We start from the raw sequence: 103,187 nt of genomic DNA on the forward strand, positions 1-103,187 counted from the left end.
CAATCAATCAATTGTATTTATTGAGCACTTACTGTGTGCAGAGCACTGTACTAAGCGCTTGGGAAGTACAAGTTGGCAACACATAGAGACAGTGCCTAGTACAGTGCTCTGCACACAGTAAGCGCTCAATAAATACGAGCGAAACAAAATGACCAAGTGAATGCACAGACAAACACTCACACACAGACACACACGGCATGAATACAAAATGGCTGGGCACATACACACACACAGGGTGTGAGAACAAAATGGCCAGGCTTGCACACAAGCACACACACACACACATTCTCTCTCTCTCTCTTTCTCTCTCTCTCTCTCTCTCTCTTTTCCATTTTGGGCCCATTAGAGAGGTAGAAGGGTGGAGCAGAAACTCCTCTAAGCCCCAGGGAGGATTTCCAGCTATTTGCCCCGAAAGGCCAGGCTGAGGAAAGTCATCTGGAGAGTCAACTCCGCAACATGCCACAGCAGACCCTGGAAAACCCAAGAGTTCCCGAATTGGGGCTGGAGGCTGGGGGAGACTGGCCTCTTCTGGGAGAGACGGGAAGCCTCAGAAGTAACGTCTCTCAGGAGACACACCACACCAGGCTGTTTCCATAACCCAATTGTCACTGCCTTCAGATGCCAACCTCTCCGAGGCTGGGGTGGTGAGGCGGAGACCGGCAGCGAAGGCATTCAGTGCCCGGTTAATGGCCAAGGAATAGGATGAGAGGAGTCCGTGACTGGCTAGGGGGTGAAGTGAGGGCGGGAGTCGGGGGTGCGGGGGGAGGAAGAATGGAAAAAGAACAAGAGTCTTATTGAGATTTGTTATCTTCAGGCTTAATATTGCCTCCTCTTTACCTGGGCTGCCTGCCCGGCAGACCACTGGGCTGGTTAACCTCATCCTCCCTGGAAGAAATCCTGGCTCAGATTCTCCCTCAGAGAGGCCTGGAAGATATCTGAGGATCCCGGTACTGAAACCGGGAAGTGACTCAGTTAACCACCTGCCCACCACTCTTGTTCAGTTTCTCAGGATTTCCCCACTTCCTGAGCCCAAAATAGATCCAACCGAGGGGGCGGGAGAGGAGGGAGGGAAAGCAGCATGGGGAAAGTGCTCAGGCCCCGGAGTCCGAGGACCTGGGTTCTAATCCTGCCCCCGCCACTTGTCTGCTGCGAGAACTTGGGCAAGTCTACTCACTTCTCTGTGCCTCTGTTACCATATATGCAAAATGGAGATTAAGACTGTGAGCCCCATGTAGGACATGGACTGTGTCCAACTTGATTATCTTGTATCAATTAAATAGTGCTTGGTGGCTTAGTAAGTGCTTAAGAAATATAATTTAAAAAAAAATACACACGAAAAAACCAACCGCCACAGCTGGGCTAGCCTCAGTTCCTTCCCTGCAATCCCAGGGGAACAGTCAATCATTCAGTCAATCATATTTATTGTGCACTTACTGTGTGCAGAGCACTATACTAAGCACTTGAGAAAGAAAAATACAATAATAAACAGACCCATTCCCTGCCCCGCAACGAGCTTACTTTCAAGAGGGGGAGATGGTTGTTAATAGGGAAGCAGCGTGGCTCAAGAGAAGCAGCGTGGCTCAGTGGAAAGAGCACAAACTTTGGGGTCAGAGGTCATGGGTTCAAATCCCAGTTCCTCCAACTGTCAGCTATGTGACTTTGGGCGAGTCGCTTAACTTCTCTGTGCCTCAGTTACCTCATCTGTAAAATGGGGATTAAAACTGTGAGCCCCCCGTAGGACTACCTGATCACCTTGTAACCTCCCCAGTGCTTAGAACAGTGCTTTGTACATAGTAAGTGCTTAACAAACACCATTATTATTATTATTATTAAATAAATAAATGACAAATATGGACATAAGTGCTGTGGGTCTGGGAGGGGAGATAAATAAAGGGAGCAAGTCAAGGAGACACAGAAGGGAGTGGGAGAAGAGGAAAGGAGGGCTTAGTCAGGGAAGGCCTCTTGGAGGAGATGGGCCTTCAAAAAGGCTTTGAAGTGGGGGAGAGTAATTTTCTGTCAGATATGAGGAGGGAGGGTGTTTCAGGCCTGAGGAAGGACGTAGGTAAGAGGTTGGCGGCGAGATAGACGAGAGTAAGGTACAGTGAGGCCTGTGTCAGGGCTACCCGTTTAGGGGGTTCACGAACTAAGGACTGTGCTCAGACCCACCCCCATCCCTCCGCTATTGCTCCAGACCCCAAGGAGGCACCTGGCTCCCCCCGCCCCCTCTGACAATCAATCAACCAATCAATCAGTGGTTTTTATTGAACATCAACTGTGTGCAGAGGCGCTTGGAAAAGTACAACAGAATTGGTGACCACGATCCCTGCCCAGAAGGAGCTCTACAGTCTACACTGTCCACACCCCTGGGGAGATGCCGAGAAGTGGAAGTGTCTGGCACTGAGAGAAGGCTGACAGGAACATTTGAATGAGGCATTTTGCCTAAAAATGCCTCCCCTTTGGCCAAGAAACATTGGCTTTTACCACACTGAGAGCAGCAGACGTGAACTCATCGCTTTGTCTTCCCCTTGCTCCTCCCAGAGAAGGACAATTCACTCCCTGGGTGTGACTGGGAACTCCCCTTCACCCCACTCCCCGCAACTCTGCTCAGCTCCTTGAACCTCATCCTCATCCCAGAACCCTTAAATCCAACCACATCCATTCTCAACCACCTCCGGACTGTAAGCTCCCTCTGGACCATAAGTTCATTGTGGGCAGGGAATGTGTCTGCTATATTGTCCTACTGTCCTCCCTCAAGCGCTTAGTACAGTGCTCTGCACACAGTAAGTGCTCAATAAATATAACCGGCTGACTGACTGACAGGCTCGGCCCCAGCTTGCCTCTCTTCTAAATCTAACGGCGGCAGTTAGGGCCATGGGAGGGGAGACACGGCAAGTTTGAATGAAAACTGATCAGTCCCCGTCTTCCCACTCCTCAAGAGCCTCCACGGGTTGCCCAATCACCTTGGCATCGAGTAAAAACTCTTTACCATCGGTTTTAGGGCATTCAATCAAGTAAGGTCCTTATCTTGCTGATTTCCAACTACAACCCATCACAAGCACTTTGCTCCTCCAACACTAACCTATTTACGCATAACTCTAGCTCATCTAACTCGCCCACATCCTCCTTCCGGCCTGGAACTCCCTCCCCTTTCATATCCGACAGACAATCACTCTCCCCACCTTCAAAACCTTATCAAAATGGCATTTCCTTCACATTTCCTCAACCGACTGAGAGGGAGTGTCATTCCCGGGGGCGAGGGAACCCAGTGGGGATGAGGACACAGTGATCCCTAAAGCCCAGGCCTGGGAGTCAAAAGGATCAGAGTTCTAATCCTGTCTCTGCCACATGTCTGCTGTGCGATCTTGGCCAAGTCACTTCACTTCTCTGGGCCTCAGATCCCTCATTTGTAAAACGGGGATTAAGACTGAGAGCCCCTGAGGGACAGGAACTGTGTCCAACCTGCTTAACTTGAATCTACTCCAGCACTTAGGACAGTGCTCAGCACATAATAAGCGCTTAACAAGTACCTTCATCATTATTATTACTATTATCATTATGATTATCAAATGACTAGGCTCTGGTTCCACAGCAACTAGTCCAAAGAATCCTGCCAAGATGAGAATCCGCTAGACTGAAATCTCCTTGAGGGCAGGCACCATGTCTACTTGCTCTAGCGGATTCTCCCACGTGCTGAGCACAGGGCTCTGCACATTGTGGGCACTCAACAAACCCCACTGATTGGCTGACTGAGAGACCAGAACACAGGTCCTTCTGACGTCCAGACCTGTGCTCTAATAATAATAATAAAAAATAAAAATCTCTAGACTGTGAGCTCATTGTGGGCAGGAATGTGTCTTCTGTTGTTACATTATACTCTCCCAAGTGCTTAGTACAGTGCTTTGCACACAGTAAGTGCTCAATAAATACGATTGAATGGATGAATGAATACTAATTATAGTACTTATTAACTGCTTACTATGTGCCCAACACCATTCTAAGCGGTGGGGTAGACATAAGATAATTGGGTGGACACAGTCTCTGTCCCACAGGGGGCTCACAATCTTAATCCCCATTTTACAGATGAGGGAACTGAGGCATTGAGAAGTTAAGTGACTTGCCCAAGGTCACACAGCAAACACGTGGTAGAGCCGGGCTTAGAACCCAGGTCCTTCTGATTCCCAGTCTCAGGATCTATCCACCAGGCCACACTGCTTCTCTAGTTGCAGAGAGAGAGAAACAAACCTCAGAACCACCTACCCACTCAACCCTCAACAGAGGATGGGAAATCTGTTTAGGAGCCAAGATTCTGTCTCCGTGGAATGGAGGAAACTTGAGAGGGCGAGGCGCTGGGTTGGAAAACGAAACCATTCCATGCAGGCTTCCGCAGTCACCTGTCCTCCCTGTCATTTCCTCTCCCATCCCCACTCTTTGTCCCAGTGTCTCTGCCTCCTTAACCCTCCTCCTCTAGAAGGTGAGCTCACTGTGGGCAGGGAATTGGTCTACTATATTGTTGTAATGGATTCTCCCAAGCACTTAGTGCAGTGCCCTGCACACTGTAAGCACTCAGTAAATACAATTGACCGACTGACTGACTCCCTCTCACCTCTCCCTACCCCCTTCTCTCATTATCTTAGAGCAGAAGCCTCCTTCAAAATACCCATGCAAATAAGAAAACCATTTTCCAACCCACCTGGCCTGACCAGCCTGGCCTCCCCAAAGCAGGTCCAGAGATCATTACTGGCCTCGGCCTCCGCCGTGAATTCCGGGAACTGAGAGATTCCTCCCACATCCAACAATTACGGTATTTGTTAAGCGCTTACTATGTGCCGAGCACTGCTCTAAGCAGTGGGGTAGATACAAACTAACCAGGTTGGACACAGCCATTGTCCTACATGGGGCTCACACTCGTACCCCCATTTTACAGGTGAGGTAACTGAGGTCCAGAGAAATTAAGTGATTCACCCAAGGTCACGCAGCAGAGATGTGACAGAGCCAGGATATAAGAACCCCGGTCCTTCTGAATCCCAGGCCTGGGCTCTGTCCATTAAGCCACCCTGCTTCTCTGCCCTCTCGAGTCTATCTTCCTCTCCTACAGGAGTTGGCCCTGGCCGGGAGCCCAATAAAGAGAGAAGCAGTGTAGCCTAGTAAATAGAGCCCGAGCCTGGGAATCAGAAGGATCTGAGTTCTAATCCAGGCTCTACCACTTGTCTGCCACTTAACCTTGCCCTCCCTCCGCACATCCGCCAAGCTAGCTTTCTTCCTCCCTTCAAAGCCCTACTGAGCGCTCACCTCCTCCAGGAGGCCTTCCCAGACTGAGCCCCCTCCTTCCTCTCCCCCTCCTCCCCCTCCCCATCCCCCCCGCCTTACCTCCTTCCCCTCCCCACAGCACCTGTATATATGTTGTACATATTTATTACTCTATTTATTTATTTATTTTACTTGTACATATTTATTCTATTTATTTTATTTTGTTAATATGTTTTGTTTTGTTGTCTGTCTCCCCCCTTCTAGACTGTGAACCCGCTGTTGGGTAGGGACCGCCTCTATATGTTGCCAACTTGTACTTCCCAAGCTCTTAGTCCAGTGCTCTGCACACAGTAAGCGCTCAATAAATACGATTGAATGAATGAATGAATGAATGAATGAATGAACCTAGGGCAGGTCTATTCACTTCTCTGGGCAACAGTTACATCATCTGGAAAATGGAGATAAGATTTGTGAGCCCCATGAGGGGACAGGGACTGTGTCCAACTTGATTAGTCTATACCTACCCCAGAGCTTAGTACGGTGCCTGGCACGTAGTAAAAGCTTAACAAATACCATAAAAATAAATAAATAAATCCATATCCCAATTCTCAGGATAAGAGCTGTGAGTTACAGGCAGGTGCCCAGTTTCAGCTCGACTATTGCCTTTTCTATTTTGGGTATTCTCTTTGCGTGAGGGATTTTTACTTCCTAAAACGTCCTTCCCCGCACCACCCCCCTATTTATGTGCAATTTTACAACCCTCATTCTCTTTCCAAACAACGGGCAAGACAGGGAAGTGTCACTCTTCACCCTTCACCTCTACTGGGCTGCTGACCATTTCTACTTTCACCCCATTTTTTATGGTATTTGTTAATCACCTTCCATTGTCAAACATTGTTCTAAATGCAAGGGCAGGTACAAGTTAATTAGGCACAGTCCCTGTCCCGCCTGGGGCTCACAGTTTAAGTAGGACGGAGAACAGGTATTCAATCTCCATTTTACAGTTGAGGGAACTGAGGCACAGAGAAGTTAAGTGACTTCCTCACGGTCACACAGCGAGCAATTGGCAGAGCTGGGATTATCTACCCCCGCGCTTAGAACAGTGTTTGGCACATAGTAAGCGCTTAACAAGTACCATAATCGTTATTATCAGAACCCAGGTCAATCAATTGTATTTATTGAGCGCTTACTGTGTGCAGAGCACTGTACTAAACGCTTGGGAAGTACAAGTTGTCAACACATACAGACAGTCCCTACCCAACAGTGGGCTCACAGTCTAAAAGGGGGAGACAGAGAACAAAACCAAACATACTAACAAAATAAAATAAATAGAATAGATATGTACAATTAAAATAAATAAACAAATAAATAGCCCTGGCTCTTTCCACTAGGCTATGCTGCTTCTCCGGGCCCGTATAAAGGATTTGCTCCGAAGAGGTGGCGTGAGGGGCACAGGGAGAATGGGGAGGAGTATGTTTGGTTTTGTTCTCTGTCTCCCCCTTTTAGACTGTGAGCCCACTGTTGGGTAGGGACTGTCTCTATGTGTTGCCAATTTGTACTTCCCAAGCGCTTAGTACAGTGCTCTGCACATAATAAATACGATTGATGATGAGGAGGAGGAGGAGGAGGAGGAAGGGAATGGGGAGACTGGAACTAATTTCCTAGGAAATTTGGCCCAAGTTCAAAACGGGCACAAACACACCCCAGGTTTACAACCTTCTGAGAAACTACAGCCTTAGTCCGGCCCTTCCCAGTGTTGTGGACTTCTGGTTTCCTTCTATCTGAACTCCACCCTGACTCTGTTGATGTTCTCAGGGTCCAATTCCCCAAAGTGTGGCCCAGCCCAGGGCCCCCAAAGGGACAGACGGTTTCCTGGAACCCCAACCTCTCCCCTACTAGCCAATCTTCCATTTTGTCTTGCCTCCAGGACATCTCCAGGTCTGTCTTCACCTCCACCTCAACATGGTATTTGTTAAGTGTTTACTATATACCAGGTACTGTACTAAGCGCTGGGGTAGAGACAAGGTAATCGGGTCGGACATAGTCCGTGTCCCTCAGGGCTCATAGTCTTAATGAGGTAACTGAGGTACAGAGAAGTGAAGTGAGTTGCCCAAGGTCACACAGCAAAGTGGCAAAGCTGGGACTAGAACCCGGGGCCACTCACTCCCAGGCCTGGGTCCTTTCCACTAGGACACGCTGCTTCCCGTGTCATTCTGCTTATTGTCATTCTGCTCTCACATCCAATTTATCGCTACCAATAATAATAATAATAAATTGTGGTATTTGTTAAGCGCCTCCTATGTGCCGAACACCAGGGAAGATACAAGTTAATCAGGTTGGATACAGTCCTTGTCTCACATGGGGTTCACAATCTATGTAGGAGGGAGAATAAGGATTGAATCCCCATTTTACAGAGGAGAAAAGTGAGAACAAGAGATGGATACGGTCCTTGTCTCACATGGGGGTCACAATCTAAGTAGGAGGGAGAACAGGGATTGAATCCCCATTTTACAGATGAGAAAAGTGAGAACAAGAGATGGATATGGTCCTTGTCTCACATGGGGGTCACAATCTAAGTAGGAGGGAGAACAGGGATTGAATCCCCATTTTACAGATGAGAAAAGTGAGAACCAGAGAAGTTAAGTGACTGGCCCAAGGTCACACGGTAGGAAAGTGAAGCAGCAGGGTGGCCTAGTGGAAAGAGCACGGGCTTGGGAATCAGAGGACCTGGGTTCTAATCCCTGTTGACCCATTTACCTGCTGTGTGACCTTGGGCAACTCACTTCACTTCTTTGAGCCTCAATTCCCTCATCTGTAAAATGGGAATTCAATACCTGTTCTCCCTCCTACTTAGACTATGAACCTTATGATTATCTTATATCTTCGCCGGGGTTTAGTACAGTACTTAGTACACATTAAGTACTTAATAAAAACCACAATTATTTTCAAGTGGTAGAGCCGGGATTAGAACTCAGTTTCCCTGATTCCCAGGCCGTGCTCTTTCTGCTAGGCCATGCTCTTCTCCAACCTAAAACCTGCTGATTCTTCCTCAGACACATTTCACAGGTCCACCCCTTCCTCTTCATCCTGGCTCAAACACTCACCATATCATCATCATCATCATCAATCATATTTATTGAGCGCTTACTGTGTGCAGAGCACTGTACTAAGCGCTTGGGAAGTACAAATTGGCAACATATAGAGACAGTCCCTACCCAACAGTGGGCTCACAGTCTAAAGTTAGTTAGACCACTGTATCAGCCTCCACACTGGTCTCCTTGCCTCTAGCCTCCAGATCCCGGGCTTTGGAGTCAGAGGTCATGGGTTCAAATCCCAGCTCCGCCAACTGTCAGCTGTGTGACTTTGGGCAAGTCACTTCACTTCTCTGTGCCCCAGTTACCTCATCTGTAAAATGGGGATTAAGACTGTGAGCCCACCATGGGACAACCTGATCACCTTGTAACCTCTCCAGCGCTTAGAACAGTGCTTTGCACATAGCGCTTAATAAATGCCATTATTATTATTACAACCCAGCCCGCACACTTTGCTCTTCTAATGCCAGCCTCTCACTGTGCCCGGATCTTGTCTCTCCTACATCCTGCCTCTGGCTTGGAATGCCGTACCTCTTCATATTCATTCACATATTCATTCATTCATTTAATTCAATCTTAGAACAGTGCTTTGCACATAGCAAGCGCTTAAGAAAAACCATCATTATTATTATTATTATAGCCTCACACCACTCCTTCCACTCCAATTTACACCCCATGCTGCTGCCTGGGGACCCTTCTCCCCTCTCCTTGGGACCCTTCTCCCCTCTCCTCAAAAGCCCTCCATCATCATCATCATCATCATCAATCGTATTTATTGAGTGCTTACTATGTGCAGAGCACTGTACTAAGCGCTTGGGAAGTACAAAATATGTACAAGTAAAATAAATAAATAAATAAATATCATCATCAATCGTATTTATTGAGCGCTTACTGTGCACAGAGCACTGTACTAAGCGCTCTCCAAGGGCTCCACGCCAAACACCAACTTCGAACCATTAGCTTAAGGGCTGTGGACTGATTCCTGCCACTTCAAGTATCAGATCTCTTCACCCACTATTCTCCAAAACTTGTCTCCTAACTGTACCCCTCTCTCTCTTCACCTATTTTCTTATTCACCCCTCACTCACGCTGTTCCCCCAAGCCTGGAATTCCCTTCCTCCTGAAACAGCGTGGCCTGAGAATCAGAGGACCTGGGTTCTAATCCCAGATCTGTTGCTAGTCTGCTGTATAACCTGGGGCAATACGCTTCACTCCTCGGTGCCTCAGTTTCCTCAATTGCAAATGGGGATTCAATACCTGTTCTACCTCCTACTCCTACCATGTGGGATCTGATGATCTTGTATCTACCCCAGTACTTAGTAGAGTGCTTGGCACACAGTAAGCACTTAACAAATACCACAATTATAATTATTATTTATTAAATCCACAGGACATCAGCCCACCCTACCTTCAAAGCCCTCCAAAAATCCTATCTCCCCCTCCAAACCTCTTCCAAGCACTTAACAAATACCACGATTATAATTATTATTTACTAAATCCACAGGACATCAGCCCACCCCACCTTCAAAGCCCTGCAAAAACCTTATCTCCCCTTCCAAACCTCTTCCAACAGCCAGCACACTAAAAATCATATCAATCCATTAATCGACTCTCATTTATTTGTAAGGACTGCAAGCTCCTTGGGGGCAGGGACAGTATTTAATTGCTCCATTATACTGCAGCGTGGCTCAGTGCAAAGAGCACAGGCTTGGGAATCAGAGGTCATGGGTTCTAATCCCGGCTCCGCCGCTTATCAGCTGTGTGACTTTGGGCAAGTCACTTGACTTCTCTGTGTCTCAGTTACCTCGGCTGTACAATGGGAATTAAGACTGTGAGCCCCACGTGGGACAGCCTGATCACCTTGTATCCTCCCCAGCGTTTAGAACAGTGCTTTGCACATAGTAAGAGCTTAACAAATGCCATCATCATCATCATCATACCAAGCACATAATACAATGCTCTGCCCCCAGAAAGTGCCGATAAATACAATTGATTAAATCAACCAACGGTGCATTATTCAACCAACTCTGCTATAGCGTACTCTCCCAAGTGCTTAGTATTATGCTTTGCACACAGTAAGTGCTCAATAAATATGATTGATTGATTGATTGATTGGCATTTCTACCACGCTCTGTATTTGTATATATTCAATTGAGCACTCTATTTTTTTATGGTATTTGTGAAGTGTTTACTTTGTGCCATGCACCGTTCTCAGTGCAGAGGATGATACAAAATAATCAGGTTGGACACAGTCCGAATTCCACATGGGGCTCACAATCTTGATCCCCGTTTTACAGATAAATTTAGCTGAGGCATGGAGAATTTAAGTGACTTACCCAAGGGCACCCAGCAGACAAGTGGCTGAGCTAGGATTAGAACCCAGGTCCTCCTGAGTCCCAGGCCACGCTACTTCTCTAATTATTCTAATTCCACTGTTATGTCTGCCTCTCCTTTTAGAGGGTAAGCTTCTTGTGGACAGGGAGTACGTCTACAACTTCTGTTGTTCCTTCGCAAATGCTTAGTACAGTGTCCAGCACTTAACGGGTGGTTAATAAATGCTTCTATGACTACTACTACTAATCCATCCATCAATGGTATTTACTAAGCGCTTATTATATGCAGAGTACTGTACTTAGCGCTTGGGAGAGTACAACAGAATTAGGAGACATGTTCGCTGTCCAGCATGGTGTAGTGGAAAGAGCATGGGCCTGAGAGACGGAAGGTCATGTGTTCTAATCCTAGCTCTGCCACTTGTCTGCTGTTTGGCCTTGGGCAAGTCACTTTTGTTACTCCATTTATTTACTTATTTATTTTACTTGTACATATCTATTCTATTTATTTTATTTTGTTAGTACGTTTGGTTTTGTTCTCTGTCTCCCCCTTTTAGACTGTGAGCCCACTGTTGGGTAGGGACTGTCTCTATAGTTGCCAACTTGTACTTCCCAAGCGCTTAGTACAGTGCTCTGCACACAGTAAGCGCTCAATAAACATGATTGATGATGATCTGTGCCTCAGTTACCTCATCTGTAAAATGGGAATTGAGACTGTGACCCCCACGTGTCCAACCCAGTTTGCCAGCGCTTAGTACAGTGCCTGGCAAATAGTAAGTGCTTAGCAAATACCATCGTCATTATTATTATTACTATTATTACCACTACTCCTGCAGTAGTAGATTTTTGATGACACGCTTCCTCGAGCAGGCAAATGAAGTTACACCTGCAAGGAGCGGGACAGCTGGGGCCCTTTTAAAAGGAAATTAAGACTATTTTAAGATTGAAAATTTCCTCCACACCCCTCCAAAGTCTAAGAGGACACCACGAAGAGGTTTGGGGCGAGGCGGACAACTAGTTCTTTCTCCTCTTCGAGGTCCTGGGTCCCTCCCTTCTCCGTTTTATGCAATCCACATTCCTTCAGAGATGGGTCACATCTTGACTCGGCCAGTTCAAGGAAGAGTCAATTTCTTAGACGTGGTTATCCAATTTTCCTCATCTTGGGCTGCCATTTCCGCCTGCCAGATCTTATCGGGGATCCTCTTCTCAGAGGCCCGCTCAGTCCAGACCTACCGGCACCTGGACATATGCTAGTGACAAAGCTGCCCAGTTTGGAAAGCCTTTTGGTGGAGACGGGGCCCCCGCCAAACAAGAGACAGGAAGCAGCTGAATAAAGTCACTTCCTCAATTTATCATCTATCATAATGACAATTCAAATGATAATAATAACCGTCATAGTGGTATTAAGTGCCTACTATGTGCCAGACACCGTAGAGAAGCAGCGTGGCTCAGTGGAAAGAGCAAGGGTTTGGGAGTCAGAGGTCACGAGTTCTAATCTCTACTCCGCCACTTGTCAGCTGTGTGACTTTGGGCAACTTCTCTGCGTCTCAGTTACCTCATCTGTAAAATGGGGATTTAGACTGTGAGCCCCACATGGGACAACCTGATTACCTTGTATCCCCCCCAGCGCTTAGAACAGTGCTTGGCACATAGTAAGCGCTTAACAAATACCGTCATTAGTATTACTACTAAGCAATGGGGAGGATACAAGCAAATCAGGTCGGACACAGTCCCTGTCCCACACGGAGCTCACAGTCTTAAATTCATCGTCATCATCATCAATCGTATTTATTGAGCGCTTACTATGTGCAGAGCACTGTACTAAGCGCTTGGGAAGTACAAATTGGCAACATATAGAGACAGTCCCTACCCAACAGTGGGCTCACAGTCTAAAAGGGGGAGACAGAGAACAAAACCAAACATACTAACAAAATAAAATAAATAGAATAGATATGGACAAATAAATTAAATAAATAAATAGAGTAAAAAATATGTACAAACATATATACATATATATATATATATATATATATATATATATATATATATATATATATATATATATGTATAAATTCACATTTGGCAGGTGAGGGAACTGAGGCCCAGGTAAGTGAAATGACTTGGCTAAGGTCACACAGGAGACAAGTGGCAGAGCCGGGTTTAGAACCCATGACCTCTGGCTCCCGGGCCCGGGGTCTATCCAATACTCCTTGCTGCTTCACTGACACACCACCTGGCCCGGTTTCTTTGGGTCTGATTTGGAGGACTGTAAGTCTCTAGACTGTAAGCTCACTGTGGGCAGGAAATGTCCATTACATTGTTATACTGTACTCTCCCAAGCGCTTAGTACAGTGTTCTGCATACAGTAAGTGCTCAATAAATACAATTAATTGATTGAGGGGGAGGAAGGGTGGTAAAAGATTTATCAGAAAGTAAATCTACAGTAAGTGCCTTCAGGTTACACAGCACCATACTAATAATTCAGGGATCACCTTAGAGAAGAAGAAAACTGTATGCTTCTTAAGGGCAAGGATCACGTCTTCCACCTCTATTATATTGTTCCTCTCCCAAGCGCTTAGTTCAGTGTTCTGCACATCGTAAACACTCAGTAAGTACCACTGATTGACAACAGAAAACATCCCTTGCCTTCGAGGCGATTACATTCTAATAGAGAGTTGTCATTTCTTTGAAGACGAAGAAAACTGTATGCTTCTTAAGGGCAAGGATCATGTCTTCTACCTCTATTATATTGTTCCTCTCCCAAGCGCTTAGTTCAGTGCTCTGCACATCGTAAACACTCAGTAAGTACCACTGATTGATTGACAACAGAAAACTTCCCTTGCCTTCGAGGCGATTACATTCTAATACAGGGTTGTCATTTCTTTGAAGACGACGCTAAAGCTTCATTTGTGAGTGGGTTGTGTACACTTTATGCCTGAAAATAGTAGTGCTTCTTTTCTGGCCCCCACCTTTTTTATGGTATTTGTTAAGTGCTTACTATGTCCCGGGCACTATACTAAGCGCTGGGATAGATGCAGAATAATCAGGTTGGACCTTGTCCTTGTCCCACATGGGGCTCACAGTCTTAGTCCCCGTTTTACAGATAACTGAAGCACAGAGAAGTGAAGTGATCCGCCTAAGCTCCCCCAGCAGACTAGTGGTAGAGCCAGGATTAGAACACAGGTCCTCAGCTTCCCAGGCCCTCGTTGTATCTATTAGACAACCGAAACCTGCCAGTCTCACCTTCGCAACATTGCCAAGATCCGCCCTTTCCTCTCTATCCAAACTGCAACCACGTTTGTACAATCCCAACTGAATTACTGCATCGGCCTCCTTTCTGATCTCCCATCCTCCTGTCTCTCCCCGCTTCAGTCCATTCATTCATTCATTCAATCCTATTTATTGAGCGCTTACTGTGTGCAGAGCACTGTCCTAAGTGCTTGGGAAGTACAAGTTGGTAACATATAGAGACGGTCCCTACCCAACAGCGGGCTCACAGTCTAGAAGGGGGAGACAGGGAACAAAACAAAACATCTTAACAAAATAAAATTATCCCACCAACTCTGTTGTACCGTTCTCTCCCAAGCCCTTAGTACAGTGCTCTGCACACAGGAAGTGTTCAATAATATATGACTGATTAATCCCATCTGGATCCCAAAGTCTAAGGGGGAAGGAAAACAGGTATCTTACCCCCATTTCACTGATGAATATGTATATATGTATATATGTTTGTACACATTTTTTACTCTATTTATTTATTTATTTTATTTGTACATATCTATTCTATTTATTTTATTTTGTTAGTATGTTTGGTTTTGTTCTCTGTCTCCCCCTTTTAGACTGTGAGCCCACTGTTGGGTAGGGACTGTCTCTATATGTTGCCAATTTGTACTTCCCAAGCACTTAGTACAGTGCTCTGCACATAGTAAGCGCTCAATAAATACGATTGATGAGGAGGAGGAGGAGGAGGAGACTAAGGCACAGAGAAATTAAGTGAGACTTGCCTGAAGTCACATAGCAGGTTAGTGGCAGAGCTGGCTTCCATCTACCCCAGCACTTAGTACAGTGCCTGGCACATAGTAAGTGTTTAACAAACACCATTTTAAAACAAAGTCTTCTGAATCCCAGTCCTCTAAGACCACTCTGCTTCTCACACAGAAGCAGCATTAAACAGGAGATAAAAATTTGACAGTCATTTGGCCGGCTAAGTGTTTGGGGTCAAATTTTAGAGACGTCTCTTTTGAATGAAATTGCCAGACATCCATTCTTCGGGTCAGAGGTCCTCAAATCACTGTTCTCCATACTTCACTCTGTTGCCTGGATTATCTTTCTGTAGAAACGTTCTGGCCATGTCACTCCACCCCTCCTCAAAAACCTCCAGTGGTTCCCTATCGACCTTCCTATCAAGCAAAAACTCCTCACTATTGGCTTCAAAGCTGTCCATCCCCTTGCCCCCTCCTGCCTCACCTCCCTTCTCTCCTTCTCCGGCCCAGCCCGCAAACTCCACTCCTCTGGTGCCGCTAACCTTCTCACTGGGCCTCGTTCTCGCCTGTCCCGCTGCCAACCCCTGGCCTTCATCCTACCTCTGGCCTGGAATGCCCTCCCTCCTCAAATCCTCCAAACAATCACTCTTCCCCGCTTCAAAGCCCTACTGAAGGCTCCCCTCTTCCAAGAGGTCTTCCCAGACTAAGCCCCCCTTTTCCTCAGCTCCCCGTCCCATCCTCATCGTCCAACTCACTCCTTTTGCTCTATCCCCCACCCCACCCCACAGCACTTGTGTATATATGCATATATACATATATATGTATATGTATGGTACATATCTATTCTATTTATTTTATTTTGTTAGTATGTTTGGTTTTGTTCTCTGTCTCCCCCTTTTAGACTGTGAGCCCACTGTTGGGTAGGGACTGCCTCTATATGTTGTCAACTTGTACTTCCCAAGCGCTTAGTACAGTGCTCTGCACACAGTAAGCGCTCAATAAATACGATTGATGATGATGATACGTACAGATCTACAATTCTGTTTATATTAATGCCTGCTTACTTGTTCTGATGTATATATATATATATATATATATATATATATATATATATTATTCTATTTATTTATATTGATGCTAATGATGCCTGTTCACTTGTTTTGATGTCTGTCTACCCCCTTCTAGACTGTGAGCCCATTGTGGGCAGGGATTGTCTCTCCTTGTTGTTGAACTGCACTTTACAAGCACTTAGTACAGTGCTCTGCATAGAGTGAGCGCTCAATAAATATGATTGAATGAATGAATGAATTTGGGGGAGTACAATACAACACTGAAGAGACGCATTTCTTGCCCACACCAATCTTAGTCAAAGAAGGCATCACTGATGGTGACATTCACCTAATGATAATAATTATTATTTATTAATATCTATATAATCAATATTAGTGATATAATTATAATGGTAATGCTATAAGAATATATTATTGATGATATAATTATCGAGTGTTAATTAATATTGTTATTACTGTGTTATATAGTATAATAATTTTGGTTTTTGTTAAGCATTTACTATATGCCAAGCACTGTACTAAGCGCTGGGGTATATCCAAGATCATCAGGTTCCAAATACGATGCGCAGTATAAGGAGGAAGAACAGGTATTAAAACTCCATTTTGCGGGTGAGAGAACTGAGGCACGGAAATGTTAAGTGACTTATCCAAGGTCACACAGCAGGCAAGTGACAGAGCCAGGATTAGAACCCACTGATTGCTCTGATTCCCAGACCTGTGCTCTTCCCACTGAGCAATGCTGCTGTCTATGAGTGTGAGTGTGAGTGTGAGTTTGTGTGTGTGTGTGTGTGTGTGTGTGTGTGTGTGTGTGTGTGTGTGTGTGTGTGTGTGTGCCTGAAAAGGTCAATATGGGAACCACAGCCCTGGCCCCATTGGACACACAAAAAGCTTGTCCCCTACACTGTACTAGATGCTTAGGAAGGACAGAATTAAAAGATGACCCCATTCCCTGTCCAAAAGGAGCTTTCACTTTAAACTGGGGAAACAAGCATAAAGATATTTTCAACTAAAATGGTCAAATAAGAAAATAATTGAGTTCGAATTCACGCATGAGAAGTGAGAACTAAAGAGGTCAAAAGTTCTGAGAAGTTAATTAGAAAGAACTCAATGGAGGAAGTAAGAATGAGTGTGACCTAGTGGATATAGCCCAGACCTCAGAGTCAGAAGGACCTGAGTTCTAATCACAGCTCTCAGCGCTTAGAACAGTGCGTTGTACATAGTAAGCGCTTAATAAGTGCCATTATTATTATAGCTCTGCCACTTGTCCGCTATGTGACCTTGGGCAAATCACTTCACTTCTCCGTGCCTCAGTTACCTCACTGGTAAAACGGAGATTAAAACCGCGAGCCCCATAGTGAGACCTGGACGGTGACCAACCTTATTCGCTTGTATCTGCCCCAGCGCTTAGTACAGTACCTGACTCATAGTAAGTGCTTCGCAAATACCATTAAGAAAAAAAGGAAGTGAGACTGCGGGCAGACTTTAGCTGTGGGGAGGGCTGTTGTGGGAATAAATAAATAAATAAATAAATAAATAATGGCATTTATTAAGCGCTTACTATGTGCAAAGCACTGTTCTAAGCGCTGGGAAAATTGGGGAAACAGTGGGAGCAAGGGGATGGAAGCTAGAACAGCTAGGAGATTGACCTGGGAGGAAAGAAGATGATGTGTTGGGGAAGAGCGGGTGAAGAGAGCAGATGTGGAAGAAAAAGTGGGCTGTTAGAGAGCCCCCAAGTTGGCTGTGAGGAGATTCGGTTCCAGTGGATGGTTTTGAATCAGATTGGCCTAGAGGATACAGTGGTACAGTTAGTACAGTTAGTACAGTGCCTGGAACATGGTAGGTGTTTAACAAATACCATTAAAAAAAAAAACAAACCTCCTGAATGAATGATGGTTTGGAAATTTTGAAGTGGAGAGGGTGGAAAATCAACAAAAACGTGAGATGGGATAGGACTAGGAATCAGGCCTGGGAATCAGGAGGACCTGGGTTCTAATCCCACTGCTCCACTCGGCTGTGTGACCTTGGGCAAGTCACTTAACTTCTCTGTGCCTCAGTTACCTCATCTGTAAAATGGGGATTAATGCTGTGAGCCCCATGTGGGACATGGACCGTGCCCAACTCGATCAGCTTGTATCTCCCCCAGTGCCTAGAAAAGTGCTTGGTACATAGTAAGAAGCAGCAGCAGAAGTTAAGCAAGTCACTTAACTTCTCTGAGCCTCAGTTACCTCATCTGTAAAATGGGGATTAAGACTGTGAACCCCACGTGGGACAACTTGATCACCTTGTATCCCCCCCAGCGCTTAGAACAGTGCTCTGCACATAGTAAGCGCTTAACAAATACCATCATTATTATTATTATTATAGAAAGCGCTTAACGAATGTCATCATCATTATTAATATTATTGAGGGCAGGAGAGATGTGGGGGGAGCGACGCTTTGCGTCTCTTCCGGGAGGCCTTCCCTGATTAATCTCTCCAGTCCCTTATCTCTCCACTATCACCTCAACGCTTTGCCTTAACCTTGTAACCACCCGTAGCTCTCTTTGTGCACAAAACTGAGAAGTAACATGGCCAAATGGGTACAGCACGGGCCTGAGAGTCGGAAGGACCTGGGTTCTAATCCCCGTTCTACCACTTTCAATAATAATAATGATGGCATTTATTAAGCGCTTACTATGTGCAAAGCACTGTTCTAAGCGCTGGGGAGGTTACAAGGTGATCAGGTTGCCCCACGGGGGGCTCACAGTCTTAATCCCCATTTTACATACAAGGTAACTGAGGCACAGAGAAGTTAAATGACTTACCCAAAGTCACACAGCTGACAATTGGAGCCATGACCTCTGACTCCAAAGCCCGTGCTCTTTCCACTGAGCCACGCTGCTTCTCAGCTTTTCAATTCACTCCAATTCAATTCAATCAGATTTATTGAGATTTATTGAGTGAACTAAGTGCTTGGGAGAGTACAAAATAACAATAGTCGCATTCCCTGCCCACAACGAGCTTATAGTCCAGAGGGACTGCTTGTCTGCTATGTGACCTTGGGTAAATCACTTCACTTCTCCATGCCTCAGTTATCTCCAAAGCCCGTGCTCTTTCCACTGAGCCACGCTGCTTCTCAGCTTTTCAATTCACTCCAATTCAATTCAATCAGATTTATTGAGATTTATTGAGTGAACTAAGTGCTTGGGAGAGTACAAAATAACAATAGTCGCATTCCCTGCCCACAACGAGCTTATAGTCCAGAGGGACTGCTTGTCTGCTATGTGACCTTGGGTAAATCACTTCACTTCTCCATGCCTCAGTTATCTCATCTGTAAAATGGGGATTAAGACTGTGAGCCCCATGTGAAACATAGACTAATCTGATTAGCTTGTATCTATCCCAGCGCTTACACATAGTAAGTGCTTAACAAATACCGTTAAAAAAACCTGTTACTTAAACACTAGCTTGCCTAAATATCCGCTTTCCTTCTACCTCTCTACATTCTTTCTGTCTTCCCCAACAGGACTCTAAGTTCCTCAGAGGCAGAGCTCAATCAATCAATCAATGATATTTATTGAGGGCTCACTGTGTGCAAAGCACTGTACTAAACACTGAGGAGAGTACAATAAAACAGAGTTGGTAGTTAAATTCCCTGCCCACAACGAGCTTACAGTCTAGAGGGGGAGATTGCATCTACTAACTCTTGTATTCTCCCAAGCCTTTGTTCCACATGCAGCAGAGGGAAGCAACGTGGCCTAATGAATAGAGCACAAGCCTGGGAGCCCGGGTCCACCACTTTGCTGTGTGACCTCGGGCAAGTCAGTTCACTTCTCTGTGCCTCAGTTCCCTCCTCTGTAAAATGGAGATTAAGACGGTAAGCCCCACGTGGGCCAGGGACCGTGTCTTGTTTTCATCGCTGTGCTTAGTACAGTGCCTGGAACATGGTAGGTGTTTAACAAATACCATTAAAAAAAAACAAACCTCCTGAATGAACGATGGTTTGGGAATTTTGAAGTGGAGAGGGTGGAAAATCAACAAAAACGTGAGATGGGATGGGACTGGGCCTTAGATATTCTCAGCTGAAGCAAATTCCCAAATGCTATAGACAGTGAGGGTTTGATGAGGGGCAGGAAATATAAATTCATGAGAAATTCAGGGGTTCAGAATGCACAGAACAGAAACAGAGCAGAAGCAGTTACACTGAATAGCTGGTTTTCCTGGTATCAACAATCACTGCAAATAAAGAGCACAAGAAAACTAGAGTGGAAAACACCGCAGGCAATAGAGCTTATTGGATCATTATTTTATTTACCTTTTCCATGGGCTCTACCAATACAGCCCTCCTCTGCCTTTATGGTACAATCTGGCTCATTTATCACATTAACAATGTCAAACACGGTAACGTGAGGGAGTTTCAGGTGTACATAATTTCCTGTGTATTCATGGACATAAGGGTAGCGTCTCCTGGAGACAGACTAGGTTTTATTGTATCGCGACCCACGCTTTAACTCTGAATTGGACTGGGCAGTGGAAAGGTTAAGGTGGCCTGCCCTGAATCCCCATTTGGGGACAAAGGAGCAGCAGAAGTGGCTGCCTGGATACCTTCGATGCCATGTTTGGGACATGCCTGGCTGACAGTGACTCTAAAAGTCTCGGCAATCCATACAGTCAGTATTCTTTACTGAGCACCTACTGTGAACAAAGCACTGCACTAAGTAATTGGAAGAGTACAACAGAATCAGTAGTCAAGACCCCTCCGCTTGAAGAGAGCTGATCTATGCCCTTAAAGTCAGTGGTGAGGACACTTAGAATGTGTTCTCTTTCTTCCCTTAGATTGTGAGCCCCAGCACGGTCAGGGAAGGTGTCCAATTCCTGCTTCTGTATACTTTCCCGGTGCTTATTACAGTGCTCCAAACATACTAAGCATGTACTTTCATTCACTCATTCATTCATATTTATTGAGCGCTTACTGTGTGCAGAGCACTGTACTAAAAGCTTGGGAAGTACAAGTCCGCCACATAGAGAGACGGTCCCTACCCAACAACGGGCTCACAGCCTAGAAGGGGGAGACAGACAACAAAACGAAACATGAAGACAGGTGTTGAAACCATCAGAATAATCAGTCAATCAATCAATCATATTTATTGCCAATTTGTACTTCCCAAGCGCTTAGTACAGTGCTCTGCACATAGTAAGCGCTCAATAAATACGATTGATGATGATGATTTATCGAGCGCTTACTGTGTGCAGAGCACTGTTCTAAGCGCATAAATAGAATTACAGAAATAGAAGTAACAGGAATAAATAGAATTATAGCTATATGCACATCATTAACAAAATAGAGTAGTAAATATGTACAAGTAAAATAAATAGAGTAATAAATCTGTACAAAGAAACACAAGTGCTGTGAGGAGAGGAAGGAGGTAGGGCCAGGGGGTGATGGGGAGGAGGAGAAGAAAAAGGAGCTCAGTCTGGCAAGGCCTCCTGGTACTTTCCAAGTGCTTAGTACAGTGCTCTGCACACAGTAAGCGCTCAATCAATATGACTGAATGAATGAATGGTAATGGTATTTGTTAAACGCTTATAATTCATAATTATGGTACTTGTTAAGCGCTTACTAGGTGCCAAGCACTGTTCTAAGCACTGAGGTAGATAAAGTTTAATCAGGTTGGACACAGTCCCTGTCCTTTATGGGGCTCACACTTCTAATCCCCATTTTACAGATGAGATAACTGAGGCACAGATTTGCCCAAGGTCACACAGCAGACAGGTGGCAGAGCCAGGATTAGAATCCAGGTCCTTCTGACTCCTGGGCCTTTGCTCTATCTACTAAGCGATGCTGCTTTTATGTGTCAAGCACTGTACTAAGTGCTGGGGAGATACAGATCATCAGGTCCCACATGGAGCTCATGGTCTACATAAGAGGGAGAATAATAATGATAATAATAATTGTGGAATTTGTTAAGCACTTATATTATGTGCCAGGCACTGTACTAAGTGCCAGGGCAGGTACAAAATGTTCAGACCCCACAGTCTAAGTAGGAGGGAGAATGGGGGTTGAGACCCCTTCCTGCAAAAGAGGGAGTTGAGACACAAAGAAGTTAAGTGACTTGCCCAAGGCCACCCAAAAGACAAGTGGCAGAGCAGGATTAGAACCCAGGTCCTCTGAGTACCAATAGGGTATACTGATCCTCCAAGGAGTTTACAGTCTAGAGGTAGGGAGATCGACGCAGAAGTATACTGCAGATCAAAACTCATGGGGGAAGTCCCAATCCCCAAAAGTGAGATAGGGTCCTTTCAGATAAGAAGCGGCATGGTCTAATTCATTCATTCAATCGTATTTATTGAGTGCTTACTGTGTGCAGAGCACTGTACTAAGTGCTTGGAAAGTACAAGTCGGTAACATCTAGAGACGGTCCCTACCCAGCAACGGGCTCACAATCTAGAAGATAGAAGATAATGGCAAGCGCATTATGGTAACAAATACCATAATTATTATTATATTATTATCTCTCTACCCAGAGAATTGAGCAGGGTAGACTTTCCAGATCTGGGCCAAGCCATGCTGGGATGGATGCTTTTTTTTAAATGGTATTTACTGAGCACTTATCATGTACCAAACACTGTTCTAAGCGCTGAGGAAGATACAGGTTTATCAGTTTGGACTCAGTCCCTGTCCCACATGGGGTTCACAGTCTAAACAGGAGCAAGGAGGATTAAATCTCCATTCTGTAGTTGAGGAAACCGAGGCACAGAGAAGTTAAGTGACTTGCCCAAGGTCATGCAGCAAGCAAATGGCAAAGTCGGAATTAGAACTCAGGACCTCTGACTCCCAGGCCTATATTCTTTCCACGAGGCCAGGCTCCAAGTTTTTGAGCAGTCTATTGGGTGGGTTTTTTGTGCGTGTGTGTGGTTTTTTTTTGCATGGTATTTGTTAAGCACTTACTATGCGCCGGACACTGTACTAAGTGTGGGCTAGACACAGTCCCTGGCCCACGTGGGGCTCACAGTCTTAACCCCCATTTTACAGATGAGGTAACCGAGACCCAGAGAAGTTAAGTACCTGGTCCAATGTCACCCAGCAGACAAGTGGCGGAGCCAGGATTAGAACCCAGCTCCTCCTGACTGCCGGGCCCACGCTCTATCCACTAGGTCACACTAAGATGCACATCCACAAAATGCCAACCACAGGGTCATTCAATCATATTTATTGAGCACTTACTGTGTGCAGAGCACTGTACTAAGCGCTTGGGAAGTACAAGTAGGCAACATATAGACACGGTCCCTACCCAACCGCGGGCTCCCTCCGTTTTTCGTTGGCTTCACTGTTTCCCCATATAATGCGGTCGTCGTTAAGGCTAGGAAACGGAGATTGCCCTATTTCTTGGGACAGACAAGCTGGGTGACACTAGAGAAATACTGTGGTCTAAGATCCGGTGCTTAATCTCCTTCCCAAGATATTCTGCAACTGAAGGAGCTGACGAAATCGTCCCAGAGGAACCGCTTCGATGTGCAAGCCTCTATCTTGCAAACTTCGGTCTTGAAACAGGAAAGATACTGAGCAACCTCCTGCCCCTCCAGGGCTGTGGCCACCTCCTACCTTCCTCGCTTTCAGGCTACGATGAAGAAACGGGGCTTGCAGCTAGGAGAGAAAATAGGAAACTCGGAGGGTTGTGGCTAGGAGAAAAAATAGGGGGGCCAGGTGTTGTCTAGAGGAAGGAGCCCGGGCTTGGGAGTCAGGGGACCTGGATTCTAATGGCACCTCTGCCATTTACTTGCTGTGTGATCATTGGCAAGTCACTTGGCTTCTCTGTGCTTCAGTCTCCTCGTTTGGAAGATGAGGATTCAGTATGTTTTCTCCCTCCTGCATAGGTTGTGAGTCCCACGTGGGACAGAGACTGTGTCCAACCTGATTGTATTGTATGTACAGTGCCTGTTACACAATAAGCACTTAACAAATACCACCACTATTATTATTATTTTTCATTACTACCTGGGGTGGGGGGGCATCAGAGCAGGCCCGGAAAGCTCATTTCAAAATTTAGCCCACCCTCTCCTCATCTTTGGCCCTAGGGAGACAAAGGTCCAGGAAAACCATGTGACTGTGAGCTCCATGCGGGACAGGGACTAACCTGGTCACCTTGTAACCTCCCCGGCGCTTAGAACAGTGCTTGGCACATAGTAAGCGCTTAATAAATGTCATTATTATTATTATTATTATTATTATTATTATTATTATTATTAGTTTAGGTCTCCCCGAGGAACTTAGAACAAGTCCTTGACAAACAGTAAGCGCTTAACAAATACCACCATCTGGTTTATTGTTGTATTGTATATATGTATATGTATACATATATACGTATACATATATATACATATATATGTATACGTATGTATGTATATATGTTTGTACATATTTATTACTCTATTTATTTATTTATTTTACTTGTACATATCTATTCTATTTATTTTATTTTGTTAGTATGTTTGGTTTTGTTCTCTGTCTCCCCCTTTTAGACTGTGAGCCCACTGTTGGGTAGGGACTGTCTCTATATGTTGCCAACATGTATATATGTTTGTACATATTTATTACTCTATTTATTTATTTATTTTACTTGTACATATCTATTCTATTTATTTTATTTTGTTAGTATGTTTGGTTTTGTTCTCTGTCTCCCCCTTTAGACTGTGAGCCCACTGTTGGGTAGGGACTGTCTCTATATGTTGCCAACTTGTACTTCCCAAGCGCTTAGTACAGTGCTCTGCACACAGTAAGCGCTCAATAAATACGATTGATTCATTGATTGATTGATTGTACTATCCCAAGCACTTCATAGTAATAGGAATTGTGGTGTTTGTTAAGCATTTACTCGGTGCCAGACACTGTATTAAGCGCCGGGGTGTGTACAAGCAAATCGGATTGGACACAGTCCCTGTCCCATGTGGGGCTCACAGTCTTAATCCCCATTACACAGATGAAGTAACTGAGGCATAGAGAAGCAAAGTGACTTGCCCAAGGTCACATAGCAAACAAGTGGCGTTGCCGGGATTAGAGCTCATGACTTTCTGACTCCCAAGCCCCTGCTCTATCCACTATGCCACGTTGCTTCTCAAGAGTACAGTGGGGTTTTTTTTGTTTTTTTTTAATGGCATTTATTAAGCGCTTACTATGTGCAAAGCACCGTTCTAAGCGCTGGGGAGGTTACAAAGTGATCAGGTTGTCCCACGGGGGGCTCACAGTCTTAAACCCCATTTTACAGATGAGGGAACTGAGGCACAGAGAAGTTAAGTGACTTGCCCAAAGTCACACAGCTGACAATTGGCAGAGCCGGGATTTGAACCCCTGACCTCTGACTCCAAAGCCCGGGCTCTTTCCACTGAGCCACGCTGCTTCTAACATGCAGTATTCTGCATGCCGTAAGCGTTCAATAAATACGATTGCATGATTTTGTGGATCAGAAGGTTCTAATCCCGGCTCCGCCACTTGTCTGCTGTGGGGCCTTGGGCAAATCACTTCACCTCCCTGTGCCTCAGCTGCCTCATCTGTAAAATGGGGATTGAGACTGTGAGCTCCTCGTGGGACAGACACTGTGTCCAACCCGATTTGCTTGTAGCCACCCCAGCGCTTAGCACAGTGCCTGGCACATAGTAGGTGCTTAGCAAATGCAACAATATTATTATTATTGCCTGGCACATAGTAGGCCCTTAGCAAATGCAACAATATTATCATTATTATTGCCTGGCACATTTTAGGTGTTTGGCAAATGCAACAATTATTATTATTATTTATTATTATTATTAATTATTCTTATCCTAACCCAGTACAAGCCTCCCATCGTCATTCCACTGGCCAACGGATAATATTAGCGAGGGAAGTCTTCCCCCTAGTGGCGATATATAGTAAATGCCGGGGGGGTTGGGTTTTTTTAATAATATTCGTTCAATCAATCAATCAATCAATCGTATTCATTGAGCGCTTACTGTGTGCAGAGCACTGGACTAAGCGCTTGGGAAGTGCAAGTTGGCAACATATAGAGACAGTCCCTACCCAACAGTGGGCTCACAGTCTAAAAGGGGGAGACAGAGAACAAAACCAAACATACTAACCAAATAAAATAAATAGAATAGATATGCACAAGTAAAATAAATAAATAAATAGAGTAATAAATATTTACAAGCATATATACATATATACAGGTGCTGTGGGGAAGGGAAGGAGGTAAGATGGGGGGATGGAGAGGGGGACGAGGGGGAGAGGAAGGAAGGGGCTCAGTCTGGGAAGGCTTCCTGGAGGAGGTGAGCTCTCAGTAGGGCCTTGAAGGGAGGAAGAGAGCTTCAAATCAATCAATTGTATTTGTTGAGCGCCTACTATGTGCCAGGCACTGTACTTGGGAGTGCTCGGGAGAGCACAATACAATAATAATAATAATAATAATGGCATTTATTAAGTGCTTACTATATGCAAAGCACTGTTCTAAGCACTGGGGAGGTTATAAAATGATCAAGTTGTCCCACGGGGGGTGGGCTCACACTCTTAATCCCCATTGTACAGATGAGGTAACTGAGGCTCAGAGAAGTGAAGTGACTTGCCCAAAGTCACACAGCTGACAGTTGGCAGAGCCAGGATTTGAACCCATGACCTCTGCCTCCAAAGCCCAGGCTCTTTCCACTGAGCCACGCTGCTTCTCCACCCGAATTAGAAGACACGTTCCCTGCTCACAATGAGCTTAGCGCTTATTATGTGCCAGGAATGTACTCAGTGCTGGGGTAGATACAAGGTAATCAGGTTGCCCCACTTACCTTGTATCTCACAGTCTTAGTGCCCATTTTCCAGATGAGGTAACTGAGGCCCAGAGAAGTGAAGTGACTTGTCCAAGGTCACACAGCAGACAAGTGGCAGAGCCAAGATTAGAACTCAGGTCCTTCAGTCTCCCAGGCCCAGGCTCTTTCCACTAGGCCATGCTGCTTCTCCAGACCACTTCCACATGGATGTCCACTGGCATCTTAAACTCAACATGTCCCAAATTTAACTCCTCACCTTCCCTCCCCAATCCTCTCCACCATCTTTCCCACCACTGCATACCCAAAGTCCACAACCTTGGCATTATCCTCGACTCATTTTTTAAATGGTATTTGTTGAGCGCTTAATATGTATCAAGCTCTATTCTAAACGCTGGGGTAGATACAAGTGAGGGTAGGTACAAGTGAATTTGGTTGGACATAGCCCCTGTCCCACAGGAGGCTCACAGTCTAAGTAGGAGGGAGAATTGAGACACAGAGAAGTGAAGTGACTTGCCCAAGGTCACACAGCAGACAAGTGGCAGAGCCAGGAAGGAGAACCGAGGCTCCGGTAAGTGAAGTGACCTGTCCAGGGTCACATAACAAGCACTTGGCAGAGCCAGGATTAGAACCCAGGTCCTCTGACTCCCAAGCCCGGGCTATTTCCACTAAGCCATAGTGCTTCCCTGCCTTTCAAACACTCTCTTCAGCTGGTCTCCAAATCCGGATGGATTTCCTCCTCTTTTGCACTTTTGGGTACATCACTTAACTTCACTTAACTTCTTTGGTCCTCAGTTACCTCATCTGTAAAAGGGGGGTTTAAGACTGCGAGCCTCACACGGGGCAGGGACCGTATCCAACCTGATTACCGCGTATCTACCCCACTGCTTAGTACAATGCCTGGCACATAGTAAACACTTGACAAATACCCCCCCAAAAAAGGCAGAAAAAGCAAGACTGCAGACAGAGAGAGAGGTCAGAACTAATGAAGGAGATTTGGGAATCATCCTAGTTGAAGCCTAGGCAATGGGACGAGTTCCCCAAGGGAGTGAAAAGGGACATCAGAAAGGGACTGAAAAGAGAGCCCTGAGGGACACTCACAGCTGAGAGTTCAGAAAGATCTGTGTCGAAAAACATCATCATCATCATCATCATCATCAATCGTATTTATTGAGCGCTTACTGTGTGGAGAGCACTGTACTAAGCGCTTGGGAAGTACAAGTTGGCAACATATAGATACAGTCCCTACCCAACAGTGGGCTCACAGTCTACAAGGGGGAGACAGAGAACAAAACCAAACATACTAACAAAATAAAATAAATAGAATAGATATGTACAAGTAAAATAAATAAATAAATAGAGTAACAAATATGTACAAACATATATACATATATACAGGTGCTGTGGGGAAGGGAAGGAGGTAAGATGGGGGGGTGGAGAGGAGGACGAAGGGGAGAGGAAGGAAGGGGCTCAGTCCGGGAAGGCCTCCTGGAGTAGGTGAGCTCTCAGTAGGGCCTTGAAGGGAGGAAGAGAGCTAGCTTGGCGGATGGGCAGAGGGAGGGCATTCCAGGCCCGGGGGATGACGTGGGCCGGGGGACGATGGCGGGACAGGCGAGAACGAGGTACGGTGAGGAACACTGAGGAAGGGTAAGAGGAGAACCAGAAGTGAACCGTTTTAGCAAAATCATGACTAGGTAGGGTGGCACCAAGGTCTAATGGGAAAAGTCTAGTACTGGGAATCAGGAGACCTGGGCTCTAGTCCCAGGTCTGTCACCAGCCTGGCTGAGTGACCTTGGACAAGTCACTCAGCTTCTCTAGACCCCCCCTCCCCCCACAATCCCCCTCGCTTCTCCCTCCTTATCCCCTGATAACCTTGCCAACGACTTGGTAGGCAAAATGAAAACAATCAGCAAAACAACAAGTCTCCCCATCACCCCTTCATGCCTCTTCTCCCACTTCAACATCAATCAGTCAATCAATCAATAGTGTTTACTGAGCACTTACTATGTGCAGAGCACTGAACTAAGCTCTTGAGAGAGTACAATACAACAAAATTAGCCGACACCTTCCCCGAGCTTAGTCTAGAGGGGCAGACAGGCATTAATACAAATAAGTAATTTATAATATATCATTTAAAGAAACGTACATAAGTGCTTTACATCTTTCTCTTGCTTTCTACCTGTCCTCCAGTGTATTGTATTTTCCCACACATTTAGCACAGTACCCTGCACAAAGCGCTCAATAAATACCATTGATTAATTGCTAGAAGAGTTTGCACCTCCTCCTCTGGTCCTTTCCCTCTCACCTCCTGAAATCAGTCAAGGGTATTTATTGAACGCTTACTGTGTGCAGAATACTGCACTAAGCAGTTGGGAGAGTACAGCATAACAGAGCTGGAAGTCACTTGTTCCTGCTCTCCCCTCCTTCCTCACTGCCAAATTACCCCTCGAGACTGTAAGCTCGTGGTCGGCAGGGAACATATCTGCCAACTCTGTTGTACTCTCCCAAGTGCTTAGAACAGTGCTCTGCACATAGTAAGCACTCAAAACCATTGATTGATTGATCATTAATCTACCATCTGTCTCCCCCTTGTTTGGGAGGGAATTGTCTATATAGATTGTCTACATATCTAGATTGCTAGCCCCTCTAGACTGTAAGCTCGTTGTGGACAGGGACTGTGTCTATTTTTATATTGTATACGCCCAAGCGATTAGTTCAGTGCTCCGAACACAGTAAGCATTCAATCATCATCATCATCAATCGCATTTATTGAGTGCTTGCTATGTGCGGAGCACTGTACTAAGCGCTTGGGAAGTACAAATTGGCAACATATAGAGACAGTCCCTACCCAACAGTGGGCTCACAGTCTAAAAGGAACAAAACCAAACATACTAACAAAATAAAATAAATAGAATAGATATGTACAAATAAAATAAATAGAGTAAAAAATATGTACAAACATATATACATATTCAGTGACTACAAATGAATGAATGGACAGGGTCTGTGTCTAATTCCCATTTGTAGACCCTTTCCCACTAATTAGTACAGTGTTCTGCACACAGTAAGCACTTAATACTAATACTATTCTTACCACTACTCTTTAATGGCTCCTTCTCCTTTGCCCTCAAACATTTGCAAATGTTCCCTTTTCAAAAATTACCTTCTCCCAGCCTCCTGACTTCTTCCTTATTGCTTCATCTCATGGCTCTCGTTCCTACGTAAACTCCTCAAACAGGCTGTGGACACCCAGGGTCTTAATTTTCTCTCTGCCAAATCTCTCCTCGACACTTTGCGATGTGGCTTCCTCCCACTGAGACTGTACTCTTCAAGGCGGCTGAAGATCTGCTCATAGTCTTAAAAGCTGCTACTCCATCCTGATCCTCCCTGTCCTCTCAATCCAGCGCTTAGAACAGTGCTCTGCACATAGTAAGCGCTTAATAAATGCCATTAAAAAAAATCAATCGATCATATTTATTGAGCATTTACTGTGTGCGGAATATTGTATAAGCACTTGGGAGAGTACAATATTACAGAGTTGATAGACAAGTCCCCTACCCACAGTGAGTTTACAGCCTAGCGTCTTACAGCCTCTCAACTGCTTTTAATAATAATAATAATGAATATCTAATATTATACAATTATTATTATTATTATGGTATTTGTTAAGCATTTACTTTTGTCACTTTACCTTTGTTAAGCATTTGTTGCCAACTTGTACTTCCCAAGCGCTTAGTACAGTGCTCTGCACACAGTATGAGCTCAATAAATACGATTGAATGAATGAATGAATTTACTAAGTGCCAAGCACTATTCTAAGCACTGGGATAGATACAAGGTAAATACGATAGATGCAGTCTCTGTCTCATATGGGACTCACAGTCTTAATCCCCATTGTACAGATGAGGTAACTGAGGCCCAGGGAAGTGAAGTGACTTGTCCAAGGCCACACAGAAGACAAGTGACGGAACTGGTATTTGAACCTACATCCTCTGACTCTCAAGCCCTTGCTCTTTATACCTGCTCATCTTTGAAACTTCAACAGAACTAGGTTTGCAGACACTTCCTAACCCATTTCCACTCCTCCTCCCTCTCTGACTGCTCCTTTCGGGTTTCTTTTCTTCTTTTCATGGTGTTTGTTAAGCACTTACTATATGTCGAGAACCATACAAAGCACTGGGGTAGGCACAAGCTCATCAGGTTGGGCACAGTCTGTTTTCCACATGGAGCTCACAGTATTAATCCCCATTCTACCGATGAGGTAACTGAGGCCCAGAGAAGTGAAGTAACTTGCCCAAGATCAAACAGGAGACAAGTGGCAGAGGCAGGATTAGAACTCGGGTCCTTCTAACTCCCAGGCCTGTGCTCTATCCACTAGGCCACGGTGCTTACTGGGAGCTTGTTGAGGGCAGGGAATGTCGCTGTTTATTGTTGTACTGTACTTTCCCAAGCACTTAGCACAGTGTTCTGCACACAGTTAGCACTCAATAAATCTAATTGAACGAACGAATGCTTCTGGTTTCATCTACTGGCTCTTCCTCTGCCTCTCATCTTTACGGTGAGGGACCCCAAGGCTCTGTCTCCCCCCTAGACTGTAAGCTCATTATAGTCAGGGAATGTATCTGCCAATTTTGTTGTACTGTACTCTCAAGCGCTTAGTTCAGTGCTCTTCACATAGTAAGCACCCATCAATTGATGTTGAAGTGGGAGAAGAGGGCTGAAGAGGCGATGAGGAGAGTTGGGGAAGTTCATGCCCGATTGCTTCCATTTTGCCAAGTAGTTGGCAAGGTTATCAGGGGGTAGGAAAGGAGAAGTGTGTTTTGGGTTGGGGGGTGAGAGGGGATGTCTGGAGAGGCTGAGGGACTCGTCCAAGGTCACCCAGCCAGGCTGGTGGCAGGCCTGGGACTAGAACCCAGGTCTCCAGACCCCCAGGCCTTGATTTTTCCCATTTATTTTATTTTGTTAGGATGTTTGGTTTTGATCTCTGTCTCCCCCTTTTAGACTGTGAGCCCACTGTTGGGTAGGGACTGTCTCTATATGTTGCCAACTTGTACTTCCCAAGCGCTTAGTACAGTGCTCTGCACACAGTAAGTGCTCAATAAATACGATTGATTGATTGATTAGACCATGCTGCCTCCCTACCTAGTCAAGGTTTTACTGAAACGGTTCTCTTTCGGTTCTCTCTTATCCTTCCTCAGTGTCTTTCGACAGCTCTTTCTCAGCCTTCCCCCCACAATTGTGGGTGTCTCTCTGGGCTCTCTTTTCTGGGTCCCCTTCTCCTGTCCCTTTTCATTTCCTCGGGGAGCTCATCTCACTGCTTAATCTTCAACTGGGACGCTTCCCTCGTTTGTCCTGACCACTCTCCCTCTCTGCAGTCTCGCTTTTCCTTCTTTTTTTATGATATTTGTTAAGTGATTAATAAGTGCTGGGGTAGATAAAAGTTAATCAGCTTGGATACTGTCCCCGTCCCACGTGGGGCTCTCTGTCTTAATCCTCTTTTGATGGATGAGGGAACTAAAGCCAGGAGAAGGGAAGTGATGTGCCCAAGGTCATTCAATCGTATTTATTGAGCGCTTACTGTGTGCAGAGCACAGCAGACAAGTGGCGGAGCTGGGTTTATAACCCGGGTCCCTCTGACTGCCCGTCATGGGTTCTCTGCTTCTCCTCTGGAGCCAACCTTCTAGCTGTCCCTCGCTCTCGACTTTCTTGCCTCTGTGCCCCTCATTCACACTGTTTCCCCAATTTAGCACTCCCTCCCTCCCCACATAACAGATCTTGGCTCTCCCCACACTCAAATCCCTCTTTCCACATGCTCCATTTCCCGTCGTAATAATCATAATAATAATAATACTATTGTGGTATTTTTAAGCGCTACATGCCAGACACTATACTAAGCGCTTGGGTGGATACAAGCAAATTGGGTTGGACACAGTCCCTGACCTACATGAGGCTCACAGTCTTAATTCCCATTTTCCAGATGACGTAACTGAGGCCCAGAGAAGTGAAGTGACTTGCCCAAGGTCACACAGCAGACAGGTGGCAGAGCTGGGATTAGAATTCAAGTCCCTCTGAATCCTAGACCCTTGCTATATCCACTAAGCCATTCTGCTTCTACTCGAGTATAGTAACTTCCTCTTGTTAAAAAAACCATTTAGAACTTGCCCAAATTAACTATTTCTGATGAAGCACTACAGTACTGAGAAGTGGGGAGGAGAAACTGTTTGTATGCTATCTTATACAAGTGTCTTTTTGTTGCAACCATCTGCCTTCTTTCTTCAATAAAGATACTGCTCGGAGAAATAAAGGTACAAACAGTGGGAACCAGGTTACTTCTAAATACCAACAGCGTTACAGAGATATGCTTGGTGAAGAATTTTGAGGGGAATTAATGCCATCTTTTATTTTGCTTTCTAAAACTGTTGCCTAAAATTTCACATGGCTAGGTTACAAGGTTAGAAAATAAATACAAACATTCCATGAAACTGACTAATAATAACAATAATAATTATGGTATTTGTTAAGTACTTACTATGTGCCAGGCACTGTACTAATAACAATAATAATTATGGTATTTGTTAAGTACTTAAGTACTTACTGTGTGCCAGGCACTGTACTAAGCGCTGGGGTGGATATATGCAAATCGGGTTGGACACATTCCCTGACCCACATGGGGCTCACAGTCTCAATTCCCATTTCACAGATGAAGTAACTGAGGTCCAGAGAAGTGAAGTGACCTGCCCAAGGTCACTCAGCAGACAAGTGGCGGAGCCAGAATTAGAACCCATGACCTTCTAACTCCCAGACCCGTGCTCTATCCACTATGCCATGCTGCTTCTCTTACAGTCAGGGAATGTATCGGCCAATTTTGTTGTATTGAACTCTCTCAAGAGCTTAGTTCAGTGTTCTGCACATAGTAAGCACCCAACAAACTCCATTTGTTGATTGATTGATGTTGAAGTGGGAGAAGAGGGCTGCTTCTCTAGTTCCCTAATTCAAGAATCCAGTTACTGGATGCTAACAGCTTCCAAAACGATCTCTAGGAATCATTTGTAATTTGGAACCACGCTTTAGAAAAAGCGTTTCCAGCTTTTTCTGGGAAGGATTTATTCGATTCCATCATTTGTTATCATGGCACTTGTTGCTGCAGAAACTTTAAATTCTCCTACAGCAAACTTTAAGGCGGCTGTGAAAGGAGGATTTTCAGGAAAGCTTAGCACTTGGTATGGCAGGTGCGGATCGAGAGTGCTCCTTTCCCCGGCTACTGTCCCAGGAGAGCTGTAGTTCTCTCCCCTTCACAGTGCCAAGAAAGCTTCCCACCCACAGTCCCAGGGCACAGTGCTCTGCCCTCTGTAAACACTCAGTAAATACCACCGATCTACTGATAAGGAGAATCTCTTTTGTTGCAGGGACATGGAGAGCAGGAAGAGTGGAAAAACCAGTATAAGCCAATTCTCAAACGCTGGTTGTTGGGTAACTTTGTAGTAAAAGCTACTGAGAATATCACAAACAGTAAATCACTCTTCACAGCTTTTCCCCAACGAATCTACCAGATTACTTATCTCCCAGTCTTCAAAGCCCTCCTGAAATCCCATCTCCTCCAGGCTATTTTTCCCGATTAATTCCTGATGAATTGAAGTGGTGTTGCCTAGTGGCTAGAGCACAGGTCGGAGAGTCAGAAGGACCTGGGTTCAAATCCCAGCTCTGCCATTTGTCTGCTGGGTGACCTTGGACAAGTCACTTCACTTCGTTGTGCCTCAGCTGCCTCATCTGCAAATTGGGGATTAAGGCTGCGAGCCCCATGTGGGGCAGGGACTGTGTCCAACCTGATTATCTTGTATCTACCCCAGTGCTTAGTACAGTGCATGGCACAAAGCCCTTAACAAGTACCATTAAAAAAAAATTCCCACTACTTCAGACCATCTCATCCTAACAGCCATCCTTTGAACTATGTGTATGCTGATTTCTTTATGTTAGCACTTGGGAGAGTACAAAATAATGGACACATTCCCTGCCCACAACAAGCTTACGGTCTAGAGGGGGAGGCAGACATTAATCAGAAGCAGCGTGGGATAGTGGAAAGAGCCTGGGCTTGGGAGTCAGAGATCATGGGTTCTAATCCCTTCCCAAACTGAGCCCCTTCCTTCCTCTCCCCCTCGTCCCCCTCTCCATCCCCCCCATCTTACCTCCTTCCCTTTCCCACAGCACCTGTATATATGTATATATGTTTGTACATATTTATTACTCTATTTATTTATTTATTTATTTTACTTATACATATCTATTCTATTTATTTTATTTTGTTAGTATGTTTGGTTTTGTTCTCTGTCTCCCCCTTTTAGACTGTGAGCCCACTGTTGGGTAGGGACTGTCTCTATATGTTGCCAATTTGTACTTCCCAAGCGCTTAGTGCAGTGCTCTGCACATAGTAAGCGCTCAATAAATGCGATTGATGATGATGATGATGATAATCCCGCCTCCACCACTGATCAGCTGTGTGACTTTGGGCAAGTCACTTGACTTCTCTGTGCTTCAGTTCCCTCATCTGTAAAATGGGGATGAAGACTGGGAGCCCCACGTGGGACAACCTCATTACCTTGTATCTGTCCCAGCACTTAGAATGCCATCATTATTAATTGAAATAAATAAATGACAGACATGGACAGAAGTGCTTTGGGGCTGGGAGGGGGGATGAATAAAGGGAGCAAGTCAGGGCAACACAGAAGGGCATTGAAGAAAAGGAAAAGAAGGTTATAAGCAGGGAGCATGTCCACCAACTCTGTTCTGTTGTCCTTTCCCAATGCTTAATCCAGTGCTCCGCACACAGAAAGTGCTCAATCATCATCATCATCATCAATCGTATTTATTGAGCGCTTACTATGTGCAGAGCACTGTACTAAGCGCTTGGGAAGTACAAATTGGCAACATATAGAGACAGTCCCTACCCAACAGTGGGCTCACAGTCTAAAAGAATGGTATCAATAAATACCATTGATTGATTGATTACAATCCCTTCACTTTTCCTCTTGGTGGTTACTGGCTGCTCCCAGCCAGCAGTGGAACCTAATGGCTAGAGCCCGGGCGTCAGAAGGACCTGAGTTCTAATTCCAGCTCCTCCACTTCTCTGCTGGGTGACTTTGGGTAAGTCACTTCACTTCTCTGGACCTCAGTTCCCTCATCTATAAAATGGGGAGTAAAACTGTGAGCTCTATGTGGGACAGGGTCTGGGTCCAACCTGCTTAACTTGAATCTACCCCAGCGATTGGCACATAGTAAGCACTTCACAAAAACCACAATTATTACTATCATTATTCTGGCGAAGGGGGTGGGGAGCAGTCATGCTCTGATGATCAAATAGCCTCCCTCCTCACTTCTCCTGGGCTTCTACTTCCCAAGAATCCTCAGGTAGATTGTCTAGGCTCCCCCAAGGCCACCGCACTCTCTCCTCTCAGCCACCTCAAGCCAAGTCACATCATCCTCTTCCATTCTAAGAAACAGGGTGTGGGGTTGTGGGGTGGGGGATCGTGTAGTCGGGGTGGGGAGGGGGCAGATGTCTCCCTTTCCACTCTGTCTAAGCAGGAGCACAGTGGAGGTGAAAGATGAGCCTAGAGGGAAAAAGCCCATGGGGAAACTCCCTTTCAATCTGGATCAGACCGGTTTAAGAGTTCCGGCAGCCCGAGGCAAGGTCCTTTCTGAAGTAACCCTGCCAAGGTCTCAGTGCTGAGAACAAACAAAGGAGGAATGGGGGAAGAAACCAGGTCCTTATGAGAAGCAGCGTGGCTCAGTAGCAAAGAGCCCGGGCTTTGGAGTCGGAAGTCCTGGGTTCAAATCCCCGCTCCGCCAATTGTCAGCTGTGTGACTTTGGGCAAGTCACTTCACTTCTCTGGGCCTCAGTTCCCTCCTCTGTGAAATGGGGATTACGATTGATTGATAGATTAATCCCCAATTATCACAGAATCAGCAGACACGTTCTATGTCCATAACGAGTTTACAGTCTAGAGAGGGAGACGGACATTAATGTGAATAAGTGATTTAAAATAAATTCATCCATTCATTCAATCGTATTTATTGAGTGCTTACTGTGTGCAGAGCACTGTACTAAGCGCTTGGGAAGTACAAGTTGGCAACATATAGAGACAGTCCCTACCCAACAGTGGGCTCACGACTGTGAGCCCCTCGTGGGACAACCTGATCACCTTGTAACCTCCCCAGCGCTTAGAACCGTGTTTTGCACATAGTAAGTGCTTAATAAATGCCTTCAAAAAAAAAAGTCCTCCCTTTGCCAACTTTCTTTTTCCCCTCACCACCTCTACTCCATCCCCATGATGGACAGCACCCAAAAACGAGCCGGCCAATCGTCCAGGGGTAAACCAGATGAGCGGCAGCAGGGTTGAAGTCATCATCATCATCATCATCAATCGTATTTATTGAGCGCTTACTATGTGCAGAGCACTGTACTAAGCGCTTGGGAAATACAAATTGGCAACACATAGAGACAGTCCCTACCCAACAGTGGGCTCACAGTATAAAAGGGATGTGTACAAGTAAAATAAATAAATAGAGTAACAAATATGTACAAGTCGGGGCAGAGGGTAGCCCAGGTGAAGGAAGAGCCGGGGGGCAGGGGATTCCTAGAGGCCAAGTGGTTGCCTAACCTAAGGTTGCCCTCGGCTTTCTCCTTCCCTCGCTGACCTCTTTGATTTGTCTTCAAGATTCTCAGAAAGGAGGCGGCCTGCCCCTTCGTCTACAAACAACCTCACCTCCTCCCCCCGAGAAGAAAGCCAATGAGAGGGAGCTCCAGGCTGGGCTTAAAAACCAAGTGGCCACACCTTCGTTCCCAGCAGCCTCAAACCTTGCAGGTTGGAAACCTCAGAGAGACTTCAGTGGCCCACGGGGACAGCAAGGATGCGGCTGACGACCTGCTCTCTCCTGCTGCTGCTGCTGCTGCTGCTAACATTTGCAACGGTCACCTCTGTTCCCCAAAATCCAGGTACACGGAACTAATTTTATTGTAGGGGGGCGAGGAGAGAGGTTATGTCCTGGCTTGGTGGAGGAAGGTGTGGGGTGAGAGGCTGTTGAATTCCTAACTGTTGTACTCGGTTCTGGTTCACTGGGATAACCCATGGCTGAGACGGGGTGGGAGAAACCCGAATTCCAAGTTGGATCATGGACCGGAGACCTCGGCTCGCATCGTGCTGGCTTTTTTGATGGCTCGGGGGGCACCCACTTGGGTGAGGGGGAGCGGGCATCCACGTCCCACTGAGAAACTTCATGGCCCTCTCTCCCTGTCCTGAGCCAGGGTAGTTTGATTTGAGCCTCTCCTATTTTAGAGAGCTCTGCCTCACCCCCTCCCCACACCTCCAAACCCAAGACTAACGCATCCTTCACAAACTCTGAAGAGGATGCTAGCAAAGCAGAGCCCACCTCCTCCGGTAATCAATCGATCAATCAATCGTATTTATTGAGCGCTTACTGTGTGCAGAGCACTGTACTAAGCACTTGGGAAGTCCAAGTTGGCAACATCTAGAGGCAGTCCCTACCCAACAGTGGGCTCACAGTCTAAAAGGGGGAGACAGAGAACAAAACCAAACATACTAACAAAATAAAATAAATAGAATAGATATGTACAAGTAAAATAAATAAATAGAGTAATAAATAAGTAAGGTGGCCACCACCCAGGGCCCCTCTTGGAGGATGAGGGTGGGGCAAATAAAAGGGGAATACATTTCTCAGAGGCTTTCCCTGACTAAGCTCTCACTTTCCCTACCTGCCTTCTCCTTAGTGCTGCTTAAACACTGTGCACTCGCTAATAATAATAACGATGATGGCATTTGTTAAGCGCTTACTATGTGCCAAGCACTGTTCTAAGCACTGGGGGGTACACGAATGCAGACATAAGTGTTTTGGGGCTGGTGTATCAAAGTGCTTGTCAGCTGGGTGACTTTGGGCAGGTCACTTCACTTCTCTGGGCCTCAGTTCCCTCATCCGTGAAATGGGGATGGGGACTGTGAGCCCCACGTGGGACAACCTGTGGGAACTGTGGACACCGAAGACGAGAAGGAGGGCAGACACTCATAAAGGTGCCAACTTTTCCTTTTGAGGACAGGTAGACTAGCATGGCACACTGTCGTCCAGAAAGGAGCGGCTCTCTCTGAGCAAAAGTTTTGCAAGGAACAGAGACAAGGAGGCAGAAGAGAAGAGAGCACCAGGTGCTGCAACTTTAAAAGTGGTAACACACAAAGAGACAGTCTTAATGTGAGCACGATGTGGTTGGGACCGGGAGTCCCGTATTGGCTTTTTCTGCCACACAAACGCTCATTGGTGAATTTCACTAATAGCCAAGTCTTCTGCAAATCCAATGGGCGGTGATCCACTTACAAATCAGTTTCCAAATCGGAAGAAAAGAAGTTTGGATTAACCATCCGCACAATTTTCATCAGCTAAATGATAAAATGGAGCGAAACGTCTCCCCAGGTGGATGGTATAATGACCATCACGCAACTGTAGTCCCGTTTCAGGACCGGAAGCTCGTTGTGGGTAGGGAACATAATAATAATAATAATGTTGGCATTTGTTAAGTGCTTACTATGTGCAAAGCACTGTTCTAAGCGCTTGGGGGGATACAAAGTGATCAGGTTGTCCCACGTGGGGCTCACAGTCTTAATCCCCATTTTACAGATGAGGTAACTGAGGCTCAGAGAAGTTAAGTGACTTCCCCAAGGTCACACAGCAGACATGTGGTGGAGCCGGGATTCGAACCCATGACCTCTGACTCCAAAGCCCGTGCTCTTTCCACTGAGCCACGCTGCTTCTCTATCATGTCTATCAAATCTGTTACACTATATTCTCCCAAGCATTTAGTACAGTGCTCCGCACACAGTAAGCGCTCAATAAATATGATTGACTGTAAAGTGGAAGGAAGGATGGGACTCTAGAACATGAACTCAGGAAAGGAAGGAAACTCTCCCGCAAGGGACAAGGGGCTGTGTCCAACCTGATGAGCTTAGAGCAGCAGGGTGTAGTGGATAGAACATGGGCCCGGGAGTCTGAAGGTCATGGGTTCTAATCCCGGCTCTGCCGTTTGTCTGCTGTGTGACCTTGGATAAGTCACTTACCTCCTCTGTAAAACGGGAAGCAAAACTGTGAGCCCCACCTGGGACAGGGACTGTGTCCAAACCAATTTGCTCGTATCCACCCCAGCACTTAGTGCAGTGCCTGGAACACAGTATGTGCTTTAGAAACACCATAATTATTACTATTATTATTATTACTGTTATTAGAGCTTCCCTAATGCATAAAAGGGTGCTTGGCACATAGTAAACGTTTAACAAATTCCACAGTGATTGTTATTAAAGTTACCCAGCTGTGGCAAAGCAGAAAATTAAAGATAGGAGGCAGAACAGCATGCCTTAGTGGATAGAGCATGGGCCTGAGAGACAGAAAGACCTGGGTTCAAATCCCAGCTCTGCCATGTGTCTGCTGTGTCCTTGGCCAAGCCACATCACTTCTCTGGGCCTCAGTTCCCTCATCTAAAATGGGAATTAAGACTTTGAGCCCTAAATGGGACAGGGACTGTGTCCAACCCAATTATCTTGTAACTACCCCAGTGTTTCATACAGTGCTTGGCACATAGTAAGCCCTTAACAAATACCATTAAAAAAATAAGTCAAAAGAATAAGACAGATTACATTTTGGACAGACAGTGTCATGTTTGCAGCTATACACATGGGTTTACTCTTCTGGAAGACAGTCGGGTGACCTCCCAACTTTCCAGGAGGTGGAAAATAATCCAAGGACCTTTAGACGGAGCAGCCCTGGTGGTTTCATTATCCAATTCTACGCTGGGCCGCAGAAATTCTTAAAATTAAATCTTTTATTTCCCCTTCTAGACTGTGAGCCCACTGTTGGGTAGGGACCGTCTCTATATGTTGCCAACTTGTACTTCCCAAGCGCTCAGTACAGTGCTCTGCACACAGTAAGCGCTCAATAAAGTACAGTGCTCTGCACATAGTAAGCGCTCAATAAATACGATTGATGATGATGATGAAAATAAATACGATTGAATGAATGGATGAATTTATTTTAAATCACTTATTCACATTAATGTCTGTCTCCCTCTCTAGACTGTAAACTCGTCATGAACATGGAACGTGTCTGCTAATTCTGTGATAATTGTACTTAAGCTCGTTGTGGGTAGGGAGTATGTCTGGTATTTTGTAATACTGTATTCTCCCATATGCTTAGTACAGTACTCTGCACGCTGTATGCGCTCCATAAATACTACTGTCTGACTGACATATAGTGATTAACAAATACCATAGTTATTATTATTAAGAATAATTCCCAAATGCAGAGGGAATGGGAATCTTTCAGGCCTATTTGGAGGAGCGGGGTTTTGAGCGGCTGTGGTCCAGGGAGCATCGCTTCAAGGGGAAAATGTCCACTTCCACACCCCCAACCTCCAGTGTGGGCAGGAAACATGTCTACCAACTCTATTTTTTTATTTTATACTTTTATGGCATTTGTTAAGTACTACATGCCAGGAACTGTTCTACACCCTGGGATAGATATAAAGTAATCGGGCTGGACTCCACCCATGTCCCACGTGGGGTTCACGGTCTTAATTCCCATTTTCCTTCCTCTCCCCTTCCTTCCTCTCCCCCTCGTTCCTTCCTCTCCCCCTCATCCCCCTCTCCATCCCCCCATCTTACCTCCTTCCCTTCCCCACAGCACCTATATATATGTATATATGGTTGTACATATTTATTACTCTATTTATTTTACTTGTACATATCTATTCTATTTATTTTATTTTGTTAGCATATTTGGTTTTGTTCTCTGTCTCCCCCTTTTAGACTGTGAGCCCACTGTTGGGTAGGGACTGTCTCTATATGTTGCCAATTTGTACTTCCCAAGTGCTTAGTACAGTGCTCTGCACACAGTAAGCGCTCAATAAATACGATTGATGATGATGATGACGATTTTCCAGATGAGGGAACTGAGGCACGGAGAAGTTAAAGCGACTTGCCCGACGTCATCAAGCAGACAAACGGTGGAGCCGGGATTTTTTTTTTTTTAATGGCATTTATTCAGCACTTACTATGTGCCAGATAGCGAGGTTGGACACAGTCCCTGACCCATATAGCGTTCACAGTCTTAATTCCCATTTTACAGATTAGAACCCAGGTCTTCCTGATTCCCAGGCCCATGCTCTATGCACTGGGCTATACTGCTCAATAACTATGATTGATTGACTGGAGGCTAAAATGCTCCCGCCCCCTCCCCAAAGCCTGTCTTGGGAATCCCTTAGACCTAACTGGCAGACGCTGGATCTATTTCAAATGTCACTCTTCCAAGGGCAGGGTAATAATTACAATTACGGTATTCGTTAAGCACTTATTAGTGCCAAGCACTGTCCTGAGTGCTGGTAGATACAAAGTAATCAGTTTGTCCCACATGGGGCTCACAGTCTTAATCCCCATTTTACAGATGAGGTAACTGAGGCACAGAGAAGTGAAGTGACTTGTCCAAGATCACACAGCAGACAAGTGGCAGAGCCAGGATTAGAACCCACATCCTCTCCCAAGCCCATGCTCTCGCCACTAGGCCACCAAATGTCTCCATTTTGACTTTCGAAAATTCTAATCAATCAATGGTATTTATTGAGCATTTACTGTGTGCTGAGCACTGTATTAAGCTCTTGGGAGAGAGCAATGCGAGACTTGGTAGAGGTGATCCCTGCTTACAAGGAGCTTACAGTCATTAAACTTCACGAGAAGCAGCGTGGCTCAGTGGAAAAAGTCCGGACTTTGGAGTCAGAGGTCATGGGTTCGAATCCCAGGTCCGCCACATGTCTGCTGTGTGACCTTGGGCCAGTCACTTAACTTCTCTGGGCCTCAGTTACCTCATCTGTAAAATGGGGATGAAGACTGTGAGCCCCACGTGGGACAACCTGATCACCTTGCATCCCCTCCCAGCGCTTAGAACAGTGCTTGGCACATAGTAAGTGCTTAACAAATGCCATTATTATTATTATTATTATTATTAAACAGACTATGGATAGAGGAAATAGTTTAGATTCTAGCCGCTGTCTATCAGATTTCGAAGATGTCAGAAGAGCTTCCTTATTGTCCTTGTATTAATCAATGGTACTTATTGAATGCTTACTATGTGCAGAGCACTGTACTAAGCGCTTGGGAATAAAGTCAGACAATCATATTTATTGAGCACTTACTGTGTGCAGAGTACTGTACTAAGCACTTGGGAGAGTACAATATAACAAAATTACAGACACATTCCCTGTCCACAACAAGCTTAAGTATAAAGCCACAGAATTAGCAGACTTGTTGCCTGCCCGTAACGATCTTACAGTCTAGAGAAGCAGCGTGGCTCAGTGGAAAGAGCGTGGGCTTTGGAGTCAGAGGTCATGGGTTCAAATCCTGACTCTGTCACATGTCTGCTGTGTGACCTTGGGCAAGTCACCTAACTTCTCTGAGCCTCAGTTACCTCATCTGTAAAATGGGGACGAAGACTGTGAGCCCCACGTGGGACAACCTGATCACCTTGCATCCCCCCAGCGCTTAGAACAGTGCTTTGCACATAGTAAGCGCTTAACAAATGCCATCATTATTATTATTATTAGAGGGGGAGGCAATTTAAAATATATGATTGAATTTAAAGATATGTACATATCTCACCTCCCCCATCCCCGTCTGCCCCCTCTCTCCTTCCCATTCCATTTCCTTCCCATTCCTTCAATCCCTGCTCCTTCCAGCCTCTTGTCAAAGGCTCCAGGAGGTGGGCAGAGGAGGAAAGCTCAGACTACAGGAACCCCTCAGCCTCGATCTCCCTAATTCATCATCATCAATCGTATTTATTGAGCGCTTACTGTGTGCAGAGCACTGTACTAAGCGCTTGGGAAGTCCAAATTGGCAACATATAGAGACAGTCCCTACCCAACAGTGGGCTCACAGTCTAAAAGGTGGAATTCCCAAGAGGAAACTGAAAGAAGGAAGTGAAGAGAGGCCTCAGGATCAGGAGCAGAGTCCCTGAGCCCCGTGGTTATTCTCTCCCCCCAAGAAGACTTGGACTTTAACTACCAAAGATGTGAATTCGGCCCATTTTCTACAAAACGTGAAGGCCAGAAGCTCTTATCTCATTTATTATCCGTCGGTTGGGGCTACTCAGTCCTGGATGAGAAAGGGAACCAGGGAGAAGAAAGTAGGGGGTGAGAACCACCCTTTAGATGGCACTTGGGAGGTGGAAGGGGTTCAATCGATCAATCATTCAATCAATCGTATTTATTGAGCACTTACTGCATGCAGAAAACTTCTAAGCGCTTGGAAGAGTACACCATAACAATATAACAGAGTTAGTAGACGTTAAGCCCTGGGGGAGATACACAGTATTCAGGTTGGGTACTGTCCTCGTTCCACATGGGGCTCGCAGTCTTAATCCCCATTTTACAGATGAGGGAACGGAGGCACAGAGAAGTTAAAGTGACTTTAACGGTGTGGCTCAGTGGAAAGAGCCCGGGCTTGGGAGTCAGAGGTCATGGGTTCTAATCCCTCTCTGCCATTTGTGTGCAGTGTGACCTTGGGCAAGTCATTTAACTTCTCTGGGCCTCAGTTACCTCATCTGTAAAATGGGGATTAAGAATGTGAGCCCCTGGTGAGACAACCTGATTACCTTGTATTCCCCCCTTCCCCCAGCACTTAGAAAAGTGCTTGGTACATAGTAAGCGCTTAACAAAAACAATTATTATTATTATTATTATTAACAGTCCACGGGGGAGACAGACATTAATATAAATAGATGAATTACGTTTATGTGTGTAAGTGCTAGGGGCTGAGGTGTCGGGGGAATGAATAATGAAAAGGGATGAAATTGGAGTCGGGGTTGGCTCTAAAGACAATAAGGAGAAGGAAGGAAAGGAAATGTAGTGAGGGAGGGGAATAAAAGAACACACCTCCAGATAAGGAACAGCTCCACTCCAGCCCAAGGATTAATAATAATAATAATAATAATAATGATAATATTTTTAAGCTTTTACTATGTATCAGGCACTAACAATTATGGTATTTGTTAAACTCTTACTATGTACCAGGCACTGTTCTAAGCACTGGGGTGGATACAGACAAATCAGGTTGGACACAGTCCCTGCGCCATGTGGGGCTCCCAGTCTCAATCCCCATTTTACAGATGAGGTAATTGAGGCACAGAGAAGTGAAGTGACTTGCCCAAGGTCACACAGCAGACAAGTGGCAGACCTGGGATTAGAACCCATGACCTTCTGATTCTCAAGCCCATGCTCTAGCCACTCTGCCATGCTGCTTCTAGCAGAGCTATCAAGCTATTTTTCTCTCCATCTCACGACAATTCCTTAAGGTATCAATCAACGGTATTTTTTTTTACCTTTTCTTATATGGTATTTGTAAAGCTCATACTATGTGCCAAGCACTGAACTAAGCGCTGGAGTAGATACAAGCTAATCATGTTGGACACAGTCCCAAGTCCCACATGGGGCTCAAAGTATTTGATCGTTTTTATTGAGCACTTACTGTGTGCAAAGCACTGGACTAAACGCTTGGGAGAACAACAGTACAACAAACAGACACATTCTTGCCCATGATGAGCTCACAGTCTAGTGAGGCAACCGAGGCGCAGAGAAGTGAAGTGACTCCCCCGAGGTCATTCATTCATTCACTGGTATTTATTGAGTGCTTACTGTGTGCAGAGCACTGGACTAAGCGCTTGGGAAGTACAAGTTGGCAACATATAGAGACGGTCCCTACCCAACAGCGGGTTCACAGTCTAGAAGGGGGAGACAGACAACAATCAATCAATCAATCGTATTTATTGAGCGCTTACTTTGTGCAGAGCACTGTACTAAGCGCTTGGGAAGTACAAGTTGGCAACATCTAGAGACAGTCCCTACCCAACAGTGGGCTCACCGTCTAAAAGGGGGAGACAGAGAACAAAACCAAACATACTAACAAAATAAAATAAATAGAATAGATATGTACAAGTAAAATAAATAGAGTAATAAATATGTACAAACATATATACATATATACAGGTGCTGTGGGGAAGGGAAGGAGGTAAGATGGGGGGATGGAGAGGGGGACGAGGGGGAGAGGAAGGAAGGGGCTCAGTCTGGGAAGGCCTCCTGGAGGAGGTGAGCTCTCAGTAGGGCCTTGAAGGGAGGAAGAGAGCGAGCTTGGCGGATGGGCAGAGGGAGGGCATTCCAGGCCCGGGGGAGGACGTGGGCCAGGGGTCGATGGCGGGACAGGCGAGAACGAGGTACGGTGAGGAGATTAGCGGTGGCAGAGGAGCGGAGGGTGCGGGCTGGGCTGGAGAAGGACAGAAGGGAGGTGAGGTAGGAGGGGGCAAGGTGATGGACAGCCTGGAAGCCCAGAGTGAGGAGTTTCTGCCTGATGCGCAGATTGATTGGTAGCCACTGGAGATTTTTGAGGAGGGGAGTAACATGCCCAGGACAACAAAACAAGACATATTAATAAAATAAATAGAATATGTACAAGTAAAATAGAGTAATAAATATGTACAAGTATATATACATATATATAGGTGCTGTGGGGAGGGGAAGGAGGTAAGGTGGGGGGGGGAGGGGGCGGAGGGGGAGAGGAAGAAGGGGGCTACAAACAAACCAAACAATTTCAGCACTAAGCAGACAAGGGGCGGAGCCGCGACCAGAACCCAAGTCCTTTTGTCACCCAGGCCTGAGCTCTATCCACTAGGCCACACCGTTTCTCCTTTGTGAGCGCGGTCCTGTGTTGAGTTCTTTGGAGGGGACCGTCCAACTGAGTTGACAGGCACAATCCCTGAGAAGCAGCGTGGCTCAGTGGAAAAGGGCCCGGGCTTTGGAGTCGGAGGTCATGGGTTCAAATCCCGGCTCCTCCAACCGTCAGCTGTGTGACTTTGGGCAAGTCACTTCACTTCTCTGGGCCTCGGTTACCTCATCTGGAAAATGGGGATTAGAACTGTGAGCCCCCCGTGGGACAACCTGATCACCTTGTAACCTCCCCAGCGCTTAGAACAGTGCTTTGCACATAGTAAGCGCTTAATAAATGCCATTAAAAAAAAAATCCCTGAAGCCCACCTGACTGTCAAGAAGTCACCTGCTTCATCCCATACAGAAGTGGGGGGAAGATGATATCCGGGGGAAGTGCGGAAGAGGGGGACAGCTCCAGATAGCCAGAACACAACTTATTGAAGGCCCATCTCCTCCAAGAGGCCTTCCCTGACTAAGCCCTCTTTTCCTCTTCTCCCACTCCCTTCTGCATCACCCTTGCACTTGGATTTGCTCCCTTTCTTTTTTTTTTTTTTGATGGCATTTGTTAAGCGCTTACTATGTGCAAAGCACATAGCACCCTCCCTTTCTTCACCCTCCCTTCAGTCCCACAGCTCTTATCAGCATGGCTCAGTGGAAAGAGCCCGGGCTTTGGAGTCAGAGGTCATGGGTTCAAATCCGGGCTCCGCCGCTTGTCAGCCGTGTGATTTGGGGCAAGTCACAACTTCTCTGTGCCTCATTTACCTCATCTGTAAAATGGGGATTAAGACTGTGAGCCCACCGTGGGACAACCTGATCACCTTGTAACCTCCCCAGCGCTTAGAACAGTGCTTTGCACATAGTGAGCGCTTAATAAATGCCATCATTATCCATCATTTATTTAATTATATTAATGTCTGCCTCCCCCTCTAGACTCGCTGTGGGCAGGGACTGTGCCTACCAACTCTGTTATATTGTCCTCTCCCAAGTGCTCAGTACAACGCTCTGCACACAGTAGGGCTCAATAAATATCACATAAGCGCACTGTGGGCAGGGAACATATCTACCAACTCTGTTTTATTATTTTAGTGTACTCTCCCAAGTGATTAGTACAATGCTCTGCACACACTAAGCGCTCAATAAATACGATTGATTGACTGGCTGATAATTTCTTGTGTTCTGTTTGAACCTCGGATGCTTTTCTCATGACCCAGAATCTTGGGGGAGAGTATCATCAATCGTATTTATTGAGCGCTTACTATGTGCAGAGCACTGTACTAAGCGCTTGGGAAGTACAAATTGGCAACATACAGAGACAGTCCCTACCCAACAGTGGGCTCACAGTCTAAAAGGGGGAGACAGAGAACAAAACCAAACATACTAACAAAATAAAATAAATAGAATAGATATGTACAAATAAAATAAATAGAGTAAAAAATATGTACAGTATGACAGTTTGCAGGATCAACATGGCTTCGGCTTCTTCTGTATATATGTATATATGGTTGTACATATTTATTACTCTATTTATTTATTTATTTATTTATTTTACTTGTGCATTTCTATCCTATTTGTTTTATTTTGTTGGTATGTTTGGTTCTGTTCTCTGTCTCCCACTTTTAGACTGTGAGCCCACTGTTGGGTAGGGACTGTCTCTATGTGTTGCCAATTTGTACTTCCCAAGCGCTTAGTACAGTGCTCTGCACATAGTAAGCGCTCAATAAATACGATTGATTGATTGATTGATTCAACCCTCTGCACCTGTCTGATTTAGGAAGCGATAAGCGGTCTCCAGCTCCTTCCCCCAATCCAGAATCCTTCCTTGCGTCCTTGTTTGCTGCTCTACCCAATTACCCGGTTGGGCTCGTTGGGCTGGAAAAAGCGCCTTTTTTCCAAGGACTCTGCCCAGTCCCTGATCAAGGTCCGAGATTTCTATGCTACCTCCAACGAGCGCTTAGTACAGCGCTCGGCACACAGTAAGTGCGCAATAATTACGATTGAACGAATGAATCTGTGGTTCATGTCCTTTCTGCAGGGGACAGGAGAAGCCACGGGGAAAGAAGGCTGGCAGCGAGGAGGCGGCTGGGTGAACTAACCCACAAATGCAGGTGCCCAGGTGGGTGTCCTTACCTCCGCCCCCTTCCCCATCCAACATGGCAATGGGGCGAGAACGGAGGGTCTGCCCCGTCCTCATCATCATCATCATCATCAATCGTATTTATTGAGCGCTTACTATGTGCAGAGCACTGTACTAAGCGCTTGGGAAGTACAAATTGGCAACATACAGAGACAGTCCCTACCCAACAGTGGGCTCACGGTCTAAAAGGGGGAGACACCTGTCCTCACCTGTTTCCCCTTTTCAAACCATCAATCAATGGAATTTAGTGAGCGAATTATATGTGCAGAGCACTGTACTAAGCGATCGGGAAAGAACAGCACAACAGCATTGGCAGGCGCGATCTCTGTCTATCTGTTCTCCCTCCTCCTTGGACTTTGATCCTCGTGCGGGCAGGAACTGTCTCCCATCTGATTAACTCGTAGCTGCCCCGGTGCTTAGCACAGTGTTTGACACCAAGTAAGCGCTTAACTAAACCATAAAAAGGTCAGATGACACTTACAGTCGACGGGGGCTTCCCAAGCGCTTAGTACAGTGCTCTGCACACAGTAAGTGCTCAATAAAGACGATTGATTGATTGATTGACAGACATTAAAATACATTTCAGATAGGGGAAGTGGTAGAGGTTTTGGAGAGGTGCGGGGGAAGAGACAGAAATGGAAAGTTTCCAATCAACCCCTGCAAGGGTCCCAACAGGACAGGCTGAGTCAAAGTCAGTCAGTCTGTCAATCGTATTTATTGAGCACTTACTGTGTGCAGAGCACTGGACTAAGCGCTTGGGAGAGTACAATAGAATAATAAATAGACACATTCCCTGCCCACAGCGAGCTTACAGTCTAGAGAATCAGCATGGCATAGTGGAGAGGGCACCAACCTGGGAGTCAGAAGGTCACGGGTTCTAATCTTGGCTCCGCTACTTGACTGCTGTGTGACCTTGGGCAAGTCACAGCACTTCTCTGGGCCGCAGTTTCCTCATTTGTAAAATGTGGATTGAGACTATGAGCCCGTGTGGGACAGGGACAGGGATTTGCTTATATCCACCCCAGTGCTTAGTACAGTGCCTGGCACATAGTAAGCACTTAACAAATACCATAATTATTATTATTAGACAGACACTAATAGAAATAAATAAATTACAGATGTGAACATGTTTGGACCCATTTATAGAGTGGCAGGATCCCCCAGAGCCCCCCAATTTAGGATCCCTTCCTGGGGGAGGTAGTTGATCCTGACAGGGCTACAGGGCCCCCCTGCCCTCCAAAACCAGAAAAATTCACAAGTCTTTGTAGATCAATCAATCAATCAATCAATCGTATTTATTTTAGACCCACCCTAAAAAGGGGCAACTGATCCCACTTGAAAGAGAGACTTAGTCCCCATGGGTTCAGGAGGTTTCAGATCCAGATTTTGCTTCGAAGACTTACTAGAAGCAAAACTTAATGCAACCACTGAGCTCCTAGTACCAGCTCTGCCTCGGCCTCCTGTGGGCAAGCCTTTTACTCTCTCTCTCTGAGCCTCAGTTTCCTCATCGGTGTAATGGGGAGAATAATCCCTGCCTTTCTCTACCTCACAAGGAGGCTATTATTATTATTATTATTATTAATAATGATGATGATGGTACTTGTTAAGCGCTTACTATGTGCCAAACACTGTTCTAAGTGCTGGGGGAGATACAAGGTAATCAGATTGTCCCATGTGGGGCTCACAGTCTTAATCCTCATTTTACAGATGAGGTAACTGAGGCACAGAGAAGCAAAGTGACTTACCCAAAGTCACACAACTGATAAGTGGCGGAGCAGGAATTAGAACCCGCAACCTCTGACTTCCAAGCCCAGGCTCTTTCCACTAAGCCACGCTGCTTCTCCAATAATAATTATTATTATTATTTAGCACTTACTATCTGCCAAGCATTGTTCTGAGCACTGGGGTAGAAACAAGTTAATAAGCTTGGAAACCATCCCTGTCCCACATGGGGCTCACACTCCTTATCTCCATTTTACAGATGAGGTAACTGAGGCCCAGAAAAGTGAAGTGACTCACCCAAGGACACACAGCAGACACGTGGCAGAGCCGGGATTAGAACCCAGGTCCCTCTGGCTCCCAGGCCTGTGCTCGATCCACAAAGTCATGCTGTTTCTCAGTTTGTGAGAGGTTGTGAGGATGAGCTATTAATGGACATGGAGGTGCTTATGGAAAATAAAAAGCATAGTACAGATTATCAGCATTATTGCTATTACTGTCCCTTCTACGCTGTAAACTCATTATGGACAGGGAATCTGTCCATCAAATCTGTTATACTCTCCCAAGTGCTTAGTACAGTGCTCTGCACACAGTAAGCACCACTGATAGACGTGGGGTGGGCTTTGAGGCCAAGAAGCAGCATGGCCTAGAGGAAAGAACCCAGCCCTGGGAGTCAAAAGGATCTGGGTTCTAATCCCGGCTCCACCCCTTCTCTGTAGTGTGACCTAAGCAAATCACTTCTCTTTTTTCTTAATGGTATTTCTGCCAGGCACTGTACTAAACACTGGGATAGATACCAGCTTATCAGGTTGGACACAGTCCCTGTCCCACATGAGGCTCACACTCTGAATTCCCATTTTACAGATGAGGGAACTGAGGCACGGAGAATTTAATTAACTTGCCCAAGGTCACACTGCAGACTAACCCAATTTGCTTGTATCTGCCCCAGTGCTTAGACCAGTGCCTGGAACATAGTAAGCACTTTACAAATACCACAATTATTATTATTATTATAAATGGCGGAGCCAGGATTAGAACCCAGGTCCTTCGGACTCCTAGGCCCGTGCTGTATCCACTAAGCTACGCTGCTTCTCTGTGTCAATCAATCAATCAATCGTATTTATTGAGCACTTACTGTGGGCAGAGCACTGTACTAAGCGCTTGGGAAGTCCAAGTTGGCAACACATAGAGACAGTCCCTACCCAACAGTGGGCTCACAGTCTAAAAGTCCCCCTCGTCCCCCTCTCCATCCCCCCGTCTTACCTCCTTCCCTTCCCCACAGCACCTGTATATATGTATATATGGTTGTACATATTTATTACTCTATTTATTTATTTATTTATTTATTTTGCTTGTACATTTCTATCCTATTTATTTTATTTTGTTGGTATGTTTGGTTCTGTTCTCTGTCTCCCCCTTTTAGACTGTGAGCCCACTGTTGGGTAGGGACTGTCTCTAGGTGTTGCCAATTTGTACTTCCCAAGCGCTTAGTACAGTGCTCTGCACATAGTAAGCGCTCAATAAATACGATTGATTGATTGATTAAAAGGGGGAGACAGAGAACAAAACCAAACATACTAACAAAATAAAATAAATAGAATAGATATGTACAATTAAAATAAATAGAGTAACATTTAGAGTATATTTAGAGTAAATAAATAGAGTAATAAGTGTCCCAGTTACTTTGTCTGTAAAATGGGGATTAAGAACTGTGAGCCCCAAGTGGGACAGGGACTGTGTCCGACCTGCTTGTCTTTTATCTTCCGCACTGCTTGATACAGTGCTTGGCACATAGTAAATGCTTATCAAATACCATTAAAAAAAGGAAATGGCCACGTGTCGGGTTCATCTCGGGCCAGGCCTCTGTGGAATGGGACTCCAGGCTTCTCCCGCAGATCCGGTTCCCAGGGGACCCGGGAGAACTGCCTTCCAATCCCGAGCTCTCACCCCTTTCTAGAAGCCATGACTGTGAGACGGATATCGGGTGGGTCTGGGACTGGGATCTGATTATCTCGCATCTTGTTGGCACGAAAGAGTTGACAGCACTTGCTTACTCAATACCATAACAACAATAAGAAGAATAATTAGGCAACAGATTACCATCTCCCCGCCTATAATATTAGGAGTGGTTGTGTGCACTGACAATTAGGGAGCGCAGATGGGCTGGGAGCCCAGATTCCTGGATTCTTTCTGTCCTAGCTTTTGTCCTAAAAGAACCCAAGGACCTTACCTCCTACCTGTAAGGCTTTCTGAGAACAATAATCCCCATTTTACAGATGAGGTAACAGCCCCAGAGAAGTTAACGGACTTGCCCAAAGTCACACAGCTGACAACTGGCAGAGTCGGGATTCGAACCCATGTCCTCTGACTCCAAAGTCCGTGCTCTTTCCACTGAGCCGCGCTGCTTATCTGATGGCCACGTGTTGAATGGCTATCATGCTGGGTGGACACTTGAGTACGTATCTTTTATATATGTTGCCAACTTGTACTTCCCAAGCGCTTAGTACAGTGTTCTGCACACAGTAAGCACTCAATAAATACGACTGATTGATTGATTGATTGATTAATATCAATCATGGTATTTGTCAAGCGCTGTACTAAGCACTGGGGCAGATACAATATCATTAGGGCCACGTGAGCCTCCCAATAGGAGGGAGAACAGGTACTGAATCCCCATTTTGCAGATGAGAGAACTGAGGTACAGAGGAGTAAAGTGATCTGCCCAGGGTCTCCCAGAAGACAAGTGGCAGAATTGGGATTAGAACCCAGATCCTCTGATTCCCAGACCTGGGCTCTTTTCAGAGAAGCACCATGGCTTAGTGGAAAGAGCACGGGTTTGGGAGTCGGAGGTCGTGGGTTCTAATCCCAGATCCGCCACTTATCGGCTGCCTGACTTTGGGCAAGTCACTTAACTTCTCTGTGACTCAGTTCCCTCATCTGTAAAATGGGGATTAAGTCTGTGAGGCCCACGTGGGTCAACTTGATTACCTTGTATCTACCCCATCGCTTAGAACAGTGCTTGGCACATAGTAAGCACTTAAATAGCAATATTATCATTATTATTGTTATTATTATTAAGCTTTGATTCAATTCAATCGTATTTTCTGAGCACTTACTCTGTGTAAAGCACTGCACTAAGAGCTTAGGAGAATACAATATAATAATAAGCAGACACATTCTACATTACTTTTCACAGAAGCCAAGAACTCCATCTCCTCCCGCTCTGCTCCCACCCCAATTTCTGGGCATTTTATGAGCAACTCGGGGGTGGGGTCAGGAAAGTTTGATGATTCACCCGGAAATCCCATACCAACCCAGATTCCTGAACCCTTGGAATTGGGTTGGAACCCATCCAGGTGGGACAGCCCTAGAGGAAGAAGAGGAGAGGTCTGGATTTGGCTGTGGAGGAGGGAGTGTTCTTCTGGGACTGTGAGCTTGTTGTGGACAGGAATGTGTCTGTTGTTATAGTGTACTCTCCAAGTGCTTAATATAGTGCTTTGCACATAGTAAACACTCAATAAATACGATTGAGTGAATAAATGAATGAGTGAATGGGGCCAGGGGAGCCCTCAAGGTCAGGGGCAGAGCCAGCCCTGAGCTGATCCCCTGGGAAGAAACTGTAGGTCAGGAACCAACAGAACAAATAATAATAATAATAACAATAATAATAATCATGGTACCTGTTAAGCGTTTACTATAATAATAATAATAATGGCATTTATTAAGCGCTTACTATGTGCAAAGCACTGTTCTAAGCGCTGGGGGGATACAAGGTGATCAGGTTGTCCCACGGGGGGCTCACAGTCAAGCCCCATTTTACAGATGAGGGAACAGAGGCCCAGAGAAGTTAAGTGACTTGCCCAAGGTCACACAGCTGACAATTGGCAGAGCCGGGATTTGAACCCATGACCGCTGACTCCAAAGCCTGGGCTCTTTCCACTGAGCCACGCTGCTTCTCTGCTGCTTACTTCTTCACGCTGCTTACTATGTGCTAAGCGCTGGAGTAGATACAAGTTAATCAGGTTGGACACAGTCCCTGTCCCACACGGGGCTCACACTCTTCATCCCCATTTTACAGATGAGATAACTGAGGCCCAGAGACACAAAGTGACTTGCCCATGGTCTCACAGCAGACAACGTGGCAGAGCTGGGATTAGAACCCAGGTCCCTCTGACTCCCAAGCCTGTGCTCTAGCCACTAAACCACACTGCTTCTATGTCCTTTGGCCACCTCTTTCACACTCCCAAGCTTCTAGAAGAAGGAAGAAGTTGATGATGATGATGATGATGATGCATTTGTTAAGCACTTGCTACGTGCCAAGCACTGTTCTAAGCATCATCATCATCAATCGTATTTATTGAGCGCTTACTGTGTGCAGAGCACTGTACTAAGTGCTTGGGAAGTACAAGTTGGCAACATATAGAGACAGTTCCTACCCAACAGCGGGCTCACAGTCTAAAAGGGGGGAGACAGAGAACAAAACCAAACATACTAACAAAATAAAATAAATAGAATAGATATGTACAAGTAAAATAAATAAATAAATAAATAAATAGAGAAATAAATATATACAAACATATATACATATATACAGGTGCTGTGGGGAAGGGAAGGAGGTAAGATGGGGGGTGGAGAGGGGAACAAGGGGGAGCCTCGGTTACCTCATCTGTAAATGGGGATTGACTGTGAGCCCCACATGGGACAACCTGATCATGTTATATCCCCCCAGCGCTTAGGACAGTGCTTTGCACATAGTAAGTGCTTAACAAATGCCATCATTATTATTATTATACAGGTATATATATACATATATGTATATATATATATATACATATATGTATATATATATATATACATATATAAATGCGATTGATTGATTGATTCCCAAGCGCTTAGTACAAGCACTGGGGTATATACAAGGTAATCAGGTTGTGGCCAAAGGACATAGAAGCAGTGTGGTTTAGTGGATAGAGCACAAGCTTGGGAGTCAGAAGGACCTGGGTTCTAATCCCAGCTCTGCCACGTTGCCTGCTGTGAGACCATGGGCAAGTCACATTGTGTTTCTGGGCCTCAGTTACCTCATCTGTAAAATGGGGATGAAGAGTGTGAGCCCCATGTGGGACAGGGACTGTGTCCAACCTGATTAACTTGCATCTACTCCAGCGCTTAGAACAGTGCTTGGCACATAGTAAATGCTTAACAAGTACCATGATTATTATTATTATTTGCTCTGTTGGTTCCTGACCTACAGTTTCTTCCCAAGGGATCAGATCAGGGCTGGTTCTGCCCCTGATGTCTTAATCCCCTTTTCACAGATGAGGTAACTGAGGCACAGAGAAGTTAAGTGACTTGCCCAAAGTCACACAGCTGACGGTGGCAGAGTGGATTAGAACCCACGACCTCCGACTCCCAAGCCCGGGCTCTTTCCACTGAGTCCCGCTGCTTCTCCGCAGTTCTTATTTGGAGTGGGGGTGAGGAAGATTTTTCCCGGGCGGCTGGCAGTCCACAGATCTCATCCTTTCCTCTGAAATATTCTGACCTCTTTGGGGCCGGTTGGTAAGGCTCGTCCCAGGAGTTGCAGAGGGAAAGCCGGGCGAGGAGACTCCAGAGTCCACGTGGAGAGTGCCCATGTGATGACCTGAAGGTCAACCTGAAGAAGAGTGAGTGAAAGGGCCCAGAGATGGGGTTGGGATGGGGTGGGGGGTGGAGACCCCTTGGGCGGGCCTACTGCCAACCTACTGACTGGGGTAATAATAATAATAGTCATTATTATTCTTATAATATTTATTGTTTATTATTGTATCATACTCTCCCAAGTGCTTAGTACAATGTTTATCGTTTATTATTGTATCGTACTCTCCCAAGTGCTTAGTACAGTGTCCTGCGCACAGTAAGTGCTCAATAAATATGATTGAATGAATAATATAATATATAATATAATGTTTACATATTTATCACTCTATTTATTTTACTTGTACATATCTATTCTATTTATTTTATCTTGTTAGTATGTTTGGTTTCGTCTCCCCCTTTTAGACTGTGAGCCCACTGTTGGGTAGGGACCGTCTCTATATGTTGCCAATTTGTACTTCCCAAACGCTTAGTCCAGTGCTCTGCACACAGTAAGCGCTCAGTAAATACGATTGATGATGATGATGGTAATACTAATAATTGTGGTATCCGTTAAGCGCTTACTTTGTGCCAGGCACTGTACTAAGTGCCGGGGTAGATAAAAGCAAATTGGGTTGGACGCGGTCGCTGTACCACATGAGGCTCAGAGTCTTCATCTCCACTTCACAGATGAGGGAACTGAGGCCCAGAAAAGAGAAGCGTCTTGCCCAAGGTCACACAGCAGACAAGTGGCAGAGCCGGGATTGGAACCCACTTCGTCTGACTCCCAAGCCCGTGCTCTTTCCACTGAGCCACGCTGCTTCTCGTAAGCGCTTAACTTAGTAAGCGCTAACAAATACCCCAGTTATTTGGATTATTAGAAACCTGCATTCCCGCTCCCACCTTTGAAGACACGCCAGCTTCCCTCTGCTCTCCTTTCTCTTCTTTCCAGGACCCATGTGGCACCATAAGGGGAAGGAAGGAAGAGTCCATTACCGTCGCAAGGAGGCCTGCCGCCTATTCTGGAAGCAGTGTGAACTGGAGGGCCTCTCCCTGCCCATATAAAAGATTGGATCGACTCCCTCAAGGAACAGCAGGGACCCTGTGTCCTCTCTGTCCCCCCACCCCCCGGGTTTAACAGATTTTTCATTCTGGTTTATATCAGGCCTTGCTTCCCAGAACAGGAGCAAAGGGAGATCTCTCCCTGTTCCTCCCAAACTCCCCTGGTGTCTCACTATTTCCCTCTCCCAGCCCCTCCCTGAACTAGAATTAGGGAGGACAATGAATTAATTCATGCGGGCCACCTCTTCTCTCCTCCCCCCTCTGAAATTTCTATCTGTTCAGGAAGTATTTTCTCCAGGGGTATTTCCTTTCTGAGGATTAGCAAATAATAATAAACCAGGCTTTCTACCCTCAGGGAGACAACTGAGGCAAAAACTTGCCCTGTAGCCTGCCATCACACACCTCACGCTGTGTACACACAATAAATATTCAGCTCTGACCTTTCTTATCCTTTCCTTTATTACAATTACTGGAATATTTACCCGCTTTCTTACAATGTTCGGATACTTCCTCCTGCCTTGCCTAAGCCACTGCTAGAACGAATTATTAAGCAATCAATTTACAATTAGCTAGAAGAGGGTCTGATAGCAGAACCAATTACCCTGGTGAAGAGGAAACTGTGATACATAAATGTAATCTCCTACTGTGGAGAAAGATTAAAGAAGCAAAAGAGAAGCAGCTGTGGCCTAGTGGAAAGAGCCCAGGCTTGGGAGTCAAAGGACCTGGATTCCAATCCCAACTCTGTCCCTTGTCTGCTGGGAGACCTTGGACAAGTCACTTCACTTCTCTGGTCCTCAGTTCCTTCGTCTGTAAAATGGGGATTAAGACTGCAAGCTCCACGTGGGACATGCCTGTGATCGATCTGATTTGTTTGTATCTACCCCGGTGTCTAGTACGGGGCCTGGCAGATAGCAAGCACTTAACAGACACCATTTTTTAAGAAAGTAAAGGGGGTAGAAAAAGAGGTAATCTACATACACATACGTATGATTTTTTTCATTCTGTCCTATTAGATATCCTCATTGTCAAACTGGGAGGGAATAGTTTAGCCTGGACCACTGTCAGGTTGATGCATATTTGGCTTGGGGGTTGCCCCAAAAGTTGGGGGAATCAACCTACAAGAATCTGTTCCCTGATGTTCTTCAGAGGCCAATCTAGGGACCACCGCTCTTCAATATTATATTAATTGAGCACTTACTTTGTGAAGAGTACTGTACTAAGCGCTTGGAAAGTACAATTTGGCAACAGAGACAATCCCTGCCTACAACAGGCTCATAGTCTAGAAGAGGGGAAATAGACATCAAAACAAGTAAACAGGCATCAATAGCATCAATATAAATAAATAGAATTAGAGATCTATACACATCGAAACAAGTAAACAGGCATTAATATAAATAAATAGAATTATAGATATAGTTGTGTGACTTTGGGCAAGTCACTTAACTTCTCTGGGCCTCAGTTCCCTCATCTGTAAAATGGGGACTAAGACTGTGAGCCCCGTGTGGGACAACCTGATAACCTTGTATCTTCCCCAGCGCTTAGAACAGTGCTTTGCACATAGTAAGCGCTTAACAAATACCATCATTATTATTATTATTATTATAGATATGTACAAATACACATAAATGCTGTGGGGCGTGGAGGTGGGGGTAGAACAAAGGGAGTGAGTTGGGATGATGGAGAGGGGAAGGAGAGCTGAGGAAAAGGGAGGTTTAGTCTGGGAAGGCCTCTTGGAGGAGGTGAGCCTTCAGTAGGGCTTTGAAGGCGGGAAGTGTGATTGTTTGGTGGATTTGGGAAGGGAGGGCGTTCCAGGCCAGAGGTAGGACATGGGCCAGGGGTCAATGCCGGGACAGGCGAGAACGAGGCCCAGTGAGAAGGTTAGCGGCACCAGAGAAGCTGAGTGTGTGGGCTGGGATGTAGAAGGAGAGAAAGGAGGTGAGGTAGGAGGGGGCAATCAATCAATCAATCAATCGTATTTACTGAGCACTTACTGTGTGCAGAGCACTGTACTAAGCGCTTGGGAAGTCCAAGTTGGCAACATCTAGAGACAGTCCCTACCCAACAGCGGGCTCACAGTCTAGAAAGGGGGAGACAGAGAACAAAACCAAACATACTAACAAAATAAAATAAATAGAATAGATATGTACAAGTAAAATAAATAAATAGAGTAATAAATATGTACAAACATTTACACATATATACAGGTGCTGTGGGGAAGGGAAGGAGGTAAAATGAGGGGGATGAGGGGGAGAGGAAGGAAGGGGCTCAGTGTGGGAAGGCCTCCTGGAGGAGGTGAGCTCTCAGTAGGGCCTTGAAGGGAGGAAGAGAGCTAGCTTGGCGGATGGGCAAGGGGATGGAAAGCTTTGAAGCCAATTTCTCAGCATGGGATAGCAGCTAGAGCACAGGCCTGGGAATCAGAAGGTCATAGGCTCTAATCCTGGCTCTGCCACTTGTATGCCGTGTGACCTTGGGCAGGTCACTTCACCGGGCCTCAGTTAACTCATCTGTAAAATGGAGATTGAGACTGTGAGCCCACAGGATACAGGGACTGTGTCCAACTCGATTTGCTGGTATCCACCCCAACACTTAGTACAGTGCCTGGCACATAGTACGCGCTTAACAAACACCATCATTATTATTATCATTTCTCGATGATCCGGATGAAAGATATCAATAATAATAATGGTATTTGTTAAGCGCTTACTATATGCGCACCACTGTTCTAAGTGTTGGGGGGGGATACAAGGTGATCAGGTTGTCCCACGTGGGGCTCACAGTCTTCATCCCCATTTTACAGATGAGGTAACTGAGGCTCAGAGAAGTGAAGTGACTTGCCCAAAGTCACACAGCTGACAAGTGGCGGAGCCAGGATTAGAACCCATGATCTCTGACTCCCAAGCCCGGGCTCTTTCCACCGAGCCACGCTGCTTCTCTGATGCAAAGACTCATTAAAATCCTCAATCAATTGATGGTATTTACTGAGCGCTCACTGTGTGCAGAGCACTACACTCAGCACTCAGGAAAGCACAATGGCCTAAGTTAGCGGCGAACTCTGCTCTTGAGGAGTTTACAGTCTAGTGGGGGAACAAAATAAACGGGAAGCAGCATGACCTAGAGGGTAAAGATGGGCCTGGGAGCCAGAGGATCTGGGTTCTAATCCTATCTCTGTCACTTGCTGCTGTTTGACCTTGAGCAAGTCACTTAACTACTCTGTGTCTCAGTTTCCTTAGCAACAAAATGAGAACTCAGTATCTGTTCTCCCTCCTGCTTAGACTATGAGAGCCATGTCTTAGACTGCAAGCCCCATGTGGGACAGGGCCTCCATCTGACTTGAAATTACCCCAGCGCTTAGTACAGCGCTGCATATATAGTACATGCTTGACATATACCATTTAAAAAAAAATTAGGGCTGAGTGTAAGGACATATAGAGACAGTGCCCACTGTTGGGTAGGGACTGTCTCTATATGTCGCCAATTTGTACTTCCCAAGCGCTTAGTACAGTGCTCTGCACATAGTAAGTGCTCAATAAATACGATTGATTGATTGATTGACATGTACATAGGGCTGAGATTGGGATGAATACTTAATAAAAATACTAATTGTGGTATTAATTAAGTGCTTACTATGTGTCAGGCACTGTTCTAAGCATTGTGGTGAATACAAGCAAGTCGGGTTGGACACGGTCCCTGTCCCATGTGGGGCTCACAATCTTAATCCCCATTTTACAGATGAGGTACCTGAGGCACAGAGAAGTGAATTAATTTAATAATAATAATAATAATAATAATGGCATTTATTAAGCACTTACTATGTGCCAGGCATTGTTCTAAGCACTGGGGGAGATACAAGGTAATCAGGTTGTCCCACATCGGGCTCACAGTCTTAATCCCCATTTTACAGATGAGGTAACTGAGGCCCAGAGAAGCGAAGTGACTTGCCTAAAGTCACACAGCTGACAAGTGGCGGAGCCGGGATTAGAACCCAAGACCTCTGACTCCCAAGCCCGGGCTCTTTCCACTGAGCCACGCTGCTTCTCATGCCCAAGGTCACACAGCGGACACGTGGCGCAGCCAGGATTAGAACCCAGATCCTTCAGATTCCCAGGCCCGTGGTCTATCCATTAAGCCACGCTGCTTCTTAAGCCCTTAAGGGATAGGTCTGAGTGTACAGGTGACACAGAAGGGAGCTAATTCCAAAGTTAATTAAAGGGATTAACTTTAATCAGGGATTAACAAGTCGGAAAAGTGATCCTATATGAACAGGGAAATTCAAGGGTCTACTGCCACGTACTAGGGCTCACGAGAAAAAAATTCCATCCACAAATACAGAGCAGGGACATTCAGCGACATAGTCCCATTGTGATAAAATGGATCTCAAGATTAGCTGTGTCACCGGAATATGGTTCAAGAGTTGGGGGAGTATAAACTTTCTGCTCTACTCTGTGCTGATCACCTCCTGCTTTGGTCCGGTTTGGGACGCTGCGCTAAAGAAAGGCCGCAGAGGAAACGGAGTGTCTAGACAAGAGCAGTGATAAAGAGCCAATACTAGAGTTGGAAAATACGATTGACGAGCCTCAGTTACTCTCTGGGCCTCAGTTCCCTCATCTGTAAAATGGGGATGAAGACTGTGAGCCCCCTGTGGGACAACCTGATCACCTTGTATCCCCCCCAGCACTTAGAACAGTGGTGCACATATAGCAAGCGCTTAACAAATACCATTATTATTATTATCTTTCATCTGGATCATCGAGAAATGATAATAATAATGATGGTGTTTGTTAACCTTCTGTGTGACCTTGAGTGAGTCACTTCAGGGACTTAGTTTCCTCATCTGTCAAATGGGGATTCAGTAACTGTTCTCCCTCCTACTTAGACTGTGAGCCCCATGCGGGACAGGGACTGTGTCCAACCCGACTAACTTGTATAATAATAATAATAATGGCATTTATTAAGCGCTTACTATGTGCAAAGCACTGTTCTAAGTGCTGGGGAGGATACAAAGTGATCCAGTTGTCCCACAGGGGGCTCACAGTCTTAATCCCCATTTTACAGATGGGGTAACTGAGCCTCAGAGAAGTTAAGTGACTTGCCTAAAGTCACACAGCTGACAATTGGTGGAGTCAGAATTTGAACCCATGACTTCTGACTCCAAAGCCCATGCTCTTTCCACTGAGCCACTCTGCTTCTCTGCCCGAGTGCTTAGCACAAAGCTTGCCACATAGCACTTAACAAATACCATTTAAAAAAAGGGGGAAGGAATTGGGGTTATTTAATAAACAATAATAACGATGGTGTTTGTTAACCACTTACTATGTGCCAAGCACTGTTCTAAGCACTAGGGTAGATACGAGGTAATCAGGTTACCCCACATGGGGCTTAAAGTCTTAATCCCCATTTTATAGATGAGGTCACTGAGGCACAGAGAAGTTAAGTGACTTGCCCAAAGTCACACAGCTGATAAGTGGCGGACCCGGAATTAAAACCTACGACCTCTGACTCCCAAGCCGGTGCTCTTTCCACTAAGCCACATTGCTTCTATGGCTAAGGAATGACTTTTTGACAATCTTCAAATATAGGAAGGATTTTTATGGGAAGAAGTCTGCACCGTCCTTTTCTGGCTCTGAAACCCCAATGCCCAATCAATCAATCAATCAATCATATTTATTGAGCGCTTACTGTGTGCAGAGCACTGTACTAAGCGCTTGGGAAGTACAAGTTGGCAACGTATAGAGACAGTCCCTACCCAACAGTGGGCTCGCAGTCTAAAAGGGGGAGACGGAGAACAGAACCAAACATACTAACAAAATAAAATAAATAGAATAGATATGTACAAGTAAAATAAATAAATCGATAGAGTAATAAATGTGTACAAACATATATACATATATACAGGTGCTGTGGGGAAGGGAAGGAGGTAAGATGCGGGGGATGGAGAGAGGGATGAGGGGGAGAGGAAGAAAGGGGCTCAGTCTGGGAAGGCCTCCTGGAGGAGATGAAATATGTACAAATAAAATAAATAGAGTAATAAATCTGTACAAACATATATACAGGTGCTGTGGGGAGGGAGAGAAGGGGGCCTAGTTACTAACGCCTTTTCCTAAGCGGAGAAATACCTCCCACTGCCACGGAAGCCTTCTCCAAAGGCAACAAAACTTCTGGCCTGTAAAGACACAAGAAGCAGCGTGGCTCAGTGGAAAGAGCCCGGGCTTTGGAGTCAGAGGTCATGGGTTCGAATTCCGGCTCCACCACAAGTCTGCTGTGTGACCTTGGGCAAATCACTTCTCTGAGCCTCAGTTCCCTCATCTGTAAAAATGGGGATTAAGACTGTGAGCCCCACGTGGGACAACTTGATCACACCGTATCCCCCCCAGCGCTTAGAACGGTGCTTTGCACATAGTAAGCGCTTAACAAATGCCATCATTATTATTATTATTATTAAGTACACAAGGAAATACCTTCCATCTCAGGTTGGGCCTATGGGACAAGGGACACCTGCTACGGGGGAAAGGGAGAACAGAATGTAACTGGGAGTGGAGGGACTAGGCGAAGCTGTCATGAAGAGTCCTGTCTATGACACAAGCAAGCAGGCCCCACCCCTCTTTGGAGGGGAAAGCGGGGGGCACAATCCTGACCCCGAAGGCCAGGGGAGAGAGTACAGAGTCAGCAGCATCGGTAGGGTCAGGGCAATAAAAGAGAGGGAAATCATAACTCACCGATGAGACCAAGATGAGGGGCCAGAGGCCAAAGCGGCTGCTGCCAGCGTAAGCTGCAAAGAACAAAAAAAGGAGAGAGTTGTAGGGACGCCTGGGTCAACGTGCGACCCCAAAATGGAGCCTTTGGAGGTGGCACCCAAGGGAGAGGTGACCAAAGAGGGGGACCCCAAAGCCGAGTCCTCGAAGGCGGGGAGAATGAAGGCTGGGACCACCAGGAGTCACAGCCAACATGATGGAGGTGAGTCTGGGGGCCGGGGCATCGGGAGACTTAGCCTTACCTGGAAAATTGGGATTAAGACGCTGAGCCCTATGTGGGATACGGACTGTGTCCAACCTGATTACCTTATATCTACCCAGCACTTAGAACAGTGCCTGGCACATAGTAAACACTTAAAAAAACTGCCATTAAAAAAAAAGGAAAACTGAGGCCCAGAGGTTGGGCGTGGGCCTATGTAGACCATAAAGCCATGCCCCATGAGTCCCCTTTTTTTTTTAATCATATTTATTGAGCGCTTACTATGTGCAGAGCACTGTACTAAGCACTTGGGAAGTACAAATTGGCAATGTATAGAGACAGTCCCTACCCAACAGTGGGCTCACAGTCTAAAAGGGGGAGACAAAACCAAACATACTAACAAAATAGAGTCCCCTTATACTAGCCAAAGTTCACCTGGTTCTTCAACACATTTTTTCTCAGATTTAGGGGCCCAGGCTCATCGCGAAAAAAATAATGGTATTTGTTAAGCACTCACTACGTGCAGAACACTGTTCTAAGTGCTGACAAAGGCAAGGAGAGGACAAGAGGCAGATCCACTTGGACCTCTGACCCCTGACCTTCTGGGCCCTTTGGAAGCAGCATGGCCTAGGCCAGAAAGTCAGAGCTCCTGGGTTTTAATCCCAGCTCCACTCCACGCCTGCTGTGTGATTTTGGGCAAATCACTTAACTTTTCTTCTGCACTCAGTTCCGTTATCTGTAAAATGGAGAATAAATCCTATTGCTTCCTACTTAGACCATGAGCCCTATATGAGACAGGGACTGCGTCCAACCTGACTAACTTTTATCTAGCCCAGTGGTTAGAAGGGTGCTTGGCACATAGCATGTCCAAGACTGAACTCCTTGTCTTCCCTCCCAAACCCTGCCCTCTCCCTGTCTTTCCCATCACTGTTGACGGCACTACCATCCTTCCCGTCTCACAAGCCCGCAACCTTGCTGTCATCCTCGACTCTGCTCTCTCATTCACCCCTCACATCCAAGCCGTCACCAAAACCTGCCGGTCTCAGCTCCGCAACATTGCCAAGATCCGCCCTTTCCTCTCCATCCAAACCGCTACCCAGCTTGTTCAAGCTCTCATCCTATCCCATCTGGATTACTCTATCAGCCTCCTCTCTGATCTCCCATCCTCCTGTCTCTCCCCACTTCAATCCATACTTCACGCCGCTGCCTGGATTTTCTTTGTCCAGAAACGCTCTGAGCATGTTACTCCCCTCCTCAAAAACCTCCAATGGCTACCGATCAATCTGCGCATCAGGCAGAAACTCCTCACGCTGGGCTTCAAGACTCTCCATCACCTCGCCCCCTCCTACCTCACCTCCCTTCTCTCCTTCTCCAGCCCAGCCCGCACCCTCTGCTCCTCCGCTGCTAATCTCCTCACTGGGCCTCGTTCTTGCCTGTCCCGCCATCGACCCCCGGCCCACGTCATCCCCCGGGCCCGGAATGCCCTCCCTCTGCCCATCCGCCAAGCTAGCTCTCTTCCTCCCTTCAAGGCCCTACTGAGAGCCCACCTCCTCCAGAAGGCCTTCCCACACTGAGCCCCCTCCTTCCTCTCCCCCTCCTCCCCCTCTCCCTCCCCCCCCCGCCTCACCTCCTTCCCTTCCCCACAGCACCTGTATATATGTATATATGTTTGTACGGATTTATTACTCTATTTATTTTACTTGGACATATTTATTCTATTTATTTTATTATGTTAATATGTTTTGTTTTGTTCTCTGTCTCCCCCTTCTAGACTGTGAGCCCACTGTTGGGTAGGGACTGTCTCTATATGTTGCCAACTTGTACTTCCCAAGGGCTTAGTACAGTGCTCTGCACAGAGTAAGTGCTCAATAAATACGATTGAATGAATGAATGAATAAATACGATTGAATGAATGAATGAATATATGTTTATACATATTTATTCTATTTATTTTATTTTGTTAACATGTTTTGTTTTGTTCTCTGTCTCCCCCTTCTAGACTGTGAGCCCGCTTTTGGGTAGGGACCGTCTCTATATGTTGCCAACTTGTACTTCCCAAGCGCTTAGTCCAGTGCTCTGCACACAGTAAACGCTCAATATATACTATTGAATGAATGAATGAATGAATATATGTTTGTACGTATTTATTACTCTATTTTATTTGTACATATTTATTCTATTTATTTTATTTTGTTAATATGTTTTGTTTTGTTGTCTGTCTCCCCCTTCTAGACCGTGAGCCCGCAGTTGGGTAGGGACTGTCTCTATATGTTGCCAATTTGGACTTCCCAAGCGCTTAGTCCAGTGCTCTGCACACAGTAAGCGCTGAATAAATACAATTGAATGAATGAATGAATATATGTTTGTACGTATTTATTACTCTATTTTATTTGTACATATTTATTCTATTTATGTTTGTTTTGTTCTCTGTCTCCCCCTTCTAGACTGTGAGCCCACTGTTGGGTAGGGACCATCTCTATATGTTGCCAACTTGTACTTCCCAAGCGCTTAGTCCAGTGCTCTGCACACAGTAAGCACTCAATAAATACGATTGAATGAATGAATCGAATTGTACTTCCCAAGCACTTAGTCCAGAGCTCTGCACACAGTAAGCGCTCAATAAATACGATTGAATGAATGAATCGAATTGTATTTTCCAAGCGCCTTAGTCCAGTGCCCTGCACACAGTAAGTGCTCAATAAATGATTGAATGAATGAATCAAATTGTAATTTCCAAGCGCTTAGTCCAGTGCTCTGCACCCAGTAAGTGCTCAATAAATACGAGTGAATGAATGAATGAAAATGTACGTATTTATTACTCTATTTTATTTGTACATATTTATTCTATTTATTTTGTTAATATGTTTTGTTTTGTTCTCTGTCTCCCCCTTCTAGACTGTGAGCCCACTGTTGGGTAGGGACCGTCTCTATATGTTGCCAACTTGGACTTCCCAAGCGCTTAGTCCAATCAATCAATCAACCAATCATATTTATTGAGCACTTACTGTGTGCAGAGCACTGTACTAAGCGCTTAGTCCAATCAATCAATCAATCGTATTTATTGAGCGCTTACTGTGTGCAGAGCACTGTACTAAGCGGTTGGGAAGTCCAAGTTGGCAACATATAGAGACAGTCCCTACCCAATCAATCAATCAATCAATCGTATTTATTGAGCGCTTACTGTGTGCAGAGCACTGTACTAAGCGCTTGGGAAGTACAAGTTGGCAACATATAGAGACAGTCCCTACCCAACAGTGGGCTCACAGTCTAAAAGGGGGAGACAGAGAACAAAACCAAACATACTAATAAAATAAATAGAATAGATATGTACAAGTAAAATAAATAAATAAATAAATAAATAGAGTAATAAATATGTACAAACATATATACATATATACAGGTGCTATTTATTTTATTTTGTTAGTATGTTTGGTTTTGTTCTCTGTCTCCCCCTTTTAGACTGTGAGCCCACTGTTGGGTAGGGACTGTCTCTATATGTTGCCAACTTGGACTTCCCAAGCGCTTAGTACAGTGCTCTGCACATAGTAAGCGCTCAATAAATACGATTGATTGATTGCTGGGGGGAAGGGAAGGAGGTAAGGTGGAGGGGGAGAGGAAGGAGCGGGCTCAGTCTGGGAAGGTCTGCTAAGTAAGTGCTCCAGTGCTCTGCACCCAGTAAGCACTCAATCATCATCATCTTCAATCGTATTTATTGAGCGCTTACTATGTGCACAGCACTGTACTAAGCGCTTGGTAAGTACAAGTTGGCAACATCTAGAGACAGTCCCTACCCAACAGTGGGCTCACAGTCTAAAAGGGGGAGACAGAGAACAAAACCAAACCTACTAACAAAATAAAATAAATAGAATAGATATGTACAAGTAAAATAAATAAATAGAGTAACAAATATGTACAAACATATATACATATATACAGGTGCAGTGGGGAAGGGAAGGAGGTAAGATGGGGGGGATGGAGAGGGGGACGAGGGGGAGAGGAAGGAAGGGGCTCATCATCATCAATCATATTTATTGAGCGCTTACTGTGTGCAGAGCATGTACTAAGCGCTTGGGAAGTCCAAGTTGGCAACATCTAGAGACAGTCCCTACCCAACAGTGGTCTCACAGTCTAAAAGGGGGAGACAGAGAACAAAACCAAACATACTAACCAAATAAAATAAATAGAATAGATATGTACAAGTAAAATAAATAGAGTAATAAATATGTACAACCATATATACATATATACAGGTGCAGTGGGGAAGGGAAGGAGGTAAGATGGGGGGATGGAGAGGGGGACGAGGGGGAGAGGAAGGAAGGGGCTCATCATCATCAATCGTATTTATTGAGCGCTTACTATGTGCAGAGCACTGTACTAAGCGCTTGACTGGGAAGGCCTCCTGGAGGAGGTGAGCTCTCAGTAGGGCCTTAAATACGATTGAATGCATGAATAGAATTGTACTGTACGAAGCGCTTAGTCCAGTGCTGTGCACACAGTAAACGCTCAATAAAGACGGTTGAATGACCAGGATTGGCCAAGGGGGCGTGGCCTGGGGGTGTGTGGTCCGGTGGGCGTGGCCACGGGGCGGAAGATGGGCTGGGATTGGCCAGCCGGCCGGCCGGCCAGGGCGGGGGAGCCAATGAGCGGCGGCGACGGGCGCCTACGGAGCCGGGATTGGCCAACGGGAATTCCGGGGCCTCGGGCGGCGGGAGACGGGAGACGGGAGACGGGATGGGAGCCGCAGGAGGTCGGGCCCAACGCCGGCACAGTAAGACCGGAGGGGATGAACCACTGTCAGCCGCGGACGGGGGGGGGGGGGGGGGGATGGAAACGTCAGATATGACGTCATCAATGGGGGGGCCGAACCACTGTCATCCGGGGGGGGACGGAAACGTGAGATCTGACGTCATCGCGGGGGGGGCCGAACCACTGTCATCCGGGGCCGGGGGGGAGGACGAAAACGTGCGATCTGACGTCATCGTTGGGGGGCCGAACCACTGTCATCCGGGGGGGACGGAAACGTCAGATCTGACGTCGTCGCGGGGGGGGGGGCGAACCACTGTCATCCGGGGCCGGGGGGGGGGACGAAAACGTGCGATCTGACGTCATCGTTGGGGGGCCCGAACCACTGTCATCGGGGGGGGGGGGGGAAGCGTGAGATCTGACGTCATCGCCGGGGGGGGGGGCCGGAGCCGGGGGCTATACCACTGTCATCCGAGAGAAGCAGCGTGCCTCAGTGGAAAGAGCCCGGGCTTGGGAGTCGGAGGGCATGGGTTCGAATCCCGACTCCGCCACATCTCTGCTGTGTGACCCTGGGCTAGTCGCTTAACTTCTCTTAGCCTCAGTTGCCTCATCTGTAAAATGGGGATTGAGACTGAGAGCCCCACGTGGGACAACCTGATCACTTTGTAGCCCCCCCAGCGCTTAGAACAGTGCTTTGCACATAGTAAGCGCTTAACAAATGCTAAAATTATTTATTTATTTATTACCCGGGGCCCGGGGGGGCGGGGAGGACGGAAACGTGGGATCTGACGTCATCCGGGTCCGGGGGGACGGAAACGTGAGATCTGACGTCATCGCTGGGGGTGATGCCCTGTCTCATTCGGGGGGTGGGGGAAACCACTGTCCCACTCGGGGGGGGGGGCTGTACCACTATAGCAGGAGGTGGGGGGGGCTGATCATAATAATAATAATAATGATGGTATTTATTAAGCACTTACTACGTGCAAAGCACTGTTCTAAGCGCTGGGGAGGTTACAAGGTGATCAGGTTGTCCCACGGGGGGCTCACAGTCTTCATCCCCATTTTACAGATGAGGTAACTGAGGCCCAGAGAAGTGAAGTGACTCGCCCAAAGCCACACAGCTGACAAGTTGCAGAGCTGGGATTTGAACCCATGACCCCCGACTCCAAAGCCCGGGCTCTTTCCACTGGCTGATGGACTGGTCCACGGGGAGATGAGGGGAACAGAGTGAAAAAAGCTTCGTAGGTGGGGGGGGATGGACTATTAATCAATCAATCAATCGTATTTATTGAGCGCTTACTATGTGCAGAGCACTGTACTAAGCGCTTGGGAAGTACAAATTGGCAACACATAGAGACAGTCCCTACCCAGCAGTGGGCTCACAGTCTAAAAGGGGGAGACAGAGAACAGAAGCAAACATACTAGCAAAATAGAATAAATAGAATAGATAGGTACAAGTAAAATGAATAAATAAATAGAGTAATAAATATGTACAAACATATATACATATATACAGGTGCTGTGGGGAAGGGAAGGAGGTAAGCAGCGGGGCCTAGTGGAGAGAGCCCGGGCCTGGGTGTCAGAAGGACCTGGGTTCTAATGCCGGCCCTGCCACTTGTTTGCTGTGTGACCTTGGACAAGTCACTTTGCTTCTCCAGGCCTCAATTACCATAGCCTTAAAACGGGGATGAGGATTACATATCTATTCTATTTATTACATATCTATTCTATTTATTTTATTTTGTTAGTATGTTTGGTTTTGTTCTCTGTCTCCCCCTTTTAGACTGTGAGCCCACTGTTGGGTAGGGACTGTCTCTATATGTTGCCAATTTGTGCTTCCCAAGCGCTTAGTACAGTGCTCTGCACATAGCGCTCAATAAATACGACTGATGATGATGATGATGACTACGGGCCCCGTATCGGACACGGACCGTGTCCAACTTGATTAGCTCGTATCTATCCCAGGGCGTGGGTTATCTTGCATCTACTTACCCCAATTCTTATACAGTTCCTGGCACATAGTAAGCGCTTAACAAATACTATAATTATTATTATTGTAAGCACTTAACACGGTAATTATTATTATAAGTGCTTAACACATGCCATTAAAAAGACAACTACGCGGCTGACAGGAAAGGAAAAATGCACCACCGGAGGCTCACAAACCATGGCCCCCTCACTCTCCCACCCCAAATGGGGTTAGGCGCTCAAAACATTTAATTATCATCCCCTGGAGGTGTCTTGGACTTGGGCCATGAGACAAAATGGTGCAGCACAGCCCCAGGAGGCGCCAGCCCTTCGTAGGAAAAGCAAACCCTTGGGGCATTGAGGCAGGGCTGTCATCGGACACTGTAGAATTAGGTGGATGTTTTACATAATTTACACACCCCAGGGCCGGAGAGTATAAGGGATCGGTGGGGTTGAATGAAAGATGAGTGAAGACTCATTCATTCAATCAATCAATCGTATTTATTGAGCGCTTACTATGTGCAGAGCACTGTACTAAGCGCTTGGGAAGTACAAATTGGCAACATATAGAGACAGTCCCTACCCAACAGTGGGCTCACAGTCTAAAAGGGGGAGACAGAGAACAAAACAAAACATGTGGACAGGTGTCAAGTCGTCAGAACACATAGAATGAAAGCTAAATGCACATCATTAACAAAATAAATAGAATAAATAGAATAGTAAATACGTACAAGTAAAATAAATAGAGTGAAAAATCTGTACAAACATAAAGCGTGGCTCAGTGGAAAGAGCACAGGCTTGGGAGTCAGAGGTCATGGGTTCTAAGCTGTTGGGCAGGGACCGTCTCTATATGTCGCCGACTTGGACTTCCCAAGTGCTTAGAGAAGCAGCGTGGCTCAGTGGAAAGAGCCCGGGCTTTGGAGTCAGAGGTCATGGGTTCAAATCCCGGCTCCGCCACTTGTCAGCTGTGTGACTTTGGGCAAGTCACTTCACTTCTCTGTGCCTCAGCTACCTCATCTGGAAAATGGGGATTAAAACTGTGAGCCCCCCATGGGACAACCTGATCACCTTGTAACCTTCTCAGCGCTTAGAACAGAGCTTTGCACATAGTAAGCACTTAACAAATACCATCATTATTAGTAGTAGTAGTACAGTGCTCTGCACACAGTAAGCGCTCAATAAATACGATTGAAAGAAAAAGACGTGCTCTGCACACAGTAAGTGCTCAATAAATACGACTGATGATGATGATGATGATGATGAATAAATACAACTGAATGAATGAATGAATGACCCACAGTGGCTTGCACACGGATCCGCTGATACACAAACCAGCCCACACACACACACCCCAAAACACACAGTAATCTATAGATCCTCACTGGTGCACATGATGATGACACACCCCATTATCAATTGACATCCATCCTGCCCCTAAGGTGTGCCTGACATTATGTTCTAGGCGCTGAAAGTTTAATGAAACTCCTCCAGGGACGCGTGCCTTCACACCCTAGCACACAGTCCACCTCAGTTTTCCACCAGACTCGCTACATTATTTACCGGGGAGAAGGTGCACACCAATCAGCATCACACCCTCCCTCCTCAGTAACCTCATTTTGGAACCTGGAGGGACATAATAATGTATTTTAGCAAGCGCTTACTATAATAATCAATCAATCGTATTTATTGAGCGCTTACTGTGTGCAGAGCACTGTACTAAGCGCTTGGGAAGTACAAATTGGCAACATATAGAGATAGTCCCTACCCAGCAGTGGGCTCACAGTCTAAAAGGGGGAGACAAAACCAAACATACTAGCAAAATAAAATAAATAGAATAGATATGTACAAGTAAAATAAAAAGAGTAATAAATATGTACAAACATATATACATATATACAGGTGCTGTGGGGAAGGGAAGGAGGTAAGATGGGGGGATGGAGAGGGGGACGAGGGGGGGAGGAAGGAAGGGGCTCAGCTTACTACATGCAAATCACTGTTCTAAACGCTGAGGAGGTTACAAGGCGATCAGCTTGTCCCAAGGGGCGGGGGGGGGGGGGGGGGGGCTCACAGTCTTCATCCCCATTTTCCAGATGAGGTAACTGAGGCACGGAGAAGTTAAGTGGCACCGCCGATTGTCAGCTGTGTGACTTTGGGCAAGTCACTTAACTTCTCTGTGCCTCAGTTCCCTCATCTGTAAAACGGGGATGAAGACTGTGAGCCCCCAGTGGGACAACCTGATCACCTTGTATCCCCCCAGCGCTTAGAACAGTGCTTTGCACATAGTAAGCGCTTAATAAATGCCATTATTATTATCATAATAATATATAATATATTATAATATTATATATTATTATAATATATTATTGTTATTATTATTAAGTGACTTTCCCAAAGTCACACAGCTGACAATTGGCAGAGCCGTGATTTGAACCCATGACCTCTGACTCCAAAGCCCGGGCTCTTTCCACTGAGCCACGCTGCTTCTCCCACTACTGTGGGTCAAGCACTGGGGTTGATACAAGGTAATCAGGTTGGACAGAGCCCCTGTCCCGTGGAGCTCACAGACTTAATCCCCATTTTACAGATAATGATAATGATAATAATAATGGTATTCGTTAAGCGCTTAGTATTCATTCATTCAGTCGTATTTATTGAGCGCTTACTGTGTGCAGAGCACTGTACTAAGCGCTTGGGAAGTACAAGTTGGCAACATAAAGAGACGGTCCCTACCCAACAGCGGGCTCACAGTCTAGAAGGGGGAGACAGACAACAAAACAAAGCATGTTAAAATAAAATAAATAGAATAAATATGTACAAGTAAAATAGAGTAATAAATATGTACAAACATATATACAGGTGCTCATCTTGCATCTGTTGTGTAAAGCACTCTTCTAAACGCTGGGGGGGATGCAAAGTGGTTGTCCCAAGTGGGGCTCACAATCTTAATCCCCATTTTACAGATGAGGGAACTGAAAAAGAGAAGTTAAGCGACTTGCCCAAGGTCACACAGCAGACAAGCGTGGCGGAGCAGGAAATAGAACCCATGTCCTCTTGACTCCCAAGCCTGTCAGTGGAGAAGAGCCCGGGCTTTGGAGTCAGAGGTCATGGGTTCGAATCCCAGCTCCGCCACATGTCTGCTGTGTGACCTTGGGCAAGTCACGTAACTTCTCGGAGCCTCAGTTCCCTCATCTGTAAAATGGGGATGAGGACTGTGAGCCCCACGTGGGACAACCTGATCACCTTGTATCCACCCCCAGCGCTTAGAACAGTGCTCTGCACATAGTAAGCGCTTAACAAATGCCATCATTATTATTATTATTCATTCAATCGTATTTATTGAGCGCTTACTGTGTGCAGAGCACTGTACTAAGCGCTTGGGAAGTCCAAATTGGCAACATATAGGGACGGTCCCTACCCAACAGTGGGCTCACAGTCTAGAAGAGCTTCTTTTAGACTGTGAGCCCACTGTTGGGTAGGGACTGTCTCTATGTGTTGCCAACTTGGACTTCCCAAGCGCTTAGTACAGTGCTCTGCACACAGTAAGCGCTCAATAAATACGACTGATTGATTGAGAGCGCTGTTGCCACTAGGACCGGCTGCTTTTCCAGATCCGTCCTAACCTGAGCTGGGAACCCCCGCAACATACACCCTACACTCACTCCCCCGAGAGTTTCTTCTCCGTGGACTGAAATCAGGCAGCAGGGCAGTTCCCCCCAGACCGTGGCTCAGTGGAAAGAGCCCGGGCTTTGGAGTCAGAGGTCATGGGTTCAAATCCCGGCTCCGCCAATTGTCAGCTGTGTGACTTCGGGCAAGTCACTTCACTTCTCTGGGCCTCATCTGTAAAATGGGGATTACCTCCTTCCATCTTACCTCCTTCCCTTCCCCACAGCACCTGTATATATGGTTGTACATATTTATTACTCTATTTATTTATTTTACTTGTACATATCTATCCTATTTATTTTATTTTGTTGGTATGTTTGGTTTTGTTCTCTGTCTCCCCCGTTTAGACTGTGAGCCCACTGTTGGGTAGGGACTGTCTCTATGTGTTGCCAATTTGTACTTCCCAAGCGCTTAGTACAGTGCTCTGCACTTAGCGCTCAATCAATCAATCAATCAATCGTATTTATTGAGCGCTTACTATGTGCAAAGCACTGTACTAAGCGCTTGGGAAGTACAAATTGGCAACACATAGAGACAGTCCCTACCCAACAGTGGGCACACAGTCTAAAAGGGGAAGACAGAGAACAAAACCAAACATACCAACAAAATAAAATAAATAGGATAGATAGGTACAAGTAAAATAAATAAATAAATAGAGTAATAAATATGTACAACCATATATACATATATATACAGGTGCTGTGGGGAAGGGAAGGAGGTAAGATGGGGGGAATAAATACGCTCAATAAATACGATTGATGATGATGATGATGATTAAGACTGTGAGCCCCACGGGGGACAACCTGATCACCTTGTAACCTCCCCGGCGCTTAGAACAGTGCTTTGCACGTAGTAAGCGCTTAATAAATGCCGTTATTATTATTATTATTATTATCCAACTCACTTCCCGGCAGCCGAAACCCACCCAGAGGGAGGAGCAGGGGGCCGTGGCCTGGGGTCTGGTGAGGTGGTGTGAGGGGCTGGGCCAGCTCTAAGCCCCTGGCCTTCCCCGCCCCCAGGGAGCAGGCAGGAATATTCATTCCTTCATTCAATCGTATTTATTGAGCGCTTACTGTGTGCAGAGCACTGTAGTAAGCGCTTGGGAAAGTCCAAGTTGGCAACATCTAGAGACGGTCCCTACCCGACAGCGGGCTCACAGTCTAGAAGGGGGAGACAGATGACAGAACCTATTAACAAAATAAAATAGAATAAATATGTACAAATAAAATAGAGTAATAAATACGTACAATCATATACATATATACAGGTGGTGTGGGGAGGGGAAGGAGGTAAGGTGGGGGGGATGAGGAGGGGGAGAGGAAGGACGGGGCTCAGTCTGGGAAGGCCTCCTGGAGGAGGTGAGCTCTCAGTAGGCCCAGTGGGAAGAGCCCGGGCTTTGGAGTCAGGGGTCACGGGTTCAAATTCCGGCTCTGCCGATTGTCAGCTGTGTGACTTTGGGCAAGTCACTTCACCTCTCTGGGCCTCAGTTCCCTCGTCTGCAAAATGGGGATTAAGACTGTGAGCCCCCCTCGTGGGACAACCTGATCTTGTAACCTCCCCAGCGCTTAGAGCGCTACTTTGCACATAGTAACCATTTAATAAATGCCAACATTATTATTATTACTATTATTGTTATTATTCCCAGTTGTCCCTGAATACGGATACTGCTTCCAAGCTGCACAGTTTGGTGGCACAAAGTCCCAGGTTGTGTCCCACGCTCAGCTGGGCCCCGGCAGCGACTTTGGGACGCAATAATAATAATATTTACAGTACTTCTAAGCGCTTACTATGTGCCAAACGCTGTTCTAAACACTAGGGTGAATACAATTTAATCAGGTAGGGACCGTCTCTCTATAATAATAATAATAATAATAATGACGGCATTTGTTAAGCGCTTACTATGTGCCAAGCACTGTTCTAAGCGCTGGGGGGGGATACAAGGAGATCAGGTTGTCCCACGTGGGGCTCACAGTCTTAATCCCCATTTTACAGATGAGGGAACTGGGGCTCAGAGAAGTTAAGTGACTGGCCCAAGGTCACACAGCTGACATGTGGCGGAGCGGGGATTCGAACCCATGACCTTTGACTCCAAAGCCTGGCCTCTTTCCCTTGAGCCACGCTGCTTCTATATGTTGCCAACTTGGACTTCCCAAGCGCTTAGTACAGTGCTCTGCACACAGTAAGCGCTCAATAAATACGATTGAATGAATGAATGAATGAATGAATGAATGAATGAAGGTTGGACAAAGTCCCTGTCCCACGTAATAATAATAATGGTGGTATTTGTTAAGCACTTACTATGTGCAGTGTTCTAAGTGCTGGGGAAGTTACATGGTGATCAGGTTGTCCCACGGGGGGCTCACAGTTTTAATCCCCATTTTACAGATGAGGTAACTGAGGCACAGAGAAGTTAAGTGACTTGCCCAAAGTCACACAGCTGACAAGTGGCTGAGCCGGGATTTGAACCCATGACCTCTGGCTCCAAAGCCCGGGCTCTTTCCACTGAGCTACGCTGCTTCTCCTCTGGGGCTCACACTCTTAGTTCCCATTTTACAGATGAGGGAACTGAGGCCCAGAGAAGTGAAATGACTCTCCCAAGGTCACACAGCAGACACATGGTGGAGCTGGGATTACAACTCAGGTGCTTCTGACTCCCAAGCCTGGGCTCTCCCCCTTCTATCATCATCAATCATATTTATTGAGCACTTACTATGTGCAGAGCACTGTACTAAGCGCTTGGGAAGTACAAATTGGCAACGTATAGAGACAGTCCCTACCCAACAGTGGGCTCACAGTCTAAAAGGGGGAGACAGAGAACAAAACCAAACATACTAACAAAATAAAATAAATAGAATAGATATGTACAAATAAAATAAATAAATAAATAAATAAATAGAGTAAAAAATATGTACAAACATATATACATATATACAGGTGCTGTGGGGAAGGGAAGGAGGTAAGATGGGGGGGATGGAGAGGGGGACGAGGGGGCACGTTCTAGACTGTGAGCCCACTGTTGGGTGGGGACTGTCTCTATATGTTGCCAAATTATACTTCCCAAGTGCTTAGTACAGTGCTCTGCACACAGTAAGCGCTCAATAAATACGATTGAATGAATGAATGAATGAATGAGAAGCAGAGTGGCCAATTCATTCCATTCATTCGGTCGTATTTTTTGACCACTTACTGTGTGCAGAATACTGTACTAAGCGCTTAGGAGAGAACGATACAACAGTAAACACACTCCCTGCCAACAATAAGCTTACAGTCTAGAGGAGTTTTCAGTCTAGAGACGTAGTGGACAGAGCGCAGAGCTGGGTTCTCATCCCAGCTCCGCCACGTGTCTGCTGTGTGACCTTGGGTGAGTCATTTTACTTCTCTGGGCCTCAGTTAACTCACCTGTAAAACGGGGATGAAGACTGTGAGCCCAATCAATCAATCAATCAATCAATCGTATTTATTGAGCGCTTACTATGTGCAGAGCACTGTACTAAGCGCTTGGGAAGTACAAATTGGCAACACATAGAGACAGTCCCTACCCAACAGTGGGCTCACAGTCTAAAAGGGGGAGACAGAGAACAGAACCAAACATACCAACAAAATAAAATAAATAGGATAGAAATGTACAAGTAAAATAAATAAATAAATAAATAAATAGAGTAATAAATATGTACAACCATACATACATATATACAGGTGCTGTGGGGAAGGGAAGGAGGTAAGATGGGGGGATGGAGAGGGGGACGAGGGGGAGAGGAAGGAAGGGGCTCAGTCTGGGAAGGCCTCCTGGAGGAGGTGAGCTCTCAGCAGGGCCTTGAAGGGAGGAAGAGAGCTAGCTTGGCGGAGGGGCAGAGGGAGGGCATTCCAGGCCCCGGGGGATGACGTGGGCCGGGGGTCGGCGGCGGGACAGGCGAGAGCGAGGTACAGTGTGGGACAGGGACTGGGTCCAACCCGATTACCTTGTATCTACCCCAGCGCTTAGTACAGCGTCTGGCACATAGTAAGTGCTTAACTGTACCACAGTTGTTGCTATTACAAGAACCGAGTGCCCCGGGGCCCCTGCCCTTCTTGGAACCTCCGCGCGTGTCTGACTCAGTGCCCGCTCCAGCCCCTAAGGCCTCCACCTCTGATCCAGTCGGGCCTACCCCAGCAGAAACTCTGAGCCTCTGGCCCAGTCCCTGCCCCTCGCTTCCCCACCCCGAGCTCCCCTACTCCGCCCCAGCCAGGGCTCTACCTTTGCCCCAGTCCCTGATCCCTGCCCTCTGCTTGAGCCCCAATCAATCAATCAATCAATCAATCCTATTTATTGAGCGCATACTATGTGCAGAGCACTGTACTAAGCGCTTGGGAAGTACAAATTGGCAACACATAGAGACAGTCCCTACCCAACAGTGGGCTCACAGTCTAAAAGGGGGAGACAGAGAACAGAACCAAACATACCAACAAAATAAATAGGATAGAAATGTACAAGCAAAATAAATAAATAAATAAATAGAGTAATAAATATGTACAACCATATATACATATATACAGGCCCCACCACCCTGTGACCCACTCGCCGGGCACCTCCCTCCTTCCCGGCCCTTTTCAGTCCCAGGGGGCCTGGAATGCCCCCAATCCCTCTGCCCATCCGCCAAGCTAGCTCTCTTCCTCCCTTCAAGGCCCTGCTGAGAGCTCACCTCCTCCAGGAGGCCTTCCCAGACTGAGCCCCTTCCTTCCTCTCCCCCTCGTCCCCCTCTCCATCCCCCCATCTTACCTCCTTCCCTTCCCCACAGCACCTGTATATATGTATATATGTTTGTACATATTTATTATTTTACTTGTACATATCTATTCTATTTATTTTATTTTGTTAGTATGTTTGGTTTTGTTCTCTGTCTCCCCCTTTTAGACTGTGAGCCCACTGTCGGGTAGGGACTGTCTCTAGATGTTGCCAATTTGTACTTCCCAAGCGCTTAGTACAGTGCTCTGCACATAGTAAGCGCTCAATAAATACGATTGATGATGATGATGATGATGAGGGGTCCTCCAGGCCCCAAACACCCTGTTTCTCCTTGCCCTGGCCGGACAATTCCCGGCCCCCTCGCCCCCAACGTGGTGCCGCCTGGCCATCCCCCCCCCCTCCTCCGCCGCCTCCCTCGCCGCCGTCCATCTGTCCCCTTCCATCCGCTCTGCCCATCCCCTCCTGGCCCCACTGTCGGACATTTAATCCGCTTTGGTTCTTCAGCGAGGGAGGGCACGGTTGGGCCAGATGGAGCTGTCACCGGCCCCTCCCCATCATTCTCCGCAAGTCCCCCGCCGCCGTCCCGCCTCTGGAGCTGTGGGCTGGGGCCCCATGCCAGGCGGGCGAGGGCAGAGGGGCAGGGATTAGCCCAGAGCTCCTTTTGCTCCACTGACCTACTCCTTCCCCGCATTCCTGGCCTGGTCCCCTCACTGCCCACACGTGGCACGGATCTGGGTGAAGAGTGAGCTGGGGGGCTGGGGGGCGGCGGGCAGCGACAGCTGATGGGACAGGGTCTGGGTGAGAGGGGAGGAGGTGGATTGAGAGGGACTGAGGCAAAGGGGGAGCAGGATGCCTGGGTCCTGGGAAGGAGGGAGACTGTCCCTGGGTTGTTGACAACCTCCAGGCCAGGCCGGCCCTCACACGTGCTGCCTGCCCGCATGCCCCTCTTGCCTGCTCTGCCCTTGAAAACTCCCGGGGTGGTGGTGGGGGGAAGGAAATAGCCCCTCCTCACGGGGTGGAGCCGGCCCTCCCTCCACATAATAACCCAGCGAAGGAGGGGATTATCCCAACCCTGGTCCTCAGATGTCCTGGCCAGAGCGGCCGGGGGAGAACCGGGGCGGAATGGGTGAGTGAGTGACCGAGCGGGTCGTGGGGTGTCTGACAGCTAAGGGGGCCGACACCGGGGGTGCCCCCTTCTACCCTCAGGAGGAAGCAGGGCCTGGGCCTGGAGGGGTTGGAAGGGGAGGAAGGGAGTCCTGACAGAGGAGAGGGGATGGGGAGTCGGGGGAGAGCCCAGGCCTGGAGATCAGCCTCGCTGTGGGCAGGGAATGTGTCTGTTATAGTTACATCATACTTTCCCAAGTGCTTAGTACAGTACTCTGCACATAGCAAGTGCTCAATAAATACTAATGAAGGATTGACAGGGGCCTGCAGGGTCCTGGAGGGAAAGGTGACGGCTAGAGCCCAGGGAAGGGAAAGTGGCAGGGAAGAGAGAGGGGAAAGCTGCAGGTTGGTGGTGGCAAAAAGATATGGGGTGCAGGAGAACAGCAGGCGACAGGAAGGAACATGAGGGGGCTAAGACTTAACAATAATAATTATTATTATTATGGTATTTGTTAAGCACTTACTATGTGCCAAGCACTGGTTTTTTACAGTATTTGTTAAGTGCTTACTGTGTGCCAAGCACTGGAGTAGGTACAGGGCAATCAGTTTGTCCCATCTGGGGCTCACAGTTTTAATCCCCATTTTCCAGATGAGGTAACTGAGCCACAGAGAAGAGAAGTGGCTTGCCCAAGGTCACACAGCAGACAAGTGGCGGAACCGGGATTAGACCCCACGTCCTCCGACTCCCAAGCCACTAAGCCAAGCTGCTTCTCTAGGGTTCAGGAGAGTGGTGGGGAATAGAGGAGGGTGGGGGGAATTGGGGAACAGGAGAGTGGCAGGGAATGGAGGCAGGAAAGCTGGGGGCATTGGGAGGGAAGACCTGGGGTAGAGGAGAGGAGTGGGGAAGAGAGGAGGGGAAGCTGGGAATTGGGGGACACCTGGGATCCAGGAGAACCGCAGGGAATGGAAGAGGGAAAGAACAGAAGTGTGCAGGGGATGGATAAGGGGAAACTGGGGACTGGGGGAGGCCTGGGGTGCAGGAGAGAAGCAGAGAACAGAGAAGGGAAAGCCGGGGGCTCGGTGGGGTGTTAGGGAGATTTGGGATGCAGGAGAGCAACAGGGAACAGGAGGGAAGGCCGGGGGCTGGCGGGGTGTGGGGGAGATGTGGGGTGCAGGAGAGCAGCAGGGAACGGAGGGGGGAAAGCTAGTGGTGGGGGGGGCGGGGGAGCGGGAGGGCAGAGGAAACGGGGTATTTCAGCCCCCCACCCCTCCGGCCATTGTGCGCAGCCTCCCGCCGGGCCTCCAGCATGGACCTGCGGACCACCACCAAGTCGCTGGTGAAGCTTTGCGAGGACAACGCCGCCTTCTTCGCCAGCCAGGGCCCCGGCGAGACGGCCCGGAGGCTGACCCAGGTGTTCGCCGGGGTACGCGAGCAGGCCCAGGAGCTGGAGCCGGCCCTGATCCGCCTGATGGACGTGGCCCCCCACTTCGACCTGGACCGGCAGACCCAGGCCAACGGCTACCGCAGCCTGGTGCACACGGCCCGCTGCTGCCTGGCCCACCTGCTGCACAAGTCGCACTACGTGGCCACCAGCTGCCGCAGCATCTTCTTCCGGGCGGGCCACAACCTGGCCGAACTGGAGGCCTACTTGGCGGCCCTCACCCAGCTGCGGGCCCTGGCCTACTTCGCCCACCGGCTCCTGGCCACCAACCGGCCCGGCCGCCTCTTCTTCGAGGGCGACGGGGGGCTGAGTGCCGAATTCCTGCGGGAATACGCCACCCTGCACAAGGGCTGCTTCTACGGGCGCTGCCTCGGCTTCCAGGTGAAGCTTGGGGGCCACCGCCGGGGCCCTGGGGAGAGGGCGTGCCGACTCGGCCCTCTTGCCCACTTTCCCAAACCCACTTCCCCTGCTCCTCCCTCCAGCCTCACCTCATCTCTGCATCATCCTGCCCCTTCCCTCCCGGCCTCCTGTGCCCCTTCTCTCCTCCCTAATAATGACGGTATTTGTTAAGCGCTCACTATGTGCCAAGCGCTGTTGTAAGCACTGGGGTAGATACAAGGTGATCAGGTTGTCCCACGTGGGGCTCACGGTCTTCATCCCCGTTTTACAGGTGAGGTAACTGAGGCCCAGAGAAGTTATGACTTGCCCAAAGTCACACAGCTGACAAGTGGCGGAGCCGGAATTAGAACCCGCGACCTCTGTCTCCCGAGCCCGGGCTCTTTCCACTGAGCCACGCTGCTCCCGTCTCCCATTCCCTATGTCATCTCAGTCCTCCCCCTCCTCTGCCCCTACTCCATAATAATAATAATAATCGTGCTATCTACTGAGCGCTTACCATGTGCCAAGCACTGTTCTAAGCGCTGGTTTCCATAAAAGGTTGTCCCTGTCCCACGTGGGGCTCACAGTCTTCATCCCCGTTTTACAGAGGAGGTCACTGAGGCCCAGAGAAGTGAAGTGATTTGCCCAAGGTCACAGAGCAGACAAGTGGCAGAGCCAGGATTAGAACCCATGTCCTCTGATTCTCAGGCCCACACTCTTGCCACTAGGCCATGCTCCTTCCTCGTGGAGTCAGAGGTCATGGGTTCGAATCCCAGTTCCACCACGTGTCCGCTGTGTGACCTTGGGCAAGTCACTTAACTTCTCGGAGCCTCAGATGCCTCATCTGTAAAATGGGGGTGAAGCCTGTGAGCCCCACGCGGGACAACCTGATCACCTTGTATCCCCCCAGCGCTTAGAACAGCGCTTTGCACATAGTAAGAACTTAACAAATGCCATCATTATCATTATTATAATTATTATTCCCCTAGTCCCCAGCCCCTCCTTCCATCCGTCCCTTGTCCGGCTCCACCACTGTATCCCCCGCACCCTTCCCACCCCGCCTCTCTATCAAACCCTGATCCATCTTCCCCCACGCCCCGGGGGGCAGCTGCCCCGTCCCCTGGACATGGGCACCCTCCTCGAGGGAGGTCTGCCACCGGTTCCATTTCCTGCCTTTTCCTCGTTCCCCCCGACCCCGGCCGTGACCTTGGAGCGTCAGGGACTCCTCCAGCCTTGAGCAGCTGCGATGACAAGGACTCCTGGCCCTGAGCCCGGCCTCCTTCCTGCTCCTGCCAGCCGGCACCCTCCCCCCTCCCCTGCCCTGCTCCACCGTGAACCCTGCCACCGAGCCCTCGCCTTCCAGGCCAGGAGCCAGGGAGCCCCTCTTCCCCCTCCCCAAAGAGCTCCCGGTGTCGCCATGAGGAAGGGGGAAATGGTTGTCAACCCAGCCCATCCCCAGGGAGCCATGTTCTCTCCCTTGTCCTATTGCCTGTCCGTCTGGCTCACTGATGGGCTGGTTGGATGGATGTCCAGTTGGCTGCCTAGAGTGGCTCGTTGACAATATCCCGTTGGAAGGATTCATTCATTCAATCAATCGTATGTATTGAGCGCTTACTGTGTGCAGAGCACCGTACTAAGCGCTTGGGAAGTACCAGATAACATCTTAAGGGCTCCAGGCTCGATGAGACAGAACTAAGGGACTTCCAGGGTTTTGCTGGAGACTCTCTCTATTCCCTTTGCTCTCCCTGGCTGGCCAGATGGATGTATGCCTATACGGATGGATTCAGTCAGTCGTATTGATTGAGCACTTACTGTGCGCAGAGCACCGTACTGGAAGGATGTCTGGTTGGCTGGGGGCATGAATGGATGGCTGGAGCTGGGCTGACTGGGGAACAGGAAAGTGGCAAGGAATGGAGGCAGGAAAGCTGGGGGCATTGGGAGGGAAGACGGGGTGGAAGATGTCTAACTGGTTGGCTGGGTGGATGGATGGATGGATGTCTCCCCCTTTTAGACTGTGAGCCCACTGTTGGGTAGGGACTGTCTCTATATGTTGCCAATTTGTACTTCCCAAGCGCTTAGTACAGTGCTCTGCACATAGTAAGCGCTCAATAAATACGATTGATGATGATGATGATGATGGATGGAGGTTGGCTGGATGTCTGACTCTCTGAGTCTCCCAGTCACTAACTCTGCGCCTCGGTTCCCCCTGCCCCCGTCCACAGTTCACTCCCGCCATCCGGCCCTTCCTGCAGACCATCTCCATCGGGCTGGTGTCCTTCGGGGAGCACTACAAGCGCAATGAGTCTGGCATCGGTGAGTGTGGGTCGTCGCCCCCCTCCCCCCTTTCCCGCCCACCCCCTTGGCCTGCGTCTCCTCTGCTCTCTCACCGCTGTCTCCCCTCTTGTCCCCTCCCTCCCTTCCCCTCTCCCTCCCGCAAGCTGCCAGAGGGACTCACCCTCCACCCACGGTAAGTCCCGGGGTGGGGGGCGGGGCTGGCTCCCCAGAGCCCCCCGTGACCCCCCGGGACCTCCCGCTCCGCCCCTAGGCGTGGCGGCCAGCTCCCTGTTCACCACTGGCCGCTTTGCCCTTGACCCTGAACTCCGCGGGGCCGAGTTCGAGCGCATCACCCAGAATCTGGATGTGCAATTCTGGAAGGCCTTCTGGAACGTGACCGAGATCGAGGTGCTGTCGGTGAGTAGTGGGGGCGAGGACGGGACCGCTTCCACCGGGAGATGGGGCTGGGAGATGGAGGGAGAAGGGCCACGGACTAGTCCGTGGGGTAACCGGGGGGGGAGGAAGTACTGGGGACATGGAGGGTGGTAGAGGAGGGGAGGGCAGAGCTTGGTTGCCAGCAGGATCCAGTGCAGGCGGCCGGAGGGGCCGCCCAACTCCGCCGAGTGGTCCTCATCACCAATTCCCCCACCCCACCCCCAGTCTCTGGCCAACATGACTTCGGCCACGGTGCGGGTGAGCCGGGCACTCAGCCTGCCCCCCGACGCCTTTGAGATGCCCCTGGCCGCCGACCCGCAGCTGAGTGTCACCATCACTCCCCCCGTGGCCCACAGCGGCCCCGGCCCGGTCCTCGTGCGCCTCATCTCCTACGACCTGCGTGAGGGACAGGTAAGGAGAGCCGAGAGATGGGGTGGCCGTCCCGGGCCCGGCCCCCCTCGCCCCTTCCCCTGTCCCGGGCTTCCTGGGCCGCACACTGGTCAGGGGGTGAGGCGGGGGGAGGGCTGGACCCAGGGGTCACCCTCCTGCTTTTTGCCGCCCCCAGGACAGCAAGGAGCTGAACAGCCTGGGGCGGAGCGAGGGATCCCGGAGCCTGGAGCTGCGGCCCCGCGCCCGCTTCGCTCCCCGCTCTCGCTCGCTGGTGATACACATCCACGGGGGCGGTTTTGTCGCCCAGACCTCCAAGTCCCACGAGCCGTACCTCAAGGGCTGGGCCCAGGAGCTGGGCGCCCCCATCCTCTCCATCGACTACTCCCTGGCACCCGAGGCCCCCTTCCCCCGGGCCCTGGAGGAGTGCTTCTTCGCCTACTGCTGGGCCCTCAAGCACTGCCACATCCTCGGTGAGGGGGCTGTTCTTTAACCTCTCGAACTCACCTCCGTCCACCCACTTCCTAGCCTCACCCCGACTGCCGAACTCCTGTTCTCACCCCTGACCTGACCTCTGATCCTCTACCTCCTGGTCTCACCTCTGCCCATCCACTTCCTGGTCTCACTTTTGGCCTCCCGTCTCCTGGCCTCACTTCTGACCCCCGACCTCCGGCCCACCCTGATAACCAGGCCTCACCCGGACCCCCAGCCTCACCTCTGACCCCCCCCCCCCACCCACCCACCCGCTGGCCTCCGACGAGCACCTCTCACATCCTGCTTCCCATCGTCAGCTGCGTGACTTTGGGCAAGTCACTTAACTTCTCTGGGCCTGTTACCTCATCTGGAAAATGGGGACTAAGACCGTGAGCCCCACCTGGGACAACCTGATCACCTTATATCCCCCCAGCGCTTAGAACAGTGCTTTGCACATAGTAAGCGCTTAATAAGTGCCATTATCATCATCATCACCAGAAACACCCCTGCCTTCCCTCCGCCACTCCTGAAAGCAGCCATAACGGGATTTAGCAGTAACAGAATGTACTGAACGGCCACTGTGGGCAATGCGCTGTGCCAAGCGCTTGGGCGGGGCCGGGGAGCTGGGCATGGGGATGGGCCAGGTGGTGACCACTGCACTCTCCTCCTCTTCCCCGCCCCGGCCCCGGGTGCGCAGGCTCGACAGGGGAGCGGGTGTGCCTGGCGGGAGACAGCGCCGGGGGGAACCTGTGCTTCACCGTCTGCCTGCGGGCAGCCGCCTACGGCGTGCGACTGCCCGACGGCATCATGGCCGCCTACCCTGCCACCCTGCTGCAGGCCTCGGCCTCACCCTCCCGCCTTCTCAGCCTCATGGACCCCCTGCTACCCCTCAGCGTCCTGTCCAAGTGCCTCAGCGCCTACGCCGGTGAGGGCCTGGCAGACTGGAGAGGGTGGGGGGGCAGCGGGCTGGCTGGGAAGCGGGGGGCGACGGCGCGGGACATCCGTGAACCCCCCGGCCCCCGTGCGCAGGTGCGGAGCCCGAGGAGGAATCGGACCCGGGGCAAGAGGCGCTGGGGGTGATGGGACTAGTCAAGAGGGACACGGCCCTGCTCCTCCGGGACCTGCGGCTCGGGGCCTCGGCCTGGCTCCAAACCTTCCTGGAGCTGGGGGGCCGGGCTGAGAGCCAGGGCCCCCCTGCTGCGGCTGGTGAGATGCCCCCCCTCCCCTGCTTTTCCTCCCCAGCCCATAGCCGGGTAGCCCCGTCCCTTCGTTGAGGGGTGTCTGGGCATGAGACCACATTCTGGGATCAAGGGTCCTGGCCCCCCTCCTCCGTCAGCCCTGAATGGAGCAGGGGGGGCTGGTGGGGCAGGAGAGTCGCCCACGGGAGACGGGACAGCACGCCCACCTCCCTCCGTGTCCCCCAAGCCTGGGGAGGGGGAGGGTCCCTGTCCCGGGAAGATGGGGAAGGGGTCACGTCTCCGGGCACGGTGCTGCAGGGGCGTCCCTCGCACCCTGCAAGCTGCTGGGGGGAGGGAGGGTCTCCGGGTTCGATAATAATAATAATATAATGATGATGGCATTTGTTAAGCGCTTACTATGTGCCAAGCACTGTTCTAAGCGCTGGTGGGGGGATACAAGTCAGGTTGTCCCACGTGGGGCTCCCAGTCTTCATCCCCGTTTTACAGATGAGGTCACCGAGGCTCAGAGAATAATAATAATAATAATGGCATTTGTTAAGCGCTTACTATGTGCGAAGCACTGTTCTAAGATACAAGGTGATCAGGTTGTTCCACGTGGGGCTCCCAGTCTTCATCCCCATTTTCCAGATAAGGTCACCGAGGCTCAGAGAACAATAATAATAATAGTAATAATAATAACAGCATTTGTTAAGCGCTTACCACGTGCGAAGCACCATTCTAAGTGCTGGGGGGATACAAGGTGATCAGGTTGTCCCACGAAGGATTTCCCAGTCTTCATCCCCATTTTCCAGATGAGGTCACTGAAGCCCAGAGAAGTGAAGTGACTCGCCCAAGGTCACACAGCAGACATGTGGCGGGGCCGGGATTGGCACCCGTGACCTCTGACCCCCCAGCCCGGCCTCTTCATTCATTCATTCCTTCACTCATTTAATCGTATTTATTGAGCGCTTACTGTGTGCAGAGCACTGTACTAAGCGCTTGGGAAGTCCAAGTTGGCAACATATAGAGACGGTCCCTACCCAACAGAGGGCTCACAGTCTGATCCCCTTGTATCCTCCCCAGCGCTTAGAACAGTGCTTTGCATATAGTAAGCACTTAACAAATCAATTACTGTATTTTACTTGTACATATTTATTCTATTTATTTTATTTGGTTTATATGTTTTGTTTTGTTGTCTGTGTCCCCCTTCTAGACTGTGAGCCCGCTGTTGGGTAGGGACCGTCTCTAGATGTTGCCAACTTGGACTTCCCAAGCGCTTAGTCCAGTGCTCTGCACACAGTAAGCGCTCAATAAATACGATTGAATGAATGAATGAATGAACAAATTTATTACTGTATTTTACTTGTACATATTTATTCTATTTATTTGGCTTCTATGTTTGGTTTTGTTGTCTGTGTCCCCCTTCTAGACTGTGAGCCCGCTGTCGGGTGGGGACCGTCTCTAGATGTTGCCAACTTGGACTTCCCAAGCGCTTAGTCCAGTGCTCTGCACACAGTAAGCGCTCAATAAATACACCTGAATGAACGAATGAATGTTTTGTGGTCCGACTCTCCCTTCTAGACTGTGAGCCCGCTGTCGGGTGGGGACCGTCTCTAGATGTTGCCGACTTGGACTTCCCAAGCGCTTAGTGCTCTGCACACAGTAAGCGCTCAGTAAATACGATTGAATGAATGAAGGAAGGAATGAATGAACAAATTTATTACTCTATTTTACTTGTACATATTTATTCTATTTATTTGGCTTCTATGTTTTGTTTTGTCGTCCGTCTCCCCCTTCTAGCCTGTGAGCCCGCTGTCAGGTCGGGACCGTCTCTAGATGTTGCCAACTTGGACTTCCCAAGCGCTTAGTGCTCTGCGCACAGTAAGCGCTCAATAAATACGACTGAATGAATGAATGAAGGAATGTTTTGTTTTGTGGTCCGTCTACCCCTTCTAGCCTGTGAGCCTGCTGTCGGGTAGGGACCGTCTCTAGATGTTGCCAACTTGGACTTCCCAAGCGCTTAGTCCAGTGCTCTGCACACAGTAAGCGCTCAATAAATACACCTGAATGAATGAATGGATGAATGTTTTGTTTTGTGGTCCGACTCTCCCTTCTAGACTGTGAGCCCGCTGTTGGGTGGGGACCGTCTCTAGATGTTGCCAACTTGGACTTCCCAAGCGCTTAGTGCTCCGCGCACAGTAAGCGCTCAATAAATACGATTGAATGAATGAATGAACATATCTATTACTCTATTTATTTTACTTGTACATATTTATTCCATTTATTTGGCTTCTATGTTTTGTTTTGTCATCCGTCTCCCCCTTCTAGACTGTGAGCCCGCTGTCGGGTAGGGACCATCTCTAGATGTTGCCAACTTGGACTTCCCAAGCGCTTAGTCCGGTGCTCTGCACACAGTAAGCGCTCAATAAATACGATTGAATGAAGGAATGAATGAATGAATGTTTTGTGGTCCGTCTCCCCCTTCTAGCCTGTGAGCCCGCTGTCGGGTAGGGACCGTCTCTAGATGTTGCCAACTTGGACTTCCCAAACGCTTAGTCCAGTGCTCTGCACACAGTAAGCGCTCAATAAATACGATTAAATGAATGAATGAACAAATTTATTACTCTATTTTACTTGTACATGTTTATTCTATTTATTTGGCTTCTATGTTTTGTTTTGTTGCCTGTCTCCCCCTTCTAGCCTGTGAGCCCGCTGTCGGGTGGGGACCGGCTCTAGATGTTGCCGACTTGGACTTCCCAAGCGCTTAGTGCTCCGCGCACAGTAAGCGCTCAATAAATACGATTGAATGAATGAATGAATAAGAAAGGAGGCGGGGTCTCCGGGTGTGACGGCCCCCCCCTCTCTCCCTGCCGACAGACTCCCTGAGGCGCAGCGTGTCGGAAGCGGCCCTGCGGGAGCCTCGCGGCCCGGACCCCCGCGACTCGCACAAGAGCCTGACGTGCCAGGACCTCAGCCTGCTCGGCGACCCCGGGCCCCCGCCCCCGCCCCGCCACGACGTCAGCTTCTTCCTCAGCCAGCCGCCCGAGGACCCGCCTGAGGACCCGCCCGCCGCCGAGGAGGAGGAGGAGGAGGAGGCGGCCCCCCCGCCCGGCGGAGCGGGGCTCACCTTCCCCCCGGGCTTCGAGCCCCGCCGCTCGGACCAGGGCGAGGCCCGGCTGGCCCTGCAGACCTCCCCCATCGTCAAGAACCCCTTCATGTCCCCGCTGCTGGCGCCCGACGGCATGCTCAAGGGGCTGCCGCCCGTCCACATCGTGGTGAGGCGAAGGCCAACGGAGGGCGGGGCCGGGCGGGGCGCGAGGCATGACGGGATCTGGGGGCGGGGCCTGGACGCCGGCAGGGGGCGGGGCCTGACGGGGCGTCGGGGGCGGGGCCTGGGCGTGATGGGGCGGGGGTGTCAGGGGGCTTCGGGGGCGGGGCCTAGAGCTTGACGGGGGCGGGGTCTGACGGGGCGTCGGGGGCGGGGCCCTGACGTGACATGAGCGGGGCCTGGGGTGACTTCGGGGGGCGGGGCCTGGTGTAGGGCTGGGGCGGGGCCAAGTGCAGGGCGGGGCCTGGGCGTGGAAGGGGGCGGGGCCTGACGCGACTTCGTGGGCGGGGCCGAGTGTATGGCGGGGCAGGGGGCCGGGTCTGACGCGAATCCGGGGGCGTGGCCTAGTGCAGGGCGGGGCCTGACGTGCTTCGGGGGGAAGGGCCTAGTGGAAGGTGGGGCTTGGGCGTGACATGGGGCGTGGCCTGGCGTGACTTCGGGGGCGGGGTCTAGCGCAGGGCGGGGGCGGGGCCTGACGTGACGTCGGGGGCGGGGCCTTGGCATGACAGGGGGAGGGGCCTAGTGTAAGGAGGGAGGGGCCCAGTGTAAGGTGGTGGCCTGGGCGTGACCGGGGGCGGGGCCTGGGCGTGATTCCGAGAGCGGAATCACTTCCCAAGCGCTTAGTCCAGGGCTCAGCACACAGTAAGCGCTCAACAAATACGATTGAATGACTGAATGAGCGCCGGCAAGGGGCGGGACCGAAAGGCCCGTGGGCAGGGGGCGGGACCTGACGGCGGGGCCGGGTGCAAACGGGGGGGCGGAGCCTGGGCGTGAAGGAAGGCGGGGCCGGGTGCAAATGGGGGGGCGGATCATGGACTGAAGGAGGGCGGGGGCGGAGCCTGGACGTGAAGGAGGGCGGGGCTGGGTGCAAAACGGGGGGCGGAGCCTGGACGTGAAGGAGGGCGAGCCGGGTGCAAAACGGGGGGCGGAGCCTGGGCGTGAAGGAGGGCGGGGCCGGGTGCAAAGCGGGGGGCGGAGCCTGGGCGTTAGCCCAGGAGCGCCGGCAGGGGGCGGGGCCTGGTGTGAGCCGAGGCGCGAGCCGGGGAATCCCTGGAGGTTTGGCGGGAAGCGGCCCCGCCCCTCCCCCCTCTGCCTCAGCCTCCCGGAGCCCCGCCCCCTCCACCGCCCTGTGGGGACACCCTTCCTTGTCATTCAGTCAGTCATTCAGCACTTTCATTCATTCATTCAATCGTATTTTTTTGGTATTTGTTCATTCCTTCATTCAATCGTATTTATTGAGCGCTTACTGTGTGCAGAGCACCGTACTAAGCGCTTGGGAAGTCCAAGCTGGGAACATCTAGAGACGGTCCCTACCCAACAGTAGGCTCACAGTCTGGAAGGGGGAGACGGACAACAAAACAAAACATCTAAGCTAAATAAATAGAATAAATATGTACAAGTAAAATAGAGTAATAAATTTGTTCATTCATTCATTCAGTCGTATTTATTGAGCGCTTACTGTGTGCAGAGCACTGTATTAAGCGCTTGGGAAGTCCAAGTTGGCAACATCTAGAGACGGTCCCTACCCAACAGCGGGCTCACAGTCTAGAAGGGGGAGACAGACAACAAAACATACGAGCCAAATAAAATAAATAGAATAAATATGTACAAGTGAAATAGAGTAATAAATTTGTTAAGTGCTTACTATATGCAAAGCACTGTTCTAAGCGCTGGGGAGGGTACAAGGGGAGCAGGTTGCCCCATGTGGGGCTCGCAATCTTAATCCCCATTTTTACAGATGAGGGAACTGAGGCCCAGAGAAGTGAAGTGACTTGCCCCAAATCACACAGCTGACAAGCGGCGGAGCCAGGATCTGAACCCATGACCTCTGACCCCCGAGCCCGTGCTCTTTCCACTGAGCTACTGAGCGCTTACTGTGTGCAGAGCACTGGACTAAGCGCTTGGGAAGTCCAATTCGGCAACATGTAGAGACGGTCGCTACCCAACAACGCTACCCTTTCAGACTGTGAGCCCACTGTTGGGTAGGGACCGTCTCTATATGTTGCCAACTTGCACTTCCCAAGCGCTTAGTACAGTGCTCTGCACACAGTAAGTGCTCAATAAATACGAATGAATGAATGAATGCCTACTGTGTGCACAGCACTGTACTAAGCGCTTGGGAAACTGCAGCACAACAATAGAAACGGTGGCATTCCCTGCCCACAACGAGATGACGGTCTAGAGGGGGGGCAGGCAGACATCAATACAAATAAATAAAATGATAGATAATAGAAGCACTGAGGGGCTGGGAAAGAGGGGAAGAGCAAAGGGAGTGACACAGAAGGGAGTGGGAGAGATGAGGAAAAGAGGGGATTAGTCACGGAAGGCTTCTCGGAGGAGATGGGCCTTCAATAATAATAATAATAATGGCATTTGTTAAGCGCTTACTATGTGCGAAGCACTGTTCTAAGCACTGGGGGGGATACAAGGTGATCAGGTTGTCCCACATGGGGCTCACAGTCTTAATCCCCATTTTACAGATAAGGGAACTGAGGCTCAGAGAAGTTAAGTGACTTGCCCAAGGTCACACAGCTGACAAGTGGTGGAGCCCGGATTCGAACCCATGACCTCTGGCTCCCAAGCCCACGCTCTTTCCACCGAGCCACGCTAAGGGTTTGAAGGGGGGGCTGTGGGACACCCCCCGGCATTCATCCCCACCCTTCCCTCATCCTGATCAGGGTCTCAGTGGGCAACTCATCAGGAGATAGAAACTGGGCCCAGTAGTCAGAGGACCTGGGTTCTAATTCCCCCTCCACCCCTGGTCAGCTGTGTGACGTTGGGAGAGTCACTTCACTTCTCTATGCCTCTGTTACCTCATCTGGAAAGTAGGGATTAATAATAATAATAATAATGGCATTTATTAAGTGCTTACTATTGCAAAGCACTGTTCTAAGCGCTGGGGAGGTTCCAAGGTGATCAGGTTGTCCCACGGAGAGGGCTCAGTCTTCATCCCCATTTTACTGATGAGGGAACTGAGGCACAGAGAAGCGAAGTGGGACAGGGACTGTGTCCAACCTGACTACCTTGCATTTACCCCAGCGCTTAGAACAGCGTTTGGCACACAGTAAGCGCTTAACAAGTACCATAATTATTATTTCACTTCTCTATGCCTCAGTGACCTCATCTGTAAAGTAGGGATTAAGAGTGTGAGCTCCATGTAGGACAGGGACTGTGTCCAGCCTGGTGAGCTTGTATCTAACCCATCAACTGGAACAATGCCTGGCACATAGTAAGCGCTTAACAAATAAATAAATAAAAATTCGCACCTGTGGCCTCCTCAGCTGAGGGAGCCTTCTTGTTGCATCTTCCAGGAGTGATTGTGCAGTCAGCCTCCGGATGAGCCCGGCACCTCTTCGACTTCCCCAGGGGGTCGGCAGGACCCCCCCATTGTGGAATGTCTTGGCTCAATTTCAGGGTAAAAAACTCCTCAGCAAAATCAATAAGTCCAGCCTGGGAGCTGGGGAGAAAGAGAGAGAGAGAAAAAGTGTTTGTGTGTGTGTAGAGTAAGCTCTTAACAAATACTATATATTAATAATTGTGAGCCCCACATGGGACAGGGACTATGTCCAACCTGATTATCTTGTATCTACCCCAGTGCTTAGAGCAGTGCCTGGCACATAGTAAGTGCTTAACACATACTGTTATAATAATAATAATTGTAGCTTAATGAATATTGTATGTGTTTGCTATGTATAGTATTCATTCAGTGCTTACTATGTGCCAGGCACTGTACTAAGTGTTGGGTTAGATATCAGGCTGGACAGAGTCCATGTCCCACATGGGGCTGGCGGTCTCCACCCCCATTTTGCAGAAGAGGTAACTGAGGCCCAGAGAAGTGAAGTGACTTGCCCAAGGTCACACAACAGATAAGTGGCAGAGTCGGAATTAGAACCCATGGCCAGGAAAGGAGGGTTTAGTCAGGGAAGGCCTCTTGGAGGAGATGGGCCTTCAGTTGGAGAGAAGCAGCGTGGCTCAGTGGGAAGGGCGCGGGCTTTGGAGTCAGAGGTCATGGGTTCAAATCCCGGCTCCGCCAACTGTCAGCTGTGTGACTTTGGGCAAGTCACCTTAACTTCTCCGTGCCCCAGTTCCCTCATCTGTAAAATGGGGATGAAGACTGTGAGCTCCCCGTGGGACAACCTGATCACCTTGTAACTTCCCCAGCGCTTAGAACAGTGCTTTGCACACAGTAAGTGCTTAACGAACACCATCATAAGGCCTTGAAGAGCGGGGAGAATTACCGTCTTGTGAGATGATTCCTCGCCCGGTGTCTCCCGCCGCTTCCCCATCCCGATCTTCGCCTCTGCCTCGGTCCCCGTCCGGTCGCGGCCGCCGCACGGCGTGTCCGGCTCTGACTCTGGTCCTTTCCCTCCCCCGGCCCAGGCCTGCGCGCTGGACCCGATGCTGGACGACTCGGTGATGTTCGCGCGGCGGCTGCGGGCCGTGGGCCGCCCGGTGACGCTGCAGGTGGTGGAGGACCTGCCCCACGGCTTCCTGAGCCTGGCCGCCCTGTGCCGCGAGACCCGCCAGGCCACCGCGCTCTGCGTCGACCGCATCCGCCAAATCCTCACCGTCCCCGACGCCCCGCTGAAGCACCTCAAGCTGGAGCGCAGCCGCCCCGACGCCCGCCAGGCCCAGAGCCCCAGGTCCTCGGTTACACCCCAACCGTCCTCCGCCAAGCCCCACACCCCACCCGGTTGAGCCCCCTGCCCGCCGGGGCCGGGGGAGGGAGGGCGGGCGGCCAAGCCCTGAACTAAAGGCCTCTGGTTCTATCTGTGCTGTGGATTCTGGTGATGCTCTAGGAGGGAGGGCGGCCAAGCCCTGAACTAAAGGCCTCTGGTTCTATTTGCACTGTGGATTCTGGTGATGCCCTAGGGGGACACGGACAAACCCTCCCTCCCCTCCACCCCCAGGCTCCCCAAATCCCCTGAGCTGAAGCACAAGGGCCTGGGTGGGGGGCCCACTCCCACTCCCCTAGGGAGTGTGGGGGGGCCCTGCCCTAGCCCCCACCCCCAGTTCCCCTCTACCGCCAGCCTCAACAACTCCCTAAAGGGCGTAGGGCCCAGGGGGAGGACATTCCCACCCTCTGGGCCCCTGTCGACTGGGCCTGACCCCCAAGATGCTCCTGTCGCCCCGCTGTAACGTGGGGAGGGGAGCCCCATCCTCCCAGCCCAGCCCTGCCTTGGGAGTCTCCATCCCTTCTGCCTGCTGCTGCTGCTGCTGCGGGGCCCGGGGCCCCTGTGTAAATAAAAGTATTTAAGAAGCCCCCACCCGAAAGGACGCCCACCTTTAGTCCGGCCAAATCCCGCCCGCCTGCCCCCGAGGGGTGCGGGTGGCGGAGGGGCCGCCAGGGGGCAGCACCAGGTAGGGCCGGGGGAGGTAGAGGGAGCGGGCCTCAGGGGGGCGGGGCTACGGGACTGAGGGGCGGGGCTAAGGGATGGGGCGGGGCTTTTGATTGAGTGGGCGGGGCTGTGGGGCCTGGTGGGCGGGGCTTAGGGAGTGAGGGGAGGGCTAAGGGCTGTGGGGATGAGCTAAGGGCTGAGTGGGCGGGGCTAAGGGCGGTGGGGAGGAGCTTAGAGGGTGATGGGCGGGGCTAAGGGCTGTGGGGAGGAGCTAAGCACCGAGTGGGCGGGGCTAATGTCTGAGTGGCGGGTCTGCTGACTGAGTGGGCGGGGCTAAAGGGCGGAGCTAGGGCTGAGGGGAGGGCATGAGGGAGTGATGGGTGGGCTAATCAATCAATCGATCGTATTTATTGAGCGCTTACTGTGTGCAGAGCACTGTACTAAGCACTTGGGAAGTACAAGGTTATGTGAGGGCGGGGCTACGGATTGTGGGGGGGCCTAACGCCTAATGGGCGGGGCTAAGGCTTGAAGGAGCGGGGATGTGGATTGTATGGGGGGGTCTGAGGCCTAAAGGGCGGGGCTAAGGGCTGTGGTGCAGAGTTTAGGGAGTGAGGGGGCGGGGCTAAGGGATGTTTGTTGGGGAGGAGCTAAGGATTTAGTGGGCGGGGCTAAGGGCTGTGGGCGGGGCTGCTGTATGAGGGCGTGGTTGAGTTGTGGGCGTGGCTTAGGGGGTGAGGGGTGGGCTAAGGGCTGTGGAATGGGGCTAAGGGCTGATGGCTGAGGGAGGGATGGGGCTAATAATAATAATAATAATAATAATGGCATTTGTTAAGCACTTACTATGTGCAGAGCACTGTTCTAAGCGCTGGTGGGGATACAAGGTGATCAGGTTGTCCCACGTGGGGCTCACAATCTTAATCCCCATTTTACAGATGAGGTAACTGAGGCTCAGAGAAGTTAAGTGACTTGCCCAAGGTCACACAGCAGACATGTGGCAGAGTCGGGATTCGAACCCATGACCTCTGATTCCAAAGCCCGGGCTCTTTCTACGGAGCCACGCTGTCTAAGGGGCGGGGCTGTGGACTGGGTGGGCGGGGCTAAGGCCTGAGGGGCGGGGCTGCTGACTGAGTGGGCGGGGCTAGGGCGGAGGGGCGGGGCTGAGGGAGTGATGGACGGGCTGCGGTATGTGGGGGGCGGGGCTAAGGGCGGGGGGGCGGGGCTGCTGACTGGGGGGGCGGGGCTAAGGACTGGGGAGGGGCTACGGTGTGATGGGCGGGGCTAGTGCCTGAGGGGCGGGGCTTACATTGCCAACTTGTACTTCCCAAGCGCTTAGTACAGTGCTCTGCACACAGTAAGCACTCAGTAAACACGATTGAGTGAATAGTGCCTGAGGGGCAGGGCTGCAGGCTGGGGGGGGGGGGGCCTAAGGCCTGAGGGGGCGGGGCTAAGGGCTGAGGGGGCGGGGCTAAGGGCTGAGGGGGACTCTTGTAATAATAATGATAGCATTTATTAAGCGCTTACTATTCGTTCATTCAGTCAGTCAGTCGTATTTATTGTGCACTTACTGTATGCAGAGCACTGGACTAAGCGCTTGGGAAGTCCAAGTTGGCAACATCTAGAGACGGTCCCTACCCAACAGTGGGCTCACAGTCTAGAAGGGGGAGACAGAGAACAAAACAAAACAAAATAAATAGAATAAATATGTACAAATAAAATAAATAAATGGAGTAATAAATACGTACAAACATATATACATATATACAGGTGCTGTGGGGAGGGGAAGGAGGTAAGGTGGGGGGGGATGGGGAGGGGGAGAGGAAGGAGGGGGCTCAGTCTGAGAAGGCCTCCAATGTGCCAAGCACTGTTCTAAGTGCTGAGGAGGTTACAAGGTGATCAGGTTGTCCCCCAGGAGGGCTCACGGTCTTCATCCCCATTTTACAGATGAGGGAACTGAGGCCCAGAGAAGTGAAGTGACTTGCCCAAAGTCACACAGCTGACAGCGCTGTTGTAAGCGCTGGGGAGGTTACAAGATGATCAGGTTGTCCCCGGGGTGCTCACAGTCTTAATCCCCATTTTCCAGATGAGGTAACTGAGGCCCAGAGAAGTTAAGTGACTTGCCCAATGTCACCCAGCTGACAAGTGGCAGACCTAGGATTTGAACCCATGACCTCTGACTCCATAGCCCGGGCTCTTTCCACTGAGCCACGCTGCTTCTCCGTAAAACAGAGTTGGCAGACCTGTTCCCTGCCCACAAAGAGCTTACAGTCTAGAAGGGGGATGGACATTATTGTAAATAAATCATTTTTAATATGTAATTTAAAGATATGTGCATAATCACTATGGGGTTGAGGGTGGGATGAATAGCAAATACCCAAAGGTCACAGTTCCTAATGCGGATTGGGACCATCTCTATGTGTTGCCAACTTGTACTTCTCAAGCGCTTAGTACAGTGCTCTGCACACAGTAAGCGCTCAATAAATACGATTGAATGAATGAATGCGGGCCTTGAAGGGCCGGGGCCCGGAGCCACGGTTTATGGGGCTGCTGTCAGCGGGAGGGGAGGGGAGGGGACCGAGGCCACCACCACCGGGCCGCGTGGACTCAGAGCCCCCGGGGGTCTAATCCCGGCCCCTCCCTTTGGCCGCCGAGTGACCTTGGCCTAGTCACTTCACTGGGCCTCAGTTCCCTCATCTGCCCATCTGCCCTACCTGTCTCCCCCTTCTAATAATACTACTAATAATGATGGCATTTATTAAGCGCTTACTATGTGCAAAGCACTGTTCTAAGCGCTGGGGAGGTTACAAGGTAATCAGGTTGTCCCACGGGGGGGGGCTCACAGTTTTAATCCCCATTTTACAGAGGAGGGAACTGAGGCCCAGAAAATCAATCAATCAATCAATCAATTGTATTTATTGAGCGCTTACTGTGTGCAGAGCACTGAACTAAGCGCTTGGGAAGTACAAATTGGCAACATATAGAGACAGTCCCTACCCAACAGTGGGCTCACATTCTAGAGAAGTGAAGTGACTTGCTCTAAGTCACACAGCTGACAGTTGGCGGAGCTGGGATTTGAACCTATGACCTCTGACTCCAAAGCCCGTGCTCTTTCCACTGAGCCACGCTGCTTCACATAGTAAGCGCTTAATAAATGTCACTATTATTATTATTAGAAGGGGGAGACAGACCCGTTGTTGGGTAGGGACTGTTTCTATCTGTTGCCAAATTGTACTTTCCAAGCGCTTAGTCCAGTGCTCAGCACACAGTAAGCGCTCAGTAAATACGATTGAATGAATGATTGAGTGTGTTTGTACGGGGGTGGACTGCCCGGGTTGCCCCTTCGGGCAGAGCAGCCCCCGGTCAATCAATCAATAAAATTGATTAAATAAAATTGAGGTCCTCCTCTGAAACTCGGGGATGGGGATGGGGGGGTCTACTGGTAGCCGGTCCTGTCCTTTATCTACCTCCTGGGTTGGGTGGAGGCTAGGCCCGGCGGGCTCTCGGTGAAAATAGTCATTAGCCAGGCCGGAGTACAGACCATTACTCCAGTTGGGCCGATAAGGGGTTGACTCAGAGAGGATGGCTGGAGACAAGGGACCAGCAGCGAGACGGCTGCCCCTAGCCTCCCCTCCCCATGACTCCGCATCCTCAGCAGCTTCTTCCCTCCTGAAACCCACCGTTGGGTAGGGACCGTCTCTATATGTTGCCAATTTGTACTTCCCAAGCGCTTAGTACAGCGCTCTGCACACAGTAAGCGCTCAATAAATACGATTGATGAAACGCGGCAATCAATCAATCGTACTGATTGAGCGCTCACTGTGTGCAGAGCGCCGGACTAAGCGCTTGGGAAGTCCAAGTTGGCAACATCTAGAGACAGTCCCTACCCAACAGCGGGCTCACGGGCTAGAAGGGGGAGACGGAGAACAAAACCAAACATATTAACAAAATAAATAGAATAGATATGTTCAAGTAAAATAGAGTAATAAATATGTACATACATATATACAGGTGCTGTGGGGAAGGGAAGGCGGTAAGACGGGGGGATGGAGAGGAGGACGAGGGATATACATATATACAGGTGCTGTGGGGAAGGGAAGGAGGTAAGGGGGGGGGGATGGAGAGGAGGACGAGGGGGAGAGGAAGGAAGGGGCTCAGTGTGGGAAGGCCTCCTGGAGGAGGTGAGCTCTCAGCAGGGCCTTGAAGGGAGGAAGAGAACTAGCTTGGCGGATGTGCGGAGGGAGGGCATTCCAGGCCCTGGGGGAGGACGTGGGCCGGGGGTCAATGGCGGGACAGGAGGAGATGTGAGGCAAACACATCTGAGAAGCAGCGTGGCTCAGTGGAAATCAATCAATCGCATTTATTGAGCGCTTACTGTGTCCAGAGCACTGTGCTAAGCGCTTGGGAAGTACAAGTTGGCAACATATAGAGACAGTCCCTACCCAACAGTGGGCTCACAGTCTAAAAGACAAAAGAGCCCGGGCTATGGAGTCGGAGGTCATGGGTTCAAATCCCGCCTCCGCCAATTGTCAGCTGGGTGACTTTGGGCGAGTCACTTCACTTCTCTGGGCCTCAGTTCCCTCATCTGGAAAATGGGGATGAAGACTGTGAGCCCCCCCGCCGTGGGACAACCTGATCACCTTGTAACCCCACCAGCACTTAGAACGGTGCTTTACACCTAGTAAGCGCTTAATAAATGCCATCATTATTATTATCTCGCCAACTTGTTGCCAACTTGTACTTCCCAGGCGCTTAGTACAGTGCTCTGCACACAGTAAGTGCTCAATAAATACGATTGAATGATCTGTCTGGACCTGGGCCTTCACCTGGAGGAGGCCCTCAACACACAGGCCCTGGAGAAGGGACCCCTGGATTAGGGCAGCCCCAGGGGGGAAGGGAGAGGGGAGTGGGGGCTCCCCACACTGCACCCCACCCCTCCTCGGCCAGGGCTGGGACCGGGCCTCCGGGGATGGGGAAGGATTGGGTGTTTCTCTCCGTCTCTGTCTGCTCCGTGTGTGATGTGTCCCCAAAGCTGGGGTTAATAATAATAATAATAATAATAATGGCATTTATTAAGCGCTTACTATGTGCAAAGCACTGTTCTAAGCGCTGGAGAGGTTACAAGGTGATCGGGTTGTCCCACGTGGGGCTCACAGTCTTAACCCCCATCATCATCATCATCATCAATCGTATTTATTGAGCGCTTACTATGTGCAGAGCACTGCACTAAGCGCTTGGGAAGTACAAATTGGCAACGTCTAGAGACAGTCCCTACCCAACAGTGGGCTCACAGTCTAAAAGGGGGAGACGGAGAACAAAACCAAACATACTAACAAAATAAAATAAATAGAATAGATATGTACAAGTAAAATCAATAAATAGAGTAATAAATATGTACAAACATATATACATATATACAGGTGCTGTGGGGAAGGGAAGGAGGTAAGATGGGGGGGATAGAGAGGGGATGAGGGGCAGAGGAAGGAGGGGGATTGATTGAGAACAAAACAAAACCTATTAACAAAATAAAATAAATAGAATAGATATGTACAAAATAGAGTAATAAATATGTACAAACATATATACATATATACCGGTGCTGTGGGGAAGGGAAGGAGGTAAGACGGGGGGGTTGGAGAGGGGGACGAGGGGGAGAGGAAGGAAGGGGCTCAGTCTGGGAAGGCCTCCTGGAGGAGGTGAGGTCTCAGCAGGGCCTTGATAATAATAATAATAATAATAATATTTATTAACCCCCATTTTACAGATGAGGTAACTGAGGCCCAGAGAAGTGAAGTGGCTTGCCCAAAGTCACCCAGCTGACAATTGGCGGAGCCGGGATTTGAACCCATGACCTCTGACTCCAAAGCCCGGGCTCTTTCCACCGAGCCACGAGACTCGTGTGTGTCCGTGTCCGTAGCCGGGGTTGGAGGCTCGTGGGTGTGAAGGTGTGGGGTTGTGTGTGTGGGTGGCCACCTCTGACTCCCTATCTCCCGGTTACCCTGGGCCGGCAGTCCTGGCTTCCCTTCCCTGCCGCCTTCCCTCCCCCAGTGTTTCCTGACGGCGCCGCTCCCTGCCCCACCCACCCTGTCACAACATCCCGGAGGGAAACTGAGGCAAGGAGGGAGAGGCGGGATGGCAGCAGCGTGGCTCAATGGAAAGAGCCCGGGCTTTGGAGTCAGAGGTCATGGGTTCAAATGCCAGCTCTGCCAATTGTCAGCTGTGTGACTTTGGGCAAGTCACTTAAAACTTCTCTGGGCCTCAGTCACCTCATCTGTAAAATGGGGATGAAGACTGCGAGCCCCCTGGGGGACAACCTGATCACCTTGTAACCTCCCCAGCGCTTAGAATGATAATAATAATGATGATGATGGCATTTATTAAGCGCTTACTATGTGCAAAGCACTGTTCTAAGCGCTGGAGAGGTTACAAGGTGATCAGGTTGTCCCGCGAGGGGCTCACAATCTTCAACCCATTTTACAGTTGAGGTAACTGAGGCCCAGAGAAGTGAAGTGACTTGCCCAAAGTCACACAGCTGACAATTGGCAGAGCAGGGATTCGAGCCCATGAACTCTGACTCCAAAGCCCGGGCTCTTTCCACTGAGCCACGCTGCTTCCCCGTGCTTAGAACAGTGCTGCTGTTAGAACACTGCTTACAACAGTGCTTTACACATAGTAAGCGCTTAATAAATGTTGTTGTTATTATTATTATTATTATTATTATTATTATTATTATGGAAGGGTTCCTGGGAAGGCAAGGGGAAGTGGATTTAGGCTACTGGGCTGGTGGGGTTGGAAGGCTTCATTCCCACACATACACACCTGGAAACACGCCTTGTGAGCCCCTTCTATCATCAGTCGTATTTATTGAGTGCTTACTGTGTTCAGAGCACTGTACTAAGCGCTTGGGAAGTACAAATTGGCAACATATAGAGACAGTCCCTACCCAACAGTGGGCTCACAGTCTAAAATAGACTAGACTAGACTAGACTAGACTCTAGGCTGTGAGCCCGTTGTAGGGTAGGGACCGTCTCTATATGCCAACTTGGACTTCTCAAGCGCTTAGTACAGTGCTCTGCACACAGTAAGCGTTCAATAAATAGGATTGAATGAGTGAATGAATACAACACACACATACACACACACATAAAAAGATACACCTGCACCTCCAAAGCCAGCTATGGACGGACACACACACACACACACACACCACACACACACACACACACCACACACACACACCACACACACACCACACAAACACACACACACACACACCCTCTCCCCCGAGCCTCCAACACGGGTTTGAGGCAGATATGCTGCACAACCACAACCATTCCTCATCACACAGCAGCTACAACAGAGATTCAAACCCAAGACTACATGACACCCACAAACACTCGCCTGCATCATCATCACCAGTGGTATTTACTGAGCGCTCACTGTGTGCATCATCAATCGTATTTATTGAGCGCTACTGTGTGCAGAGCACTGTACTAAGCGCTTGGGAAGTACAAATTGGCAACATATAGAGACAGTCCCTGCCCAACAGCGGGCTCACAGTCTAAAAGGGGGAGACGGAGAACAAAACCAAACATACTAACACAATAAAATAAATAGAATAGATATGTACAAGTAAAATCAATAAATAGAGTAATAAATCCGTACAAGCATATATACATATATACAGGTGCTGTGGGGAAGGGAAGGAGGTAAGATGGGGGGGATGGAGAAGGGGACGAGGGGGAGAGGAAGGAAGGGGCTCAGTCTGGGAAGGCCTCCTGGAGGAGGTGAGCTCTCAGTAGAACCCTGAACTAAGCACTTAGGAGTCTACAGTAGAATAGAGTCAGTAGACATGTTTCCTGCCAACAGTGAGCTTGTAGTCTAGAAGAGGAAACAGACAACAATATAATTAATTTATAATAGGTAATTTATAGGTAGGTACATAAGTGATGTGGGACACGCTCTAACAAAGACACGCTGTAACAGTCCCCTCCCAAGCACAGTTGCAGACAC

General features: G+C 48.5%; 2 protein-coding genes across 3 annotated transcripts; both read left to right on the forward strand.

The window, feature by feature from the left end:
- Nucleotides 1-37,371: 37,371 nt before the first annotated feature.
- On the forward strand, nt 37,372-57,226 carry CXCL17 (C-X-C motif chemokine ligand 17). Its single transcript, XM_038767563.1, has 4 exons — nt 37,372-37,469; nt 48,304-48,384; nt 55,686-55,784; nt 56,687-57,226. Exons 1-4 carry the CDS (start codon nt 37,385-37,387, stop codon nt 56,797-56,799), a joined length of 378 nt encoding a protein of 125 aa, XP_038623491.1. The 5' UTR covers nt 37,372-37,384; the 3' UTR covers nt 56,800-57,226.
- A 6,208-nt stretch (nt 57,227-63,434) lies between these two features.
- On the forward strand, nt 63,435-95,139 carry LIPE (lipase E, hormone sensitive type). Of its 2 annotated transcripts, none has more exons than XM_038767227.1 (10): nt 63,435-63,747; nt 81,233-81,768; nt 83,988-84,078; nt 84,311-84,456; nt 84,700-84,885; nt 85,040-85,334; nt 86,033-86,260; nt 86,365-86,541; nt 89,391-89,788; nt 94,222-95,139. In XM_038767227.1, exons 1-10 carry the CDS (start codon nt 63,624-63,626, stop codon nt 94,537-94,539), a joined length of 2,499 nt encoding a protein of 832 aa, XP_038623155.1. In that variant the 5' UTR covers nt 63,435-63,623; the 3' UTR covers nt 94,540-95,139. The 2 variants fall into 2 exon arrangements, with proteins under 2 accessions (XP_038623155.1, XP_038623156.1); XM_038767228.1 differs by lacking the exon at nt 63,435-63,747 and adding an exon at nt 68,483-68,512.
- Nucleotides 95,140-103,187: the final 8,048 nt, after the last annotated feature.

The sequence above is a fragment of the Tachyglossus aculeatus genome, chromosome 26 (genome assembly GCF_015852505.1).
Source record: "Tachyglossus aculeatus isolate mTacAcu1 chromosome 26, mTacAcu1.pri, whole genome shotgun sequence".
Classification (NCBI taxonomy): Eukaryota; Metazoa; Chordata; class Mammalia; order Monotremata; family Tachyglossidae; genus Tachyglossus; species Tachyglossus aculeatus.

Bases quoted from the DNA above. Each gene is read 5' to 3' on its own strand.
- CXCL17 (XM_038767563.1), top strand. From the start codon at position 37,385: ATGCGGCTGACGACCTGCTCTCTCCTGCTGCTGCTGCTGCTGCTGCTA. The intron at 48,385-55,685 runs GTGGGTGTCCTT...CCGGTTGGTAAG, and splicing joins CCACAAATGCAGGTGCCCAG to GCTCGTCCCAGGAGTTGCAG. The intron at 55,785-56,686 runs GTGAGTGAAAGG...TCTTCTTTCCAG, and splicing joins GAAGGTCAACCTGAAGAAGA to GACCCATGTGGCACCATAAG.
- LIPE (XM_038767227.1), top strand. From the start codon at position 63,624: ATGGAGCCTTTGGAGGTGGCACCCAAGGGAGAGGTGACCAAAGAGGGG. The intron at 84,079-84,310 runs GTGAGTGTGGGT...CTCCGCCCCTAG, and splicing joins GCGCAATGAGTCTGGCATCG to GCGTGGCGGCCAGCTCCCTG. The intron at 86,261-86,364 runs GTGAGGGCCTGG...CCCCGTGCGCAG, and splicing joins GTGCCTCAGCGCCTACGCCG to GTGCGGAGCCCGAGGAGGAA.